This window comes from Osmerus eperlanus, chromosome 13, assembly GCF_963692335.1.
Source record: "Osmerus eperlanus chromosome 13, fOsmEpe2.1, whole genome shotgun sequence".
NCBI lineage: Eukaryota > Metazoa > Chordata > Actinopteri > Osmeriformes > Osmeridae > Osmerus > Osmerus eperlanus.
In genome coordinates this window covers 2,311,158-2,455,336 of record NC_085030.1, presented here as the reverse complement: position 1 = coordinate 2,455,336, position 144,179 = coordinate 2,311,158, and the positions used below count along the sequence as shown (strand labels likewise).

At 42.4% G+C, this 144,179-nt stretch overlaps 3 protein-coding genes and 2 long non-coding RNA genes across 13 annotated transcripts; all 5 read left to right on the top strand.

The window, feature by feature from the left end:
• Window positions 1-40,404: 40,404 nt before the first annotated feature.
• Window positions 40,405-41,022, top strand: LOC134032136 (uncharacterized). Its single transcript, XR_009931992.1, has 3 exons — window positions 40,405-40,610; window positions 40,704-40,806; window positions 40,994-41,022. It is a non-coding gene; the product is annotated as an uncharacterized LOC134032136 (long non-coding RNA).
• Window positions 41,023-50,161: 9,139 nt separating this feature from the next.
• LOC134031994 (uncharacterized) lies at window positions 50,162-90,288 on the top strand. The gene is made up of 2 exons (XR_009931974.1): window positions 50,162-50,236; window positions 90,125-90,288. It is a non-coding gene; the product is annotated as an uncharacterized LOC134031994 (long non-coding RNA).
• Window positions 52,864-90,288, top strand: LOC134031989 (SLAIN motif-containing protein-like). 4 transcript variants are annotated; one of them, XM_062475744.1, is made up of 9 exons: window positions 52,865-53,127; window positions 53,640-54,314; window positions 70,756-70,892; window positions 73,061-73,189; window positions 76,693-76,833; window positions 87,129-87,452; window positions 88,294-88,440; window positions 88,913-89,210; window positions 89,381-90,288. In XM_062475744.1, exons 2-9 carry the CDS (start codon window positions 53,650-53,652, stop codon window positions 89,442-89,444), a joined length of 1,905 nt encoding a protein of 634 aa, XP_062331728.1. In that variant the 5' UTR covers window positions 52,865-53,127; window positions 53,640-53,649; the 3' UTR covers window positions 89,445-90,288. The 4 variants fall into 4 exon arrangements, with proteins under 4 accessions (XP_062331730.1, XP_062331728.1, XP_062331727.1 ...); XM_062475743.1 differs by having other exon boundaries at window positions 87,129-87,458; XM_062475745.1 differs by lacking the exon at window positions 76,693-76,833 and having other exon boundaries at window positions 87,129-87,458.
• Window positions 90,289-90,768: 480 nt separating this feature from the next.
• LOC134031987 (zinc finger protein 711-like) lies at window positions 90,769-102,037 on the top strand. Of its 6 annotated transcripts, XM_062475739.1 has the most exons (10): window positions 90,769-90,925; window positions 92,212-92,287; window positions 92,605-92,790; window positions 92,964-93,061; window positions 93,237-93,968; window positions 94,679-94,828; window positions 94,960-95,100; window positions 95,219-95,359; window positions 98,797-98,946; window positions 99,071-102,037. In XM_062475739.1, exons 4-10 carry the CDS (start codon window positions 92,983-92,985, stop codon window positions 100,282-100,284), a joined length of 2,607 nt encoding a protein of 868 aa, XP_062331723.1. In that variant the 5' UTR covers window positions 90,769-90,925; window positions 92,212-92,287; window positions 92,605-92,790; window positions 92,964-92,982; the 3' UTR covers window positions 100,285-102,037. The 6 variants fall into 6 exon arrangements, with proteins under 6 accessions (XP_062331723.1, XP_062331721.1, XP_062331722.1 ...); XM_062475737.1 differs by lacking the exon at window positions 92,605-92,790; XM_062475738.1 differs by having other exon boundaries at window positions 92,617-93,061.
• A 13,088-nt stretch (window positions 102,038-115,125) lies between these two features.
• On the top strand, window positions 115,126-140,005 carry kctd12b (potassium channel tetramerisation domain containing 12b). Its single transcript, XM_062475747.1, has 2 exons — window positions 115,126-116,860; window positions 138,995-140,005. The coding sequence occupies exons 1-2, from the start codon at window positions 116,014-116,016 to the stop codon at window positions 139,516-139,518; spliced, it is 1,371 nt and encodes a 456-aa protein (XP_062331731.1). The 5' UTR covers window positions 115,126-116,013; the 3' UTR covers window positions 139,519-140,005.
• The last annotated feature ends 4,174 nt before the right edge of the window (window positions 140,006-144,179 follow it).

The following is a 144,179-nucleotide window of genomic DNA, read 5'->3' as shown; positions in this document are numbered from 1 at the left end:
TTCTCCCCTCTTTCTTTCTATTCGCTGCATGCAGGTATGGTCTAGTCAGCGTTTGTTGGCGGTTGGCTATCAGTCTCCCTATCTCGTGATTGGCAATCAGCCGCGCACTTCCAATCAGCGGTTTAGTTGTCAACATAAAATTACCACACTGGTCAGCTGTTTCAGAGATTGCTTTGGAAAGTTGCTTGTTTAGAGAGTTGTCAAGTCAGAGAGACTTCTTGTTGAAATCATTGTAAATGTTTTTATTATTTTGTTAGAATGGTTTGCTTCATAGTGAACCCTTTTAATAGAGCAGTTAGTGGTGCAGCGTTTATTCGAGGGTGGCGTTCATTCAAGGGCAACGTTTAATTGGTAAGAGAGATTCAGTGAATTGTAGCTGCAGTGCAGCCATAGACAAACACAGAATAGACAAGGAAGTCAAACAAAAGCCCAGTGTAAAATGTATGCCGCGCGTGTCTCTACTTTGTGTACAAATCTGACGCAGCATGCTGTAACATTCTTACACTTTAGCTTTCAAACAGAAACCTGTGCAGAAAGCACTCACCACCAGCAACAGATCTATAGCACGCAAACTTGGTGTTGATGAAAAGCACATTCAGGAATGGTTAAGTCAGCTACCTCGCCATATTGTATACAATATGTGTAACTATCTATAGGCCTGAATGCAATTGTCGCAATTGCATTATAATAATGTATAATTTTTTTTCAAGCAATGTCTTAATTTAGAATTATATAATTGTATTCAGAATTATTACGTGACTTTATTTTGAAGGCCTTTTGGGACGCTCATGAGTGAGAGAGTCGACAACCTAACAGCAAGCGAAGCACAGACAATTTAAAGCTCTGATAAGTTTCAAGTTCAAGTTTATTATCATATACTCATAAACAGCATTTATAAGTAATGAAATTCTTTGTGCTCAATGTCCGTTCAACTTGCAGAATAAAAAAATTCAATACTAAAGAATGGGGAAAAAGGGTAGAAAAAATAAGAAAAATTGTAGTGCAAAAAGATATTTCAAGGACAGTTCAGCATCCTGATGGCATGTGTGAGAAAACTATCCCTGTATCTGCTGGTACAGGACCTTATACTCTTGTATCGCCTTCCAGAAGGCAGGAGGGAGAAAAGACTGTGGCAGGGATGACTAGGGTCAGAAATGATCCACTTGGCCTTTCTCCTGCACCGCTGGCTGTAAAGGTCCTGAATGGATGGTAATGCAGTCCTTGTAATACGCTGTGCAGATTTGACCACTCTTTGTAGTGTCTTCCTGTCCTGGGCAGTGCTGTTGCCAAACCATGTTGTAATGCCACCAGTCAGTATGCTCTCAATGGTGCACCGGTAAAAATTGGTCAGTATAGTGCAGTCCATGCCAAATTTCCACAGTCGCCGCTGAAAAAAGAGCCTCTGTTTCGCTGTCCTTGTAACCACACCAATATGGTGGTCCAGGTCAGATCCTCACTGATGTTGATACCAAAAAATCTGAAACTTTTGACTCTCCACAGCTGTGCCCTCGATGTGAATGGGTGCATGTTCTCCCTGCAGCCGCCTGTAGTCCACTATCAACTCCTTGGTTTTTGCTACATTAAGCAACAGGCTGTTATGCTGACACCAGGATGTCATTGTTGCCACCTCTGCTCTGTAGGCAGACTCATCACCATTCTTGATGCAGCCGATAATGGTGGTGTCATCAGCAAACATAATGATAGTGTTGGAGCTGTTTGTGGCTGCACACCATAGGTGAACAGAGAGTACAACAGTGGGCTTAACACACAACTCTGTGGGGCACAAGTGCTGAGTGTTAGACTGGTGGGGTGATGTTACCTAGCCGTACTGCCTGTGTCCTGTCCAGCTGCACATGGAAGGACTGATGTTCCGGTCCTGTAGTTTTATGATGAGCCTTGATGGTACTATGGTGTTGAAAACGGAGCTGAAGTCGATGAAGAGCATCCGCACGTATATGTTGTTCTGATCCAAGTGAAAGAGAGCAGTGTTCAAGGCCAAAGCTACAACATCATCTGTAGACCTGTTCGGCCTATTTGCAAACTGGAGTGGGTCTAATGCAGGTGACAGGCAGGATGTAATGTGGTCTTTGACTAACGTCTCAAAGCATTTCATCACAACAGGGCAACAGGGCGGTAATCATTGAGACAGTTCACTGATGGTTTCTTAGAGACTGGGATGATGGTGGCCCCCTTGAACCTATTGGGGACGACAGACTGCGACAGGGAGAGGTTAAAGATGTCAGTGAACACCTGCCAGTTCAGGAGCACAGGCCTTGAGAACACAGCCAGGGATGTTGTCAGGTCCTGGAGCTTTATGCACATTCACTCTAAGTGATAAGTTTAAGGTTGTTATAGAGGTTGTTAGCAATCTAAGGAAACCTCTATTCCCTTGTGTAGGCTACAGCATGCAGCCAACAAAGTATGTTGTTTTGTGTCTGTATTTGACTTTGGTGAATGTTATTTACATGCTGCGCATGTCATTGCATGTTCATATTAAGCTAATGTGGTCTTTATTTTCTCATTACAGCGTGAGTTTAGTTTTAACGGTGGATTTGGAGAAAAAGCTTCAAATAAATCTGTAGCAAGAAAGACACTTGCGCCTGCCAGTGTTTCATGGGATAATAGTATGCTACACTTGTAAATTACTTGTGTAATAAATACTGTGTTTTAATTTAACCAATTAAATAACCGTTTTCTGATTTTTTGGGGGAGGCGTTTAATCGAAGGTGCCATTTATTACACAATGTTCATTTTTGGTGCAGCGTTTATTCAAGGTCAACGTTTAATCAAAGAAAAACTGTAGTTTTCTTCCCAGCATGGGAAGGCCAAAGGATGTTTACAATTGTAGTAGGCCATTGATATGTTTTAAAAGTTCAGGGATGTAATTTGTTGGATAAGAAGCCCCCATCCCCCACTCCAGAGACAATTGATGACAGAGAGGTGCTGACATTAAGTTAAACATAGTCATGCGTTAAAGAGTAGAGTAAAAAATAGAGACAAAATGTGTACATGGATGTTGAAACTCAGTGCTCTGAGTTTGTGCATGTCAGTTTAGACAAACGTAGCCTTTTCAACCTCTAGGTTTAATTCTCTCTTTTATACATTTAAAGTTGGATTTGACATTTAACAGACATTTAATCATTTAGCAAGTTGTTTGACTCAAAAACCATAACGAAGTACATATGGTGTAAAAAATCTGCAGTCAAATTTGGCGAAATTGCTAGCTTGGATGTTATCTTTACATATAGATGGGTTGGTGGTTACAAACAATGAGGATGCGCACGCAGCTTCAAGGCAGAACAATGCCTACCATTTCACCTCTAGTTTATATGTTCCCACCCCCCCCCCCCTTCTGAATAAAGTTAGATTGATCTGATTTGTTGATATCTGTTGCTATGAAAACCATTTTAGCCAAGCTAACTAACATTGTTTTTAGCTAGCTGACATTACCATTCAATCACTAACAAAACACGAATAGAAATACTTTGCTAACAGTCCTCACGTGTAATCAAAAGCTTGTAGTGAGATCACATGCATGACCCCCCGAGACAAGCTTTCATGTTTGCATCGCTAGCATCTCGTCATATTACACAGCCGGAAGACAGCTAGATAATAAATATTGTAGCGTCAGCGCCCTTGGGTACCCAGCATGCAGTGCACACCAAAAACGCAAATAGCTGTGGAAAATAGTTTGGTTACAACAGCTGTGCAAGGGATTTCAGTTGTTGTGTTCGTTCACTTAAATGTGTGTAATGTTATTGTTTTTTACTTAAGATAATACTGTTGGTCACCCTGATTGTGCATGTTGTGTAGTTTAATGGGATCAGAGAGTCTGACCATGACAAAGTATTGTTAAGCTGCTGTACCATCACAAGGTACACTTGCTAACAGCTGGACATTAGCTATACCTTGGTCCAGTTCCCTACATGACTCTTGACAGTTGTTTGACTGAGACTCTAGAGAGAGCTCAATTCAGGTAGAGTTCTAATAGCCATGGTCTTCTAACCAGTTTCAGTTTTGAAAACAGTGTGACTGTGTATGGTATGTTTTTTGGGCTACTTCTAATACTCATACGGCTGCCGCATTTATGCCTTGGCATGACCTGCGCTGGGATAGAGGGAAACCGCATGGATGGGGAAAGTGTGTGGGCAGAGCAAGCAGTAGTAGTACATAACCTACACACTTCCTTTAGTGAAGTGTATCCTCACTTTCATGAAGTTATTGTTGTAATCAAAGCTTTTAAAGAATGGATCTCTGCATGATGGGCCTGACCAGAGCACAGGTGGCCTGACACAACACGCTTCAAAGTTGTCACTTTCAAAAGGGTGGCATTTTAACCCTGTCAGTCCAACATGTCTAAAAGTTGGTACGCATGCCTTATTGCCAATGGGGAACAAATAAGTCTCAAGAACCCATAATGTCGGCAGCATGGATATTTCTCTACAGTGACAATTTGTGAAGAATTTCAAAAAATGACTTCAAATCAGCCATTCATCCAATTGTCTTGAAATGTTGTGTACATGTATGAAATACATGTCTGTGTCATGTCAATTTTGTAATGGTTTGCAATGCTGAGGAGGAACCCGCCATTGCTGCCTGCAGCTATATTTAGGGTTCCTCCGGTAGGAGAACCCTATTGTTATTGGTGGTATTATTATTTTTTACCCATGGGAGTCAATGGCAGCCCCTAGACCAGTACCGTAAAAAGTTGTGAAATTTGGCATGTTGAAACTGCAGACCATTAGTAACTACCATACCAAACATGGGCCATGTGAGACAATAGGTGGCGCTACAGGCCACGCCCCAATATGTCAATTTTCAAATTGATGCCATTTGCAGGCCATAAGTCCCAAAATTCTGAAATTCATTACATATGCCTTATTTCTCATGAGGAATAAAAAAGCCTCAAGAAGCTATAACGGCCACCATATTGGATTTGTCTGTACAATAAAGATTAAGGAAACGCGTTTTTTCCCTACTCCTCCTACATTTTTGGTCGAATTTTCTTCAAAATTGCCATAGATGATATCCAGACTGAGCCTCACAAAAGTTATCGTAGGGATTTCTGATTTTCAAAACTGTTTGTCCGGTAGAGCCAATCAAAATCTGCAACAAAGCAACCAAACAGGACGTTTGGTCAAATCTCAGCAAATCTTTGAGATATCAACACCAAACTTGGTATGTCACGTGGAAGACACTACAACATGTTACCATGTGCAAAGGCAACTTCATACCTCTAAAAATGATTGATATAAAGCAAATTGAATTTATTGCTAATGCTAAAATAATGCTTTACACATCCGCCGGCCAAAAACTGATGACACTGCATTTCACAGTCAAAACTGAAGTCTGTATCAAGTGTAGATGGGAAAAGCTTCATTTTTCACAACTGACATGGACCCTTTCTTCACTTTGATTCAATCACTAGTTCATATGAAGACTCTTGAGAATGTTGAGTACACAAATCTGAGAAAAAGTTGACTGTAACATGAAAACTCGATTTTTAGTGAATATTTGAAACATGCATGCTTGGCTAATTTCTAGGGCTGTTTCCCCAAATCCTCTCTCCCTTTGCTCCTGTGCGCGCGTGCTCCACATTCTCTCACACACAAGGGGCCAGAGCCCCTTGACACACGCATGCTTTCTTGAAAATGTGTGCTGACCAAGCCCCCACCCTCGTTTTTTAGCCCCTGTTTCATTTCGCTTCCAATCGCAGCTCGCTGTTACGAATACAAATTATTTTTCGGCGGCCATTGTTGTTTCCCGTGTCCCGTGAAAGTCGTCTCCCGTGAAAGCCGTGTTGGAGGCAGCCACTTTCGGTAAGTCCTGGTTTTACACATTTTAAGCTAGAATTAATGATTGGGTTTGTGAAAGTACACTACTCTTGAATTATGGTGAAGGTTTAGCACTTTTAGACCTTATAGATCGTGATTCTGAAGTGACGGAAAACCAAACTCGAAAAGTAGCTACTGTAGCTCTAGCTTTTTTCCTCTGTGTTTTTAATTAGTGAGTCATTTTGCATCTCGGCGAATTGTTCATCAAAAAGGTCGAGGAGAGCAGCCTTTAGGAGAAAAAGCAATTCCCCACAGACCTGTCGGCTCATAATGGTGATTTTTGGCGTGAAAGTCTTTGTAATAAGCCTATGCGGCAGGGAGACTTTTTCAAGGCGAGCCTGTTTCATTCGTCATATGCCCTGAGAAAGCGACCTACGTTAGCCAGGCTAGTTTTGCCAATTTCGGTAAGTCAGGCTATTTAAAGGTCTCTTACAGTCAGAATCACTGTTTACAAGCAAAGGTCGAGCTGGTCTTTTGTCAGATGTGTATATATTGACCAGTTTAGAGGTAAATACTCTTGCCAGAGCCTGGAATCGAACCTGTGTTTTGAGTGACTGCATGGGTCTCCATGACGTCAACACATTTGGATTCAAGTTCAAGTAATGACACTGCATTTCACAGTCAAAACTGAAGTCTGTATCAAGTGTAGATGGGAAAAGCTTCATTTTTCACAACTGACATGGACCCTTTCTTCACTTTGACAGGTCTGGAGGGTCATGCAGAGGCCTGCTCAACAGAGTTCAACAGAGGATGCAACAGACTCGAGGATGGTGAGATCCACACAGACCCCTTGCTGGACTACCCCTCTCTAGCTGGACAGCTTCTCTTCAGCCCTGACCCCAGAACAGCTTGATCCAGCTGGCCTGCCTGCCTGCCTGCCTGCAGGCCCTGCTTGCCCCTGCCTGCCAGCCCTCCAGAGACAGTCACCCCACAGACACAGTAGCTCTGCAGCCTGCTTTTTTGAGGACATTGATGAAAAAGGACAAGCCAGCATTACTTTGATGAAAGTCTAAATGTTTAATCCTTTCCATGTGCCAGTATGCCAAGCTGCTGACTTTGTGTCTTAACCCTTGTGTTATCTTCGGGTCATTCTGACCCATCAGTCATTGTGACCCACCGTTGTATTGCGACAACTTTACCGCATTTAAAAACAAAGTGAAGCATTTTCTTTTAACCGGTGGGCTGTCTCAGACCCCCCACATTGCGAAGGTTAAAAGAAAATTATTTTAATTTGTTTTTGTATTGGGTAAAATTGAGTGAACACAACGATGGTTCGTTATGAACCTTTGGGTCATGTGACCCGAAGGCAGCACAAGGGTTAAGTGATGAAACTAGTTCAAGTGATAGACTTTTGACCTGAATCCAATGATTATTCATCTGAATAAAAACCACTCAAGAAAAGTACTGCTTCTTGGAGCATTTGTGCTCCACATCAGTACATCTCACACATTTGCCTTTGTTTCCATGGGATTCATTGAATTGTTAGTTTCTGCTCCACCATTTCCACCCTAGTGTAATAATAAGTATAATTTAGGACAGCAATTACATTTTTGTGTTATCCTTCCGCATTACACACATTTAGTCAATGTTCTTAAACTCAATCGATTATTGTCATTTTACCATACTGTTCATATTGAACAGACATCAGTGTTTACTTGGAAAGATGACTGTATATTTCCACTTTTGATTTGTATTTCCATCGTAAGTTTGGTCTTTAATTTCATTTGGAAGTGGTATTAAAAGGTCTTACATTTAACTTGTTTATACCTGTAGACACCCTGTGAAGCCCCCACTGCAGAGACAGTTGGTGACAGAGAGGTGCAGACATTAAGTTAAACATGCCTTAAGAATAGAGTAACAAATAGAGACTAAATGTGTAAATGGCTGTTGAAACTGAGTTGGTGCATGTCAGTTTAGGCAAAGGTAACCTTTTAAACCTCTAGGTTTAAAACAAATTCAGATTTGATTGGAACTCTCTTTTATACATTTATAGTTGGATTTGACATTTAATTCATTTAGCAAGTTGTTTAACTCAAACAACCATAACACGGTACATATGGTATACAATGCTGCAGTCAGATTTGGCGAAATTGTTAGCTTGGATGTTATCTTTACATATAGATGGGGTCTTGTTGATGCGCACGCAGCTTCAAGGCAGAAAGACGCGTTCCATTTCACTTTTACTGTACCTACACCTTTAATGTTCCCGCCATCCCCCCATTTCTGAATAAAGTTCGACTGATCTGATTTGTTGATTTCTGTTGCTATGAAAACCAGTTTAGCCAAGCTAACTAACATTGTTTTTAGCTAGCTTGCATTACCATTCAATTGCTAACAAAACATTAGTAAAAATAGCTTGCTAATCGGGCAGAACTTGAACTCGGGCAGGAGACTCTGAGACCTCAGCGCACCACTAGCATCTCGTCATATCACGCAGTCGGAGCACAGCTAGATAATCAGCGTCAGCGCTCTTGGGTACCCAGCATGCAGTGCGGCATGTTAAAAAAACAACAGCTACGCAAGGGATTTCAGTTGTTGTGTTCGTTCAGTTAGATGTTTGTAATGTTATTGGCCGGGTTTCCCAGATTCGTTAAGAAGCTCTTAACGCTAAGAGCTTCTTAGGAGCGTTCTAAGAGCGTTCTAGAGCGTTCTTAGAACGCTCTTAAGAAGCTCTTAGCGTTAAGAGCTTCTTAACGAATCTGGGAAACCCGGCCATTGTTTGTTAGTTAATATAATCTTGTTGGTCACCTTGAGTGTGCATGCTGTGTAGTTTAATGGGAACAGAGAGTCGGCCATTTTACTATCACAGGCTATACTTGCAAGGAGCTGAACGTGGGCTGTGCCCTAGACCAGACCAATTGCCTATGAGGCTAATCTTGATTCTGGATTGACTGAGATTCTGGAAAGAGATCTACTCAAGAAGAGAGTCAATATCTGTGGTTTTCAAGCCATCTTTGAGAAAGTTTGAAAACAATGTTGCGGTTAATATGTTTTGATTGTGGGAGGCAACTTTTGGACTACACCTAAACCTCATGCGGCCACCGCACCACCCGCACTGGCAAAGAGGGAAACAGCATGGATGGGGAAAGTGTGTGGGCAGAGCAAGCAGTAGTAGTACATAAACTACACACGTCCTTTACTAAAGTGTATTCTGACTTTCATAAAGTTATTGTTGTAATCAAAGCTTTTAAAGAATGGATCTCTGCATGATGGGCCTGACCAGAGCACAGGTGGCCTGACAGAACACGCTTCAAAGTTGTCACTTTCAAAAGGGTGGCATTTTAACCCTGTCAGTCCAAAATGTCTAAAAGTTGGTACGCATGCCTTATTGCCAATGGGGAACAAAGAAGTCTCAAGAACCCATAATGTCGGCAGCATGGATATTTCTCTACAGTGACAATTTGTGAAGAATTTCAAAAAATGACTTCAAATCAGCCATTGATCCAATTGTATTGAAATGTTGTGTACATGTATGAAATACATGTCTGTGTCATGTCAATTTTGTAATGGTTTGCAATGCTGAGGAGGAACCCGCCATTGCTGCCTGCAGCTATATTTAGGGTTCCTCCGGTAGGAGAACCCTATTGTTATTGGTGGTATTATTATTTTTTACCCATGGGAGTCAATGGCAGCCCCTAGACCAGTACCGTAAAAAGTTGTGAAATTTGGCATGTTGAAACTGCAGACCATTAGTAACTACCATACCAAACATGGGCCGTGTGAGACAATAGGTGGCGCTACAGGCCACGCCCCAATATGTCAATTTTCAAATTGATGCCATTTGCAGGCCATAAGTCCCAAAATTCTGAAATTCATTACATATGCCTTATTTCTCATGAGGAATAAAAAAGCCTCAAGAAGCTATAACGGCCGCCATATTGGATTTTTCTGTACAATAAAGATTAAGGAAACGCGTTTTTTCCCTACTCCTCCTACATTTTTGGTCGAATTTTCTTCAAAATTGCCATAGATGATATCCAGACTGAGCCTCACAAAAGTTATCGTAGGGATTTCTGATTTTCAAAACCGTTTGTCCGGTAGAGCCAATCAAAATCTGCAACAAAGCAACCAAACAGGACGTTTGGTCAAATCTCAGCAAATCTTTGAGATATCAACACCAAACTTGGTATGTCACGTGGAAGACACTACAACATGTTACCATGTGCAAAGGCAACTTCATACCTCTAAAAATGATTGATATAAAGCAAATTGAATTTATTGCTAATGCTAAAATAATGCTTTACACATCCGCCGGCCAAAAACTGATACTCTGATTCAATCACTAGTTCATATGAAGACTCTTGAGAATGTTGAGTACACAAATCTGAGAAAAAGTTGACTGTAACATGAAAACTCGATTTTTAGTGAATATTTGAAACATGCATGCTTGGCTAATTTCTAGGGCTGTTTCCCCAAATCCTCTCTCCCTTTGCTCCTGTGCGCGCGTGCTCCACATTCTCACACACAAAAGGGGCCAGAGCCCCTTGACACACGCGCGAGCTTGGTACGACGCACAAGAAGAAGGCCATTTTATAGTTGGAGAAGACTTGAAGACAACGACTGACGAGACTCCTGCAGCCCTCAGAGATTTTCATTGTTACATTTGACAGTGAGTAATAAGAGCCTACAACGGCAGTACAAAACATGTATTTTAGCGTTTGTATTCGTATGATAACTTGAAGACTTTTATACTGTTGTAAACAGGATAGCAGCTAATCTATCTACAGTAGGCTAGCTGAGCTAAGGATTTCTCTTTGTACAGGCAGTATTACAGGCTAGCAAGCCGTACAATCTTTAACATTATACTTGCTTCTGTGAGACGCGTTTGAAATTTGTATACTGTGCGTAACTATGCGGTTGGGTTGTTCTATTTCTACGGTCTTCACATCGTAAGTTATTCTTTTCCAAACTGTAGCTAGGTAGCCTAGTTTGCTGCACAGATAGAGCTACCTAGCATTAAACAAGTAGCAATGGTACCATGGTTGTTTTGCTTGCTAGCTTTGTTTGGGTTCATGGTTTGATCGTTTAGGAGTTCCATTGAAAGCCTATAGAGCTACAATACGTTTGTAATCGGCATGTTGTACTATGCTGCACGATTTCCCATCTCTTGATAACATTTTATATTTGTATCAATTTTATACACTAAATTGCCAAAGTATTCGCTCGGTTGCCTTTACACGCTCATGAACGTGAGTGACATCTCATTCTTAAACCATAGGATATGATGTCGGACCACCCTTTGTAGCTATAATAGTTTCAACTCGTCTAGGAAGGCTTTCCACAAGGTTTAAGAGGTTTATGGAAATGTTTTACCATTCTTCCAGAAGTGCATTTGTGAGGTCCAACATTGATGTGGAACAAGAAGGTTTGGCTCGTAGTCCCTGCTCTAATTCATCCCAAAGGTGTTGTATTGGGTTGAGGTCAGGACTGTGTGCAGGCCACTCAAGTTCGTCCACACCAATCTCTCTCATCCATGTGTTTATGGGCTTTGCTTTGTGCACTGTTGCACAGTCATGTTAGAACAGGAAGGGGCCATCTCCAAACTGTTCCCACAAAGTTTGGAGCATGAAATTGTCAAAATGTTGGTGAATTATTGCATTTCAGGAAATTAACTTATGGGTAGGAAATATTTAATGGATTGGGCTCGGCGGGGTATTTTGTCATCCATCCATTCCTACTCCATGCTCTTGATTATGTAATTGACCTACAGGTACATCTTCTAGGCTATGTTTATTTGTTTTAATTTTCTAATGTGAGTCAGTGGCTTGGCAGTATTTTAACAGTAAGGTTTGGTTATTTGTGTTAAACTGTGATGATTCTTTTGGTGAAACATGAATTTAAAGTAAAAACCATTTGCAAGATAAATTGTTCTCAATTGGTCTTAATTTGTATTTATAGTCGAGTCCGTTTCTCTATGTTTACATTTTACAGACTTAAATTTGAATGTAGACAGTGTAAATTGAATAAAGGTAAATAATGGATGTCTAAATATTTTTTTTAAGTACAGAGATTGGTGTTTTGAGAATCCTAACCATTTCAATATTTTCTTAAAGGTCTGTATACTAGAACTGTTGAGTATGAAGTTATGATAATGTAAGACTATGAAATTGTTAAGCAGTAGTGTGGTATGTTACATTTCATAGTTTTTGATGGTTTTTCTATGTGTTTTTTAGATGCCATGTTCCAGCAAGAGATCCAGGGACCAAGGATCCACTGTTGAGGTTAGACTTCCTTGTGGGAAAAAATGCTAAACCAGTGTGTTTAAGTGATAAGATTAATTGAGAAAAATGAATGTGAATGAGCATTTTTAACAACGTCTTTGTTACGGACCCATGTTTAAAATGTCCTAATTCAGTCTGTATAGTTGTGGTTGTGTGTTTTTTCTTTTCTCCCCTCTTTCTTTCTATTCGCTGCATGCAGGTATGGTCTAGTCAGCGTTTGTTGGCGGTTGGCTATCAGTCTCCCTATCTCGTGATTGGCAATCAGCCGCGCACTTCCAATCAGCGGTTTAGTTGTCAACATAAAATTACCACACTGGTCAGCTGTTTCAGAGATTGCTTTGGAAAGTTGCTTGTTTAGAGAGTTGTCAAGTCAGAGAGACTTCTTGTTGAAATCATTGTAAATGTTGTTATTATTTTGTTAGAATGGTTTGCTTCATAGTGAACCCTTTTAATAGAGCAGTTAGTGGTGCAGCGTTTATTCGAGGGTGGCGTTCATTCAAGGGCAACGTTTAATTGGTAAGAGAGATTCAGTGAATTGTAGCTGCAGTGCAGCCATAGACAAACACAGAATAGACAAGGAAGTCAAACAAAAGCCCAGTGTAAAATGTATGCCGCGCGTGTCTCTACTTTGTGTACAAATCTGACGCAGCATGCCGTAACATTCTTACAGCTTTCAAACAGAAACCTGTGCAGAAAGCACTCACCACCAGCAACAGATCTATAGCACGCAAACTTGGTGTTGATGAAAAGCACATTCAGGAATGGTTAAGTCAGCTACCTCGCCATATTGTATACAATATGTATAACTATCTATAGGCCTGAATGCAATTGTCGCAATTGCATTATAATAATGTATAATTTTTTTTCAAGCAATGTCTTAATTTAGAATTATATAATTGTATTCAGAATTATTACGTGACTTTATTTTGAAGGCCTTTTGGGACGCTCATGAGTGAGAGAGTCGACAACAGCAAGCGAAGCACAGACAATTTAAAGCTCTGATAAAAGTTTCAAGTTCAAGTTTATTATCATATACTCATAAACAGCATTTATAAGTAATGAAATTCTTTGTGCTCAATGTCCGTTCAACTTGCAGAATAAAAAAATTAAATACTAAAGAATGGAGAAAAAGGGTAGAAAAAATAAGAAAAATTGTAGTGCAAAAAGATATTTCAAGGACAGTTCAGCATCCTGATGGCATGTGTGAGAAAACTATCCCTGTATCTGCTGGTACAGGACCTTATACTCTTGTATCGCCTTCCAGAAGGCAGGAGGGAGAAAAGACTGTGGCAGGGATGACTAGGGTCAGAAATGATCCACTTGGCCTTTCTCCTGCACCGCTGGCTGTAAAGGTCCTGAATGGATGGTAATGCAAGTCCTTGTAATACGCTGTGCAGATTTGACCACTCTTTGTAGTGTCTTCCTGTCCTGGGCAGTGCTGTTGCCAAACCATGTTGTAATGCCACCAGTCAGTATGCTCTCAATGGTGCACCGGTAAAAATTGGTCAGTATAGTGCAGTCCATGCCAAATTTCCACAGTCGCCGCTGAAAAAAGAGCCTCTGTTTCGCTGTCCTTGTAACCACACCAATATGGTGTCCAGCTCAGATCCTCACTGATGTTGATACCAAAAAATCTGAAACTTTTGACTCTCCACAGCTGTGCCCGCGATGTGAATGGGTGCATGTTCTCCCTGCAGCCGCCAGTAGTCCACTATCAACTCCTTGGTTTTTGCTACATTAAGCAACAGGCTGTTATGCTGACACCAGGATGTCATTGTTGCCAACTCTGCTCTGTAGGCAGACTCATCACCATTCTTGATGCAGCCGATAATGGTGGTGTCATCAGCAAACATAATGATAGTGTTGGACCTTTTTGTGGCTGCACAACCATAGGTGAACAGAGAGTACAACAGTGGGCTTAACACACAACTCTGTGGGGCACCAGTGCTGAGTGTTAGACTGGTGGGGTGATGTTACCTAGCCGTACTGCCTGTGTCCTGTCCAGCTGCACATGGAAGGACTGATGTTCGGTCCTGTAGTTTTATGATGAGCCTGGATGGTACTATGGTGTTGAAAACGGAGCTGAAGTCGATGAAGAGCATCCGCACGTATATGTTGTTCTGATCCAAGTGAAAGAGAGCAGTGTTCAAGGCCAAAGCTACAACATCATCTGTAGACCTGTTCGGCCTATATGCAAACTGGAGTGGGTCTAATGCAGGTGACAGGCAGGATGTAATGTGGTCTTTGACTAAAGTCTCAAAGCATTTCATCACAACAGGGCAACAGGGCGGTAATCATTGAGACAGCTCACTGATGGTTTCTTAGAGACTGGGATGATGGTGGCCCCCTTGAACCTATTGGGGACGACAGACTGCGACAGGGAGAGGTTAAAGATGTCAGTGAACACCTCTGCCAGTTCAGGAGCACAGGCCTTGAGAACACAGCCAGGGATGTTGTCAGGTCCTGGAGCTTTATGCACATTCACTCTAAGTGATAAGTTTAAGGTTGTTATAGAGGTTGTTAGCAATCTAAGGAAACCTCTATTCCCTTGTGTAGGCTACAGCATGCAGCCAACAAAGTATGTTGTTTTGTGTCTGTATTTGACTTTGGTGAATGTTATTTACATGCTGCGCATGTCATTGCATGTTCATATTAAGCTAATGTGGTCTTTATTTTCTCATTACAGCGTGAGTTTAGTTTTAACGGTGGATTTGGAGAAAAAGCTTCAAATAAATCTGTAGCAAGAAAGACACTTGTGCCTGCCAGTGTTTCATGGGATAATAGTATGCTACACTTGTAAATTACTTGTGTAATAAATACTGTGTTTTAATTTAACCAATTAAATAACCGTTTTCTGATTTTTGTGGGGAGGCGTTTAATCGAAGGTGCCATTTATTACACAATGTTCATTTTTGGTGCAGCGTTTATTCAAGGTCAACGTTTAATCAAAGAAAAACTGTAGTTTTCTTCCCAGCATGGGAAGGCCAAAGGATGTTTACAATTGTAGTAGGCCATTGATATGTTTTAAAAGTTCAGGGATGTAATTTGTTGGATAAGAAGCCCCCATCCCCCACTCCAGAGACAATTGATGACAGAGAGGTGCTGACATTAAGTTAAACATAGTCATGCGTTAAAGAGTAGAGTAAAAAATAGAGACAAAATGTGTACATGGATGTTGAAACTCAGTGCTCTGAGTTTATGCATGTCAGTTTAGACAAACGTAGCCTTTTCAACCTCTAGGTTTAATTCTCTCTTTTATACATTTAAAGTTGGATTTGACATTTAACAGACATTTAATCATTTAGCAAGTTGTTTGACTCAAAAACCATAACTAAGTACATATGGTGTAAAAAATCTGCAGTCAAATTTGGCGAAATTGCTAGCTTGGATGTTATCTTTACATATAGATGGGTTGGTGGTTACAAACAATGAGGATGCGCACGCAGCTTCAAGGCAGAACAATGCCTACCATTTCACCTCTAGTTTATATGTTCCCACCCCCCCCCCCTTCTGAATAAAGTTAGATAGATCTGATTTGTTGATATCTGTTGCTATGAAAACCATTTTAGCCAAGCTAACTAACATTGTTTTTAGCTAGCTGACATTACCATTCAATCACTAACAAAACACGAATAGAAATACTTTGCTAACAGTCCTCACGTGTAATCAAAAGCTTGTAGTGAGATCACATGCATGACCCCCCGAGACAAGCTTTCATGTTTGCATCGCTAGCATCTCGTCATATTACACAGCCGGAAGACAGCTAGATAATAAATATTGTAGCGTCAGCGCCCTTGGGTACCCAGCATGCAGTGCACACCAAAAACGCAAATAGCTGTGGAAAATAGTTTGGTTACAACAGCTGTGCAAGGGATTTCAGTTGTTGTGTTCGTTCACTTAAATGTGTGTAATGTTATTGTTTTTTACTTAAGATAATACTGTTGGTCACCCTGATTGTGCATGTTGTGTAGTTTAATGGGATCAGAGAGTCTGACCATGACAAAGTATTGTTAAGCTGCTGTACCATCACAAGGTACACTTGCTAACAGCTGGACATTAGCTATACCTTGGTCCAGTTCCCTACATGACTCTTGACAGTTGTTTGACTGAGACTCTAGAGAGAGCTCAATTCAGGTAGAGTTCTAATAGCCATGGTCTTGTAACCAGTTTCAGTTTTGAAAACAGTGTGACTGTGTATGGTATGTTTTTTGGGCTACTTCTAATACTCATACGGCTGCCGCATTTATGCCTTGGCATGACCTGCGCTGGGATAGAGGGAAACCGCATGGATGGGGAAAGTGTGTGGGCAGAGCAAGCAGTAGTAGTACATAACCTACATACGTCCTTTACTAAAGTGTATTCTGACTTTCATAAAGTTATTGTTGTAATCAAACCTTTAAAGAATGGATCTCTGCATGATGGGCCTGACCAGAGGACAGGTGGCCTGACAGAACACGCTTCAAAGTTGACACTTTCAAAAGGGTGGCATTTTAACCCTGTCAGTCCAAAATGTCTAAAAGTTGATACGCATGCCTTATTGCCAATGGGGAACAAAGAAGTCTCAAGAAATGTAATAATGTCAGCAGCATGGATATTTCTCTAAAGTGACAATTTGTGAAGAATTTCAAAAAATGACTTCAAATCAGCCATTGATCCAATTGTCTTGAAATGTTGTGTACATGTATGAAATACATGTCTGTGTCATGTCAATTTTGTAATGGTTTGCAATGCTGAGGAGGAACCCGCCATTGCTGCCTGCAGCTATATTTATTATTATTATTCTAGTTCCATGGGAGTCAATTGCAGCCCCTAGAACCCTTGCATAACTTTTTGAGAAATTTGGCACACTCATTAAGGACAGTTCCTTCTATACCTACACCAAGTTTCATGTATCCTATTAGACCACTCTAGCGCCACCAATGGGTCAAAGTTGGACTTGTGTTTACACACGCAACTTTTGAACCGTATGACTGATTTTCAAAAATGAGGTACCATTGGATTCCCTGGATCAAGACGAGTTCAACGCACCCTATGACGTCAATTTCCGGTTATATAGATTTTCCGCCATTTCCGGTTTTATCAAAAACCTTTGAAAGCCTACTCCTCCTACAATTTTGGTCAGATCTTCTTTAAAATTACCAATGATGATCTTCAGACCAAGCCTCACAAAAGTTATCGAAAAGAATTTTGATTCTCACAACCGTTTGTTCGGTACAGCCAATCAAATTCATCAGAAAAGCCGCCAAACAAGAAGTGAAGTCATATCTCAGCAAATCTTTGAGATATCAACGCCAAACTTGGTATGATGACTCGGAACCCTCTTCTGAGGATGTCTACACAATTTGGTGTCATGTGATTACTGGGCGTGGCCGCAGGAAGCAAAAATGTGTTTTGGCCAATAACTATTGATTTGTTTGCCTTTATTAAGTGATTCCTTTGTCTCATGATATCTTGGGACATCCCGTGTGTGACACATGATAACTTGTGATAAAAGCCGAATTGATGCGGCCGCCATTTTGAATTAATTGAAAAACGTTTTTTCTGTACTCCTCCTACAAATGTTTTCCAATCTTCACCAAATTTGGCAGAGATCATCTTCAGACCAGGCCTCACAAAAGCCATCATATTTTTTTGGGATTTTCAAAACCGTTTGCCCGGTAAGGCCAATCAAAATGTGCCGTTAAGCCAGCAAACAGGAAGTTGGGTCGTATCTCAGCAAATCTTTGATGGATTCACACCAAACTTGTTGCGTGTACTCGTAACCCTCTTCTGAGGATGTACAACATGTTTTATGGGTCATTCGACTGCTTGGCCACCTCATTGCTGCTTGCAGCTATATTTATTAGTGTGTTTGCTGCAAGCAAAAACACTATTGTTATTCTGCATACCTATTAGTGTGTTTGCTGCAAGCAAAAACACTATTGTCATTCTGCATACTTATTAGTGTGTTTGCTGCAAGCAAAAACACTATTGTTATTCTGCATACTTATTATTGTTGGAATGCTGCTTCAGCATTCCAAGTATTGTTGTTTAAATCTTTATTCAACTATTATTTTTATTACAGAAATACACACAGAAATACGCACAGAAATATAAAGGACATCTCGGCTTTCGGCTTTCTTCTTGGGTCTCGGAAAATATCCGTATTTTTTGGATTGGACGTATAGTTTTGCGTCTAAGTCAACTTGTATGAGGTGTGGATGCTAGGTAAATGTTCGTTTTTCTCTCTGCCTAGCTCGTTAGCCATCACAGCTGCGCCATCACCGTGGCAACCAAACAAACACGCACCAGGAAAGCAAAAGGAACACGTTTTCGAAACTGCAGGTAGAGTCGTATTTCTGACTGCACAGACATATAAAGAATATCTCTGGTTTAGGCAGAGTCTTGGGTCTCGGAAAATATCCGTATTTTTTGGATTGGACGTACAGTTTTGCGTCTCGGTTAACTTGTGTGAGGTGTGGATTCTAGCTACATTTCTGTTATTCTCTCGTATAATCGAGCTAGCGCGATGGCTCTCCATAACTAAAAACGGTTCGACTTTTTTTCCACAATCGACCAAATTGGCCAAACAAGGTATGTACATTGAGCTTAAAGTGTACATAATCTAGCTAGATCGTTTTTATTTTAGCAAGTTTCACAGAAATCTGCAAAAATCGAGGCTCAAGACTGTCATAGCTGACCGTCACGAACAGCCAAAAACCGGGGCTGGGGCATGTGTTTGCTGCAGCTGGCGTTAATCCTACGAACAAACGCTTCGTAACTGGAAAGTTTTTACTTTTAATTGACGATATTGAACACAGATGTTAAGTAAATTGTCTTTACTCTAAATATCTTCTCCGTTTTCAATTTGAAGCAGTAAATCTAACACAGTAGGAATTCTCCCACGACATCCGCTCGCTCTGCTTTGACTAACAAATATGTTCTCAGTCCACCATACATTAGACAAGCTAATTTTCGAGCACTTTCGATACAAGATACAGGCAATGTTAGAGTTGAATTGTGTGGGCAATGTAGAACAGCAGACAGATTTGAAATATGATCTTTTGTTATGGCCATTCTAGTGACACTACGACTGTCATCATACGGCGAAACCAGGTCACATAGCTAGCTACGTTTTTCCAGACATAATATTCGTTACCTAGCTACAAACAAATGCTTCGTAACTGAAGAGTATTTACTTTTTATTGGCGATATTGACAACAGAGGTTAAGGAACTTGTCTTTAATCAAAAGATGGTCTCCGTTTTCAATTTGAAGCAGTAGATATGGCTTACTGTAGAAAGTCTCCCATTGCATCCTCTCTCTAGCTTAGCTTCGGCTACAGATGGACGACAATCACTATGCATGCATTATTCACGCCTACGGTGTTAATACAGTCTGTACAAATACCACTTTGACACACTTGCAAGATGATCCGCTGGTTAGATGTAGCATGATCTTATTTACTACCCACAATAGTTCAACTTTTTTTGCAGCAGCATTTTAATCAGTTAGCTCCAGGTCCTCTCTAAAATACATTTCAGACCAATTTGAAACCTGAGCAAATGACTTTCTACTAAATTTTCAAATTCTTCTGAATTATTTCTCTTTTTGCATTGTTCTTCTCTTTTCTGTAGTTTTATGCCTTCGTCCAGCTCCTGCACCTTTCAAAAATACCTTTCGGGCGCTTTGAAGCTTCAGCTTATAACTTTCTACTAAATTTTCACTATTTTCAGCTTTTTTAACATGGTCAGCTATCCCCATTCAGGTTTTCAGCATTCTCACTGCTGTTTCGCAGGAACATTTTTATTATTTATCTTCTATTTCTTCCGTGGCACCTTTCAGCGCCTTCAAATCTTCAGCTATTAAAACCGTTCAGCTATCAAAAAATTCAGCAGTTTCAGGCCATGGGTGCTATGACATTTCAGCTTTGTACCTCTTATGCTTGAATTAATATAAATCAATATTCATAATATTTTTAACATGGGTTTCCAATGGAGTTTTCTTTCAAATCCTCTCAAACTTCTTTAAACTTCTTCAACTTCCAAATCCTTCTTCTTCCTCAATCTTTCAGCTAGAGCCACGATTCAAACTTTAAAATGTTGACAAAACCCTAAACTATTGTTAAATAATTCAGCTTTTTGATATCTATTCAACTTTTTTCAATATCACTGATTATGTTTCATGACTTTTTCAAGCCGTTTCTGAGATTTACATGGGTGTGTACGTGAAACCCTAGAGTGCAGACTGAAACGCTTAGAGTGGAGGGCAGCTTCGGATGTCGTTGAAAAAATATTTCTAGTTTGCCAGCATTGCCACAATTTTCGCTCTTCATGCTTCATTTTTGGATCAATAGATAGCTAATTTTGTGCTGGTGGTAGACAGTTGTCTGTTGAATCCAACAGACGTACACATTTGTTCAGAGCCCCACGAAAGCGAGACAAAGTCCAACTCTCGCCCCATATAGACCAATGCAAATCTGGTGACAAAATCGTCAGAGAAAGCAAAAAGAACACGATTTTGAAACTGCCGGTAGAGTCGTATTTCTGACGAACGCAAATGCATTTACAGAAATGCATTTGCATTTTAAGAATGTGGCTGCATTATTTGACTCATAAATGAAATTAGTAATCAATCATCCTATTTGCATTTTAATTTTCTTCTTCAAGAGTGCTTAATCTTTCACTTAATTAAAATGAAAAAGAAATAGACATTTGAGATTTAATTTTCAAAACATGCCCCAGCAAATAGATACCAAAATTCAATTTGAAATGTAAAATTTGAAAATTCAAATGCATTTCCAGAAATGCATTTTCATTTTAAGAACGTGGCTGCAAAATCGTGACCACAATTCAAATTCAAATGCATTTGCAGAAATGCAAAATGAACGAAAAAGCATTCTGAGCGGCGCAGCAGAGTGACGTCAGTAGCCGCTCTTCTTCAGCTCCCTGCTGACCGAGCTACCCATCTTGTTCGGTAGGGGGCGGTGTGCACATCTGCATTGCATTACATTGCAAATGTGCCGGGAAATTGATTGAATTGCCGGGAAATGTAAAATTTTCAAATTTTACATTTCAAATTGAATTTTGGTATCTATTTGCTGGGGCATGTTTTGAAAATTAAATCTCAAATGTCTATTTCTTTTTCATTTTAATTAAGTGAAAGATTGAGCACTCTTGAAGAAGAAAATTAAAATGCAAATAGGATGATCGATTACTAATTTCATTTGAGTCAAATAATGCAGCCACATTCTTAAAATGCAAATTGCAAGTTGAATAGATATCAAAAAGCTGAATTATTTAAAAATAGTTTAGGGTTTTGTCAACATTTTAAAGTTTAAATGGTGGCTCTAGCTGAAAGATTGAGGAAGAAGAAGGATTTGGAAGTTGAAGAAGTTTAAAGAAGTTTGAGCGGATTTGAAAGAAAACTCCATTGGAAACCCATGTTAAAAATATTATGAATATTGATTTATATTAATTCAAGCATAAGAGGTACAAAGCTGAAAAGTCACAGCACCCATGGCCTGAAACTGATGAATTTTTTGATAGCTGAACGGTTTTAATAGCTGAAGATTTGAAGGCGCTGAAAGGTGCCACGGAAGAAATAGAAGATAAATAATAACTAGAAAGGCATTTCCTGCTGAAAATGCGTTGGAATGCTGAAATTATTTTTCTTAAATTGCAGAAAATACAGAAATGAGAAAATACCCGCAAGCTGAAATGAATGTAAAAAACTGTGTGAGTCACACAAAAGAGGCAGTGTGGAAACTGAACTGCGGAGAAGCCCTCGGACAAACGCCCCGGCCACCAAATTTAAAAGGTAAGCAGATTTTTAATATCTGCTCAATTATGTGCGTGTCCGAGGTGTGAATCCGCCCAGGCAAAACTGATCCCTTTTTCCAAAAGAACCTATTTTCTTCAGATAAAGATTGATACATTCATAGAGCACTCATAGGTCAAAGTACGATGCAAACTTTTTTCTGTCTATATGTACTCTGTGTGTCCTGCCTGTTAAGAAACAGAGATTGAATGATTAATGTCGCGTACAGCTATAACTTGCTGGTTGCTTGCTTGCTTAACATTCGCTATCATCTTAATCTGGATCGCCATAGCAGCAAAACACCGAAATTAGGTTAAAAACACAGGCTTAATAATCTTTGCTGTGCGCTTGATCTAAAAAGTCTGCCGAGCAACTGCTGAAGAACATAGTTTGGGAAAGCACCGACGGCTCAGACAGGACACCCATGGTCATCCGAGCGATAAAAAAAAAAAGGCTAGAATTCTTGCATATAAATACGCTTAAGTAAAATAATGAGTAGATATTAGACTAAAGTCATATAAAGACTGTATATCACTGTAAATAGAGAAACAAGCTCAGATCCAGTTTACACAAGTTGTAATTTGGTCGCGGTGATCCAACCCAGCCCGCCTGGAACTCCCGAGGGAGACAGACGGACACAGTCCGTTCCTCGATTAAGTGTCTTAAAATTGAAAAGAATAAACTCATCTAATTGGTTTAAAAAATAATTGGCTAACATTCCCCCGGTGGTCCCTTAAGGATTTAGTATTAGTGTGGCATTATTCAAACCGTTGACTAACTGCAAACCAAAAGCTTGTGTAAACTGTATTTTTACTGACTTTGTTCAAGGGGAGGTTAGAGTCCTCTCCAAGGGTTAGAGTCCCTGAACACGTTGACGTTGTTCAAAGAGAGGTTAGAGTCCTCTCCAAGGGTTAGAGTCCCTGAACACGTTGACGTTGTTCAAAGAGAAGTTAGAGTCCTCTCCAAGGGTTAGAGTCCCTGAACACGTTGACGTTGTTCAAGGGGAGGTTAGAGTCCTCTCCAAGGGTTAGAGTCCCTGAACACGTTGACTTTGTTCAAAGAGAGGTTAGAGTCCTCTCCAAGGGTTAGAGTCCCGGAACACGTTGACTTTGTTCAAGGGGAGGTTAGAGTCCTCTCCAAGGGTTAGAGTCCCTGAACTTGTTGTCTTTGTTCAAGGGGAGGTTAGAGTCCTCTCCAAGGGTTAGAGTCCCTGAACTCGTTGTCTTTGTTCAAGGGGAGGTTAGAGTCCTCTCCAAGGGTTAGAGTCCCTGAACTCGTTGTCTTTGTTCAAGTGGAGGTTAGAGTCCTCTCCAAGGGTTAGAGTCCCTGAACTCGTTGTCTTCTTATTTTCACACAAAATGTTTCCAGGTTGCTTAACATAAGAATGTTTTGACTACAAAACGGAAAAAATAGGCTGACAAATAACGTTATAATAACACCCCCGACCCGCAAAATATTAGTTTTAATCAAGAGCCGCCCCGTAAATAGAAATAGTTTCCCTTAAAAACCTGAGAAATTATGTTTTAGAGCGAAAACACCTGTAAAACTAGGTGAAGTCCGTATAAACCTGGGGTGATCGGAGAAGCGAGAGTTTTGTGAAAATAACTCGTTTGAGAGAACTAGGAGGAGAGCTCATTTTCAATGCTTCATGGTTATCGTGGGGTTATAATTAAACGTACCGACTGAACTGTTCATAAGCAGTGTATGGCCAGAAACAGCAGTGGGTTGCCAGAAGTCCCATACCCGCAGTCTGATACGACTAGGAATGTCAACAATGTGATAGTCTGTGGCACCATTACTGAATACACTTTCTAACACCCATTCTCTTTTCGGGACTCTCCCTCGCGCCCAGCGCAGGGCTGCGCCTAGCTGCTGTCTCAAAACTGAAGATGATACACTCCCCTGTTGCCCCCACCCTCGCACCTCTCTGAACTCTCACTGAACTCTCACCGAGCTCTAAAAATCTATCCAAACTCTATCCAAACCCTCAACTCGCTCTCACCCCCACTCTCTCTCTCTCTCTCTCTCTCTCTCTCTCTCTCTCTTTCACCCCCACTCTCTCTCTCTCTCCCTCTCTCGCCCCCACACTCTCTCCCTCTCTCGCCCCCACTCTCTCTCTCTCTCTCTCTCTCTCTCTCACACACACACCCTCTCACTATCACATGCACATACTCTCTCTCTCTCACTCTCTCTCTCACACACACTCTCTCTCTCCCTCTCTCTCTCTCTCTCTCTCTCACGCACACTCTCTCTCTCTCTCTTTCATACACATACTCTCTCTCTCTCACACACACACACACTCTCTCTCTCTCTCTCTCTCTCTCTCTCACACACACACACACACATCACTCCACACACATGTTCACACTCCCACACCTCCACCCGTACACACAAACTTCTCTACACACACGTACACACCCACACACACACACCCGTGCACACACACACCCCGACGACCCCCCTCACACAACACACATATTTTCTCCCTCCTCCTCCCTTACACATACGCACACTGCAAAGACCCCCAATACTAAGTCGCACCACACACTCACTACATCACACCTCCTCACACACACCCACACACAACACACATATATTCCACGTCCTCCCTATCACATACACACATAACTACCTCAAAGCAACCCCACCTCACACATTCACGAACATGAAACACAATTCACCAAACACAAGCACGCACACTCCCACTCTGTGACTATCTACCATTCGTCTTCACCGAGCTGTGGCAGATTTATTGGTCTACGACAGACAAAGAAAAACAAGAGCCTTTTAAAAACAAGCAAAGAGGAGAAGCGCCATAAACTGTGTTTGCATTTGCAGACAAGACATAAATCTAAGACTCGAGAAGATCCGTTTGAAGTCGGTGTGACACTCTAACGTATTGACATACTAGATAATAGTGATTCAATTCCACGCACACCTATTCTATCATTGATTGAAACAAACACACACCCATATTTATGAATTGATTTATAAACTAACACAAACGCTCAGCTGAAAAGCTCAAAACTGGGCAGATCACCAAATCACTAATTCAGCCCCAGGAGAGAAGGTTTCTTCCCTGGCGTGTCTTGGCAACAAGCATTATATCATTGGTTTGACTCTACAGTCTAGCCCAGAGTTTGGAACCGACTGCAGTAGCCTCGATTCTGGTGACTTCCGTTTAAAATTGCCCGTAAGGCAGACCATAGCAGTGCAGGAAAGGCCAGCCACACATCCATCCCTCAGTATTACCGTTGTTCCCAGTAGGTTAAGCAAGGATTATAAAACCTAACCTCCAAGAAATGATAGCACAGAGAAGCTGGTGTAGGACCCCAACCGAGCTTCAGAAAACTAACTAAGACAACTAATAAGCTATTTGGTATAAAGTAAGAAAATTAGGGAAACGGACAGAGTTTCCCAGGTCCTTGGTCAGCAGAACACAATACATTTATACGGGGATCATTCACGGGAAAAACAGTGGGAAAGCTTTGGATAGCAAGGTGACGGCTCCAGTGGAGGTAATACAAATAAAAAATGTAAACGCCACCCAGAAGACAAAAAGTTAATTCAACAGTTCATAAAGACATGCAATTCAATTTGGCCGAAAGGAGGATCCATTGATTTAGCGTGCTGTGAGGAGGTGGAGGTCAACATAAAGCCCCATAAATTTAAAAACCAGAGCAATAAGAGATTAAGACAGAGAAAAATAACCAATCCTACAGAGACAGGAATGAAAGAAGTATAGGGACAGAGCCCCCACCAGTATGACCATTGGAGTCACCCCCATATTTAGACAGTAAATGTTAGCTCTCGTATCCTTAGTATAGTTTAGACCTAGGTAGGCTCTCCTGCCAAAGTAAATTCCTTGTTTGTGCAAACTTTCATGGCGAATAAACACCAATTCTGACCTCATATTTAAATTAAGATCCCTATATGTTTAATGTATGCACCTTCCTGCCAAAGCAAATTCCTTGTCTGTACAAACTTTCATGGGCTTAAAAACCTATTCTGATTCTGATTCTAAAGAAACTAACGCAGCACCTCCAATGCAACAATCAACAGATCGCTCATTAGGGGAACGCCCCAAACAAAAAACAGAGCGATCGCTGGAAGAGTGGGACAACATCAATAAAAAATGCCAAGACTGGGAAGAGTCATTGCAAAGGATGCAGTATGAAATAAACAACCTGATGACAAAATTACAAAACCGCTGTGACAAGATGTCCACACCCAGACCAACATCTGAAGTCAGACCAAACGAGGACCCCCACAGCGCATGGCAACAGCTCAGCAGCAGAGGGGCCGTGCACTTAAGTCATACAACAGCAGCACTGGGTGAGAGATGGAGGAAGACTGGGGAGCCAAGCAGGTGGAGAAATGAGACTGGGAGTGCCTGGAACGCAAACAACTGGCGACTCCGGTGGGACAACACCACACGGAGACAGTTTATGCTGATGAGGATGAAGGCAATGCTTCAAGATGTACAAAAGTGTCTAGACGGTGTGGTAGGCCTGATGAGAATGGACTGGCCATTGCTCTCAGGACGCATAGTCCATCACGTCAATAACTGCAGATAAGAAAAACAGGAAGCGGAGGCCCAGGATCCCGAGAACCCGACACCCCAGGCCCCAGTGATGTTCCAGCCACCACCCCAACCTCCTGCTCCACCAGGACCCATGCAAGCAGCACCAGTCAACCCCCCAGATACCACCCTGCCACCAATCCAAGGGCATGGTGGCCCCTCAGATGACAACTATCAATCCTGGAAGGGAAGAGGTGGACCCACACAACGTAGGGGGAAACCCCGTGGAGGAGGAGGACGAGGCCCACCCTCGTCACGGGATGGACAAATACAGCCCAACCCCAACCCAACTGACAATCAGCAAGGATGGGAGTGCTGGGGTTGTGGACGACACGGACATTTCAAGAGAGAATGTCCACAGAACCCATATGCAACGCCAGCTGAAGACTGGCAATAGAGGGGCCCAGAAAAGCCTGAGGGGGAAACAATGTCACCCGTAATCTCGTTACAACCACGAGACGAACCCACCATATCTGTTACAGTGCATGGCCGAGAACTTGCCTTCATGGTGGACACGGGAGCGACATATTCATGCATTGGCAAAAATGGCTTCAACCTCCCCCTCTCAAGTTCATCCATCCGAACTATTGGCTATTCTGGGAAACCTCAAGTAACACCATTAACGGAGCCATTCACAATACAAAATGTCTTAAGTCCATTAACCCTTGTGTTATCTTCGGGTCATTCTGACCCATCAGCCGTGTGACCCACCGTCGTATTGCGACAAATTTACCTCATACAAAAACAAAGTGAAGCATTTTCTTTTAACCGTTGGGCTGTCTCAGACCCCCCACATTGCAAAGGTTAAAAGAAAATTATTTTTATTAGTTTTTGTATTGGGTAAAACTGGGTAAACACAATGATGGTTCGTTATGAACCTTTGGGTCATGTGACCCGAAGGCAGCACAAGGGTTAATGAATGCAACAGCAGAAAATCCCCACAGCCAGACACCACAGCTAGCGTACTGGCTACATTTGTGGCCCCACAAGAATCTTTATTGGTCCAATCATGGAAAACTGGGAACCATGGGTCCAAGCGTTAGTAGGGACACCTAAATCGCAACAAATGCCGCTTCACTGTACTCTTCTGTACGACGAACATCAAAGCCACATGGACTATGCAGACTGTTGGATAGAATTGCTTAAAAAAAAAAAAAAAAGTACTCTATCATCAACCAGGATATCTGTGTAGGCCCCGAAGGAGCTGCCACAGCTATAACACTCTCACCAAAATTACAAGAATGGTACCAAGTACAGGATTCTACTCCTACGTTACATTAATGACAACTGAAGGCCATAGATCTCGTGAATTAGGACCAATAATAAAAGTAGCTTTAGAGGTATTAGAATGGAGGCCCACAAATAATACACACATCCCTTGACGCACGTTATTCTAGAACTTCAAGACAAGTTACAGTGTAGGGACAGCTGAGACAGTGGTAGTGAATATAAAAACACCAACAGAACTATGTAAATGTAAAATCTAAAATAAAATGTAATGTCTTTTTGTTGTCAGTATTTGTTAATACAGGTATCCCCAACGTTATGGTACCCTACCAGAGACAACACCCTCTCCGACACCACGCTATAAACAGGATTAGACCCACTATTAAGGGTCTAGTGACTGCAGGAGCACCGATAGAAACAAAAGCTCCTGTGATACACCCATCTTTCCAATAAAGAAGCCACACTAATGATTATCAATTGATCTGTGGGTTATTAACTTCACTGGAGACTTTCCAAAGGCAATTGTCTTTGATCCACACATTACTTTACAACATTCCGTCAGGCACAAAATGATAAACAGTTGTTGACCTGTGCTCTGCATTTTTATGTTTCAGTACATCCAGACTCACGATACCCGTTTGCTTTCACCTTTGAAGGTAAACACAGTACTTAAACCCTATTACCCCAGGGATTCCTGGACAGCCCAGCTGATTTTGATCAATGTTGGCCCAGGACCTGCAGAATCTGCAGGTTACCAGTACTGTTATCCAGTAGGCTACATAAAGTAAGTAGAGACAAGTTACAATTTTGTCAGACGACAGTTGATTATCTAGGCAGGTGGCATAGTGGGGATAGGAGACAGATAGCCTTGTTACAGATAGAAGCCATAGCCAAGGCTCCGAAACCTCAGACGATAGGGTAAATGCTTACCTTGGTGGGAATGGCGGGATACAGCAAACCATGGATTTGTGATTATGCCCTCAAATCAGCACCTTTGCGAGCCCTTACTAGGGCGGCAGGGCAGACAATGCTGCTATATTGCAGTGGACCGAAGAGGCGGAGGGAGCTTTTTAGCTCTCAAAAGTGACATGCACTCCGCCTCCGCCCTTGGCAATCCCGTGTACTCAAAACCATTTCATCTATATGTTGCAGAACGATCTGGATATGCTACTGCTGTATTGTTACAGGACACGTCCATGGGGAAACAACCTTAGCCTATTACAGTACAGAACTAGATAGAGGCAGGACTGCCACCCTGCTATCAGGGACTGGCAGCCGCTGCTTTTATTTTCCAACAAGCATCATCACTGACGATGGGACACCCAGTAACTTTCTACACATCCCATCAACTATACGCCTTACTCACAAACCCACATTTTGTCTTAACACAGGCCGGAAGACCTGATTACGAGGTCGTACTGTCTGCACCAGAACTACCCATTCAAGGGTGTGGCACGGTGAACCTGGCAACTACCACACACCTGAGTTCAAGTAACTGATGTATTTGCTAGTAGGAATGCGCATGGTGGTCACCATTGCGCCAGGGGGATAATATATGTCATCTTTAGGCCGTATGGGCGACACCATATTTGAAGCTGCAGTCGATAGTGTACTTTGCACATTATGATATTTCTTAGTTCAGTTTCTGCTCCCATTTCACACAGTCCAACACCAGACGGACCATTTAGGCATCTTATAGACCAGTGCTTCTCAATATTTTTTCAATAATGTACCCCCTATACATTTTTTCTCAGCCAAGTACCCCTTGACTGGCCCCAAACATGGTTGATAAAAACTATATAAATAATATATATACATATGTATATCATGGTCAGGGTGAATACTCAATTCTGATTGGCTGCAGGGGTGGTGCACACCTACTAAGTAGCTCCAGAGAAACTGTTCACCGTTCCAAATTAGTGCGCTGACTACATAGTATGAGCCTGTTAAGTGTCTGAAATAAGTAACCATAACAACAGGGCCACAAAGCCTCCATTTACAATTTTAAAAGACTTTAACAAGTCAAAAGGTAATTACAACAATGAGTGACTTCAATATTTCTTTTAACCTTTTCTGAATTTACGGTGTCAGTGTCACGTAACCGCTTATCTCACATCCCCTTCACTATTCATTGCGCTAGTCAATCTACTTCAGATAGGCTGCTGCACAACATGCCGATTATTTTGTTAGTAAAAATCTTGCTTTGGGGACAATGAAATGGCTAGCTAGCTAGTCTTCTTGTTCAAACATTGTAGTATAATTTTAGCCATCATGGAAGATTTTGTATCTATTTTTAAATAAACTTGTTTATATAAATCTCACCTACCCCTTGCAGTACCCCCATTTGAGAATCACTGTTATAGACTGTGTAGACAAGACGCAACAACGTATAGGAAGACTGAGATACTAAGTGATCTGTCGGTTCAGTAGATGGGTAGAGAGGCAGTGCCAACTGCAGATCCAGATTCCCGATCAGTAGCAACATTTTCTGTGTAGAGGTTTTTCTGAGACTTGGGATCGCAATGGACCGCATTTTGTGGCCGAAACATTTAAATTGGCATTCAAACTGTTAACAACCAGACAAAGGTCTGGCTGTGTTTATCATCCACAGTCACAAGGGACAGTCGAGAGAGCAACGGTACCTTGAAAATCAAGGTAACAAAGATCATGGCTGATGGTAAGTTAAACTGGGTAGGCCTACAGACCTTACCGCCCGAGTACCAACCGCCTGAATACTAACCACCTGAGTACTAACCACCTGACATTTCGAACACTGCATGAGACGCTACTGGAAGACTTTTTCCAGTTCCTTATTTAAGAGGACCCCTTGAGGGTCCTCCCCTCAATGGATGTGGAGGGAGGTAGTGTTTCAACAGGCGAAAGGTGCCACAAAGGAAAAGGAAGCAGAAATTCCAGAGAACCTGCTGACGGTTGCACCTGGAGATTGGGTCTACGGCTGAATGACCAACAACCCAGACCGCCGGCAGAGACCCATCTCCACCAGCCCTACTGGTTCAAGCCCGGTGTGGCTACCATCATTCAGCACACCAGGACCAGCACACCGAATCCAGCGGCTCGATGACCCAGGAACCACCAGACTACGATCCAATGACTAACCACCACCTCCAGGAGTCCAGACCATGGAAGTTGAAGCAGAGGATCCAATGGGAGGAAAATCCCAGATGGAGACACGGATGAAGATACGACAAGCTGCTCACCGGACCCTGGACCGCTGAGACCACACGGCGAATTGGAGACGTGTCACTGGCGAAATTTAAGAGCCGCCAGTGACGAGGGTCCAAAAAGACATCCCAACGTTTCAATACTGCATTGAGAGGACACGCACTTCTAGGGTGGAGGCGTCATTACAAGGAAAAACTAGAGAGGGTACAATTTCTGGGGAAATTGTAGGGTGTGCTTGCTTGCGTCGGTTGCACAGGGGTCCGTTTTTTAATGACATTTTTACAACTGATATTTCTGTATATTTTATCTAAAAATGCATAGGGCCTACTTATTATTTATAAAGATTACATAGATTTAAAAGCATCTTTTTTTTGCTGCTCATTTACAACTCAAAATACGAGTTAAGTGTAGAATGAAATATGATGTCTTCTCATTTCCCCTGCAAGAGGCAGCCTCATAGCTGAATCAACGAATACATTTGGCAGACCGGTGTAAAAATTGACCTAATCTCTATGAATTAAACGTCCTTTTAAGTTTTCCCTTCTCATGATATTTTCAGGCATTTAGCCTACTCATATTGCATTCATTCATGAATAAAGAACCCCCTTTGAAGATTATTCTACGACGTTACCGGCAGTAGAAGATGGAATCGCGATTCAAACATTACCATCTGCTAACTGAAAAAATGCCCTCAAAAACCTAAATAAGCTTGACATTTATTTAGTGGAAAATCGCTCATTCATAAAAAGCTCACTGGTAGCGATCATTGTCAGTAACAACGCAAAATGCGATATAGCCCTGTGTGGAGAAGCTGCCCCGGTAAATTCTACTACGGTACAGTACTAGACTACTGTGTTCGTCTTGGTAGCGATTGCGTTGGTTGAATTCGATTTAACGTTCCGTTGTAAGGTTTAGGCTGAAATTAATTATTTTCATGAACAGATGGACAAAGTTTAGGCTGTGGCAATGAAGTTCAGGTTAGTGGTCAGAGACTTTTGATTTAAGTAAGGGGAGTGCCGAACATGTTCTGTCGCCGTTTGATTTCCTAAACAGCTGTGTACTGTAGATGTTTTTGTAGTGTGTCTCGCGTAGGCTACAGCGTTGCAGTGAGCAACACTGGTTTGAAACCACAGGTAATGGTAATTTCACCAACAAATCGTTTACTAATGTCAGAATAAATCCTACAACGAAAATATATATGTGAGGAATGTTTATTTTAACGATTGAAAACAGATAACGCTACATCATAGACTACTGTAGTATGTGTTGCCCGGGCAACACAGGCTAATGTCATGATGCTAATACGTCAGTGAAATAGTAGACTACTGTTTCCGAAAGTAGATGTACTTCCTTAATAATATCAGCTTATACTGTACATTACACATCACAATTGTGTGTCATATCACGAAGTAATAAATAGTTATCACCCTGGCCTCTGCTTGTGGCGTTTCTGCAGCTGCCTTCCAGTAAAGCTATAGTTAGCCTAGCTATCTCCCAAGTTAACAGATGCGAAACGAATGTTCTGCCAAAGGTAGTCACGCGTGTTTTCGTGACGTTAGTGACGTTAGTAACGTCAGTGACTGTGGCTAGCAAATTAGCCACCGTTAGCTTCACTTTTCGCCACAAAAACTTAATTTCCACTTAAACCATACAACGGAACGTAAATTCCAATAGAAGCAACTCAATCGCTACCAAGACGAAACTTTTGACACCTACGTTGTCTATGTAGGCCAAATATTGACTGAGTTTTAGGGGGGCAAAAAGACATAAAAATAATAATAATAATAATAATAACTAGAGAGGGTACAATTTCTGGGGAAATTGTAGGGTGTGCTTGCTTGCGTCGGTTGCACAGGGGTCCGTTTTTGAATGACATTTTTACAACTGATATTTCTGTATATGTTATATAAAAATGCATACTTATTATATATAAAGATTACATAGATTTAAAAGCATATTTTCTGCTCATTTACAACTGAAAATACGAGTGAAGTGTAGAATGAAATAGATGTCTTCTCATTTCCCCTGCAAGAGGCAGCCTCATCGTTGAATCAAAACTAATAAATTTGGCAGACCGGTGTTAAAATTGACCTAATCTCTATGATTTAAACGTCATTTTAAGTTTTTCCCTTCTCATGATATTTTCAGGCATTTAGCCTACTCATTGCATTCATTCATTAATAAAGAACCCCCTTTGAAGATTATTCTACGACGTTACCCGGCAGTAAAAGATGGAATTGCGATTCAAACAGTACCATCTGCTAACTGAAAATATGCCCCCAAAACGTAAATAAGCTTGACATTTATTTAGTGGAAAATCGCTCATTTATAAAAAGCTCACTGGTAGCGATCATTGTCAGTAACAACGCAAAATGCGATATAGCCCTGTGTGGAGAAGCTGCCCCGGTAAATTCTACTACTACGGTACTACTGCTGTGTTCGTCTTGGTACTGTAGCGATTGCGTTGGTTGAATTGGATTTAACGTTCCGTTGTACGGTTTAAGCTGAAATTAATTATTTTCATGAACAGATTGACAACGTTTAGGCTGTGGCAATGAAGTTCAGGTTAGTAGTTAGATAGACTTTTGATTTAAGTAAGGGGAGTGCCGAACATGTTCTGTCGCCGTTTGACTTCCTAAACAGCTGTGTAAGTTAGATGTTTTTGTCGTGTGTCTCGCGTAAGCTACAGCGTTGCAGTGAGCTACACTGGTTTGAAACCACAGGTAATGGTAATTTCACCAACAAATCGTTTACTAATGTCAGAATAAATCCTACAACGAAAATGTATATGTGAGGAATGTTTATTTTAACGATTGAAAACAGATAACGCTACATCATAGACCACTGTAGTATGTGTTGCCCGGGCAACACAGGCTAATGTCATGATGCTAATACTTCAGTGAAATAGTAGACTACTGTTTACGAAAGTAGATGTACTTCCTTAATAATATCAGCTTATACTGTACATTACACATGACAATTGTGTGTCATATCACAAAGTAAAATGAGTAAATAGTTATCACCCTGGCCTCTTTGCTTGTGGCGTTTCTGCAGCTGCCTTGCAGTAAAGCTATAGTTAGCCTAGCTATCCCCCAAGTTAACAGATGCGAAACGAATGTTCTGCCAAAGGTAGTCACGCGTGTTTTCGTGACGTTAGTGACGTAGTGACGTTAGTAACGTCAGTGACTGTGGCTAGCAAATTAGCCACCGTTAGCTTCACTTTTCGCCACAAAAACTTAACTTGAGCCTAAACCATGCAACGGAACGTAAATTCCAATAGAAGCAACTCAATCGCTACCAAGACGAAACTTTTGACACCTACGTTGTCTATGTAGGCCAAATATTAACTGAGTTTTAGGGGGGCAAAAAGAAATTAAAAAAAAAATAATAATAATATATATGTGAGAGAACAAAGGTTGTGCTCTCGCCGAAGGCTTGAGCACACCCAATAATAATATATATGTGAGAGAACAAAGGTTGTGCTCTCGCCGAAGGCTTGAGCACACCCAATAATATATATGTGAGAGAACAAAGGTTGTGCTCTCGCCGAAGGCTTGAGCACACCCAAAAAGCGTCAGCGAGATGAGGTGATGGCACTTCAGCACCAAAAACAGGTGCTGACTTGCAAGAATGAGAGGCTGAGTATGACGTTGGATAACCTGCAGCGACGTTGGGGTGAATATCAACCTGTGCACCCAACGGTTCCACCAACACAAGCTTATTATGAGTACGAGTGATTGTATTCCTAAAGAGAAGCCTTGGCTGTGGAGGATGTCATCCGACCACTTGGTCTGACCCACCCTGGACAATTGTGTTCCCCAATTGCATATACTGCCCACTCTTGGACGCCCCTCCTTGGAGAACCAGCCCCTTCCCCAGAACCTCATCACACATCCCCTTATCCCAGAACCTCATCACACATCCCCTTATCTCTGAACCTCATCACACATCCCCTTATCTGTGAACCTCATCACACATCCCCTTATCCCAGAACCTCATCACACATCCCCTTATCCCTGAACATCATCAGACATTCCCCTTTTCCTTGGACATCATCAGACATTCATCTTCATCATCCAGTATTAGTCACAATGTTTCACAGTCACGCACCGTTATTATTAATTGGATGGAGCGCAACCCCACTGTCTCAATTCATTCAGATTCAAATATACAGTGGTCCATAAATATTTGGACATTGACACAATTTTCATCATTTTGGCTCTGTATACCACCACAATGGATTTGAAATGAAACAATCAAGATGTGCTTTAAGTGCAGACTTTCAGCTTTAATTTCAGGGTATTTACATCCAAATCAGGTGAACGGTGTAGGAATTACAACACATTTTATATGTGGCCCCCCCCTTTTTAAGGGACCAAAAATAATTGGACAAACTAACATAATCATAAATCTAATTGTCACTTTTAATACTTGGTTGCAAATCCTTTGCAGTCAATGACAGCCTGAAGTCTGGAACCCATAGACATCACCAGACGCTGGGTTTCGTCCCTGGTGATGCTCTGCCAGGCCTCTACTGCAACTGTCTTCAGTTCCTGCTTGTTCTTGGGGCATTTTCCCTTCAGTTTTGTCTTTAGCAAGTGAAATGCATGCTCAATTGGATTTAGGTCAGGTGATTGACTTGGCCATTGCAGAACATTCCACTTCTTTCCCTTAAAAAACTCTTTGGTTGCTTTCGCAGTATGCTTCGGGTCATTGTCCATCTGCACTGTGAAGCGCCGTCCTATGAGTTCTGAAGCATTTGGCTGAATCTGAGCAGATAATATTGCCAGAAACACTTCAGAATTCATCCTACTGCTTTTGTCAGCAGTCACATCATCGATAAATACAAGGGAACCAGTTCCATTGGCAGCCATACATGCCCACGCCATAACACTACCTCCACCATGCTTCACTGATGAGGTGGTATGCTTTGGATCATGAGCAGTTCCTTCCCTTCTCCATACTCTTCTCTTCCCATCATTCAGGTACAAGTTGATCTTGGTCTCATCTGTCCATAGGATGTTGTTCCAGAACTGTACAGGGTCTTTTAGATGTTTTTTGGCAAACTCTAATCTGGTCTTCCTGTTTTTGAGACTCACCAATGGTTTACATCTTGTGGTGAACCCTCTGTATTTACTCTGGTGAAGTCTTCTCTTAATTTTTGACTTTGACACAGATACGCCTACCTCCTGGAGAGTGTTCTTGATCTGGCCAACTGTTGTGAAGGGGTTTTTCTTCACCAGGGAAAGAATTCTTCTGTCATCCACCACAGTTGTTTTCCGTGGTCTTCCGGGTCTTTTGGTGTTGCTGAGCTCACCAGTGCGTTCTTTCTTTTTAAGAATGTACCAAACAGTTGATTTGGCCACACCTAATGTTTTTGCTATCTCTCTGATAGGTTTGTTTGGATTTTTCAGCCTAACGATGGCTTGCTTCACTGATGGTGACAGCTCTTTGGACTTCATATTGAGAGTTGACAGCAACAGATTCCAAACACAAATACCATACTTGAAATGAACTCTAGACCTTTTATCTGCTCCTTGTCAATGAAATAACGAACTCCCATGAGGGAATAACATACACCTGGCCATGGAACAGCTGAGCAGCCAATTGTCCAATTACTTTTGGTCCCTTAAAAAGGGGGGGGGGCACATATAAAATGTGTTGTAATTCCTACACCGTTCACCTGATTTGGATGTAAATACCCTGAAATTAAAGCTGAAAGTCTGCACTTAAAGCACATCTTGATTGTTTCATTTCAAATCCATTGTGGTGGTATACAGAGCCAAAATGATGAAAATTGTGTCAATGTCCAAATATTTATGGACCTAACTGTATGTCATCTCCATGTTCTTGTTCCCCTGTTCTGTTTTAGTTTGTTGTCACCATATTGTATTGTTTTGTTTTGTTGTCATTGCAGCAGTTTTTGTATTAATGTCATTGTTTGTTTTGTTTGTCGTGTATACTGTTCAGAGATGCCCTTAAAGTTTAGGCCCTCAGCACAAGGATGCAAGGTTATGTGGGATGTGTAAAGGTGTTAGTGTTAACTGCAACTTACTTCTGCAGGGTACAGTAGCGATACAAGACCATGTTGCTCACAAGACCATCATAGGACCAACAGACCTTGTGTGAGAGATATTAGCTGTCATGATGAAATGTAACAAACACTTATGCTAATGAAACGGACCAATTTTAATATAAGGATTAGAACCTCAGTGCTGAGCTACTCATTGTGGATGGTGGATGGATCGTCACCCCAAACCCTATTACTTAACACCCCGCTATGCGTTGCAATAAGCTGATAGCTTAATCAAGTGTTGGAAAGAAGGAAAGTCCACCAGGTCGCCACGGTTGAGCTTCGCACATGATGACATTTATGTTTAAGATTGAAATTAATAATACCCTGTTCCGTATTTGTGATGGTTCTACTGTTACAATGCATACTTGGGAAGTGTATGATTTAGTTGCCTAAGGTGTTTTTGAAAGTTTTGTATTCAATCAGCATTTATGTTCTTCCAGTGTTGTTTCTATTGAATAATTACAGTAGTGTTTCCAGTATGGGTTGTGTTGGGACTTTGTCAGTCCCACAGGGGGAAATGTTGTAGAAAAAACATCACACTGCTGTAATTATGACGATGGAGAAATTATCATGGTTTATAAGATTGATATAGAACCACTTAATCACCTTTTTTACTTGTATACGCTATATTATTGAAAATCAGATGCAAAGCTGTTGATGGATTAGAATTGCCACTAAAACATGGCCAAATGTGGAAGTCCAGATACATGGGGTTTGAGTGCCAGAGAGAAAAGAATGTGTGTAGGCCTCTCCCATGAAGGACTACATAGCCCAGATATTGAGAACTACAACCGCCTGATGTCAGGGGACAGATTTATGTCCTTAGACTCAGTATCCCTGTGCAGCTGGGCTGCATAGCCCCACGTGGGCCTTGGAAAGAGAAAGTAGGGGGAATGTACGGGCAATGTAAATTTTGTGACCATTGACCAACCAGGCGTGAAATGCATACATGCATCTGTGACCAGAGATAATGTACCAATGACAAAAGATATCAAAATAATGGAAAGCATATATATAGACAAATGTCCGGAGAAAAAGCTAGTCAGACTCCGGGGTCTACTCACGTTTGTTGGAATCGTTCCTCTGTGTTGGATTCTAATAAACACTTTGCATCATACTTTGCTGCCTTTTCCGTGCTGTTTTAAAAACTTGGATATTGGATGAAAACTTGGATATTGGATACAAATTTGGATTATTGTACTACGACATAACCCGCGACGTTACCTTCTGGCAACGTTGTACCTTGGTCGGCTGGTTACGTTATTTTTAGACCCGTGGACAACGTTTCCGCGACGTTGTACCTTGCTCGGCTGGTTACGTTATTTTTTGGTCCCCTGGACAACGTTGCCGCGACGTCGTACCTTGGTCGGCTGGTTACGTTATTTTTAGACCCGTGGGCAACGTTGCCGCGACGTTGTACCTTGGTCGGCTGGTTACGTTATTTTTTGGTCCCATGGACAACGTTGCCGCGACGTCGTACCTTGGTCGGCTGGTTACGTAATTTTTTGGTCCCGTGGACAACGTTGCCGTGACGTCGTACCTTGGTCGGCTGGATAAATTAATGTTGGTACCATGGGTTAAGTTGCGGTTAAGTCGCTCTTTGGTCGCAGGACAACGGATCTCGAGTGCAATATAGTGGTTTATCCAGAGATGGAAAGATCACACTGGACTGCTCTCAGTTCTGACACTTTTGCAATGTAGTCATAGTCTACATGAATTTCAATCACACACAATATTAAATGTTGCACCCAGCACGTATAAATGTAGACAATGCATGTAATTCATGTGCAGCTCAGCCCCAGCATGTCATTGGTCATCAATGTTCTCATATGCAGAAACATAGCTTTAATAAATAAAAGACTGAATTTGGAATATAATTTAGTCTTTCATTCTTTACTATAAACATGTACAAAAGCAATCAATGTGTGATGTGTAACATGATTAAGCAAACATTCTTTGTATAGCACACCAAAGCTGTATGACACACAATGCAAATTTGTGCTCCAATAATTTTTGTGATACAAAATTGTTAAATGTGACCAAAAGGTAAGCGACTCTTAAGAGTTTCTTTTCCAAAGACAAGTCATCACAGAATATTACAATTCTTCCTTAGCAAACCTGCCCCTCAGTCTGCCCCTGAGCAACAACTTTGCGCATGCCCATTTCAACGCATCGCTGAAACTGGGGTTTCAGAAGAGATTTTGCAGGGGTTCAACACCGTCTTGTACGCATTGGATTTCAACTGGAAATTAGCTACTTCAAAGGTGAGTTTCTTTACAGAAATAGTTTAAATATATAAACATATTTTCAGAAATTGGATGGGGCATGCTAATACGTATATGTTTGAAATTTAGGCTATTTAGCCTGTTTATGTGCTATCAGATTCACATTGTTTACGTTAGGATTTCGCTAGCTACAGTACAGTAGAGGTTAAACCCTCCAGAAAGTTATGTTGAAATACTGAAAATGCATAGGCCTATATGTTATCAAAGTTTAGCGTCTCACAAATCACCCACAAAAGAATCAGTGAAAATAAACGTTAAGAACTGTTAAAAAACCTTGTCCCAAAATAGTTTATTTAGCCCGGAATTTTCAAAGACTGTGGTGCTAGCGTGGCTGATCACGTTTTAATCACAGTCGGTCATGGCATGCACAGCAATGGCGTCTATAAAAGTATCATGTCACTAATTTTTCCAATTTGTACATGACATCTGTTTTTGGATAAGTTTATTCGTTTTAACCTTTAGATGCGTGAGTTCTAAATATTTCCGACGCTTCCACCAGTTATTTTTCCAAAACGGCAGCTAGGTAGCTTCTGTTACCTAGCAACCTAGCATAATACTCGTAGCAATGCTACTACCTGCTAGTGTTACTTGTTAGCCTACTAATTGTAAATTTTGAAGCCATACTATAGCGTTTGTCATATAGTTTTTGTCTATCGGAAAACAGTCGGTTGGAATGTTCAGAATCACACATGTGCGACGCTACGATGTGGGGCCCTGCTTTCGAACGATCACATATGTGCAATGCTACTCCTTTAATATCAATATGCTATAACTATGTACATAAACTACATTCAATTTTCATTTCTGTACAGATTATCCTACCACTGTCACACGGCCTAGCCTGTGTCCCTGGGAAATGATGGTAAAGTAATGAATGACCGTTTAAAACAGTGACAATAATTGTATGAGCCATGGCAACCTAAAGGCTATTTTTTGAAGCAAAAGCATGACTTAAAACTTTTGCATCACCAGATTCCCTACCCCTAGATGTCAACTCTGGTCTGGTGGAGGTGAACCAATTGGGGGCCCAGGAAAACAGCTGGCAGCCAGGCAAGTGCAAATATATGACACTCAAAAAAATATATGCTTTGTATACAACCATTCAAGGTAACATTTGTTATTTACATCAATGTTACAGCTAATCTAGAAGAACCACAGTGTATGCCAATCATGCTAACTCTTGTAAACTTGTTTTACTTGTCTTTAATGACAGACACATTACAGGTTATGCTCCGGAAGATGGGAGACATTGGAGGAGAACCAGCGAGAGGCTCTCCTATTCAGGCGACTACAGGGCAGACACACTGAAGAGGTGCCAGTGATGGACCTACAGGTGGCCCAAACACAGGCTGAACTCCAAGACCTTGAGGAGCGCCTTAAGGTGCTGGAGTTGCGAAAGAGAGTGGTAAGTGTTTGGAGATGCCATGAACTATGGCTTATACGCAGCGTTCAACGTTCACATTGGTGCTGACAATAAGTTCATGACTTCTAATTCCAGACGCTGTGATGAAGTGGAAGACGGGACTGGGAGAGAAAGCTGTGGAGTTCCTCATAGAGGAGACACTCAAACACACCCCGGCAGCCCATTCAAAACAAGCCAGGTGAATGAATCATGATTGCAGCTTCCATATCCAACCTTTCACATAGCTATGTGACAAAAATCTAGAATCACATTTTTTTGATGATGTATATTATTTTAGATGTGATTTTTTTATGACTTGTATAGTGCCTTTTTACACGTGCAATTATGTTGATAGAACACTAACTTATTTTGTGCTTCATTGTCAGGGCCAACAGACAGGACCTGTAGCAGGGACTGGCAGAAGAGTTAAATTCACTGTTTGGCACTTTGTTTGAAATAAAATGACAATGTTACATGGAAATGCTGCCTTGTTTATGATTAGCTGGAGTTAGGCTACACATCACACAAACATAGTCCTCCTAAAGTTGGCTACCATGTAGCCTATTATACAAGAACAAGTAGCATTTTGGGCAAATGAGGTCTGCATATGAACCGCCCCAATATAAGCAGTAGAATTGAGAAATATAGGTTACTTAGTCAACGTTGCAGTTACGGACTGGCAACGTCAGAAAAATTACGTTGCTAGGAGGTCGCGGTTACGGACTGGCAACGTCGGAAAATGACGTTGCTAGGAGGTCGCGGTTACGGACTGGCAACGTCGGAAAATTACGTTGCTAGGAGGTCGCGGTTACGGACTGGCAACGTCGGAAAATGACGTTGCTAGGAGGTCGCGGTTACGGACTGGCAACGTCGGAAAATGACGTTGCTAGGAGGTCGCGGTTACAGACTGGCAACGTCGGAAAATAACGTTGCCACGACGTTGCAGTTACAGACTGGCAACGTCACAAGATTACGTTGCGGTTACGTTCTGGCGTCCCACAGATGCACGGTCCCGCAACGTCGCCAAAGACGTTGCGGCAACGTATGTTTGGTCATCGAGTGACTTTGCGGCAACGTAAGTGCAACGTAACTGTGTTAGCTGGGATCATCTAACAACGCTAAGAGCTGAAATACAATGCGGGAGAAGCTGAAAGCTGAACTGTTAAACAGAAGAAGAAGTAGGCCTAGGCTAGCTAGTCATAAAAACAATATTATAGTCTTAACAGCTGAAATTATAGTTGGGATAGTAATAGCAGTAGCAGATGTGTGCACTGAGTGCGTTTACTCGGCTTTCTTAGTAGGATTCAATGTGTTGATTGAATAAAACATACAGCAGTAGGGCCAGTAGCCCAGCCTACAAACGACTGGTTGAGTGACTGGTGGCGTAACATGTATTCTACTGTAATCTTGCACTTACATAAATGTTGTGTAAAAGTGGTATTTTGATCGATATTGTGAGTACATGAACCCAAATCTGCACGCTTGGCCATGACTACAACAGTGACCTTAAAGAACTACAACTCATTAACTTGTCTAACACGCCCCCGAGCGTGGTGTACTGTGGGAAGGCAAGCGATGCAGAGCGTTAAAAAACGCTGCAGTGTGAACGCAGCGTTACTTTAGCGAGAGTTCCGTACCATTAAGGTGGCTTATTTTAGTTCGAGCTACGTAATCAAGGTAACTTATACTTCGGAACTAGCCTGATCCGTGTCAGGCTAAAAGTCAAGCTAAACTAAAATGTGTTGCAAATAATTTCAAACAGGCGGAAACAGAATCTCTAAAGACAGTTCCGTCGAGTAAATTCCTGCGCGCAAACCACTTTAGTCCGTGTTCGGAAACGTAAATTCAGACTTTTTGAAGTGCAGACATGAATGATTTTGCTACATGTTTACTTCATCTCCAAAAAATATATTAATTTAAATAAACAAGTTAAGAAATAATGTCACATTAACTGTTTTCAAAAGCCATTGGTTAATTGACATAAAATAAGGACTTAGAAACAAGCAGAGCGTCTAGACAAGTTACAATCAATTATGGCGTATCCGTTCTTTGACAACCCTGTGGTGGATGAAGGTGCTCAGATTATACAAAGAGCGTTTATCCCACCAGCCCCAAGGGTCTTCAGAGACAGAAGTAATGCTTCCCTGACCAGTATCTGTGGAAGAAGTATAGGTTCAGCAGGCCCAGCATAGTTTATCTAGATACATTTAATTGTCATTCTTAAAAAAATAAATACATACACAATACAATATATATATATATATATATATATATATATATATATATGAAATAACACTTTAGCAACTCTTAAGGATGGCAATGAACACATAAGAGCAGCCTACCATCCTTTGTAGAAAGTAATAGAAAGGAGAGTAGACTATAATAGTAGAAAGGAGGGTAGTAGACTGCAGTCTATGTAGGTAGGCCTAGAATATGTAGTCTGCTGGAATCACACACAAGGAAGCAAACCGACTGTAGCCAAGCCTTGACACTGTTCAGTCTGTCTGCATCTGTCTATGTCTTTGCATGTGGGACATTCTTGAACGGGCAACTATGCCAGGAAATATGAAGGGTATACCTTGCTCCAAAGCAGTACCTGAATATTATCATCAGTTTTCAGGTAATCTTGAAACACAAAGAATCAAGGAGACTTTTTATTCAATTGTATAAAGTATTTTCATTGTTTAAAGTAGCCTATATGTTGACAAGCCTCTATATTACCTCTCCTCTGGCTTCCCCAATATTATAGGTGCAATATACTGTCCCCATGGGTGTATCCAGGCCCACTGGAAGACTCCATGTCTTCATGGTTGAAAGTGTTTCTAAAATGCCCTCTAGAGTGGCAAAAATTAGACCAAGTGCCCTACTGTCTGCCATTCACATTGTGAAATATGCTTGAGTGCACAGGATGCACCATGCAATTAATGACAGTGTGCCCTCTATAAATGTAAAAACATGTCTTTATGAGTTCCTTTATAGTATAGAAAATGTGATGCAGTACCCTATAAGGTGCCCTTACAATGGCCTAAATTGGACTGTTCCCATGCCCTTACTTCCAATGGAAAAAGGTGCTGTTATGAAGTGCCCTTTATGCTGCCCCTACATGACAGCGTCCCAAATGTTGCCCTTTCCAAAGAAAACAATTAGATTATGTGCCCAACAGTCTCCCCTAATGTCCCCAGTAGGGCATGCTTTCCCAAAGTGAGGCTGTGACAACACTTGGCACAGCCAGTCTGTCACTGTCCAAGCCCCCTCTGGATCTGTGGAGGCAGACTATGTTAATTGGAAATACTCGTAATATAATAATGATAGTCATGCTGAGCAATTTTAAATGACTGTTCTGCCAAACAAAGTGTGCAGTTTGGGTCACCTTCTGATCTAAAAAGTCAGTGCTGGATCTGTGCAATACTAGTCATTTCAGTGAATCCCCATTTAAGTCATGGTTATCTTTCCCTTTTACCTTAAAGCTCAGCATTTAGCCTATCAGTTAATAAATGTGTGTGGCAAAGTTATTTTGAAGTATTTTTTGATTTTGTTCAAGATGTGAAGACAAAAACATTATTAGCCCACATCAAGTGCAATTAACCATGGCCTTCTTCAGTGTTTTGAATTTTATCCTACAATTTTCAATTGCTTCCACGTTCTTTTTTGGGCTATTATTCTCAATCTCCTGTTGAGAATATCGACCATAGGCTAGCCTGTCAGAACGGTTTCAGACAGCTCAGCAAATTACGCTAATTATCAGTAGGCCTAAATGCATATATATATATGTTAAGTAGATTTGGTAGGTCTACAATTTACGCCTTTTTAACGGTCGCAATGGTTTGACAAGTTGTCTCCCTTGCCATGTTAATTGCAAAAAAATCAATTTACGCTGCTGAAACAACACACCTCTGCTGCTTTACGCTATACTTTTTGCGACATAACTCCTCTTTTCGACGATCGCCTGATCTGGGCTGCACAGTCTAACGCTGCGTTCACACTACAGCGTTTTTTAACGCTCTGCATCGCTCGCCTTCCCACAGTACACCACGCTCGAGGGCATGTTAGACAAGTTAATACAGAGTTGTAGTTCTCTAAGGTCACTGTTGTAGTCATGGCCAAGCGTGCAGATTTGGGTTCATGTACTCACAATATCGATCAAAATATCCCTTTTACACAACATTTGAAAGCTGTTTTACATGTTTCACTACTACTGATTCAAACAGAGTCCAATTTTATGAACCATGTGTGTGGCATACGGTTACAGAAATTGTTTTTTATACATGATTGTATAGTTTTGAACGAAGTGTTTCATTTTGCAAAAGATTGGAGGTGTTCTGCTACTTGTGTGTCTAGTTGTGTGAATCGTGTGTTGTGTTTTGACAAAGTGAGCCCTGTTTTCTAAATTGTGCTTAACCCTTGTGCTGCCTTCGGGTCACATGACCCAAAGGTTCATAACGAACCATCGTTGTGTTTACCCAATTTTACCCAATACAAAAACAAATACAAATAATTTTCTTTTAACCATTCCAATGTGGGGGGTCTGAGACAGCCCGACAGTTAAAAGAAAATGCTTCACTTTGTTTTTGTATGAGGTAAATTTGTCGCAATACGACGGTGGGTCACAATGACTGATGGGTCAGAATGACCCGAAGATAACACAAGGGTTAAGCAATTGGAAAAAACTGTAATCGCCATGAAAGTTTGCCCAGACAAGGAATTTACTTTGGCAGGAAGGTGCATTCATTAAACATATAGGAATCTTAAAACTTAAATATGTGGTCTAACTATACAAAAGGAACAAAGTGTAGCTAATACTAAGGGGATTTAGAATAAAAATAAAATATAAAGTAACCATAATTTACAATCTAAAAATACAGATAGTACAAAAAATACAAATAGTACAAAAGATACAAATAGTGCAAATTTCAATGTGGCAAGGTGTCATTGTGCAGATTGTGGTTAAAGTCTTAACAGTGAGCCAGTCAGTGTGAGCCCTTGGCCTTGTTGAAGAGGCCAACAGCGGATGGAAAGAAACTGTTCTTATGGCGTGAGGTTTTGGTCCTGATGGACCGCAGCCTTCTGCCGGAGGGGAGTAGCTGGAACAGGGAGTGACCAGGGTGGGAGGGCTCGGCCACAATCTTCCTCGCTCGCCTCAGGTTCCTCGAGGTGTGCAGGTCCTCGAGGGTAGGCAGATTGCAGCCGATCACCTTCTCAGCAGTGCGGATGATACGCTGCAGTCTGCTCTTGTCCTTGGCAGTGGCAGCAGCGTACCAGATGGTGATGGAGGAGGTGAGGATGGACTCAATGACGGCTGTGTAGAAGTGCACCATCATTGTCTTTGGCAGGTTGAATTTCTTCAGCTGCCGTAGGAAGTACATCCTCTGTTGTGCTTTTTTGGTGAGGGAGCTGATGTTCAGTTCCCACTTGAGGTCCTGGGAGAGGATGGTGCCCAGGAAGCAGAAGGACTCCACAGTGTTGACTGGGGAGTCGCACAGGGTAATGATGAATACAGCAAATCAATATAAAAAACACTATGTAGCAATCATTACACAACCCCCAAAAAATGGGGGTTGTGGGACCACTAAGGCCTATATAAAAGCATCCAAAAACAGCATGTCATGTCACCTTTAAAGTCTACTTCAGAACGTTGCTGCGACGTGCCAACTCGCCGCCATCTTGGGGAGGTAATGACTCGCCTGTAAACCAAGCCGCCACCCCTCGCCCCTCGGCTTGAAGCAACGGCCCCGGTGGATGTAGGTGGTATTGCATTTCTTGTTAGACTTCCGGCTCTTCCGGTCGTTTTTATTCTATTAACTCCAGTCAACATTTACAAAACTATCTCCCCCAACAATTTTTGTTCGATTCTCGAACCTGGCTCATACTACTAGCTTTTTCATAAAATAATTGTTCCTGATTTTTGCTCAATTTGAAACCAATCCGAAATGGGTAAACTAGCACCCCATTTATTTGCTTACGTCAATAAAAGTTGCCTGCAAATGTGCAGAGCACAAAAGTTCACATTGGCCGATAGCCGATTTACCTGGAGCTGAATGAGCCATATTGAATGAGCACAGGGAGAAATGGCTTGAGTTGCCTGCCCTGTTGTAGCAAGTTTAGCAAATGGTTGACACACATACATGAAATGTTGTTAATATAGTTTATTCCCGTTATTTTAAAACAGATTTGATTTTTCTGTCAAGAACGTTTTTACGTTCATGACATGATGGCAAATATTACATTATGTTAAGCGTGAGCATAGATTGTTGACATGTCTATCTGGAGCAAAGACGAAGATTAATACTTTAACTGATAACCACAATGAGAAATGATATAAATATGATTAGTCTTGCCTTCAGAAGCTTTTGTTAAACACACCCATTATTCTTTTTTTTAATCCTGTCATCAAGCCAGACTGCTTTTGTGGGACAATGAAGGTCCTCAGTGACTGTTTCACCCCCACTTATATCTGATGGAAACGTCTTGTATATACCCAGACAGCATTTCCATCTGTGCCAGATCCGTTTTCGAATCAGCAGATTCGCGCAGCAGTCGCACTCACTATGCAGATCTGCACCAAATTTGCGCCAGACCTCTATAGCAATTCTGGCTGTAACATTCCGTCCGGCGGTTGCGGCGCCGATCCGGGGCAGCTGCGCAGACCAGACGCGCCACAACTGAATCGAGTCCGCCCGGCGGGTGTGGGCCGGATCAGAGCCATATACAAATATGATAAAAAATATTTTTCTATGGCTCTGGGCCGGATCCGCGGGAGCTGCGCAGACCAGACGCGCCACAACTGAATCGAGTCCGCCCGGCGGGTGTGGGCCGGATCAGAGCCATAGAAAAAGATGATAATAAATCTTTTTCTATGGCTCTGGGCCGGATCCGCGGGAGCTGCGCAGACCAGACGCGCCACAACTGAATCGAGTCCGCCCGGCGGGTGTGGGCCGGATACGCGGGAGCTGCGCAGACCAGACGCGCCACAACTAACGGAAAGCTTTTCCCCCACATAAACCTGCCACTCTATCTGACTGTAGAGTGGAAGACCGCAGGCTGCACCGTCTTTGTGATTGTTGTGATTTTTGGTAAGTGCATTATAGGCCTAAGTAAAAATGTAAAAGTTAACTGGTGTTGATGTCATGTTAGTCTGTTAAATATTTATATTAAACATAAAAGTTTACAAACTTAGTTTACACCACATTATTCTGACAACCTCAGACGTACGTGCCTAGACAAGCTAGTAGCATATACGGTTAGCTGGTACAGTAGGTTCTTTTAAACAACACAACTAGCTAACACAACACAACTACACAACTAATGTGAACATAAGGCCAAAACGGTTATCTTTGCTTATTATTTACCAACATTGCTGAATATCGTGTCCATTGTGTGTTAGCTGCAACATCGTAGCCATGTTAGCGCTAGCATAGCTAGTTAGCAGAAAAATACAAAATACTACTATAGTAGCCTGCGGGGATCGCTGCTAGCTACTGCTAGCGCCCACTTCTCACGTCCAAATACATTAACTAGTTCGGACGTCAGTACCATATCCAAAGTCTCACTGTATTATACACATATAGTCTTCAACATCAACACACTATGAAATTAAATTTAAATGAACCGGTGCATATTCCCGTAACAATTCCCGTGGTTTTTTTAATGCTGTAATGTTCTCTTTTGCCTGTTTTAAAATAAAATAAAACGTTTGAAAATTACAAATTGCGTGGATATTTGTTTGGCCCATAATAGCCTAAGTATGAATCACAGACCAGGGCCAGATGAGCTCTTGATATGAGTCGCGGATCTGGGCCAGATCCGCACCACACGTCATGGCATTAATAACTGTACTGGGCCACTTCTGGCCCAGATCTGTCTCTGATCCGTAATTCGAACCTGTTCCGGTATTGGGCCGTTGGAAAGGATGAGCCCGGTCCAGGTCCGTTTAGCGGATCTTCGCCAAATGCTAATGAAGACCTGGTCCAAATCTGGCCCAAACACATTTTGCTGTCTGGGTAGGCCTTGTTCTGTTAATATGCCCCTTTCAAAGGCAAATGTTAAATGAAGTATATTTTAGACACACTTCTCAAGCTTTTATTTATTACATTATTTCCAAGTCTTGTTAGATCACAATATATCCATTAATAGGCGTTTGGTTGTGTAGAACATATAAAACACAGGCCACATTTCTACACTGATATGTAAATTGAAGGCCGGGTGAATTTCGAATTTCGGTTGAGGGGCAGTTCTATGGGCATATGTGAAGCCCTCTGTGACATGCTTGCGTGTAAAAAGGGCTATACAAATAAATTTGATTTGATTTCGTGGCATTTCGTTTGAAAATACAGTTGACAGTAAGCTATTGTTAGTCTGCATTATGGAAGATTTCTGTTACCAAAATAACTATTGAGCTTTCTGTGCCTGGCGAGAACAACGACGGAGCTAGGTGTTCATGTTAACAGTTTATTTAATCCGATACAATGCGTTGGAAATCATACTCAAATCACAAGAAAAAAAGCAACATATGTGATGAGTTCCATCTAGAATAGCACTATATTTAGCCCTATAGCCTATTTCTAACAACCAAGTGAAAGGAATACTATACAATGACAGCATACATTTACGTAAAGTTTGCATCATGTCTCTGATTCTTATCGGACTTGTATCCCATTCTGCCACTGCAATGCCTTAGCTCACACGCTCGCAACCATATAAATCTATGCTCGCCACTGGCTGTTGCAAAGTATGACGTGTACAGCTAGTTGCAAGCGTGCACGAGGTCTCGGGGCTAGGGAATAAAAGAGCCACTGTTTAAAGCTAGACCGGAAGAGTCGGAAGTGGAAAGATGGCGCGGTCCAGTTTCGCGCTCTCGCTTGCCTCACTGCGCCACTGAGCACTTTCATAGAAATGAATGGGGACGCCATCTTGGAAGACAAAAGTTGCTTCCTCTAGTTATATTAACTCTATGCTGCAAACAAACGGTGAACGGTGGAGCTGCGGCTTTTCTGGTTAAAAAGCAGTTTAGCGTTTACATTTCTCAACCGATTCCATTGAGTCATTTATATATTCAAGGGTTTATGATCTACGTGGATTATTGGATTATAGCTCGGTCAATACTAGTACCAGAGAATGTCTAATATAGAGAGAACTAGTGATGGGTCGTTCGCGAACGATCCGGCTCTAAGAGCCGGCTCTTGAAGGTGAACGTCGGGAGCTGGCTCGCCATGAGAGCCATGACAAATCAATGCATTTTTAAAGATTTGTGGTTACGGTCGAGTATGATTTCATTTCATAATTTAATTCAAATTGTTTTCACACCTATCATAATTCATAGTTAAAACATGTATTTTTTTAAGAGCCGTTCGGGATTCAAAAGAGCCGGCTCTTTTTAGTGAGCCATACGAAAAAGCTCACGAAAAAGAGCCGGAATGCCCATCACTAGAGAGAACTGGGGAGTCAGGTGGCAGAGCGGTTAGGGAAGCGGGCTTGTAATCAGAAGGTTGCCAGTTCGATTCCCGGCCGTGCCAGATGACGTTGTGTCCTTGGGCAAGGCACTTCACCCTACTTGCCTCGGGGGAATGTCCCTGTACTTACTGTAAGTCGCTCTGGATAAGAGCGTCTGCTAAATGACTAAATGTAATGTAAATGTAACTGCCACTCTCGGGAAACTTCCGGGTTCTGAACTGGTTGCAGTTCCACTCTAGTTCCATATGAGGGCGCTAATGGTCGAGTGCAGAATGAATGGAGGTCTATGGAGCTATAACCCCTCAAAATCCACTTTTCTCAGGATATAATTTTTTTTCTAGTAATTTGAATTTTGAATTCGAGAGGGGAGGCAACAAAAATACACACTGCTGAGTGTTAGATTTTTTTGAATTCGCCTTTCTGTTCTAAAAAGCCTTTTAAAATGTAATTGACGTCATACACATCGTACGACCAGAGATATTGTTTTACGGCAAGCTCTGGTCACTTCCTTTTTTCTCTCGAGCTATCGACAACACAGCTGACAGGTTAGGCTCTCCTTGTCAATACACATGCTAGAAAGAGTTTTGTGTTGCTAATGTTGTTGCTAATGTTGCTAATGCTCTGACATTCTGATTCTGCTCCGGATGCCATCAAGCGGGATCTCTGGTCGTAGTCAGTCCTTCACTAACCAATCAGCATTCATTAGCAGAATGCTAGCGTGTTATGGGCAACAACAACTCACCCTGTAAGCAATATAAAGGACATAAGTGCTTGTTCATTCAATTTTCGACCTATAGTCCATGTTGAACATATAAAGAAAAAAAAAATCTGAGATTTCTCAACGACAATCAGGTGAAAGAGACAAATTTAGCTCCATAGACTCCCATTCATTCTGCACTCGACCGCGATCACTCCCAGTGGAACTCTGGTGGAACTGCAACAAAATTCGGTACAATGGGGCTTAATAGGGAGTGGCCAGGCCCTCCTTAAAGATCCTGTAAAGTGGAATTAAAAACGAGTTTCAAGTTCACCACACCACAGAATAATGTGTTATTAACTACCCATCCAAATTCGAATGAAAAAAAACACAGACAAGTATGTTAAATTAGGCTTTGAAATCATAAGAAAATCAGCAGTCTTCTCTGTTTGAGACTGGGGGGGGCGTGTCACCTGAAGGAGCTGAAGCTCGGCCCCCTTGCTGGAAGGCGCCGCCTCTCTCAAGTAAGCTACCTACGACCCAGATAATGGACGCTACGTCAAGCCGAACAAAACAGTATAGAATTAGAATGTATTTGTTCAATGAGTGAAACATACAGATGCATATAAATGAAATATTCCCCTGAGCTGTAACACAGGAGTAAACATTTACAGCAGAGACAGCTCTCCAACTTCTACTTCTACTTCTAGCACATTAGCTACCATTTCACCAAAATACCATCATTCTACACCGAGTAGCCTAATATCAAGTTAGCGGTTTGCACTAATTATAGCAGAGATACCTCTGGAAAAGTTATCTAGTATAATTATAACAAGCACACAGAACTGAGTGATGAACTGGCGGTGGTGGATGGTCCAGGTGCGACCGGAGGATGAACGGCCGGGGGGGTGATGCTCGGTACGGCTCCGCGCTGCAAGAGAAGCCGTGTGTTGGTGAACCCCGTCTGTCTCTGGTCCATGTTAAAACTGTCCGCTATGAAATGGTCAGTGGCGCAGAGGCGGCTGTTTGAGTTTATCCAAAGCTTTCCATGAGCGTGGCTCTTCACAAAATCTATCCACCTATTGTTCCTTTCATTATCAACAGGAAACTTAAATGGCGTTGCAGCGCAGCTAGTTCTTGCTTTCAGGGAAGATGCAGTTGCGGGTGGTTGGAGACATCCTGAAGCTAGCTAGCTAGCTGATGTAAGCTACAATAACAGTACAGCAGGAGGAGCCATTCAGTGATCTGGCGTAGATGGGGCGAAATTACGTAGATAGGGCATTTTTTGGCTCCGCCCATTAAAACCTGATCTGAAAACGGAAGAGAAACTGTTCTTCGGTCTAACTCCACATTTCAGTGCGACAAAGTTTTTGCGCTTTGCACATGCTTTCAGGAACTCATTTCACACGTATATAATGCGCTGACTTCATGCAACGCCGCAGCCGGCTGCAGGCGGCTGCAGGTCACTGTGATGTAGCCATCAAAGTACCGTGAGATCGATTCGAGAACTGCCGGCTGTGTAGCCGAGCGCATTTTCTCAAGAGCAACTGCACGGGTTCTAATGACGACACAGCTATTTCATGATCGATCTCACGGTACTTTGATGGCTACATCACAGTGACCTAGCCTCGGCGCCGTCTCAAGTCGGACAAAAAGTCTAACCAGAATTCACTGTTTCAAGTCAGCCGCTTGCAGCCGGCTGCAGCGCTGCATGAAGTCAGTTCATGTCCAACGCACCTATTGCAACCAGTTCAGAAGCCGGAAGTTTCCCGAAAGTGGCAGTTCTCGCAATTCTCTGGTGCTAATTTACCCTTTCGGATTGGTTTCAAACTTAGCAAAAATCTGAAAAAATATATATATTAAAAAGCGAGTAGTATGAGCCATGTTCGAGAATCTAACAAACATTATTGGGGGACATAGTTTTAGATATGTTGACTGGAGTTAATAGAATAAAAACGACCGGAGGAGTCGGGTAGCAAATCGGAAATGCAATACCACGTACATCCACCGGGGCCGTTGCCTCCATAGACCAAGCCGAGGGGCGAGGGGTGGGGGTCTGGGACTGAAGCGTCAAAAACAAGGGGAGGAGGAACTGGTAATCCTGTGAATGTGATTGGGCTAACTACGGTCCATCATCCAGCTAGTTTTCTTGTAACTAGCTAGAGCTAGCTGGAAGCTACAATTTGGTAGTAGCTTTTCTTGGAAAAAATCTAGCAGATGGTGTAACTATAGACTTGCCCTAACACGTTGCTTTTTTGTTTGAATTACATTTCAGTATATGGTTGCACTTGATCTATGGACGTAGAATCTTGAGAGTTAGCAATTGAGCAATTACATTTACATCGCGACCAATATAAGACTACACCGGCTCTTCTGGTAGGTTTGTTTTGCTTAGCGTGTTGGCTAGCTTGGTTATCTAGAGATAATTTACAGTTTCATCATTTGAATAGCAGAGATACTATAATGTTAACTGGCGTGCACATCATGCAACATTGATTAATGTTTGTGGATCGACTGTTGCTTGCGATTTTTGACGAATACTGTAGGCTACTGTTGCTCGGACAGTTCTAATTGGTTTGAATGCAAAGTAACCAAACAATAGATAAACCCAGCTCGGGTACAGAATTTAATGAAAGCATGGAGCAATAATAGAAGCATGAAGCATGGTGGTGTTTTTGTCCGTGTGAGCTCCACAAAATAGCCTTCCTACTACCATTTCAGTGCAGTTTATTACCAAATATGTTTATATAACATTTAACAAGTGATGCCAATGCGCCGGGTACATGGTGGTGTTTTTGTTTCAACAATTATTGGTTATGTGCATTAGACTGGTGATCTTTAACTCCTGTAGGCATCTTTTCTCACTTTTCTTTATCTCTCTTATCTAGAGCGGGTATCATGGTGGTGCCGGATAGTGCAGGAGTACTCCAGCCGCAGGCCGACCATGGCAGCAGCACCAGCGGGCTGATTAACAACTCTGCGCCGGGACATGAAGAGGAGGAGCAGGAGCTTGCAGGGGTGGAGCTGGAGGAGGTACGCAAGTTGCAGGAGCTTGTACGAAGACTGGAGGTCCAAAACCAAAGTCTCCGCAACAGGGGTGGCAAAAACATCAACCATGGTGGAGCTACAAACAGCAACCACCCTGTAGGCAGCAACATCAACAAGCGTCTCTCCTGTGATGAGGTGACAAACTTACCCTTGAGTTTGGTGGACAGAGTTGAGGAACTGAGTAGCCGTGACTTTGAGCTCTCTCCCCCGCAAGACAGTAGCAGCAGCGAGGATATGTCTCCTCTACCTCAGACTAACAGGCTAGAGGAGGATGACGGCGAGGAGGATGGGAGTGCGTGCGAGGGCTTCCTAACCCTGCCCTGCTGTAATGGAGGTCTAGGACAGGGACAGATTCTGGAACAGGGATGCCTAACCCCAGACAGCCCTTCTCTGGATAGCTATGAGTCAGAGACCATGGCGGAGAGTGACTCAGGAGTGGACCAGTCTGCTCTGGATGAAGTGGATGTTCTGGACCTAGAAGAGGAAGGGGTGGAGGTTGAGGATGAAGACAGCTGGTAAGTGTCACTAAGTGTCTGTGGTTTTCACAGGGGGCATTCTACTTCCATTTTCTTTTAAGATACAGATGTGAGGTATCCCTTACTACGTAGTGTAATGGGAATTAGGTTGCGAGTTGTGTAAATAGTTGGTAGGTAGCACAACCGACACTATTCTATAGTGTTCTTTTTTTATGTCTTTTAATATGTAGATGGGAGGAAATGCTTACTATGATATTGGAATAAGGACAGCTAAATAGCAGACATGGAAAACAGAAGAGTGCCTTCTTTTGTATGCTAAACGTTAGCCAGTTTCTTCAAAAACCACTCCACGTTAAACCCGTAGTTACTTTTACCAGCAGTTTGAGTGATGACAATCGCTTTACTTCAAGTATTTCCTCCAAATTAAGGTTTTCAAACTTTATTCATTTTCTCAAGTTATCTGTCGTTTGTGAAGCTAACAAGCTAGCTAAGACAATCTACCCTCCTCGCTCTTCTTGCCGACTAATGTTGGTGCCAGACAGACAGACAATCAGGTCTGAAATACGAAATGACGCTGTAGTGGGACTACCGGCTGTCAGCCCCACTTGGCATCAAATTTGTGTGATCTACATTGATCACACTAACATTCTGAGTAGGGCTGAACGATTTTGGAAAATAAGCTAATTGCGATTAATTTGACTAATATTGCAATTGTGATTTAATATGTGATTATTATGATTTATTATATATACATATAGATATACAGTGCCCTCCACAAGTATTGGAACAGTGAGGCCAATTTCTTTATTTTTGCTGTAGACTGAAAACATTTGGGCATGACATCAAATGATGAATGTGAAACCAGAGATCAACATTTCATCTTTTATTTCCAGGTATTTACATCTGGATCTGATGCACAACTTAGAAAATAGCACCTTTTGTTCGAACCCACCCATTTGTCATGTGAGCAAGTATTGGAACAGATAGACTTAAAATATATTTAAGTGAATAAGACTTAATATTTAGTTGAAAATCCTTTGCTTTCAATAACTGCAGCAAGTCTGTGACCCATTGACATCACCAAACTTTTGCATCTTCTTTTGTGATACTTTCACCGCAGCCTCTTTCAGTTGTTGTTTGTTTTGTGGGGTTCTTCCCTTCAGTCTCCTCTTAACCCTCGTGCTGCCTTCGGGTCACATGACCCAAAGGTTCATAACGAACCATCGTTGTGTTTACCCAATTTTACCCAATACAAAAACAAATTAAAATAATTTTCTTTTAACCTTTGCAATGTGGGGGGTCTGAGACAGCCTAGCTGTTAAAAGAAAATGCTTCACTTTGTCTTTGTATGCGGTAAATCTGTCGCAATACGACGGTGGGTCACAATGACTGATGGGTCAGAATGACCCGAAGATAACACAAGGGTTAAGCAGGTTAAATTGCATGCTCTATAGTGTTTAAGTCTGGAGATTGACTTGGTCAGTCTAATACCTTCCATTTCTTGTCCCTGATGAACTCCTTTGATGTTTTGGCAGTGTGTTTTGGGTTGTTATTTTGCTGCATGATGAAGGCTCTGCCAATCAGTTTGGTTGCATCTTTCCTTAAATTTCCAGACAAAATGTTTCTGTAGACTTCTGAGTTCATTTTGCGGCTGCCATCATGTGTTACATCTTCAATGAAGATTAATGAGCCCGTCCCAGAAGAAGCCATGCAAGCCCAAGCCATGACATTACCTCCACCGTGTTTCACAGAAAAACTTGTATGTTTGGGATCATGAGAAGATCCTTTCTTTCTCCAAACTTTAGCCTTTCCATCACTTTGGTAAAAGGTAATCATTGTCTCATAGTCCATAAAACTTTGTCCCAGAATCTTTGAGGTTCAGCTCTATACTTTTTGGCAAATTCCAGCCTGGCCTTCCTATTCTTCTTGCTAATGAGTGGTTTGCATCTTCTGGTGTAGCCATTGTACTTTTGTTCATGATGTCTTCTGCGAACAGTAGATAGTGATACTTTCACTCCTGCCCTCTGAAGGTTGTTGCTGATGTCACTAACAGTTGTTTTAGGGTCTTTCTTTACAGCTCTCACAATGTTTCTGTCATCAACTGCTGATGTTTTCCTTGGTCTACCTGTTTGACGTCTGTTACTTGGTACACCAGTAGTTTCTTTCTTCTTCAGGACATTCCAAATGGTTGTACTGGCTATGGCCAATGTTTGTGCAATGGTTCTGATTGATTTTCCATCTTCTCTCAGATTCACAATTGCTTGTTTTTCACCCATAGAAAGCTCTCTGCTTTTCATGTTGTTTTCACCTCTGAATACAGTCTGCATAGGCAAAACCTATCCTACCCAATCTGAACCTGAGCGTAGACATTCAGTGCTATTTATTGATTGAATAATGTATGTAAAGGACACACCTGGGCAACAAAACATACCTGTCAGTAGGGCTGTCAACGAATATTCTATATTCGAATATATATTCGAATAGTGGTTAACAACAGAAATTCGAATGTGAAAATTAATATTCGAATGTTTTAAAAAAACACCGCGCCTCAGCGTCACTGCTGACAGTTGACTTGCGTGGAAGATGGCAGAAAGTGCAGAACCCAGCTTGACCGCAGCAGAGAAAGTGATTGTAACCCCAAAAAATCTAAAGAGTGATGTCTGGAAATATTTCGGATTTTGGTCAGTTGAACTTGTTGAGCCTACAGCTAAAGTAGTGTGTAAGCTATGTAAGCTAGAGTTAGCTTACCATTCAACAACTAGCAACTTGAGGCTACATCTCCATGTTTACCACAGCACAGCTTGCTCGGAGCGTTCAATGTCGGTTCTATACTGTAAAACTTCAATTAATGTTAATAATATTTGTTTCAATCACTGAATGAAGCCTGGCATATTTGGGACAAGAATCGCAACCTTAAATTGCTTGCACAAAACTCTTGATCAGAACTCAGCATTTGTTTATTGTTGTCGTTCATTTTACACCGCTATGCGCAGAGAGCGCAATGGTGCGGGAGAGAGAGAGAAAGAAAGAGTGCGTGTGTGTGAGCGAGAGGCCAAGGTTTGCGGTCTTGACCATTAGTTAATTTACTTCTTTTTGTGTAGGTAATATGTTGTTAAATATGTTTAACAACATATTACAACCAGAAATTCGAATGTGTTTTTTTAAAGGGAATATTCGAACGTCATTTTTGAGCAATTTTGACAGCCCTACCTGTCAGTCACATGTTCCAATACTTTTGCTCACATGACAAATGGGTGGATTTGAACAAAAGGTGCTATTTTCTAAGTTGTGCATCAGATCCAGATGTAAATACCTGGAAATAAAAGCTGAAATGTTGATCTCTGGTCTGGGGCCCGTTCTCCGTACGTCGCTTATTACATCCAAGATCAAATGACACATCCAAGGTGACATCATCTTGCTATTCATGATCTGGCTAATTCGTTTTTACGAACACCCATGATGTTTATGATTAGTATAGCTGGATTGAGTTATCGATAGTAAAAACCTTGATCAGCAACGCTGCCATTGGCAGCTCACATAAGTCTATGGCTGCTCACCATGGCCAAAAAGAGCGCCCCGTTTTTTCCGCAACAGAGCCAACAGAGCAACAGCTTGCTCGAAGGTTACTCCGAATTTGAAGATTTAATCAGAATGCCAGGGAACACCTCAAAGTCTGCAAAATCCAAGAAAGAGGGTGGCAAAAAGTAGCAGACCAAATTAAATGTAAAGTAGTGACCACGTTGGATGTTTTATCGCTTATTACAGTAGGCCAGGCCTATGTTTTCATACTTTGTTTATAATCTTTAATGTCATATAATGTGGTTTCAACAAATTTATGATGTAATTGTGTAAGGCTGGGTGTCAAACCTGCCCCCACCTCTCATATGCTAAAGTCTGGACTTTCTGGACGGTCTCAACTTGATGGCCCTCACACCCCATTCAAGATTTGGTCTGATTGGTTGGTCTTGTGTATAAAGGGAATTGTAATGCATTGTTCTGGGGATTCTTCATCTCCTGAGACCTTCTCCTCAGTTCTGGCTTGTCTTACTCCTTGCTCACCTCTTTCTCGCTCTCTGATTTACAATGATCATGGTAGAGTAGCTTTGGTGACCCCGACGTGATATGTTTCGAGCAATTCAGTTACAGTTTGGTATACCGGCATCTCAAACCATGGTGCGGTGAGTAAGCATTTACAAATGTAGCCTACATTAATTGTGTTCCGCCTGGTTCTGTTGGTAGAAGCCTATTACTAGTTTCTGATATTAGCTCCTGCATAAATCGAACAAAAATGGAATGGGAAACTGAAGTTAACAAATTACTTAACCTATGGGAAAAAGTTAGTGTCAACCGAACGTTATTTGAATTGAGCAAGAAAGACAAGAACTGTGTTAATGGTCGTCTGATGATTATGATGAATGATTTTACGCTAGCTGAAATAATTGAACATTGGCGAACAGTAGTCCATAAAAAGAAAGCAGGAAGGAAACTAATTTTGAAGATTACTGCAAATTTTATTGGCAAATGTCTTCTCAACTCTGTCCTCAAAGCAGCGACACCTTTTTGTGCCACAAGGCAATACACCGCTAACAAAGGCAGTGAAGAGACCAGCCATGCTGGCTCACATTCTACTGAGTGTTCAGTCACAGACAGTGGAATTGGTGCGCAAATCACCAAACCGCATTCTACAAAGAACCGTCGTGCTCCTGATCCGCCACGCATTGCTGCCATGAAGTTGGCGACAGAGGTAAAACCCAAGCCCCAGCAGCCCACTACTAAAGAGTGTAACTTCTGTAAAAGACAAGGACATACCGAAATGCGATGTTGGGATCTTGGCAAAAATATGCCTATTCCACCCACATGCTTGTTTTATTCTAACAACAAACTTAGATTTTGTCGTGCTTGTCTATGAAGTGGTCACACTGAGTCAAACTGTTGGGATCTGGGAAGGGGTAGGCCTCCTCTATTTTACATGCAGCAAACGCTGGGGATACATCGGGCAAAAATACCTTTGACTTAAGACATGCAATTCTAACTATCTCTTACATTTACTTAATTCAGGGCCAAATTGTGATATTGCTACATTCCTACTGTATTACCCGTGTTTAGTCTTTGTTGTAGTTCAAAGATTCGTTGTGGACAGTTTATTTGTTGCTGCTCCAGTTCCTGTAGCATATGCAGTGCATATGGTTTGTTCATCCATGGGTTCCTATGTTGGTTGGTGTGGATGAGTATGTACCTTTTGTGTGTTTTGGAGTTGGTGGTAAATGTTCTGGGCTTTAGCTAAACTCACAATGGTTCTGTAAATGTAGATTGGTAGAACTTGTATTTTATTTTTAATTTATGTTTTGTTTATTTTGGACCCAAGAACACTGTTTTGCTTTAATTGCCATTTTCATCTATGCTAGATGATATGTTTGTGTACCTCTCATCTATCAAAAGGGAGGACTGTTCACCTATTTTTTCGATTTGAGTTTTAGGACACTGTCTCACTAATTTCCATTTGTATCCAATCCGACTCTCTGACCCCAGACCACTCCAAACGTTACTCCAAACTTTACCATTTTCATTGTTAACCAAGTGCTATGCTCCAATTGTGTTCTGCTGTAACAGGACAATAACTTAAGTAGCAGGAATATGCTAACCAAGGGCACATCTGCATGCAAATACAAAGGTTCTTCCAAGTGATCCTCTGAGCAATAGCCATGATCCAAAAGTGATCCTCTGAGCAAACAGCCATGACCATTAGAATCTCAATGCTGACCTGTCTGCAATCAAGTTCCTTTTTCCTATGGGTGCAGTTTATCACACGATGAACAATGCAGCTTTTGCCTGTGCTTTTGTGTCCAAGAGGGAGGATTGTAAGGCTGGGTGTCAAACCTGCCCCCACCTCTCATGCTAAAGTCTGGAGTTTCTGGACGGTCTCAACTTGATGGCCCTCACACCCCATTCAAGATTTGGTCTGATTGGTTGGTCTTGTGTATAAAGGGAATTGTAATTATAATTGTTCTGTGGATTCTTCATCTCCTGAGACCTTCTCCTCAGTTCTGGCTTGTCCTACTGTCCTACTCCTTGCTCACCTCTTTCTCTCTGATTTACAATGATCATGGTAGAGTAGGTAGGATTTAAAGGGGCGATTGATTGCAAAACCGATTTTACCTTGTCATAGTTGAAAAATGACAGTTTGGTGTGTAAAATAGACATACAGTGAATCTCAAAGTCCATTGAAACCTCTTTCCTATCAAAATTTTACTTTTTGAAACTGCAACTTGCAAACGCTAGCTTTTGAAACAGTGCAAGTTGTGACGTCACAACTTGCAGCATCAACTATGTCACGCCCCAAAATTAACATTTACCCGCCCTCTGGTTTTCTGGTCCAGGAACATAAACGGAGGTCGTGCAGATCTCCGACACTTTTTTAGCTAACTGCGTGCTGCTCGGTACTTCCACAGGAATTACAAATAAGAAAGTTCATAAGTTTTCAAGATATTGAAAATGGGGCACCGTAAATGCAGTGTTCCAGGCTGTACAGGGAATCCTGACCCTTTTCACTATCTTCCCAAAGAACAAGACACTAAACAGGCATGGCTGATGTTTATCGATGGGAATATCCCTATTTAGTACGACACTAAAGTATTAAAGATCCTGTAAAGTAAATTCCATGTTTTGCTTCTAAGTACATTATATACGTGTGAAATGAGTTCCTGAAAGCATGTGCAAAGCGCTAAAACTTTTTCACACTGAAATGTGGAGTTAAACCGAAGAACAGTTTCTTTTCCGTTTTCAGATCAGGTTTTAATGGGCGGAGCCCAAAAATGCCCTAACTACGTCATTTCGCCCTATCTACGTCAGATCACTGAATGGCTCCTCCTGCTGTACTGTTATTGTAGCCTACATCAGCTAGCTAGCTAGCTTCAGGATGTCTCCCACCACCCGCAACTGTATCTTCCCTGGATGCAAGAACTCCAGCTGCGCTGCAACGCCATTTAAGTTCCCTATTGATAATGAAAGGAAAAATAGGTGGATAGATTTTGTGAAGAGCCACGCTCATGGAAAGCTTCGGATAAACTCCAACAGCCGCCTCTGCACTGACCATTTCACGGCGGAGAGTTTTAACATGGACCAGAGACAGACGGGGTTCACCAACGCGGAGCCGTACCGAGCATCGCCCCTCCGGCCGTTCATTCTCCGGTCGCACCTGGACCATCCACCACCGCCAGCAGTTCATCACTCAGTTCTGTGTGCTTGTTATAATTATACTACATAACTTTTCCAGAGGTATCTCTGCTATGAGTTAGTGCAAACCGCTAAATTGATATTAGGCTACTCGGTGTAGAATGATGGTATTTCGGTGAAATAGCTAATGTGTTAGAAGTAGCCTAGTTGGAGAGCTCACTGTCTGCTGTCTCTGGTGTCCATTTTTACTGTTACAGCTCAGGGGAACATTTCATTTATATGCATCTGTATGTTTCACTCATTGAACAAATACATTCTAATTCTATACGGTTCTGTCGGCTTGACATAGCGTCCATTATCTGGGTCGGAGGTAGGCACTAGGCAGCGAGGGGCGGAGCTTCAGGTCCTTCAGGCGACACGCCCCCCCCAGTCTCAAGCAGAGAAGACTGCTGATTTTTTTCACGATTTCAAAGTCTAATTTAACATACTTGTCGGTGTTATTTTTTCATTCGAATTTGGATGGGTAGTTAATAACACATTATTCTGTGGTGTGGCGAACGTAAAACTCGTTTCCAGGTCCACTTTACAGGATCTTTAATTTGCTTGGACCATGTCACCGAGGACACTTTTAAAAACCTGGGACAATGTAAAGCAGGATTTGCTATGAAGCTGTTGCTGAAAAGAGGTGCTGTTCCGACCTTAGGTTGATCACAACTGCAAGCTGTATGATGTTGTCGCTAACAGTTACTAGCAATGCTAACGTATCCTGCCTGCATCTAGCATCGGTAGAATGTGTGATGATTTAGTTTATTGGCAATGGGGCTAACGTTATTTCTTGTTCCTGACTGTGTTTCATTCAAATAAATAACCTGTGTTGTCATGTAAATCTACAATTCAAGATGCATGTTTGTCCAGATCTATTTTTCAGCAAGATAGCTAGAGCTAACTGAAACTGAGTTGTTTGGTAAGCTGTAGCTAGTGCTAACGTTACCCATCTAAGTCGATCCTGTTTGCTTGCACAGGGATCTTCTACGCTAGAGCTACGTTATAGACAAACATCTACCATGCCCGTCGAGTCAATGTTAGCTAGACTCAAGCTCATCTGCTTTTTATTAATGCTGATTTGCAAGGAATGCAAGAACAGCTAGATAGTGAAAACGCCTAGAGTAGGGATATAAACTAGTTTACCAATGCTCTTGCGTTAGCAAGCTAATGTGTGATGTTTTAGTTTGTTTCATTTGAATAATAACCCGTACATGTGAATCTACAATTCACAATGCATGTTTGTCCAGATCTTTGGCAGGTTATTTTTTATCTAGCTAATTGAAGCTGAGTTGAATCACGATATAGTTTGGTTGCTAAGCTGTAATGTTATACCCACCTAAGTCGATCCAGTTTGCTTCGACAACAGAAGTGGAAACAACTAACGTAATCATTTCAAATGATATCTAGTCAATCTGTTAAACGGTGTTGTGTAGACACAATAGATTTATTTGTAAGTTTTTATTTCAAGTCTCCACCTTTGTTGTTTCAGTGAGTGTTGGCCGTGTTGCGTCTTTGCTCCACAGCTTCACTCGTTGTAAACTAGTGATGTGTCGTTCGTGAACGATTCGTTCATTTTGAACGAATCCTTACAAGGACTCGGGAGTAACGAGTCCTCTCAAAGAGTGATTTGTTCATTTTCTCGTGGCCGTGCATCGGGACTGTTGCATAGGCTCGTCCAAGTAAACAGCAATGATTCGTTCATTTCCCGACTCGGTCTTCGGGTACGAGTATTTGGATAATTTTTCACGTGACCTGCATAGGCTCTGTAGTGGTAGCTAGAGGAAACGATTCGTTCATTTCCCGACTCGGTCTTTCTACGAGTCTTTGGATCATTTTTCACGTGACCTGCATAGGCTCTGTACTGGAGGAAACGAACGATTCGTTCATTTCCCGACTCGGTCTTTCTACGAGTCTTTGGATCATTTTTCACGTGACCTGCATAGGCTCTGTACTGGAGGAAACAAACGATTCGTTCATTTCCCGACTCGGTCTTTCTACGAGTCTTTGGATCATTTTTCACGTGACCTGCATAGGCTCTGTACTGGAGGAAACAAACGATTCGTTCATTTCCCGACTCGGTCTTTCTACGAGTCTTTGGATCATTTTTCACGTGACCTGCATAGGCTCTGTAGTGGTAGCTAGAGGAAACAAACGATTTGTTCATTTCCCGACTCGGTCTTTCTACGAGTCTTTGGATCCTTTTTTCACGTGACCCGCATTGTATTTTTTAGTAGAGGAAACAGTTTCCTCATTCCCTTTCGCGTGGCCGCTGTTTTAGTAAGACGTGAATGATATTCGCTCAAGTCATCATACTGACTGGTTTTGTTTTCACTTTACATTTACACTTACAGTTTAGTGCAGTGTAATTGTTTGCCGTGATAATTAAATGCTAGTGTGATAATAAATGACCAAATCATACAAACTGTCATGATACATTATTTAATGCAGGAATTTCTTTTAAAATAGTATCTGCTGGTGCACATGTCATGCACTAACCTACATGAGAATATGATACGTGTTTGCAGTGGACGGATAGCCCCCCCCCCGTTGAAATGAACGAATGACTCGAAAAAAGATTCGTTTATTTTACTGAACGAGATTCAAAGAACCGAATCAGTAAAATGATCCGAACTTCCCATCACTACTGTCGAGTGTTATTTGGCTTATTTGACACACTGGTGTTCAGCATTTTAGCTATGCATCGTACATGGTGTTTTTTTAGGGCCGAATTAGGTTGGTCGTGTTGCCCTGTGAGGTAACAACGTTAGCCAGGCAGGTTTTGCACAATACTTGACACTGCACAGCATCTTTTTTAAAGGCAAAATTGGCAAAGTGTCTGTAGTGTCGAGCCTGAGGCCATCAAGGTCAAGGTAAAGTGTAACGTGCAAAGTTGATCCTTCGTCTGCAAACTGTGTTACTCTTGCGTGTCACGTCACCAAAGTAAAATCGTAGCCTTTGCAATTACAAAATCTTGTTTTGTCACATCGCGTTATTATCGCAAATGCAATTAATCGTTCAGCCCTAATTCTGAGCATGCATATTAATATTTTCACACGTACATTGCATTGTGAGAGAGGGGCTAGCCCCACATTCACGCTTAGCCTATGGCTTACTACTGCGAACTCAAATCGGCAGAACGAAGTCTGAAGCAGCAAAGCAGGGACCAATGAACATGAAATAAAATCCTAACACCAATGATATTCAATTTAAGAAGATGCTATATTCATGGATAATAAATTATAGGAAGTAATCTTCGAGAAATAAAATGAACATAATTTTGTTGCAGTTCTTTCTGTTGGGGCTGTGCCCAACCTGCCCCTAATGACCAGTTGTCACTGCTTGAGGATAAAGCAAAAATAAATACCACAAACTGCAGTTACATAAGATAACACCTAATTATTTGTTTACTTTTCAAAGTGATTTTCTTACCCTGTTCATTGTTGAGAAATCATGTGCACAGTTTACACTGGAAACATTAGGGTTAGCTGTTTTGCTAGCTAATACCTCTGGTCTAGACTGTCTTTCTGCCTCCTCAGACTGAGGTTGTTGAAACTACTTTTCAATACTCATCTAGATTGAGGGAGCAAAAATTCACAAAGGAATTAAAGACAAAAAGGTTTTTCACTTGCACGAGCAGTCGATATTGACTACTGTAGCAGTTATGTACAACCTTCACTAGGACTGTCACGATAACTACTTTTTCTTGTGCGATATATTGCACCAAAATGAATTGCGATAAACGATATTATTGCACACATCAATTGTAATTTTCAGTCCGTTTTATGCCACTGATTACATAATGACCCCCCCCCAGGCGAGTTTTCACGGCTGTTCGGGCGTCAATAACAATAAGGGGGATGATGTCGCTTCACTCCATCATCCCTTATTGTTTACAACGTTAACAGGGCTACTTGGTTGGCGTTGCCTTTTCAGCTTGAGATATACAAGGTGTGGTGTGGGAGCGTGTGAAATGGTTGAAATGCATGTGTCTCACGGCCAATGCGTTAGAGTTGGCAGCCCTGTGTTTGTCACAGGGTGTCTACAGGTATAAACAAGTTAAACTTAAGACTTTTTAAGACTTTTTACACTTATAAATTAAATTTAAGACCAAACTTACGATGGAAATACAAATCAAAAGTGGAAATATACAGTAATCTTTCCAAGTAAACACACTGATGTTGAAGTGATGTTTACCATACTGTTCAAACTGAACAGTATGGTAAAATGACAATAATCGGTTGAGTTTAAGAACATTGACTAAATGTGTGTAATGCGAAAGGATAACACAAATGTCATTGCTGTCCTAAATTATATTTATTATTACAATATTTTCAGAACATTTGTCCCATAAACAAATGCTTATAAAATCAAGTAATTTTTTTTTAAATACTGTTCCCTTTGAAAAAAATAATAAATAAATAACATTAAAAAATGACAATTCCAGCTGCTTTTAAAATGCAAATACATTTACATAATAGAATGTATGTATGTGTGACAGAGAGAGAAACCTAGATGGATGGGTTGCAGTTTGTGGAGGACACATCATGGACATAAAGTAGACAGCCGAGTGTTTAAGAGTGTTTTGTGGAGGTGTGTGGGAATAAGTGTGTGTGTGTGTGTGTGTTATCATGTCTCTGACAGATTTTTGTGCACAAGTTCATGTCTACTCCTGAGCTTTTGTAAATATTAGGAAAACAATACTTTTCATACTGCATGGATCCATTTTTTTCCTCAACATCCTTTGAATCATCAACTGAAATAAAAGATAAAATAATAATAATAAACACTGACTTGGCACTTATAACAATGTGCATACATGCACACATGTTCATACATGCACACATGCACATATGAACACTTGAAACAGAGAGGCAGGAAGGTAAGGAATAGGGAGAAAATGCCTGATGAGCCTTAAGGCATATGCCTAAGTTCTGCTGATTTATCTTCCAGCTCTTTCTCAACCTCTTTGAGTTCTGTGACTTTTTCTTTGTATCTTTTTCTGAGTATGTTTGACTTGGTGATTAGCTGGGCCATGAGTGTGCCTGATTTACCCTCAGCTTGCTCTGCCAGTTTGTCTGCATCTTTTTCCAGGCTGTTTGCTACCTCAATCAGTATTGTCTTCTTCTTTTTGAGCTGCTCAAGGTGGTCTTCTGCAGCTTTTCTCTTTGTGCAGTGCTCGCATGCTTTCTCTTTTCCTGGTCCAGGTGTAGCCGATACTGAGACCTCGCTGAAGCTGCAGCTGCAGCTGCCATAAGATCCTTTGTCAGAGGTACTTTGAGAACCCCCCCACAGACAGAGACGTAGTCACATATCATCCTCTGAGCAACCACTGTGTCTTCCTTCATGTTATCAGCCTCTATCTCCTTATTGACAGAAAAGCCCCTCTCAACCGTTGCTTGGCCATGGGAGAGTAGCAGAAGTTTCCTGGAAAAATTCCAGAGTTCAGGGTAGGATTGATGGAGGAATCCATGCAAGAAAACATCCAGTCTTGTACGCATGGGTTGGAAAGCGGAGAATGATTCATCTTTTGCCTCCAAAGACAAGAAATTTCCAAATTGCTGGACAATCACATCACTTGTCGCAAAACAGATTAACACAAAAATCATTTAAAAATCAATACATGTAAATGAAAAAGACAGACAAACCACACAAAAATCACATTAAGTAAGTGTGAAAATGTCCATTCTGCTAGACTTCTAAATCTTAAGTACCGGCAGAGACGCCTCCTGACAGCTGGTGATCATGCAGAAACCTCTGAACCACTCCTTTCATTCTTTTACAGCACAAGTCGGGATCTGAGAACATGTTTGTTGGGTCCAAACATGCCATCTGCCTCACAATGGTGTACTTCAGTGGGCTCTCTTGTCTTGCATTTTCTTGACAATGTTAGTCAAACAGTCCATGCAGTCCTTTCTAAATGCCAACACACTGAGCTCGCCTACACTGCTGTTGGGGCTACTCTGGCATTCCTAACAGGAAGAGGGGAGGAGGGCCTGTGAGATTGACTAAAAGTTTTATGTAAAAATAAAGTTTTGATTTCCTGTACCTTAACCATTGTTTGACAGTTAACACCTGTTCCTTTACCTTTAGGACTGCTTCTGCTCCTAATCCAATGTCCACATGCTTTAGGTGAACCCTTGCTTCCTTGGCAGTTGTGTCCAGTTTGACCATTTGCAGTGCTGTGATGTCATTAAGGATTTCTGCCTTGATGAACCTCTTCAGCAGGCTCTGAGAACATGTACAGTACAACATATATAAATAACAATACAAATGTAAGTGTTGGAGAGGAGTTGTTGAATTCAAATTGAAATGTCATACACTATCCATCCATGGCATGTTATACATTACCTTCATGAGAACAGACAGATCTTTACTGATGAATGGCATCACAGGCTCATCTGTCTGATATTTAGTCAAAAAGATGGTGAAGGTCCTAGAGACAGCCATGAATAACTGCATCTTGGCCATTATGAGAGGGTCATTCCGTGCCTCTGCAAGAGTGTCATAGGATGATGTTCTAGGGTTTGGAAGCTTTTTCTGTGTCACTGCATCCACATACATCACGATCATTAGCCATAATGTAATAGCCCTGTCGACGACGGGTAGGTTTTCTATCCAGCGATGCCCACAGAACGATAGGGGAAACACAGATGTCTTGGTCAAAGTGCAGAAATCTTCTCTTCTAGCCGGTGTATTATGAAAGAGTGAATGCAATGCCCTGAGCACTTTCTCCAGCTGCCAGACACTGAAGCCACTTTTGAAGGCATTGTGAAGTGTGTGAAGCCCACAGCTCCCCACCACAATCAGCTGGGCACTTCCAAATGCCTCTGCATGTTCCTGTTGGAGCGTTGTAAAAAAACTTCCAGTTGACATTTGGTCCATCCATTGAGATATAAATCATATTTCTTAGGTCAAGCTGCTGCACACACTCCTGGAAAAAAAACATTAACCATACAACAGTCAACACATTTATTTTCTGACACCACCACTTCAGATTAATGTCAGACTGGATAGGATAAAAATTAGGCTCCCTCAATCTAGATGAGTATTGAAAAGTAGTTTCAACAACCTCAGTCTGAGGAGGCAGAAAGACAGTCTAGACCAGAGGTATTAGCTAGCAAAACAGCTAACCCTAATGTTTCCAGTGTAAACTGTGCACATGATTTCTCAACAATGAACAGGGTAAGAAAATCACTTTGAAAAGTAAACAAATAATTAGGTGTTATCTTATGTAACTGCAGTTTGTGGTATTTATTTTTGCTTTATCCTCAAGCAGTGACAACTGGTCATTAGGGGCAGGTTGGGCACAGCCCCAACAGAAAGAACTGCAACAAAATTATGTTCATTTTATTTCTCGAAGATTACTTCCTATAATTTATTATCCATGAATATAGCATCTTCTTAAATTGAATATCATTGGTGTTAGGATTTTATTTCATGTTCATTGGTCCCTGCTTTGCTGCTTCAGACTTCGTTCTGCCGATTTGAGTTCGCAGTAGTAAGCCATAGGCTAAGCGTGAATGTGGGGCTAGCCCCTCAAATTAAGCTACGTGAGCCATCCCTATAGCCATAGTGTATACTATTTAGACACATTGGCAGGTAAACACCAGACTCTACTACCATTCTTACCATAATTTGTATAATTAACGTGTAGTGCCCTATCCATAACTGTTATTCACTTGACAAATCAGTAAAGCTTAACCATATGATAGGCCCTACACTAACATATAGAAGAGGTTAGTTCATAAATATATTTATGGCACACTTACTTTGAAATGCTGAAGTAGGTCCTGGGCAGTTGCATGGCCCATGAACTGTGATCCATAAAATCTTGACTGGACGTGGTCATTTAACCAATAACGCACATGCAGGTCCAGTTGTTTGGTTTTGGTTGTCTGGTTCAGCGTCTCGTCGAACATGATGACAAATGCACCGCATTTTTGGACTTCGGTGATGAGCTCTTTTTTTATGTACGGCGCCAATCCAAATTTAGCCACGTATCTTGTCTTGTCTTTTCCACAAGTAAATGACTGTACAAGCCCCGAATATGGGAACATTGCTTTGAACACTTCTTCAATACCGTCATTAGACCTGCATGAATGGTGGCTTGTCACAGTCCTCAGCACCCAAATTACCTCAGCTTTTAGTGTTGGCGTAGAGCCACACATTGGCTCTGGATTTACTATGGTGACATCCAGAGTTGTGTTGACGTCGTTGCTAGCGGTGGAGCAGAAACTAGCGATTGCAGGCTGCTGGCGTGCCTTTGCGTAGTCTCTGTGCTTCTTGCTCTGCAGGTGAGATTCCACCGCTCTGATCCCCATTGTCCCAAGTTTTAATGTTTTCCGACACATAATGCAGCTTGCTTCAGAAGCATTTCCAGGCACCGACCTTAACCTTAAATACTCGTTCTTTTCAAGCCATTTAGTGTTGAACTTGCATTTCCCCATGTTTTGTAAGTTCAGTGGCTGATCGCCACCTGTATGGCCGATGCTTTACGTCATCAAAAGATGCGCAGTACGCTACGCTCTGACGTAACCATAGACAACGCAGCGGATAGCCTACCGGAAAAGAATATTCGACCTGGCAGAACGGACGCATTTTCGCAGTGACATGACAAAAAAAAAATTAAGACCCATCCAATCTGAATTTAAGACAATTTAAGACTTTTTAAGGCCTTATTTTTAGGAATAGCGATTTAAGACTTTTTAAGGACCCGCGGCCACCCTGTTTCCAATCAACCCAACAAAGTACAATAAAAGCCGTAGCTGGTGCTGTAAACAAATGCTTTTCTTAAGGATAACTGTATCAATGCTCTAACAACCCACTGTCATGTCTGACTTTGTTTTCGGCATGTTTTGCTCATAACAAATTTGTAATGGTGGTGAACTGAACTCTTCTTTCTCAGTGAAGTTAGTAATAAAAGTAAGGCTTGCTGGCACAGAAGATGGCATAGTCCCCTGAGAGTTCCTGATAGTTTGTAGTTTGCAGGGGTCATGTATGGGACATCTGGATGCTAAATAAATCACTCCCTTCTTTGTTTGCCTCTGTCTCTCTCTTAAAATCCCTCCCCATGTTCTCTTCTCACTTTTTTTTCTTCTAGACCTCTTCCCCTATTTACTCACTTTTACGTGCATCTTTTTGTAATAACCCTTAATTTTATTTTGACGAGGATTTAGCTGATCAAAGGGACTCCTTAACAGATTTCATTTGTTGACATGTCACTAAGGCTCCATTTCTCTTTATCTCTTTCTTTAATGTCCAGGTTATACGTGTCTCCTAAAAAGCAGATAGCGGAACCTGGTCCAGAGTCTCCTCTCAAGTGGTGCCGAAAGGTTCTGGATCACCCCAGCCCAGAAACAGAAGTGGCCTGCAGAACCCTGATTAACCATTTGGATCAGAGTAAGCACCTACATAGAATTATACACACACTAATTCCATATTAGGGATGTCATGAAAACCTAATTTCCGGATCAGAACACACTTAATAGTTTTGTAGGGAGTCCATTGTGTCACTCTCTACCACTACCTTGAAGTTTCTAGGGGTGGCCCGTATGAACGGTATATAAATATTCCGGTATGATTTTGCACATCTTGCCAACTGCGGAACTGCAATAACAGAATCTTTCACAGTGGTCTGAAGGATTAAATGAAGTCATGGGTCAAATGACCTAACACACATGTGCGCACACACACACACAAATTTGTATATTTTACAAAAAAAAACACATGCAGCATGGACGCTGTACGCATTGTGCCAGCCAATAAAAGTCAACAAACAAGCTAGCGCAACTCCAGAGGAAGCAAACATTCATATGAGTACACTGCTTTTGTTGGCAAGTGTAAGCAAGCGTTAATGATGTCTGAAAATAACGCCAATGGGGTTGATTTGCCGGACGAAGAAGAATTGGTATAAAAAGGGGGCCTCTTCTGTCGTTTGGAAATTGATTGGTTTCAAGTTATCCGACATCGACCAACAAACAGTAGCCTATTCTGTAAGTTGTGTCGTCGAATTGTGCTAGCTGTCAAATGAAACTGCTGGCGAACACAGTCTATTTGAACTCCTTTTGATGTTCGTTTATTAACGATCGCTAACAGCATGCATACACTTTATCACATGTCCTGAACTCCATACCAACTGGCAACTTCCTACTTCTAGCCACTAGGCTGCCTCGCAGCTCACTCATTGATTGGCTACTGAAGTGGCGCATGCATATTAGGTATCCTATGCGATACCTTGACACTAGCCAACGGTGGAAACACTAGCAATCTTTTTCACCACCTGAAAGCCATGCATGTGCGTGAAAATGAATCTACCAGAATGCGTTTGACAAATCCAATGCCAGGTTGGTTAGAATAGTGAAATGTTTATTGTAGGCCAACAGAATCGAGTATTCAGCCATGTAATAATTGTTTATAGCTAGAGCTAATTATAGCTAGAGTTTTCTTGCGATCCCATAAACGTAGGCTACTGTTGAACGCGTAGGCTACTGAGAAGTCGCTCTTCCGTGGCAAACACTGCAAAATTTGTAAAATTCAACTCATGCGACACACCGAATTTACCCAATCCAAATCCGTCAGAGTGCGGTAGATTAGCCGCTGCGGTGCGGATTGCATTGTCATGACATTTTTTACAATAACTAATATTGTGATGTATACCGATACCGTCAGTGCATACGAATTATACCGTGATAAACATTTTAGGCCATACCGCCCAGCCCTATAGGACGCTATGTTCACGTACTTGTTCAGAGGCATAACCTGCCCTCCCTAAAGCTTTTTGGGGAGGTGTCCCTCCATGCCCCTAGAAAGTGGCACAATACAAGAGTCAGATATTTTCCTGCAACTCAAATCTTGAAACTCATCTCCAATCAGTCAGTTGTTTCCTCTGTCAGGTTGTAACAGCTTATAACAACCCCCCGCCAGTTTTCTATGGTGCTATGATGTGACGCAGCTATTCGATGAGCTTTGTGAAGTCCTGAAGATGTATCTGACGCCTGGGACACACTGCCTGCGATCGGCTGCGATCTGCTGCGACGCGCCTGGAAGCGCCTCCTTTTTTCTTTCGGCGCCCATGTTATCAAATGGGGCCGACCACACTGGCTGCAAAGCGCCGCGATTGCCTGCGATTGCCTGCGATCTGCAGCGACAACGTATCTACAACGTATCTGCGTATCTATCCTTATCTACGTTGTCCTTGTAGGACAACGTAGATAAGGATCAATGCTGGGATATAGCCAATGCTCAGAGTAGCTGAAAGGCTTGGTGACCCGGCGCAGAGAAATGCGCGAACAGCTTTTGCTCAGTCGTAGCCGATCGTAGACGATCCTGGCGCTGCGCGGCGCGTCCAGGCGCTTTGCAGCCAGTGTGTCCCAGGCGTTATGCTCTGTTGTCTACTCTCTTATTTTCTCCCTTGTTCCTCTCCTCCTCCTCCTCCGTCCATATCCTCCTCCTCCCCTTTCTTATTTACTCCCTCTCACTGCTGTTCCCTTCCCCTACCTTTCTCCTTTACTCCTAATCATCATTCCTTTCTCCTGTCCTCTCAATCTTCCTCCCCATGTCCTGTCCAGCTTCTAGGTGGAAGAACATCTACAGTAGTCCGTCGACCTCGGTGGAGGCCGGCTGCGCGTCCTCAGGCTTGCTGTCTCCTGGGTACCATAAATCCACTAACAAACCTCTACTAACGTGTGGCAGCTCAGGTATGGCATGATGACATTAACACACCTCACACTGCTGCTTCTCCTCTTCCTCTGTATTTTGGGGTTCTAGAAGACAGTGGTGGTGGTGGTGGACATTGACACCCCTATGTATGTACAACCCCAGTTCCCAAAAAAGTTGGGACGTTGTTTAAAATAAAAAGCAGAATACAATGATTTGCAAATCTCATGAACCCATATGTTATTCACTATAGAACATAGAAAACATAACATTTTTAAACTGATGAAATGTACAATTTTAAGGAAAAAAAACGGTAATTTAGAATTTGACGGCTGCAACACGTCTCAAAGTTGGGACAAGGCCATGTTTACCACTGTAGCATTCCCTCTTCTTTTAACAACAGTCTGTATATGTCTGGGTACCAGGAGACCAGTTGCTGGAGTTGTGGGAGAGGAATGTTGTCCCTTTTGTGTCTGATACAGGATTCTTGCTGCTCAATGGTCCTGGGTCTTCTTTGTCATATTTTTTGTTTCATGATCCACCAAATGTTTTTAACTGGTGAAAGGTCTGGGCTGCAGGCAGGCCAGTTCAGCAACCGAACTCTTCTATTACGAAGCCATGCAGTTGTAACAGATGCAGGGTGTGGTTAAAATCATCTTCCTGAAATATGCAAGGCCTTCCCTGAAAAAGATGTTGCCTGGATGCAAGCAAATGTTGCTCTAAAACCTGTCAGCTTTCCAGATGTGCAAGTTGCCCATTCTACAAGCACTACCGTATTTTTCGGAAAACAAGCCGCATTTTCTATGACCCGCACCCCACCAGAATTGGAGCTTTGTGTTTGTAAATCGTATTTTAACCCGCACTGAAATATATTCTGCACTTGATACGGGAACAATGATAGAGCTACCAAGCAATGCACGAGTAGGCTATAGGCGATCTTACAGCATGCCGTAACACACTTCGGTTGTGGATAGTATGTCCATGCGTGGCAAAATCCATTGTTATGTCCACAAAATTATTTTAGATATAGTATAAGTTTAGCTAGCTTGCAAATCCTGAGGATAGCCTACCGAAATTAAATTAGCCAATGTTGTTAGCGATGCTAGCTAATGTTGGTTTGCTAGCTGTATATAACATTTCACTGGGTCTTGCAGCTGTTTGATTTACTGAAATTATTCTGAAATGTTATGTTCTTCTAGCGATTTGCCTACTTTAGCAAGTCACTGTATTTCCAAGCCCTGATCGTGTAACTGAGACGACACAGTAAATCATTCCTCTTTCAATTCCTCTTTCAATAAGCCCCCGTTCCAGTGTTGAGCATTAAATTAGCTGCACGGTCTATAGAGATCTTGTGACGAAGCAACTTTTTTGTTCTAAAACCGGGATACACGCCGCTTCTTAATATAAGCCGTACAGCCACAAGAAAACAAGTGAAAATCGGGGTGCAAGCCGCGGTTTTATTTCAGAAAAATACGGTAATGCACCCCCATACCATCAGAAATGCAGGCTTTTGAACTGAGCGCTCATAACAAGCCTGATGGTCCCTCTCCTCTTTAGTGCAGAAGACCAAAAATAATTTCACATTTCAATTTGTCTGACCACAGAACAGTTTTTACACTTTGCCTCTTGCCACTTTGTCCATTTTAAATGAGCTTTAGCCCAGATAAGATGGCAGTGTTCCTGGATCTTGTTCACATATGGCTTCTTCTTTGCATGATAGAGCTTTAACCTGCATTTGTGGATGGCACGGCAAACTATTCACTGAGTTCTGGAGGTCTTCCTGAGCCCATGCAATGATTTCCATTACAGAATCATGCCTTCATGCAGAGCCTGAAGATCACAGGCATGCAGAATGTATTTTCTCTTGTCCCTTACACATGAATTTCTCCAGATTCTCAGAATTATTTTATTATGTACTGTAGATGATGAGATATTCAAAGTCTTCACAATTTTATGTTGAGGATTATTCTGAAATGGTTCCACAGTATGTAGATACAGGTTTTTGCAGATTGGTGAACCTCTGCCCATCTTTACTTCTGAGAGACTCTGCCTCTCTAAGATACTCTTTACATAGCCAATCATGTTACTGACCTGTTTGCAATTAACCTAGTTAGTTGCAAATGTTCCTCCAGCTGTTTATTTTTAGTAATACTTGCCATCAAATTCTAAATTACCTTATTTTTTCCATAAAATTGTACATTTACTAAGTTTAAACATTTGATATGTTTTCAAAGATCTATTGTGAATGACATGAGTTTCTGAGATTTGCTTATCATTGCATTCTGTTTATATTTACATTTACATGTCCCATCTTTTATGGAATTGGGGTTGTACTGTAGGATTCTTCACTGTTGTGGTGAATACTTGAGTAACTGTACAATATAACTTTTCAGAGGGTTGCGTCTTGTATGGCATGTGAGAAAGGAATGGAGGAGTTTTAGTCCGACATCTACAGGCGTGGCAATAAAGTATTTACCAGCTCATCTTCCAGTGGTGTGAAATTACGCTACTTTGTCATACTGTAACTCCCATCCCCCATGTGTCCCATACACAACAAACCCCCAGAGCAAAGCAACAATGCCCTGTTGTTGATTTGAATTTTAAGTAACCGTTTTTGCATGTGAATGCTTGGCTTCCAATTGGTGACTATCTAATGCAAGATCCTTTACTTAACAGCCCAAATACATTTGTTAAAGACACTTTTACTTTTGTCTAGGCTCAATTACGCCTACTTAGTGATGCATCTCACACACACACACATTCACACATACAGCCTTAAGAGAAGCATCAGATGCATAAAAAGTATCCCCTTGACAATGCTAAAATGTAACCCAAATCCCTGGAAATCATGGAACCTTGATTAGCCATGTTTAAAGTACATTTGATGACACCACTGACTTCACACTTGTCAAGACAGGCTGCGTTTTTCCTTTACTACTCTGTGTATGTTGGGAGTCAGATGGCTGAGTGGTTAGGGAATCGGGATAGTAATCAGAAGGTTGCTAGTTCGATTCCCGGCTATGCCAACCAAATGATGTTGTGTCCTTGGGCAAGGCACTTCACCCTACTTGCCTCGGGGGAATGTCCCTGTACTTACTGTAAGTCGCTCTGGATAAGAGCGTCTGCTAAATGACTAAATGTAAAATGTAATGTATGTTGCTAACTGTAGTTAAATAATGTTGATAGTTGTACAGTACTAGGCCTATAGTATAGCGTATTTAATCAATAACAAAGAGTTGGGGTTTTTTGTCATGTGTCTGGGTCTGATTATACTCTCAATGAGAACCCCTGCCATGGTTCACTTGGAAGTGGCCCCAGACCACCCATTTCAAACGGACCATGGTTCTTTGGTTCACAACCGGCTGCAATTTGTTCTAACCTCACCAAATGAACTGAAGTGAAGTGACAAATGTTCCAGTCAAATTGACTCATAGAGCTAGGTGTGAAAGCAAACTTAGAGTAAGGTGGGGCCAGTTACCATCTCTCAGAGGTGATCTGTCGGTTTGAACTTAATTCGTGGTGGTGGTTGTGGTGTTATTTGCAGGATACATGAGTATTCATTCGGCCCTGAGCTCCCAGTCCTCTATAGACAGTGAGCTAAGCACCTCTGATGACTCCATATCCATGGGCTACAAGTTGCAGGACCTCACAGACGTCCAGATCATGGCCCGTCTGCAGGAAGAAAGTGAGTACTGCTTCCAGCCTCCTTCAACTTTACACATTATCACCTTACGGTAGGGGTGGAACGGTACATGTATTCGCACCGAACCGTACGGTACGGGCGTCACGGTTCGGTGCATGAAATTACACGGAAAATACACGGTATAAAAATAAATTAAACTTGCATGCAAATGAATCAGAATTCGGTTTATTCGCCATGTATGTTATACAAACACGGAATTTACTGTGGCAGGGAGGTGCAAAACACTAAACATATACATTTACATTTAGTCATTTAGCAGACGCTCTTATCCAGAGCGACTTACAGTAAGTACAGGGACATTCCCCCGAGGCAAGTAGGGTGAAGTGCCTTGCCCAAGGACACACATCATTTGGCACAGCCGGGAATCGAACTGGCAACCTTCTGATTACTAGCCCGATTCCCTAACCGCTCAGCCACCTGACTCCCATATACAGATCTTAAATTAAGTAAAAGTACAAAAGTTTAACTATTTCTAAGAACTAAACAATCTAAGAATACAACAATTTAAATATAAAATAAAATATATATAAAAATAAGAATAGAATGAGCAGCGTGAATGGTCAACATAGTGCAATCGGATACTGAGATAAAGTGGCTTATGCATACTGAATTGCCATTAGATGGACTTATAATAGTTAAATAGTGAATGAATGTCAATGGGAGTCCTTGGCCTTGTTGAAGAGGCCAGTAGCAGATGGAAAGAAACTGTTCTTAAGGCGTGAGGTTTTGGTCCTGATGGACCGCAGCCTTCTGCCAGAGGGGAGTAGCTGGAACAGGGAGTGACCAGGGTGGGAGGGGTCGGCCACAATCTTCCTCGCACACCTCAGGGTCCTCGAGGTGTGCAGGTCCTCGAGGCGTCGGCGTTGTTCAGCAGTTGTGGGCAGTGACGTGCAGTCTGGGTAGGCAAGGTAGGCACTGCCTACCCTGCCAAAATTCAAACGTAAAATGTTTTATTAAATCATTTTATTTAATAAACTTGTATTATTTGTATACTTGTATTTTTACTGTTTTATTCTTGTGATTTATATATGCAATATGTGTGTTATTCCAATTGTTTAGACGTTACAATGACAAATGTAGCAGTTACGCATAATCAAATACAAAAAAATGGTAGAATAAGCAGTGCTTTTACTGCCCGTTCACTGCGGACGACAAGCGAAAAACTCACTTGCGCACTTCGATCCGTATTCTTCAACATGTTGAAAAGCACAACTCTGCTGTGCCTTTGCACATAAATATGTTATGCCAGTAATCACCTACGTTACGTATCAGACATGGACCAATTAAAATAAAAATATTACTGGACATTTTGCAGCTAACGTCATTACACCAGCTACATTGTAAGCATAATCCTCGCATAATTGAAGTCAAAATGACAGCAGCGGTGTCTGCCGATATCACAGAGTTGAGGAATTTCTCCAAGCTCGATTTTATTCAAATAATTTGGTAATTAGGTAATCTGGCTTTCATAACTCAGTGCCTAGCCTCTTACTGACATCACCGCACGTCACTGGTTGTGGGGTATGTGAGTGGAAATAGTACATCTAACATGCTAACGCATATAATGCATCTGGCGTGTGCTAAATGACTAAAAATATCCGACGCCATCACCCAGGTGTGCCAATAACTGGAATGAGACAAAAAACTGTCCAACTTCTCCTCCCTACAGTGCTTAACCAGCCATTAGATACACATACATATAGGGCCCAAAAAATTACTGACGCAATCGGAATTTACTTGTCATCTTCAATGTGCCTCGTATTTACTCGTAGAGGAACCTGGTTTGTTTTGCTTTTCCCTCCGTTGTACCGAACTCGTACCGAACCGTGATGTCGGAACCTGGCTTGTTTTGCTTTTCCCTCCGTTGTACCGAACTCGTACCGAACCGTGATGTCGGAACCGCGGTATGAACCGAACCGTGACTTCAGTGTACGGTTCCACCCCTACCTTACGGTGTGTGACCACTGGCACAAAGAAAATCACTAACAGTTTGCCAGAGCCATGACATGCTCTTTGTCTGGGGGTGTCAGACAGGTGTAGGGCTGTCAACGAATATTCTAAATTCGAATATATATTCGAATAGTGGTTAAAAACAGAAATTCGAATGTGAAAATTAATATTCGAATGTAAAAAAAAAAAAACACCGCGGCAGCAGCGGCGCGTCTGTCTGCTTTGCGGGTGGGCATGCGCCTCAGCGTCACTGCTGACAGTTGACTTGCGTGGAAGATGGCAGAATGTGCAGAACCCAGCTTGACCGCAGCAGAGAAAGTGATTGTAACCCCAAAAAATTTAGAGTGATGTCTGGAAATATTTTGGATTTTGATCAGTTGATGGTAAACTTGTTGAGCCTACAGCTAAAGTAGTGTGTAAACTATGTAGCACAGTCCACAGACAAAGCACGGTACCATCACACCTTCTCCTACCCCCGACAAGGAAAGGGTCTTCCCCCTTTGTCCTTCTCCCAGAGGAGAAGCTTCAAAGCTTCTGACCCAGCATGGGGTCAGATACAGAGGCCACACGGCCCACAGTATCAGACAAAGGATTTACAAGGAAGAACTTTCTTATGTGGATTTACAAACATATTCTCAAGGACTACATGGCTCATGGACACTATTTCAATGACAGTAGTTGATGTGTTATAATGTGTGTTTTTCCCATTTACTTAGAACGTTGTTTAATTGAGGTTTGATTATAACTTCCCTTCAAGTATAGTTAAGTCAGCCAATCTTGATATCAAAATGATTGTACCATACTAACAAAACCATTTACGAATGTTGTATTGTTATATTCTGAAGTTTGAGCATTCCATGGACAGTTGAAATAACGGAACTCAAAAGGTACAGCTACTTCACACCTAGGCAGATCTCAGGACGACGCCCAGGTGGGGGGAAACTGACCAATGAAAGAGGTCACCTTCACGGGGACCCCCCCTTGTTCTTTGGAGTATAAAACCCCCAAACGTACAATCACCCTCGCTTGTTCGTAGAAATTAAACTGAAGTGAACGCGTCATTTCTAAACTATTCCTCTCAACCTGCAAATTCACTGAGCGCCCGGAACTTTGGCCAAAGATTCCGTTGTTCTATTTTCGTTGGACGATAACTAAACCATTGACTCTACCCTTCTTCAAACCGACAAAAGTAACTACGATTTGCAATATTTCTTACCTGTGACATATTGGCATGTTGTGATTAAATTGTTGATGTTTGATTGTATTTTACAAATGAGTTAGCTTAACCCTTGCTAAGTCAGTTGCCCTTGCTCGTCCATTGTTACCACAAAGGCCTACCTGTCCCTCTCTACCCCTCTCTCTCTCTCCCTCCCCCCTTTACACGCGCTCTACACAGCCATTGTGTTGCTCGCCCTCATTTGCATCCAGCCACTGTACTACTCTGACTAACCCATAACTTATCTGGTATTTGTTCATTATAATTACATTCTCCTAAATAAATCATTGTGTATAATATTCGCGTATCACTCACGTTATCTGATCTGCTCTACTTTCATAGAATTCACGACTTAAGATTAGACTGATTATTACGAAGGCTATTATTTAAATATTATTCAATAAGGTTTCCTCTATCCCTTTAACAATAAGAGGTGGTGCCCCCCCCAAGAACTACATACTTTATTATAAATTAAGTATTGCTAATCTTAAACGAGCAAACCCCGCTACAACTATGTAAGATAGTTAGCTTACCATTCAACAACTAGCAACTTGAGGCTACATCTCCATGTTTACCACAGCACAGCTCGCTCGGAGCGTTCAATGTCGGTTCTATACTGTAAAACTTCAATTAATGTTGCCTGTAGCCTGCCATATTTGGGACAAGAATCGCGACCTTAAATTGCTTGCACAAAACTCTTGATCAGAACTCAGCATTTGTTTATTATTGTCGTTCATTTTACACCGCTATGCGCACAGAGCGCGACGGTGCGGGAGAGAGAGAGAAAGAAAGAGTGCGTGTGTGCGAGCGAGAGGCCAAGGTCTGCGGTCTTGGCCATTAGTTCATTTACTTCTATTTGTGTAGGTAATATGTTGTTAAATATGTTTAAACTTAAATAAATTAGGCCTACCTACAGTATACAAATAGTTGTATCTCGTTGTATTAATTTGTCCTGTTATTGACGTATTCGAATGTATTTTTTTTAAGGGAATATTCGAACGTCATTTTTGAGCAATTTTGACAGCCCTAGACAGGTGACTGCAGAGTTGTGGTTCTCACAGATGTCACGGCTGTTCGAACTGATGGCCAGGCAGGCAGACTTCAGTCATAAGTTTTTAGTTTTTATTTATTGTAGTTAGCACTTAGCTAGAAATGTTTATCATGATGAATGTTTCTTGTGAAGTAGAAACCTCAGCAGTTTGGCCACCGCCTTGCAAATTCTCCTCATTCGAATAAAGTAAAAAATATTTCTGTTCAGTTTACTTGAATTGCTTCACCGTTCATCTGGCTGCATTGAAAATGCAGCTTTGCTTTGCTCGATTCGCTTCGCACCAGGGGACACATTAGCGTGGCTCTGCCCTCCTACGTACTTACGCTCAATTTTCATTTTGCTTCTGTACTAGGTCTGGGCCAGAGCCATAGAAAAAGAGAGTTGCGACATGCTTTGATCTCGCCCACACGTGATCACGTGGTTCAAGTAGCTCGCTGTAGTTCCAAAAAACCCACTGCTGTCAACCTGTTTGAATGGTTTTCGAATAGGCTGGCTAACGGAAGTCGCTTTCTCAGGCAAATGACGAATGAAACGGGCTCGGTAAAGAAATCTGAGATTCTGAGATTCTGGCTATCTTCAGCAGGCTCGTATCTACAAAAAGCAGTCCTCCCTGACGCTTTTGGTGTAGAATGGAGTGAAATACAACATTGTGAACACACTCACTGCCAGTGACTGACCCGAGTCTGACTGAGGCTAACGTCAAAACAGTGTAACGGGGGACCAAGACATGGCTGCACTCAAATTTCAAGACTTTCGTGACCCAAATCAAAGTTCTGATGCGACAGATCAATGAATCAGATTCAGAATGGGTTTTATTCGCCATGAAAGTTTGCACAGACAAGGAATTTGCTTTGGCAGGAAGGTGCAAACATTAAACATATAGGAATCTAAAATGTAAATATACATAACATAACTAGCAATACTAAGTGGAATTAGATTAAGATAAACTATACAATAAAATATAAAATAAAATATAAGTTGCAGGGGGAATCGCTTTCTGTCTTAAAGGCTGTCCTCCTCTACCTTTTTGATGCAGAATTCACCGAGATTAAATTATCAATTTCACCTAAACACAGACTTTGTAGTCGTGTCGTCGGATCTGAGGCCGAATGTCTTGGACACTCGGGTGAGGAGAGGGGCGGAGCTGTCAACTGATCACCACCTGGTGGTGAGTTGGCTACGATGGTGGGGGAAGACGCCGGTCAGGCCTGGCAGGCCCAAACGTAATGTGAGGGTCTGCTGGGAACAGCTGGCAGAATCCCCTGTCAGAAGGAGCTTCAACTCCCACCTCCGGGAGAGCTTCGACCATGTCTCGGGGGAGGCCGGGGACATTGAGTCCGAATGGGCCATGTTCCGGGCCTCCATTGTTAAGGCGGCTGACCGGAGCTGCGGACGCAAGGCGGTCGGTGCATGTCGCAGCGGTAACCCTCGGACTCGGTGGTGGACGCCGGAGGTGAGGGAAGCCGTCAAGCTGAAGAAGGAGGCCTATCGGACTTTGTTGGCTGGTAGGACTCCAGAGGCAGCTGATGTGTACCGGCAGGCCAAGCGGAATGCGGCTTTGGCGGTCGCGGAGGCAAAAACCCGGGCGTGGGAGGAGTTCGGCGAGGCCATGGAGAATGACTTCCGAACGGCTTCGAAAAGGTTCTGGACCACCATCCGGCGACTCAGGAGGGGGAAGCAGTGCACTGTCAACGCTGTATTTGGTGGGGATGGTGCGCTGCTGACCTCGATGGGGGACGTCCTGGATCGGTGGAAGGAATACTTTGAAGACCTCCTTAATCCCACCACGCGTTCCGACGTGGAGGCAGAGTCTGGGGACATTGGGGGGGGCCCTTCTATCTCTGGGGCTGAGGTCACCGAGGTGGTTGAAAAGCTCCGCGGTGGCAAGGGCTCCGCGGTGGCAAGGCCCCTGGGGTGGATGAGGTCCGCCCGGAGTTCCTTAAGGCTCTGGATGTTGTAGGGCTGTCTTGGTTGGCACGACTCTGCAACATCGCGTGGACATCAGGGACAGTGCCTCTGGACTGGCAGACCGGGGTGGTGGTTCCCCTCTTTAAAAAGGGGGACCGGAGGGTGTGCTCCAACTTTAGGGGGATCACACTCCTCAGCCTCCCTGGGAAAGTCTATTCAGGGGTGCTGGAGAGGAGGGTCCGTCGGCTTGTCGAACCTTGGATTCAGGAGGAGCAATGTGGTTTTCGTCCTGGCCGTGGAACTGTGGACCAGCTCTATACCCTCGGCAGGGTTCTGGAGGGTGCATGGGAGTTCGCCCAACCAGTCTACACATGTTTTGTGGATTTGGAAAAGGCGTTCGACCGTGTCCCTCGGGGGCTCATGTGGGGGGTGCTCCGGGAGTACGGGGTACCGGAATCCCTGATCGGGGCTGTTCGGTCCCTGTACGACCGGTGCCAGAGTTTGGTCCGCATTGCCGGTAGTAAGTCGAACTTGTTCCCGGTGAGGGTTGGACTCCGCCAGGGCTGCCCTTTGTCACCGATTCTGTTCATAACTTATATGGACAGAATTTCTAGGCGCAGCCAGGGCGTTGAGGGGGTCCGGTTTGGGGACCTCAGGATCGGGTCGCTGCTTTTTGCGGATGATGTGGTCCTGTTGGCTTCATCGGGCCGTGACCTCCAGCTCTCACTGGAGCGGTTCGCAACCGAATGCGAAGCGGCTGGGATGGGAATCAGCACCTCCAAATCTGAGGCCATGGTTATCGACCGGAAAAAGGTGGAGTGCAATCTCCGGGTCGGGGAGGAGATCTTGTCCCAAGCGGAGGAGTTCAAGTATCTCGGGGTCTTGTTCACGAGTGAGGGAAGGATGGAGCGCGAGATCGACAGGCGGATCGGTGCGGCGTCCGCAGTGATGCGGGCTCTGCATCGGTCCGTTGTGGTGAAGAAGGAGCTGAGTCGAAAGGCGAAGCTCTCTATTTACCAGTCGATCTACGTTCCTACCCTCACCTATGGTCACGAACTGTGGGTAGTGACCGAAAGAACGAGATCGCGAATACAAGCTGCCGAAATGAGTTTTCTCCGCAGGGTGTCCGGGCTCTCCCTTAGAGATAGGGTGAGAAGCTCGGTCATCCGGGAGGGGCTCAGAGTAGAACCGCTGCTCCTCCGCGTCGAGAGGGGCCAGTTGAGGTGGCTCGGGCATCTGATAAGGATGCCTCCTGGACGCCTCCCTGGTGAGGTGTTCTGGGCACGTCCCACTGGGAAGAGGCCCCGGGGAAGACCCAGGACACGCTGGAGGGACTATGTCTCTCGGCTGGCCTGGGAACGCCTCGGGGTCCCCCAGGAAGAGCTGGTGGAAGTGGCCGGGGAGAGGAAAGTCTGGGCCTCCCTGCTTAGGTTGCTGCCCCCGCGACCCGACCCCCGGACAAGCGGAAGATGATGGATGGATGGATGGACCTAAACACAGAGGAAAAAAGCTAGCTAGCTACTTTAAAATCGGTTATATAGACATGAGTGGCACATAACATGGGATTTTATTTAGTTTGAGGTTTAACTTCAAGTGGGGCAAGTACATTTCTCTTCCAGTTGCCCTACAAAAAAATCCACTTTTCCTGGACAAGCGGACAAGCCTTAATGTCGAGCCCTGAAGTGGGACTTGTTAAACACGTTTTTTAATTCATCAGCCCACTTACAATTGACTACGTTAACAACATTTATATTTGTAGTACTTGATGCAAGTTAAATCAAATCTAGATAGCAATCACACCAGCAATTTAAATTGCTCAATTTAAGACAAGGAGTTTGGTAATTAGAACAGAATATACAAGGCAACCAATTGCATTCAATAAAACATTTTATGATACAATATGTTCAGTGAGAGGGTCAAGTTTGTTTTTAGTGACTGGACCTGCAATTCCTGCCTAACGTTGAGAGCTAGCTGGACGATAGGGGACCCCTTAATCTGCAATTAATTGTTGCTAGCTCTAATCAGATGTACTAACTAGGCTAATAAGAGAAGACTAGCTTTGTATGCCAACGAACACCAATAACTAGAAATAATATGACAGACTATAAACCAACTGACTTCTGGTTATGATACACATGCTCTCTAGCTAGCTTCAGTAAAAGTGTTGCTTACGTTAGATACTAGACCAACAGTCTAGCTCTACATTTACATTTAGTCATTTAGCAGACGCTCTTATCCAGAGCGACTTACAGTAAGTACAGGGACATTCCCCCGAGGCAAGTAGGGTGGAGTGCCTTGCCCAAGGACACAACGTCAGTTGGCATGACCGGGAATCGAACTGGCAACCTTCGGATTACTAGCCCGATTCCCTCACCGCTCAGCCACCTGGCTCCTCAACTGCTCTAACTGCATTTAGAATCTAACAAGCTATAATCTTACAATAAAGTTTATCTAAATAGAAAATACTACTATATATATGATATGTGGTGGTAGAAATGTGAAAAAATGCAGGATTTTCATCAATTTACCGGCTAACTTGTTTCGGAGACACTGAAAATGAATGGGGTTGAACTGTGGAAAATACAATGTTTGGAACTGTAGGTTGCATGGGCAACTGTAGGTTGCATGGGCTAGTGCCCTTCTAGGATAGTGCCCTAGAAGGGCACTAGAAGGATAGTGCCCTTCCTGGGCACTATCCTCTCCCAGGACCTCAAGTGGGAACTGAACATCAGCTCCCTCATCAAGAAAGCACAACAGAGGATGTACTTCCTTCGGCAGCTGAAGAAGTTCAACCTGCCAAAGACAATGATGGTGCACTTCTACTCAGCCATCATTGAGTCCATCCTCACCTCCTCCATCACCTTCTGGTACGCTGCTGCCACTGCCAAGGACAAGAGCAGACTGCAGCGTATCATCCGCACTGCTGAGAAGGTGATTGGCTGCAATCTGCCTACCCTCGAGGACCTGCACACCTCGAGGATCCTGAGGCGAGCGAGGAAGATTGTGGCCGACTCCTCCCACCCTGGACACTCCCTGTTTCAGTCACTCCCCTCCGGCAGAAGGCTGCGGTCCATCAGGACCAATACCTCATGCCACAAAAACAGTTTCTTCCCTTCCGCTGTTGGCCTCTTCAACAAGGCCAAGGGACCACACTGACTCTAATGACTTCTTGCTTAAAACACACTGCTTTTTGCACTGCATTACAAAATTGTATCTTGTACATTTGTATTTTTTGTAATATTTGTTTTTTGTATTTTTATATTGTAATTTACGGCAACTTATATTATATTTTATTGTATATTTAATTCTATTCTAATCCCACTTAGTACTGCTAGTTTATGTACCCTTAGTATAGATAGTCCACATATTAAAATTTTAGGTCCCTATATGTTTATTGTATGCACCTTCCTGCCAAAGCAAATTCCTTGTCTGTGCAAACTTTCATGGCGAATAAATACCATTCTGATTCTGATGTGACACGCTTTTCTTCCGCATTCTTCGATAACAATGGGAGTCGTAGCATAGTGTAGTGTTGCAACTCTCTTTTTCTATGGCTCTGGTCTGGGCTTTCGGTGTTGTTTTTTTCCAGAATTTTTGTCCGGCCCAATCAGCGAACAGAGGGAGTGGCTAATAACGATGACGTTGATGTTGCGCCCTAGTTTGAGTTGTAGTTCAGTAATGGCGGCGGAGAAAGGTGCGAGTGAAGCCATTCGGTCTGTTGTGGCAACGCTGCCGAATATCCAGAAGTTAGAGCCGGAGCAAGAACAATCTTTGCTAAGTTTTGTTTGTGGCCATGATGTTGTGGCACTCCTCCCCACGGGGTTCGGGAAAAGTTTGATTTCCCAGCTAGCTCCGTCAGTGATGAAGGAGTTGGCTAAGGCGAACACTAGCGATTAGTTATGGGAGATCCAGAGTCGCTCTGGGCAGATCCAAAAAGTTTTAAACTTCAACAGAGTACCCGCCTTCAAGGAAGTTAACGCTTGTCAATGGAGCGATCCCAGACTCTGTACAAATGAAATGTACGAGAGTCTGGTTAGGACCAGGCTAGGGACACATTCCGTTTGAAAAAGTTTGTGCTTATGCCTCCCATAAGATGGGCTCTTTAATAGTATGTTTTTTCATGTGCTTTTGTGTGTGTTTGTGCTTTCCCAGGCCTGCGCCAGGACTATGCCTCCAGCTCGGCCTCTGTGTCTCGCCGCAGCTCTTCCGCCTCCCTTCAGTCACTGCGTAGGGGTGGGACCTACAGCGACCAGGAATTTGACAGCTACAGCCTAGAAGACGAGGAGGATGCATGCTGCTCCTTGCCCCAGCGTCGGCCCCGCTATAGCCCATCTCCTCTGGGCTCTCCCCGCTGCCTGTCCCCCTCTACACAGGGGCAGGGGGAATACCACCAGAGCCGGCTTGGGGCCACCAGAACAAGGGCTCCTCGGCGCTCACTACAGGGACCCAGTCCAGAGTTGCTGAAGTTCGCCAAGAGTGAGGGTAGATGGAGATTTTGAAATAAACATGTCAAACTAGATTGCTTCCACACCAACCTCGACCATTAGCTTCTCACAATGTTGTTTTCCATTTCAAATGCGCGGGAACTTTAAATTCCGATTAATTCTGATTGGTTGTCATTGTTTTATAGTTAATCAATTGTTTTTTTGTTTTTTTTTGTGATCCCAATAATATCGTTCCGCTATATTGTTGTCGTTATCGTTGTGTGTGGACTCTGCTATTGTTTTAAATATAGAACGATTCTTTGAACTATCTTTATAGTTATTGTTTGAAGAGGTCTGTCATTAACAATAATAAAGATTACATATACTGATTACCAAGTGTCATGTTCTTATGAGCTAATATAGCAGGGTATAGATCAAACATTGTAAACAAACAGTACATAATATAGCAATCATTATTTGTAATCTTTATTATTGTTAATTGATCAATGGTTAATGACAGACCTCTTTACATTCTCGGTGTGAACAGACCTTGAGAGTATTGTCCAAATATAAAGTGTGTATATAAACTATATAGTACATACATTTGGTTATATTAATGAATGATGGATTATATAGTGATAGTATATGTTCTAGTATTCTAGCTTTCCATAGATATGTATTCCACACACAAAAAAAACGTTAAAAAAACATTCATAAATCTCGTCTGATATTCATTGCATCCACATGCTTGGATCTGCTACCCTGGATTGAAAGCAAATATGATTTAGGACAGTATATGTACATTAGTACTCATGGGTATTACTGACAAGGTTGTGTCGGTTCAATTACTGCTTTTAAATATTCTGTGCGTGTCTGCCTGTGTGATGTTCCAGAGGAGTTGAGGCACAGCATGCCTAACCTTGCCCCCCGTACCAGTCTGCGTACCCTGGAGGCAGTCAGGAACAGCCGTAGCATGGAGGCTAACCTTCAAAGCTCTGGCGGCCGCATGTCCCGCCTTAACCACTCCTCCCCTTCCTCAGGTAACCCCTCCCACTCTCCCCTCCTCAGGTAACCCCTCCCACTCTCCCCTCCACACGTAACCCAGTCCTCACTCACTCCTCCCCATCTTTAGGTAACCCCTTTTTTCTCCTCTACAATTAGCACCTTAAACTTCCCCTTACAATATCCTCAGTCCTCTACTGCCCCCTGACCCTTAACCCCCCAGACCCCTTCAATCACCCCCTATCTCCACCAACCCAGGGATCAGAGCCTAAAGCAAGGAATAAAAATGAACTTCTTAGTTCACCAGACAAAATTCCTGGCAGATACCCAACTTTTACCAACCACACATTTTTACCAGCTCTCTTTGTAATATGTTGTGTTAAGTCATTCAGCCATGATGGTGAGGAGGAGAGAAGGCTTACTTTCTAACTTCTAAACATTACTATACCCTGGACTATAATCTGTTCAGAGATTTAACCTTAGCTCTATGCCTTCCTTGTGCCCCGCTAGGTATTAATTCCAGCAGGCTACACCGCAGTGGCCAGTCCCCTCTCTCCCTCAGGGCCCCAGTCAAGGCCATAGGCCCTGTGAACTCCATGACAGGGGTGCGACAGCCCTCCAGGGGCCTGCCCATGGTGCAGAATGCTGGCCCTAATGGAGGAATGCGGAGGGTGCAGTCTCCAGGCCAAACTAACAGTGGAGCCTACCCAAGTGGAAGAGCCATGTCTGGGGCAGGTAGGCCGACGACAGCCCGGGGACAAGTTGGAACTACACCAACCCCCGGGGGAAGAGTCTCACAGACACCCAGGTGAGGCAGCTTGGAACAGGATATTGTTAAAAGACTCACTGCAACAGTGTTAATCAGTATTGATGTTACCGGTGTGTTAAGTATCAGCCCATACTAGGGGGAGAAGTACAAATGAGGCATCATTTATTTTGTGTTCAGTGCTGATTTGAGTGCTAATTTGTCATTTCCAGGTCTTTGGGAATATCCAGTCGTGGGCCTATGCCAGACGAGTCATGGAAAGAGGGCTGTTACTGAGTACTAAAAGTGATAACGCACATCTCAGATATTCTTCTGTACCTCACCTAGCCTGAGCAACAATCACCAATGTACTGTAACTGGGATGCCAGAACACTCCCCCGCAGACAGGCTACAACACTGGAACTGTACTGCGCACCCATCAGTGGCCAGCAGCAGAGTCCTCTCACTGACACATTGCAAATTTCCGTACAGAATTTTTGTTTCCAAAGGAATTTTGTGTTTTTAAACTAGTTTATTTCCAGTGTATTGTGTATTATTCTTTCAATGGGAGATTGCTGTAATTTGCCTGTAAGAGTTGTCATTTTTTGCTGTGGTCTTGTAGTTGTACTTGGAATTAAGATATGGGATGAAGTGTCTTGTATCTCTAACTGTGTGACCCTAACAAATGATGGTGATCTGAGTGTCGCATGGTTCTGTTATAGTTAAGTCGTTCACCCCTCATGCAAATGTACTAATCGGTTAAAATGTGATTAGTATTTTTGATCTTCAAGCTACCTGCGTTTATATATTAATGTTGTATTGTTTTGCTGACTTAGCAATGCAATATTGTTGGGCCACATACTTCCCTTACTACAACTACTTTAAAATATAATCCTAGCTGAACCAATGTTTCTAAATTCTAAAGTACACTTAAATGGTGTGTGCATTTACCAGTTGTTTCTATGACAAATTGATAGGCCAAACTTGAGTCTTGCTTAAGAATACCACTGTAACAATAAAGAAATTGTTCATGCACAATGCTAGAATGAACATGCTTTTAATCAGCTATGCACTCTTATGTTGAAGAGGTGCCTCTAGAAATTAGAAGTAAAATGACAAATAAAGACTACCAAGAATGTTACTGTATTTTATTTTTTACGCAAATCGTTGTGATACTGAGGATTAGGCTATGTAGATGTAGGCCTTTGTATACATGTAAATGTGCCTAATTAAATGTAGTCTAACATTCTATGAGGCAATTAACACATCCCCTACTTGATCTTAGCATTATGCTGAATGTGATTCATTTTTGTTTCCACCACTATCTTAAGATTCAAGTACACAATTGAATTGTATTTCAGCTCTTTATCCACTGGGTGCACACTGCACAGCCACGCCCAACCGCATACGTGCACTCTCGCATTCATTAATTCTGAATTCTATTGTAATCATGCTCGGCGATGTCCATACCATTGTTCAAATTGTCAATAACCTGAAAACATCAATTGGGTCTCCATACCCTTTTCGCTTTGCGTGACGCAAATTCACCAGGATAAGCGGTAAACGAGACCACGCTTTGTCTGCCCCCCATCCCTCCCCCCCGCCTTCCTCTGGTTGTCAGCGACGAACCTGATTGGCCGAGGCCTTGCAAAGAGTGCCCGGGGATCCAAAAGTACAGGCCGCATTTAGCTTACTGTCGAAAAATAAACCAAAACAATAACAGACTAAATCAAGAAAGGATAAAAATCTGCGATATATTTGAAGGAGTTCATAAGCAGGTAAATCATTTCAGACTGATTGAAAATGTAAACCGAACGTGAGACTAGGGCCCAGTCGGCCGTTGCGGGCCTTTTGCGAAAAAATATTATGCCGCATGCAATAGCTTATTAGCTTTTTAGCTTGCTAGTCAGCTAAATCGTCGCCGTACAACATCTTTAACGCATTTTGCACGGATCAATTTAGTCTGTGTATATTTTGTAACTTGATACTTATTGTGCAATGCAACTATTGATGCAAAATCTACAGTATTTTAACGGTGGACGATTCCTAGCCGTATTAGCACTTGGCTAATGAAAATGGCGGATCGGAGAAAGACCTCGCCTACTTGCTAGCCCTACTGCTTGTGGGCGCAGAGATTCAGATAGAAATAGATGTTCCAGAGTGAGAGCAAATGTGGAAATCGCACAATATCTTCTAGTATTCACATATCTAGACGTGTGCATCATTGCTTAAATGCTCAGCCTATGTATTTTGGATCCAGATGTCTGAATCTGCCGCATAATTCTACAAAGCCTGACAGAGCTAGCTCTAGCTAGCTAGCATGACTATTGTGAACTTACTAGCTAGCTAGATAGCTCAAACCACGGTTATGTCCATATATGTCCCTCCTCCTACTCAATTTCAGCATGCACGTTTAGCTAAAAAGCCCAAAACTGCCAATTTAGTTAGACTAGTTTTATGTTAGCTACTAATGCATTTGTTATTAAGGACAGGAGGGAGTGTGTGCAGTCACAACCCACTAGTTCGCCATCATACAATTGCACAACAGTACTGTACCGGTCGACATCCTTTCATTTTTGTCTGCAATCCATCCAAACAAGGGATTCGTTAATGTGAAATTAAACCCGTGTAGTAAAGCGCAAACAACGACGCGTCTTTTCTTTGTTTCCCTCAATGCGGTTGTAACTATTTTTACCTGGTCGGATCGTATTCAGTCATTAAGTGAAAATGTTGATCTAATGGTAGATTTGCAACTGGGGATATCTATTTCTCATCTAAATGAAGAAATAAAATGTCCTGCTTCCACAGTACTACTTCCCAGCTTGTTGGACGGTGCATCTGAGCCTACCAGCAGCTGTGGGTGGCTATTCTGTAGACAAGCTGCTACAAGTGTTTTACATTTATACTGTGTAGCTAGGTACTAACTGCAGCAACAAAGTACATTGTGTAATGCATGGTACTATTGCATTCTTCTGTAATATCTCACTGTGACAATGTTCATGTAGACAAATGTTTCAAGGGTGATCTGTTGTTCCATAACACAATATTTAAATTTTAAACACAGGACTATCCATCCCAATGGAAGAAGGGAATAGGGACAGAACATTGTTGCTATTTTAGTCTTTGCATCAAATGTGAAGGTACGCATCACATACACTGTGTTTCAAATCTCCAATCTAGAGGTGCCCCGATACTAAGACGAGTATGGTACGAGTACCAAGTGTTAAGTTTTAGAGAATTGGCCGATACTGAGGAAAGTATTGTAGATAGTATTTATAGTTACTCAAACAAAACTGTTTAATATTTGAAATGTAGAAGTGTGTAAGTGCCTTCTCCACAAAGCCAGTAGTCAGCTACAAACAGTCTGGCTAACTGACAAAAAACATCTTATTTTAGCTTGAGTAAACGTAAGGGGAATAATCTTAATAAAGAGAAGAATCTCCACTCTCACACCCAGTTTCTTCTCTAGCCAACAACTTGAGCTTGAGCTGCTGAAATTTCCTAGCCGTGGAAGCCGAAGGAGGGAATCGGACTGCGTTCGTTCTCCAGTATTCAAGAGCAATGCTAGGGCCCCAGTTTCAGGGCAAGTCTACAGGCTATGTCATTATACATTTAATTTAATTGGAAACGATGCAGATAGCAGGTATGAGTGTTTACCATGCTATATCGGGCCAATACGGTATCAACGACTAGTATCGGTGCATCTCTTGTCCAATCCTTTCTTAAAATCTTTGTAATAGAAATGTTCAAATAAAATAATGAAAATAAAAACATGGTTGACTGGTGAACTGTGGATCTAACGCCTGTCTATCAAAGCCTTCTTTAGACCCTAAAGATGGACCACGGTGGAGGGGTCTTGGAGCTGCACACCCAGGAGTTGAAGATGCCCCATACGATGATCATGCAGGATTTTGGTATGTAGTTTTCTATAGCAGTTAGTCCTTAACAGGAATGTTTGTAATGAATGATAAGGGTGTGCTTTATTGCTATACTGCTTCTTTGGAGGCCTTCATGTGAAACCTCTATTTCTGCCACCCTTTCTTCTACATGTAAAAATACATTTACATGTATTTTCATGTGTGTTTGTAGTAGCAGGGATGGGAGGCTTGGCTCACATTGACGGGGAGCACATCGTAGTGTCTGTGCCCGAGGGCATGCTGCTGTCTGACGTGATGACTGATGAAGGCATCCTCCTTGAGCATGGCCTAGAGGTGGAGAGTCTACAGACGGAAGTGGAAGTTGATGGCTTGGAGGCACACGTGGTCGATGGCCTGGAAGAGGAAGTGGAGGGCTTAAATGCAGAGGTGGTGGAAGGCCTTGGAACAGAGGTAGTGGAGCTTGAGGCACAAGTGGTGGATGGCTTGGAGGAGGAGGTGGAAGTGGAGGAAGAGGGTTTGGAGGCAGAGTTTATAGAAAGCCTGGAAGCAGAGGTAGAGGTTGAAGGCCTTCAGACGGAGGTGGAAGAAGAGGAGCAGGACCTTGACCAGGAGGACATATCTTCGGATGGAGTGATGATGCCAGAGTCCATCCTGGGGTCAGAGGTTGCGATAGAGGATGCCCTAGACTCTCACCACCACGTCCTGACCTCTGAACTTGTCCATCACCATGACAACATGCCAGACCAAGTGTTTGTGGCAGAACTGCTGTCAGAGCACCAGCAGGGGGTGCTAGATCAGGAACTGGCTGAAGAAGAGGTGCTAGGGGAAGAGGAGGAAGAGGCCCAGGATCGGGAAGAGCTGGGTGAGGAGGCTGTGGCTCTACAGACAGACGAGGAAGAGGAGGATGTCAGGAGCAACTCCGAGGACTACCTCATGATCTCCTGTGAGTTTGACGGACACCTCTGTTTTAGACTGAGTAAAAGTAGTAGTATTTTCATTAAGTGATGGGTAGTACTGACCTTGCAATCAGATTGACTGATTGTCATGGTATATTGATGATATACCATGGGTAAAATCTTTTCGCAGTACTAGTAGATATGTTACTGTGAAATATTTATTCACATATTTATTCAATAACAAATAGCCAAAATACCCTGCATCTCTACTGAAAATAAAGTATCCACTTATATTGTCTTGCTGCTGGTTGCCTAGCCAGCATTTGCATCCTAAAGGAAACCATTGAAGCAAGTTGATTCAGACTACTATCCCAGTGTTGTGAGTTGCACTGCTCTTCTGGCTGTAAAGTGATATTAAAATAAGCACCTGCTATGGGGTGGGGAGGGGGGCGACTGGTTAACGTGAGTAGTATTCTGGAAATTAGTTTTGACAAATTGCCTATTAAATTATTGTCCACCAATCCCTTTGTCTCCAGAAGTTATCGTTTATTTCTAGCAACCAGGAAACAATTAAAAGGACTAGTTTGAAGACCAAGCGAAATCTTTTTTTTTTAAATACACTCAAATGTTAATTGTTTGTTTTTTAAAAGCTATATATTACGTAACCATTGTATAAAAGCAATAAACCAAATCATCAACATGCCATGTGTTTTTTTGTAAAGACATTTTAACATGTGAAGCTAATGTGTGTTTCTAGTGGATGATGTGGGGGAGAAGCTAGACATCGGAGACACTCCTTTGGAGATCAGCACAGAAGGAATAGAGGAAGAAGAGAACAAGCAGGATGGATCTGAGGTCATCAAGGTCTACATCTTCAAAGCCGAGGCCGATGAGGACGTGGAGATAGGCAAGCAGACATGAATGAATCTGTACTTTATGTGAAGTTTATTTCAGCAAATATGACAAAAAGTGCATCTCAACAACATTACCGACCCTGTCCCGATCTGTAACCATGTTGTGTCTGTTCTGGGTCTTCAGGGAGCACAGAGGTGGTGTCAGAGTGTGACTTCCAGAACGGCCATGCAGTGCTGGAGTCTGGGTCTGGGGCCCGGCTGGGACGAGAGAAGATGGTCTACATGGCTGTCAAAGACACTGCCCAGGGAGATGAGGAGGAACTCAGTAAGTATGGATCAAAATGGTGCTCAAATCAAAACATGATACTTTATTGATCTCCAAAGGGGTAACTGTGGACTTGGGAGGGGGTAACATATCTAAATGATTGATTGTGTGTGTGTAGCAGACGTATCAGACATGGCTGAGCAGGTGTACATGGAGGTTATAGTAGGAGAGGATGAGTCGGCTGCCAACCAGGACTCCCACTTGGATGAATCCCCCAACAACAAGATGTTCGTCCCCGTGTCCTGGGCTGCTGCCTGTGGTAAATTAATCCAGAACATTCCTTGGATGACACACACCGCTCATTTTTGATATCATGAAGAGCTAGTTTCAGACACAGATGAAACCTAATACTGGTCGAAAAATAATCTTTCCTGCCTGTAGCTGTTATGACTATAATATGCTGGTAGCTATAGCTGGAATGACTGTAGTAGACTGTCATTCTCTGTTATTGGAGTAGCTAGCAACATTGCTGCACTAGCAGTATTCTGTACTCCTTTTTTGTATACTTTTACGTCTTCAAGATTTCAATACCAACCTTCTAGTACAGTATTTTGGGGAAAATAAGCTGCATTTTCTATAAACAGCACCCCACCAGAATGGGAGCTTTGTGTTTGTAAATCTAAGTATAAACCGCACTGGAATATATGCCACACTTGATACGGGAACAATGATACCAAGCAATGCACGAGTATAGGCAGTACAGCATGCCATTGTGCAACACACTTCGAAAACGAAAGTAAGTGCGTAATGTATGTTTTCTATTGCCCGGGAATTAACTAATATTTACCTTTTAGACGCGTGAGTTCTAAATATTTTATGACATATGAGTTATTTTTCAAACGGTAGCTAGCTAGCTTTAGTTAGCTTCCGGGCTAAGTTAGCTAGCATAATACTCGTAGCAATGCTACTACCATGCTAGCAGACATCCCAACCTGCAAAAAGTAATTTCAGGGAGGTGGCTTCACCAGCTACGCATATATGCGACGTTACGCTGTGAGACCCGCATTCGAATGATCAACGCTACTCCTTAACGGGTTAAAGCATTCACGAAAAAAGTGTTTCTACTGTTGTTTTGTTATAAAAACGTTCTATAAGCACCATTGAAATATAAACCGGTTTTATTTCCGAAAAATATATCAGGGCTGTACACTAACCTTTTCCACTGGTGGCTCTTGCGCTACTAACTTTTTTAGTTACTGGCGCAAAACATGATTTGGTCACACAAATTGTTTATAGTAAGCCGCTCTGGATAATAATGAACAATAATGAACCTGTATTGCATACAGATGTGCACTTTAAGGGTCCCATGGCATGAAAATGTCACTTTATGAGGTTATTTAATATTAATATGAGTTCCCCTAGCCTGCCTTTGGTCCCCCAGTGGATAGAAATTTCGATAGGTGTAAACCAAGCCCTGGGTATTTTTCTCCGCTCAAATTCTCCGATCTGAAAATCTTCCCCTTATGATGTCATAAGGGAAAAGGTTACCTCCCCTTTCTCTGCTTTGCCCGCACATAGAATTTGGCCCACCAATGAGAAAATGAGCTACGACCATGCGAGCGCGATATTGTTTTTTCCTCGAGAGACATCATGGCTTGCAATGGCAGTTAGCCCCGCCTCTCTCCTCCTCATAGCATTTTAAGCTACAGACACAGAAATGGCACATCCTAAAGAAAGCTTTTTGTGGGACTGCTCCTAGTGGCTGTAATTATGTAGCCTGGCTCTGCCCTCCTACGTACTTCCGCTCAATTTGGATTTTGTCTGGCCATGAGGTACGTAAGTCAGATGTCTCTGGTTAATTTTCTACCGGCCAATCAGCGAACAGACCGAGTGGCTGAGAACGATGAAGTTGATGTTGTGCGCTAGTTTGTGTTGTAGTTCCGTAATGGCGGCGGAGAAAGATGCGAGCGAAGCCATTCGGTCCGTTGTAGCAACTTTGCCGAATATCCATAAGGTAAAGCCAGAGCAAGAACACGTTTTGCTGAGTTTTGTTGGTGGCCATGATGTTGTGGCCTTCCTCCCCACAGGGTTCGGGAACCGTTTGATTTTCCAGCTACGGCAGCTAGCTCTGTTACAGTAGTGGTGAAGGAATTGGCTAAGGCGAACGCTAGCGATTGGTTATGGCAGATCAGAGTGGCTCTGGGCAGATCCAATAGTTTTAAACTTCAACAGAGTACCCGCCTACAAGGAAGTCAACGCTTGTCAATGGAGCGAGGCCAGACTCTCTGTACAAATGAAATGTACAAGAGTCTGGTTAGGACCAGGGAAGTAATTATGCTACATTTCGGGAATGAGACTTCAGATACAGTATTAGGGGACCACTAAGGCCTATATAAAAGCAGACCTTTAATGACTTGCAATCTTTTAAACCACATGCCTTCTTGTTTTCTTTAATATTGATTGGGATAGATTTACTGCAATAGAAAATACAGTAGGCCTACATTATGAAGTGCAAAATGAATTTATTTTAGATTTCAACATGCTATGGTTGGGGCACATATGGGCAGACTCCTGAACTCTTAAGGAAAAATAATGCCGAAATGCAGTCGGGAGTGCTGCTATGTTATGGGATATGTAGGCCCTACCTGTCTCTACACTTAACGTGCTTCATACCGTCATTGTGAAGCTTCTATGTTTCGTGTTTTACTTGTTTTGACGCTGTTACAAATTTGGACAGTCCTTCAATTGAAGGTCCACATAATTTACAGAACACACAGTGCATTGCTCCATCTTGGTAGGCTACCTTAACCATTGCCGCCGCCGTCAGTATTTCCAGTATTGCCATGGCAATACATTTACATTTAGTCATTTAGCAGACGCTCTTATCCAGAGCGACTTACAGTAAGTACAGGGACATTCCCCCGAGGCAAGTAGTGTGAAGTGCCTTGCCCAAGGACACAACGTCAGTTGGCATGACCGTGAATCGAACTGGCAACCTTCGGATTACTAGTCCGATTCCCTCACCGCTCAGCCATCTGACTCCCAATAGTAGGGTTGTAAGTAGCAATACTACTTTTGAAACAAGTATTGCCTCATTTGCCTGGCAATACTACTTTTTCACAGACCAAGGTTTATTTAATTTAAAAGACTTAAGTAAACTGTAATGACAACCACATTTTATGTAGTGAGGAATCTGAAGCGATACGAAAACATTTGACTTTTCAATAGGCTACACGTTGCGCCTTGCGCTGGGGAAAAAGTTTGGCAATACTATTTATACGCTGGTGATGGCATCTATGACCACTGGTATTCTTTGAGCCACTGGTGTTGAAATTCATATGTCATTATCATTCTCATTCACATGCTCTGTACATGGCGAATTGTCCGCTTCATTTTAACATTTTAACCTGATGTGTTGAACGCTCAGAGCACGTTTTAAAACTTATTCTTAAAATAAACATTACTGTTTTAACAAATGCTCATAATACATCATAGCATATTGCCTAAAACTTAAGGTAAGGACAAAAATAATCAGTGATAAAAAATTAAGGTCGCAATGGCATTTCAAATGGTCGCAAATGCGACCATTTCAGTCGCAGTTTAGTGCCCTGTATACAGATAAACATGTGTGACTGTCTTGTATATGTATGACATATATATTTGAAAACCTCTTTCTCTATGTCAAAGGTATCATTTAGCTTGTGTTGCTGATGTGACCGTTGTAGGTAACAGCATGTGTGTATCTCTGTGTTACAGGTGTAACAGGTGTAGGAAACAACCCAGACGCCTTGAAGAACGGCGCAGCCACACCCTACCTCCAGATCAGAGAGAGCCTTGCGGCCAACCGCATGCTCAAACAAAAGACCAAGAAGAAGAAGAAAGGGGAGGCTCGACAATTCCAGACCGGTATGAAAGTAGCTGATGTTACAAGGCGTGAATGGGGTCATAGATGAATGACAGGCTTGCGCAACCCGTAAACATTTCTCAGAAAGCTGTGTGCTCTAACTCCCTGTCATTCTGTGCTTCTCAGCAGTGATCATTGGTCCCGACGGCCTGCCTCTCACCGTCTACCCATGCCACGTTTGCGGCAAGAAGTTCCGCTCACGAGGCTTCCTCAAGTGCCACATGAAAAACCACCCAGACCATCTGCTCAAGAAGAAATACCAGTGTACTGACTGCGATTTCACCACCAACAAGAAGGTCAACTTCCACAACCACCTGGAGAGCCACAAGTTGCTGATCCATCGAGGAGGTGGCAGCAGTGGAGGTGGAGGCGAGCGTGGCGACCGCAGCCCGGAGTATACAGAGTACACACGGCGCTACCATGAGGCAAGTCCTTTAGGATCTAACAAGCTCATCCTGAGAGATAAGGAGCCCAAACTCCACCACTGTAAATACTGTGACTATGAGACCGCCGAGCAGGGCCTGCTCAACCGCCACCTGTTGGCCGTGCACAGCAAGAACTTTGCACACGTGTGCGTGGAGTGCGCCAAGGGCTTCCGACATCCATCAGAGCTAAAGAAGCACATGCGCACGCACACAGGAGAGAAGCCCTACCACTGTCCGCACTGTGAGTTCCGGTGCGCCGACCAGTCCAACTTAAAGACTCACATTAAGAGCAAGCATGGGGCAGACCTCCCCTACAAGTGCAGCCATTGCCCTCAGGCCTATGCCGACGAGCTGGAGCTGCAGCGACACATGGAGGTGGTACAAGGCCACAAGACCCACCAGTGTCCACACTGCGAGCACAAGAGCACCAACTCCTCTGACCTCAAACGCCACATCATCTCTGTGCACACCAAGGACTTCCCCCACCAGTGCGATGTCTGCGAGAAGGGCTTCCACAGGCCCTCCGAGCTCAAGAAGCATGCCGAGTCCCACAAGGGCAACAAGGTGCACCAGTGTCGGCACTGCAACTTCACCACCTCTGACCCCTTCACCCTAAGCCGGCACATCTTGTCAGTGCACACAAAGGACCTCCCCTTCAAGTGTAAGCGCTGCAGGCGTGGTTTCAGACAGCCAGTGGAGTTGAAGAAGCACATGAAGACTCACAGCGGCAGGAAGGTGTATCAGTGCCAGTATTGCGAGTACAACAGCACAGACGCCTCTGGGTTCAAACGTCACGTAATCTCCATCCACACCAAGGAGTACCCCCACCGCTGTGACTACTGTCTCAAGGGGTTTAGGCGGCCCTCTGAGAAAAGCCAACACATAGCTCGCCACCACAAGGACATGCTGATGTAGACCTGGCGAGGAGACCACAGAGGCTAGAAGCTCACACAGACGCTCCTCTCTATTGTCGATCTGCTTCACGAGACAGTTAAACAAGGTGATGGAAAACCTCGACCATTGTAAACGATGAAGATCATGATTAGAACAATATTCTAGCTGACCAATTTCTGTTCTGTGGTGATGTGAAAGTAGTTCTTAATGAACCCAACATCACCTTACACCCCCTCTCCCTCTTCTTAAAAGCAGTGGGAGAATATATGTGGGTGGGATGGGGTGAGGCAAGGTGTGTAAAGACTTTATCCATGTGGTGGGACGACTATATATCTAGTCGTTGTTGTTAATGTTTTGTTTTTGCTGCAGAGGAAATTGCATATGAACATTTATTCAGGGTTTTGAAATGTCTATTTTTATACAGAGTGACCTGCTTGGCTGCGAAGCTGAGAAAACAACGTCCTTCAAGACAGGACGTGGTGCTTAGTGACCATCTCACACTTTCTCTTTCCAGATATAACAGACTGATAAAGATGACCCCATTATCCCTCTATTCCCCTCCCCCACCCATTAACTTTTACCTTAACATTTAGTTTTAAATGCAATTGCAATCATGTCAGTGGAGAGGTTAGTGAGGTCAGGAACAATGTGGAACCAAGTTTACAAACACAAAGGCACCTTGAAGGGATGCTCCAGCAGTTTGAACGATTACTGCTCATTTTCTGTTTGACCCTGGGGAAGTCTGACAAGAGGTCTTGTCTTGTTTTGTTTGCTAAGTGATTAGCCTATTCAAATATATATATATATATATATATATATTTAATGGAAAAGGGTTCAAAACAGACCTATGATGTTTCTGGGGAAATTATCACAAAGGACCAGGGTGAGTGGAAAATTAGGTGTGATGAGGTGTGTTAAACTGCTGGAAAATCTTTTTAATGTATAAAATATTGGTGCCGATTATTATTATTAATCCTTCAATGTATTGATGTCAATGTAAGCTTGATGGCTGGAAAACGTTATAGTTTGGTTCGAACTCAAACCAGTCTCACCTCTGTCCCTTGTGAATGCCACTGTACTCTGTGTATGTGTTCATATGCAGTATAAACACGTATGAAAAAAGCATGTTTACCATAGCCAACCAAGGGATCTGTTGGTCATGCCTTACATACGTTCTGTTCTCCTGCACTGAACTCAAATCAGCCGAAATATTGAGCTTGACATCTTAATGAAATCCTGTCAGGTGATGAAAGCAGCATTCTCAGTGAGATTATATATATATGTTTATGTCTGTAGGAAGCACTTTAACTGTTATTCTTCACTACAAGAAGGGGCGATATATGTATTCCCTGGATGTAATAAGACAATTACTGGGCTTTCATGAGTGGATCGTGTTTGGTTTGGATGCAGCCTCAGGATGGCAGGAAAGATTATTCATTTATTAATAACAAGCTGTTGGTCATCCTTGTTTTGTTCCCTGGTATGCAACTGACTCGTGAATGGTTGAGCTTTGTGTTAAGTTTCCTGTTCACTTCCCCAACCCACACACCTCCACCACTACCCATTCTCACACATTGAATGGTTAAGATATATTGATGAGGTATATTTCTCTTAAGTATTCCACATAATGCTGTTTCCATTCAATTCAATTAGTGTTTGAAGAAAAGAAATCCACAAAATGCATTTCTTCATGTACCTTCTGTTAAGTTTTTTTCAGTATGATTGTTGACAAACTACTGGTGGGGAGGAACCAAAATAAACAAATATCTTTTTATTTCCTAGTGTCCAGTCTCACTCATATGTCATTGCAGATCTTAACCATTGTTGCATTGCCAGTGACATCGTTTTAATCTGGGTAGAAAGTCAATCTAAAGGGTAGCCATGGAAAATATATCAGGAGGCCTTAGAAGAGATGTTTGGCTGAGAAGACCAAAGTTAAAAGGGAGGCTATATGTTAATTATAATATTAGCGTTTTCGACTCAATCTTCAACATGCTTTCCCCTCCAACTTTATAAGAGGTTACAGAACATTTGATGACTATCCCACCAACCCAAGGCTGCCTCTAGGATTTATTCAGTAGTGTTGGCAGCCATATTTTGCTCTGTTCCAGTAATCTGCATTTTCTTGGCTAGAATGAATCAAGTTGCTCAAGCTCTTGTTTCTCCTTTTTCCATACATATTTTAATCTTATTTTGCTCTACTACACAAATATATATAATATATATTAACACATTTTATCATCTCCTTTCCTACTGATGAAGAAAGTGTGTTGTCCGTCTCCTCATAAACGGAGTGACTAAATTCAGTTGAGTCCTGGATTTTAATAAGTATTATCAATCTGCAGATTGGGAGAGAAAACCAGACCCCTGACAATAAATGCCAACACAACACCAGGCTTCTCAATCATGGTCTCAACAAGGTCTCAATCATGTCTCTCTCCGCTCTGAAGGCCGGAGGAACATCTTTAATAGGGCACAAGAATGGAAACATAGATAGTGACAGTCAGGCAGTAATGACGTTACAACAGTCTCAGAGAAAGAGATTCACAGCTCCCAACACATGACCACTCTCAGACTAGAGAGATCATAGTTGGAGCTCTCCTGGTAGTCGTGACAAGGGATGTTTAGCCAGTACTTTCTCCTGACCCCGAACATCTATTAACCCTGACACATAGACACGATCTACTCTTATTAATAGCAAGCTTACATGAGAAAATACTAACTAGTATCCAATGACTAGTTCTATTGATTAGTGAATAATGTAAGCACACAGGAAATCCCAATTTCTTCAACACTACCTTCTGGCTAACAAGTGTAGGGCCTCTATACAGGTATGACCACAGCCAACAGCAGAGATGCAACAAATACAGTCTGTAATTTTTGCTGAAGCCCTGAGCTATCCATAGTCAATCAGAAAGAAGCCTGACAGTGCCAGGAGACAAGCAGCAGTTTAGTTATATAAAGAACCACAACACCAAAGTCAACTTCTGCTCTACCTGAAGATCGGTATAAAGATAAGATACATAGAACAACTGGTAATGTTGGACACTTTACATTACATTTTTGATAGCAGGTGTAGCGGGGTTTGCTCGTTTAAGATTAGCAATACTTAATTTATAATTAAGTATGTAGTTCTTAGGGGCACCACCTCTTATTTGTTAAAGGGACAGAGGAAACCTTATTGAATAATAGCCTTCGTAATAATCAGTCTAATCTTAAGTAGTGAATTCTATGAAAGTAGAGCAGATCAGATAACGTGAGGGATAACGCGAGTATTATAAACAATGATTTATTTAAGGAAATGTAATTATAATGAACAAATACCAGAGAAGTTATAGGTTAGTTGAGAGAGTTGAGTTGAACTGTATACAGTAGGTCCTAAACTATGATGAGGGTTGGTACAAGATGGTAGGTTGAGAGCGCGTGGGGAAGGGAGAGAGAGATAGGCTTCTGGAGAACAATGGGAGAGTATGTTAACTACTACTACTAATCATTTGCAAACTAAAATCAAACGTAACAAATTAAATCACAATATGCCAATGTTCACAAGTAAGAAATGTAGCAATATCGCAGTTACTGTTGTCAGTTTGAAGAAGAAGAGTCAAAGTTCCGTTCGTCGTTGTCAAACGGTTAGAGCAAAGGAATCTTTCGTTCAAGTTCCTAGTGGTCCAGTGAGTTGCTGATTGAGAAGGATAGGTCAGATCAGACCCATAGAAAAAGAGTTGCGACACTTCCATAGACTCCCATTGTTATCGAGGAATGCGGAAGTAAAGCGTGTCACATGCGACCTGTAGTTCCAAACATTGCATTTTCCACCGTTCAACCCCATTCATTTTCAGTGTCTCCGAAGCAAGTCAGCTGGTAAATTGATGAAAATCCAATTTACCAGCTGTGATATGTGTGATATATGTGCTTATGTTAGATACTAGCTAGACCTACAGTCTAGCTCTAACTGCGTTTCGAATCAAACAAGCCATAATCTTACGATAAACTGTATCTAAAGCTAGCTATATGAAATACTACTAATAACAATTGATATACTAGCATTAGATACAGTTTATCGTAAGATTATGGCTTGTTTGATTCGAAACGCAGTTAGAGCTAGACTGTAGGTCTAGCTAGTATCTAACATAAGCAACTTTTACTGAAGCTAGCTAGAGAGCACGTGTATCATAACCAGAAGTCAGTTGGTTTATAGTCTGTCAAATTAGTTCAAATTATTGGTGTTCGTTGGCATACAAAGTAAGTCTTCTATATATAGCTCTTATTAGCCTAGTTAGTAGAGCTAGCAACAATGAATTGCAAATTTGGTCCGAAGCAAGTTAGCTGGTAAATTCACGAAAATCCTGCATTCTTTCATATTTCGACCACCACATATCAATTGTTATCAGTATTATTTTATATAGCCAGCTTTAGTTAAAGTTTATCGTAAGCTTGTTAGATTCTAAATGCAGTTGGAGCTAGACTGTAGGTCTACGTAAGCAACACTTTTACTCTAGCTAGCTGTACATGTATCATAGCCAGAAGATCACCGGATCACTACAAACAAAAGGAGTGGAAGAACACAGGACATATTGTACAATAAAATGTTTTATTGAATGCAGTTGGTTGCCTTGTTTATTCTGTTCTATTTACCAAACTCCTTCTTAAATTGAGCAGTTGCTGGTGATAATGGTTAGATTCAACTTGCATCAAGTACTACAAATATAAGTGTTGTTAATGTGGTAGGCTAAATTGTAAGTGGGCTGATGAATAAAAAAACGTTTAACAAGACCCATTTACTTCAACCGTCTAAGGTTAAACGTTAAGTTGAACAATAGTCCTCATTAGGCTACTGTTTGGTATGTACAGTATGGTACAGTACCGTTTGTACAGTATGGTAGCTAGCATAGCCATTTCTAGCTCTGCTTCACAATATTGCGTTATGTATAAGTTCATGTAATACATACATGTTAATAAAGTATCAGACATACATGATACAACACACCAGTAACCAATTGACATTATGTGTTAATATACCGAAAATGTCCGTGAATCGAGATGGTGCTGCTGTCGGTCCCGCCGAAAACCATTCAAACAGGTTGACAGCAGTGGGGGTTTTGTTTAACTACAGAGAGCTACCGGAACCACGTGACAAAAAAGCTCTAGCCTTTTTCCTGTGTTTCACTGGCAGTGAGTGTTCACAATGTTGTATTTCACTCCATTCTACACCAAACACGTCAGGGAGGACTGCCTTTTGTAGATACGAGTCTGCTGAAGATAGCCAGAATATCGGATTTCTTTAACCGAGCCTATTTCATTCATCATTTGCCTGAGAAAGCGACTTCCGTTGGCCAGCTTAATTGAAAACCATTCAAACCGGTTGACAGCAGTGGGTTTTTTTGGAACTACAGCGAGCTACATGAACCACGTGATCACGTGTCGGCGAGATCAAAGCGTGTCGCAACTCTTTTTCTATGGCTCTGGGTCAGATGTGTCGCGAACACTTCCGGTGAATCCTTGCGAAAAAGCCAGGTTTGCTTGTGCGTCAGGGTTGTATAATCCTTGCGAAAGGGGGGTATCCTTTTGGAGGTGAACTCTTTGATTGGTCAGTTACTCCCACCTGGGCGTCTATCCTGAGATTGACGTATGGGTGTGAAGTGGTTGATAACTTTTCAGAGTTCAGCTATTTCAAATGTCCTTCTGACCCCATGCTGGGACAGAAGCTTTGAAGCTCCTGCTCTGGAGATAAGGACAAGGGGGAAAACCCCCTTTCTCTTTGTCGGGGGTAGGGGAAAGGTGTGATGGTACATGGTTTGTCTGTTGGCTCTGCTACAATCCTTTGTTTCATAAGAGAGAGAAATAGAAAAAAACTGGAGCAAATGGGAGTTTTTGGAAATACACACAGACGATGTACTACAGATGTTTCCTCCCCTGACTTTGGCACCCCCTCTCCGAGCATCATGACATAGCTCTTTCCCAGAGGAATTGGGATTGCTCAGATGGGTTCACATGGATGCCAGCAACACCAATTCATTGGGAATCAATGAAGTATGCAGTCTCTCCTACTCCACTATAATCACTCAATTCCAATGCATCTATTATCATGCATGTATTTTCAAGCTAACTATACTGTTTTACTTTTAACACTATGACCCTTTAGCCCAATGTTGACAGTGATGCATGTTTAAGGAGAGAAGACATGCTGCAGTTTTAGGTCTATAAATAGGATAATGCTGATAGCAGCTGTACCTGGTTATAAAGCAAGGGTAAAGTTTGCTTTTGAATCCAGCATTTGAAATATATGCTCTAGCTGCCAGGCTAGAAAAGGGAGGATATTGTTTTTTAAGGAATGAGTCACACTGAGTTATTAGGGCCAACAGACTATGACGTGTGCCAGGCTGGCGCTTATTAATCCTGCATATTTCAAGTAGGACAAATGGAGCCAGTGCTTCAGTGGCAGCCGAGTCACCCCCATTGATTTGGATTTTTTTTTACCAGAGCCTCAGTCTCACACGGGAATGGTGGTACCTCATGACAATTCTAGATTGTTCAGAGATAAGACCGTTTTTCAACTGGAGAACACTGGAGGGAAATATGGCTGCGAGAGAGTGTGATCTTGACTGGGCCTTGATAAGTCAGAGACAGGGCTGTGTGTGTGCGTGTGTTGTCAGCTACAGAGAGTCGACTGTCTCACTCATCTGAAGAATAATGATAACTGCTAGAGGAGTCACAATTAAATACACAATTAATGACCTGCAGTATTTAAATGATCACGAGGTACAGTTCAGAAGTGCTGAGGCTCCTGTACTCCACTAGATGTTGCTGTTGTAATAGCACACAGGGATTATTGTGAGAAAAATACTCTGCAGTCTGCACAAATTCAAACAATTTTTATGTGGCTTTAGTGTTCAACGCAAATATGTTATTAGCAGCGTGTCAATAATTCCAATGAATTGTTCAAATATATTTGTATTAGGCATTGGCCTTCAATAAATCTAACCATTACATTAAATTCCTGCTTGTCTGTTTTACAGTTTTTTTCCAATTGCTTAAGCACAATTTTGAAAACAGGGCTCACTTAGTCAAAACACAACACACAATTCACACAACCAGACACACAAGTTGCAGAACACCTCCAATCTTTTGCTAAATGAAACATTTCGTTCAAAACTATACAATCATGTATAAAAAAACAATTCTGTCACTGTATGCCACACACATGGTTCATACAATTTGACTCTGTTTGAACCAGTAACAGACTGTGTTCAATTAAAACACTTTTACAGTAACTATTCTTTTCTAATGATATAACCTGTTTGATTTTGTCAGAGATATTGTTACAGTAGAGTACGTAAAGTACATGAATATTTGACCCAACACAACACACAAGACCAGTACTACACACTGATTAAAATATGTACTGTACTCTCCACATTGTCTACGTAAAGGTTGCATTTTGTGCAGAAGATCAGAACATATTTCAAATCAAAGACTGTAGTAGGCTACATACTGTAAACACAGCAAATACATTTGTGGAGACAAAAGAAAGCATACAGCAAATGAAATGCAGTACATTGTTTCAATCATGGACGGCAGTGAATGGGTACAAAAAAATACTGATGTAGTGCATATGGTAGGCTACATTGTACTGTACTGGAGACAGTAGAGAAAAGTAGTTTTCGCCTGTGCTCTTTGTTCTTTGTTGACAGTACTTTTGTGATGGTTACTGTTATATTTTCAAATCTAATTTACAGTATTTGTATAGCCCTTTTTCCAAGAAATGTCATGTTCTATCGGCTTCACATACGCCGATAGAACTGCCCCTCAGCCAACCTCAACCCTCAAGGAAGACAAGGAAAAACTCCCAGAAAAACTCACTAGAGGAGAAATAATGGAAGAACCCTTAGGAGGAGCAATTCAGTTAGGGATCCCCTCCTCCAGAGACGGTTGGCAAAAGAGAGGTGCAGAACACAGGCTAAACATAGGCATACATCAGGAAAGTGTCAATGGGTGTTGAAACACCAAAATCCAGGGTTTCAAAATCCAAAATCCATTTTCTTTATTCCTACGTAAAAGCATTTACTGTGTATACATAAACAAATTTGTCTTTACATGTTATGTTACATACTACTTGGCCTGGATGCTGTGTTCTCAATTTTTTTGTGTTGTGTCTAATGATTGCTCCTTAGCGTTTATATATTTGATTTGCTGTGTTTATGATCTGACAGCATTGTTTGATTTTGAGCACAGGGTATGGTTTAGGAGCGAGTGTTTGATTTTGCCAGAAGAGTCAGAGGTTTTGGAAATTGAGTTTGAATATTTGGTTGTGTTTATAGTTTTGAGAAAATGGTTGACTTTTCAAGATTTTTTTTTTAGCAATCGAGAAAAACTGTAAGCACTATGAAAAGACCACACCTGAGCACCTTTTCTTTTACAACAACAATGGAAGACGTTGCAGGAAGAGGGAGGGGGAGAATGAGAGGGGGAGGAAGAATGAGAGTTAGGGGTAGAGCTGGTAGCGGAGTTCATGGTCTAAGAAGACAACAACTTTCAAATGAAATAAGAGCAACCGTAGTTGATCATGTCATCAACTATGGCAGGGGTCACTAATTGGCGGACCGCAGTCCGGGTCCGGACCCAGGCGGTTCCCTATCCGGACCCGGACCTATAACCGATATATTATTATGGAATTAATTCATTTTGACGGAACGTTTCCATTTTAACCGGCACATCTTTTTGTTCCAACTAAATTTGGTTTCTATCTTACTTGTCCAATACAAAGGTCCAATCAGGAGCTTTAATAACTGTAATCACCATGACAACTCACTCACTGAAAGTTGGTTGCAACCTCTGTGGTGTGGGTCAGGTTGTGTGTGTCATTCGCAACAACACAGGCTAATCGATTTGCTAACAGTACCTGTTTCTTCCTTAGCGAAAAACATGGCGTGCTCTAAACCCGGCGAAAAGTTGATTCCAAAAATAGCTAATTTTAGACAAGTATGCATTTGTGCTGCCGGTGGGGCGCACAAACCCGATGTGTTTAATGAGACGGCTGCCCTTGTCAATAGTGGTAGCTAATGTGAAACGTCACTATCATGGCCGTGGGAACTAGGAGTGCTGTAGCACCCCCTGACAGCACGAGAATTTCCAATGATATGACTTGAAAATTCACCACTGCGGCACAGCCCAGCCCCGCAGTAGCGGACTGGCCATCGGGAGCACCGTGAGTAGAATAACAATGGAAAACCAGGCTAAGAAACGTAAGGGTGGGGCTGAAAAATTAAGAGACAAAAAGACATCACCTTCACTAGACAAGGTTTTACCAATTGAAAAACGGCTATGTTCATTTTACTTAAAGCTCAAAAAATTATTTTGTGCTCAAATAAAGGCAAAAAAAAAAAAGATCTTGCGTGCTATGCGCGCTCGCATTAAGTATCCCAGCGTTCTCACGAACTAGCATCACATCAAACAGAATGTGCATGACCTATTTTTACTCCCAGTCCATCCCTACCGCCCCGCAACATTAAGAACCCCCCCCCCCCCCCCAGCAGCACCCCCTTGATATAATATCCTATGTTCCCGCGGCTATGGTCACTATCAGAGCCATAGAAAAAGAGTTGCGACACGCTTTGATCTCGCCGACACGTGATCACGTGGTTCATGTAGCTCGCTGTAGTTCCAAAAAACCCCACTGCTGTCAACCGGTTTGAATGGTTTTCAATTAAGCTGGCCAACGGAAGTCGCTTTCTCAGGCAAATGATGAATGAAACAGGCTCGGTTAAAGAAATCCGATATTCTGGCTATCTTCAGCAGACTCGTATCTACAAAAGGCAGTCCTCCCTGACGTGTTTGGTGTAGAATGGAGTGAAATACAACATTGTGAACACTCACTGCCAGTGAAACACAGGAAAAGGGCTAGAGCTTTTTTGTCACGTGGTTCCGGTAGCTCCCTGTAGTTAAACAAAGCCCCCACTGCTGTCAACCTGTTTGAATGGTTTTCGGCGGGACCGACAGCAGCACCATCTCGATTCACGGACATTTTCGGTATATTAACACATAATGTCAATTGGTTACTGGTGTGTTGTATCATGTATGTCTGATACTTTATTAACATGTATGTATTACATGAACTTATACATAACGCAATATTGTGAAGCAGAGCTAGAAATGGCTATGCTAGCTACCATACTGTACAAACGGTACTGTACAGTACCATACTGTACATACCAAACAGTAGCCTAATGAGGACTATATTGTTCCACTTAACGTTTAACCTTAGACGGTTGAAGTAAATGGGTCTTGTTAAACGTTTTTTTATTCATCAGCCCACTTACAATTTAGCCTACCACATTAACAACACTTATATTTGTAGTACTTGATGCAAGTTGAATCTAACCATTATCACCAGCAACTTCTCAATTTAAGACAAGAAAGGAGTTTGGTAAATAGAACAGAATAAACAAGGCAACCAACTGCATTCAATAAAACATTTTATTGTACAATATGTCCTGTGTTCTTCCACTCCTTTTGTTTGTAGTGATCCGGTGATCTTCTGGCTATGATACATGTACAGCTAGCTAGAGTAAAAGTGTTGCTTACGTAGACCTACAGTCTAGCTCCAACTGCATTTAGAATCTAACAAGCTTACGATAAACTTTAACTAAAGCTGGCTATATAAAATAATACTAATAACAATTGATATGTGGTGGTCGAAATATGAAAAAATGCAGGATTTTCGTGAATTTACCAGCTAACTTGCTTCGGACCACTTAATTTGCAATTCATTGTTGCTAGCTCTACTAACTAGGCTAATAAGAGCTATATATAGAGACTTACTTTGTATGCCAACGAACACCAATAATTAGAACTAATTTGACAGACTATAAGCCAACTGACTTCTGGTTATGATACACGTGCTCTCTAGGTAGCTTCAGTAAAAGTTGCTTATGTTACTAGCTAGACCTATAGTCTAGCTCTAACTGCGTTTCGAATCAAACAAGCTATAATCTTACGATAAACTTTATCTAAAGCTAGCTATATGAAATACTACTAATAACAATTGATATGTGGTGGTAAAAATATGAAAAAATGAAGGATTTTCATCAATTTACTAGCTAACTTGCTTCGGAAACACTGAAAATGAATGGGGTTGAACGGTGGAAAATGCAATGTTTGGAACTACAGGTCGCATGTGACACGCTTTACTTCCGCATTCCTCGATAACAATGGGAGTCTATGGAAGTGTCGCAACTCTCTTTTTCTATGGCTCTGGTCACTATGACACAAAGTATGGACACTTTGAACAAAATTACCCCCAGAACTCTGAGGTAAGGGCCAGAAAAATAAGCCATAATTGTTCCGGACCCTGGACTGAATGGAAATTTGGTTAGTGGACCTTTTGGGTTTCTAATTGAGTACCCTTGAACTATGGGCTGACAATTACATTTATTTTACATTTAGTCATTTAGCTGACGCTCTTATCCAAAACAACTTACAGTAAGTACAGGGGCATTCTCAAGCGAAACCAAATAAGAATGAAACAACTTTATAAAGGTGCCGTTTGAAAGAAACTCTCAAAGAAAACAAAGAGGTCAGACGAGCATGTATGTAAGTACAATATTATCTGCAGTACACTACACGCAACATTGTTTCCCAGTGTACTGGATAACACCATATTGACTAATTTTTGTTCTTTGTTTTCAGGGAGTACTGGAAATGGATGCTCATGCAATCCCACACGAGTTCATCTTTATAGATGAGGCTGGGTTCAATTTAGCAAAGACCAGAAGAAGGGGGAGAAACATCATTGGCCACAGAGCCATTGTAGACATTGCCTAATTATTTGTATTGCCTCTTTTTTTAAATATATTTTTTCTGCAATTTTCTACTAAAGATGAGAGTGCTTTTCATTATGCCCAACGTGTGTAGTTGGTTAGACAAAAATCTGGTAATATGAATGAAGTGTGTGCCATTTTGTACAAAAGTTTGATTTTGATAATGCTATATGTAGTTGGGTGTGCTCAAGCCTTCGGCGAGAGCACAACCTTTGTTCTCTCACATATATATTATTATTATGTTTTTTTTCTTTTCTTTTTGCCCCCCTAAAACTCAGTCAATATTTGGCCTACATAGACAACGTAGGTGTCAAAAGTTTCGTCTTGGTAGCGATTGAGTTGCTTGTATTGGAATTTACGTTCCGTTGCATGGTTTGGGCTTAAGTTACGTTTTTGTGGCGAAAAGTGAAGCTAACAGTGGCTAATTTGCTAGCCACAGTCACTGACGTTACTAACGTCACTACGTCACTAACGTCACGAAAACACGCGTGACTACCTTTGGCAGAACATTCGTTTCGCATCTGTTAACTTGGGGGATAGCTAGGCTAACTATAGCTTTACTGCAAGGCAGCTGCAGAAACGCCACAAGCAAAGAGGCCAGGGTGATAACTATTTACTCATTTTACTTTGTGATATGACACACAATTGTCATGTGTAATGTACAGTATAAGCTGATATTATTAAGGAAGTACATCTACTTTCGGAAACAGTAGTCTACTATTTCATTGAAGTATTAGCATCATGACATTAGCCTGTGTTGCCCGGGCAACACATACTACAGTGGTCTATGATGTAGCGTTATCTGTTTTCAATCGTTAAAATAAACATTCCTCACATATACATTTTCGTTGTAGGATTTATTATGACATTAGATTACAAGTAAACGATTTGTGAGTGAAATTATCATTACCTGTGGTTTCAATCCAGTGTATCACTGCAACGCTGTAGCCTACGCGAGACACTACAAAAACATCTACACAGCTGTAGGAAGTCAAACGGCGACAGAACATGTTCGGCACTCCCCTTACTTAAATCAAAAGTCTATCTAACTACTAACCTGAACTTCATTGCCACAGCCTAAACTTTGTCAATCTGTTCATGAAAATAATTAATTTCAGCCTAAACCGTACAACGGAACGTTAAATCCAATTCAACCAACGCAATCGCTACCGAGACGAACACAGCAGTAGTCTAGTACTGTACCGTAGTAGTACAATTTACCGGGGCAGCTTCTCCACACAGGGCTATATCGCATTTTGCGTTGTTACTGACAATGATCGCTACCAGTGAGCTTTTTATGAATGAGCGATTTTCCACTAAATAAATGTCAAGCTTATTTACGTTTTGGGGGGCATATTTTCAGTTAGCAGATGGTACTGTTTGAATCGCGATTCCATCTTCTACTGCCGGTAACGTTGTAGAATAATCTTTAAAGGGGGTTCTTTATTAATGAATGAATGCAATATGAGTAGGCTAAATGCCTGAAAATATCACGAGAAGGGAAAACTTAAAAGGACGTTTAAGTCATAGAGATTAGGTCCATTTTTACACCGGTCTGCCAAATTTATTCGTTTTGATTCAGCTATGAGGCTGCCTCTTGCAGGGGAAATGAGAAGACATCATATTTAATTCTACACTTCACTCGTATTTTCAGTTGTAAATGAGCAGCACAAAAAAAATGCTTTTAAATCTATGTAATCTTTATAAATAATAAGTATGCATTTTAATATAAAATATACAGACATATCAGTTGTAAAAATGTCATTCAAAAACTGACCCCTGTGCAACCGAAGCAAGCAAGCACACCCTACAATTTCCCCAGAAATTGTACCCTCTCTAGTTTTAATTGCAGTGCTTCATTTTGGAGGATATATGAGGTATTTTGCAGTTTGGGTGTGTGGTTTTGTGAATTGTGTTAAGTATTTTGATCAAACCAGCCTAGTTTCCAAAATTGTGTTTTAGCAATTGGAAAAAACTGTAAGTGACATAATCTTATATTTCTGTGTCTAAGGTAGAAAAGTGTGTTTAGTGATTTGCAAAACACTGTAGTATTTTGCAAATAGTGTGAGGCTCAGAATGTGCTTATAGTTATGCAGGTCTAGCCTTCTGTTGTGCTCCTTGAGTGTCAGATTTCACTAACTGTGTGTTATTTGACACAGTGTTTGAGGCAATCGGAAAAAACTGTAATAGGGGTGTTGGTGTAACTGTTACTGCTATATAATACAGATTTTTCCAATTACTTAGACACAAAAATGTCAAATAACACACAGTTAGTGTTGCAACACTAATTTGGACATTTCGACAAGAGCACAGGTGAAAACTACTATTCTCTACTGTCTACAGTACAGTACAGTAAAATGTAGCTACATGTAGCTACAGCTATATGCACTACATCAGTACTTTTTTTGTACATATTTACTGCAGTCCATGATTGAAATAATGTACTGTATTTCATTTGCTGTATTCTTTCTTTTGTCTTCACAAATGTATTTGCTGTGTTTAAAGACTAATATGTAGCCTACTACAGTATTTGATTCGAAATATGTTCTGATTTTCTGCACAAAATGCAACCGTTACATAGACAATTTGGAAAAATACAGTAAATATTTTCAGCAGTGTGCAGTACCGGTCTTGTGTGTTGTGTTTGGTCAACATATTCATGTACTTGTACGTACTCTACTGGAACAATATCTCTGACAAAATCAAGCAGGTTATATCATTAGAAAAGAATAGTTAGTGTAAAAGTGTTTTACATTTTGCACTACAGTGTGTAACTGGTTCAAACAGTCCAATTTTATGAACCATGTGTGTGGGATATGGTGACAGAAATTGTTTTTTATACATGATTGTATAGTTTTGAACGAAGTGTTTCATTTAGCAAAAGATTGGAAGTGTTCTGCTACTTGTGTGTCTAGTTGTGTGAATCGTGTGTTGTGTTTTGTCAGTGAGCCCTGTTTTCAAAATTGTGCTTAAGCAATTGGAAAAAACTGCAAACATTGTGCTGGTTCTAAGCCTTGCAACGTCATCAGTCAGTGGGTGGGGTTACACCGGTAATGGATAATACGGCACAGTCGCAGCAGAGTTTAGTCTGGCAATAGACTGATAAAATACTACGTCGAGAGGAGAGACATACAGACTGACAGCCTACTGGAATCGAGCGAACAGAAATGGAACGGTCGTTGGTTGTATTGGCTGTGTTGATCAGCTCACACATTGTTGGTACCAGCTGCTATATTGGAATTTTGATCCTGGTCGGAAAACCCACTAATGTCTCGAACTATGGATTGTTCTGAAGTTAATTTTTTTGGGCGTCAAGACAACCGTGCAGAATTATGAGAAACCGTTATGGACACCGGGAGCATTCCTCCTCCATGATTGCTTAATTATAGAGGGAACGGAGTTTTACAGAAAACAAATAGGGCGTATATTTCTTCTTTGTAACAATCCGGACATGGTAGCCTTTCATTTTTACGCGTAAACAGACATGTTTCCTTTTGACTGCTATCTGAAGTTCCCTACGATGTTTTAGTTAGTAGGAACGACCTTTGTAGTTAGAATAGCTTGTATTATATTAGTACATCGTACATGTCGCATTAGTTGGCTGAAATGCTCTAACATGAGTTAAATGTTTGCGGCGTTACAGATAGTGCTTTACAACGGTTAAGCGCTTTTTAAAGGATAACCGCAGAGCCATTAGGCCGCTTATCAGTCTGCATTATCAGGACGGGACTGACGTTTATGTTACTTATTTTGACGCTAGATGTCAGCAACTATTTAATTACATTTTATCACCTATATCTATCAACAATATTTAAATTAAATTCAGACGGAATCTTTCCAATCAACTATCAAACAACAAGCGCCTCTGTTTGTGCCCATCCTTTGCCTATTCTTGCTTTTCTCGCTAACCCCATAATTTGGACTGGACTCTAGCATGGCTTTGCCAGATAACACCAGTGGTATTCCTGGGGAGGAGTTAGTTTTTCCAGAGATTGTGGAGCTGAACGTGGGTGGCCAGGTGTATATTACACGATACTCCACCCTCACCAGTGTCCCCGACTCCCTTCTCTGGGATATGTTCAGCAGGAAGTCCACTAAAGGGCTGGCCCGTGACACCAAGGGACGCTTCTTCGTAGACCGTGACGGTTTCCTGTTCCGTTACATCCTGGACTTCATGAGAGACCAGCAGCTGGTGCTGCCAGACCACTTCCCAGAGCGAGGCAGGCTGCAACGTGAGGCAGAGTTCTTTAACCTTCCAGAGCTCGTCAAACTCCTGGCACCCAAACTCAGCAAGCAGAACTCTCTAGGGGAGGAAGGATGTCAAAGCGACCCGGAGGACTCCTCACCAGGCATCGATTCCTCACGGAACCTGGGCTCGGTGGGTGCTGCCGCCGCTGCCTGTGCTAGTCTTGTACAGGGAGGGGACGGGAAACGTTCAGGCTTCATCACCATTGGTTACCGGGGCTCGTACACACTAGGGCGGGATAGCCAAACTGACGCCAAATTCCGGCGTGTGGCACGCATCATGGTGTGTGGGAAGACCTCACTGGCGAAGGAGGTGTTTGGGGAGACTCTGAATGAGAGCCGCGACCCTGACCGTCCACCGGAGCGCTACACCTCACGCTACTACCTGAAGTTCACATTCCTGGAGCAGGCCTTCGACAAGCTGGCTGATGCAGGGTTCCACATGGTGGCTTGCAACTCCACGGGCACATGCGCTTTCGCACATGAGCAGACGGATGACAAAATTTGGACCAGCTACACTGAATATGTATTCTACCGTGAGTGAGATAATCAGTTCCCTGTGTCCACCCTGATCTCCAATCGACTGCCCCTCCCTCTCCAACGTCCCTCCCTGCTCCAGTAGAGGACCAGTAGATGCTTCACACCTGCAATCAGCTCTGTTCCTCTCCCTGCATCTTTCTCTCTGTCTCTCTCCCCTTCGATCTGTGACCACCAGTAGTCCTGACCTTCTTTGTGGCTCCCAGCTACAGAGAAACATTCCTGGTCCACAAGCTTTTACCCCCACAGCCCCCTGACCTACGCTGTCCCCCACCACCCCTGAGCCCCAGCCTTGGGATCTCACAACAGCAGACCCTGACTCCACATTTCCAGCCTCACTCGTCTCCAGTTCTGAAGCCCCAGCCCCCCTGTCAATATCACATATTTCCTGTCTCTGTCCCAGCACCCCACCCATCTCCAGACCCTGACCCCCTATTTGGAAACTGCCTTGCTCTTGCTCTCTTTATATACCTACTTTGGGAAAGCATCACAATGTACTTAAAGAGCTTCTTTTGACATTTGAAGCTCCTGCTTGTCTGTGTAACTGTGTTCAGGCACAGGGTTTTGCAAGGGCTGGGAAGACTCCCTCTGTACCGTACTGACTTTACTGACTACAGGAGAACTGACTCTCTCTCTCTCTCTCTCTCTTTCTCTCTCTGTGTCTTTTGCTTGCGTGCTTCTGAACTAAACTACCAAAATATTGGATCTGAGCAACCTTGAAGACTGCAAGCCTGGTAGCAAGGAACAAGTGTTGCATGATAACAAAAGTCAACTTTCAGTTTTTATAGAAACACCCGTTTAGGACCCGGCAGTTATAGGGGTGGTGAGTTCACTACTTGACAACCCACAGTTGTAGGTCAGGAGATCAGCAAGTCAGACATAGGTGTGGAGAGGAAACCTCTGTCTAGCACTCTGCTTATGTAGATGAGTAGATACTTGAATGGTGTAGGTGTGTGAGAACACAGGCAAGAAATGTCAAGGGAAAACAGCTTCTAGATACTGTATCTTGGGCTATGTACTAGCCTATGCAAGGTCAGGGCAGTTGTTTGAGGAATGTGGCACTAACCTGACGAGTATTTACCAGAAGTCAAACTAGCAATTTAGTAATAGTGGCCCATATGAAAATTAGAACTCCATGTTATTCATACTCAATCTTACTGTCTAGCTCAGTATCACAGTCCTAAGCTGCTGCCTATTTAATCAATCTCATTAACTAAGTGTATGTCCCTGAGACTCTGGAATTCCACTCCAGTTATAGCACAGTCTTCGACTCCACGCTGTTGAATCTGAAACAGGGTTAATATGGTAACGGTTTGTGAAGGTTATTTGTGAGACTAGTTTTTGTGCGTGGTTTGCATGGGTAGTCTGTGAGGTTACTTAGTAGTGGCTGTCTTGGAGACTACCAGCATGAGAGAGTGGGGGTGGTGCCCAGACAGCTTGTGTATTAAAAAATACAGTAAAAAAAACACAATTATCTTCATAGCAAAGCACACATTCTCCTGGAGTTGATGAAAGCACAGTCAAGTTCTTGGGACAATAAACTGCTAAACTATTGTGTAGACTATATATTATAGACACTAAATATGGTTATTAAAACTCTGAATATTGAACAGGTAAGGTGGGATTCTCTCGTTTTAGAGCCTGCTTGGGATGTTCTGTGGTGTCTTTGAGATGCAATGTCAGGTATCATCCAAAATAGCTTGGCAGCACATCTGACAGATGTGTTCTTCAATGTTGCTAGAATCTGATAGCACCCTGTTTGAGTCTGGTGACACTCTGTTGACAGCTATGTCAACAAACTAAGCAACACAAATGTTACTTTGGGACAAATGTAGAACTAAATAGATGAGGTAGATGAAATGTTGAGCTATCTGTCTTATACAAGTTGGTCTGATCGTAATTTTCTATTCTTATTGGTATTCCCATCCATATATACTGTTAATCAAACTGAGGTTTGAGCGTGACATACTGTACCCCATGACGGTTGTGTGTGCTTCCATGTACTAACTGTGAGTGTTTAAAAAGTAGATATAAAAGTATTTCACAAATAAATACTCTCTCATCTCTCATTGCTGTGACAGAATATAATCCATGTAAGGACATACACTTTACTTATCAAACTTTACTATCTACCCACATACCCACAAACAAACAAATCTCTTTCTTCTCTTTTGCCTTCTTTCCTCCCTTTTTACCAGTTTTCCCCCACTTCAACAACCTTTATTCCCAATCTCCTGCAAGTCTCCCACACTACTATACTCCAGTCACTCTCTATCCATACTCTTGTGTAGAAGGGATGTAACTGGGAGGAGCTGACTGGCCACAGGGCCAGAATAGCAACCAGGACACATTGGTAACAGGCTTTGTCAAAGCAGATTACAGCCCTTGTGGTGCTTCCACTAATTCCCTAATACCGGCAGAGAGTTACAGGTCTAGGTGCAGACACAGATAGACTAATACAATACAGTTGTATTGTGTTGATTTGCAGCAGAGATGGATCATTTAGATCCTATCCTAACCCTATGGTGTATTCACTAAATGTATTTTAATTGACTTATTTTGTATAGATCCTAAATTATACTGTGATCACAAACTCTAAAAATAAAGGATAATATTTAGATTCATTTATAGCAATATAATCTTTTAATTAAGAATCTGAACCAGTTTGGCAGAACAATTATCCAGCTTCTGCAGTCTAGCTTCATCACACAGAACATCCAAACAACAACAGCCCTGTTCACCCCACATTCTTCCTCAATATCTGTCTATTTGTGTTTTCTGAGTTTGGAATGCATGACTCTTCTGAGCATAGTGCTACCAGGAATGTGTTTCCCTTCACATGCAATCCTCCATGTTGGACTGTAGGAAAAGTTGGTCGCGAGTCTGTATGTTCACAAACCTAGAGTTTATCAGCACAGGCTCCAAGACTTTTGTTACCGCAAACATGCGAAGTGCAGAGGTGAATTTCAGACTCCTGTGTCTATAGCCACAGTATACTCCAGCAATACCTCCCTGTGTTGACCCCCAACCTCCACATTCCACACAGTAGCCTTTGGAAGTGCTCACTACCACACACACACTGTGGAGGGCTAGCTGCGGATTAACTTGAGCTGTCCCGATTGGGCATCGATGATGCGTGACGCTATGACTTCCTGATGCTCCATTGTGAAAACTGAGGCTTATTGGTCTACAAGGCATGCTTGATGGCACACGCTTATCACAAGAAGGGTCTAACTGTGTCACCAGCATGGCAGGTCTGCTGTCGGTGCTTTAATAAAGAAATTCTGCAATAAACCGTATGACTTTGGCTCCTTTAAAATGCTAAATATACAGGGGGATGAAGTGATCCTGTTTTTCAAATGTGTGCAGAAACTATGAGCTTAAAAACGTATATTCTAACAAAATGTTTTTTAGTCCGACCATTGATCTTGGTGTTGTTGAGTGTTTTTGGTGTTCTACAGAGCATAGTGTACATGTACTGTACCAAAACTATTTTTTTAAATAATTTCCAGCAGCACTCTTTCAGAGTAAACAGTAGGCCTCATCACCGGATGCGAGAGAAAGGGGGAACATTAGAATAAAAATGATAGAAAGGTGGAAAGTTTTACATTGATAATACACTTATTACACAAATGTAAAATAACTTTTCTAATGGAATGTGTTGCTGGGGAAGCGTGCACACAGACTGTCTGTGTGTGTGTGTGTCCAGGTTGGTTTTCAAAGCTTCCCTACATGTGTGTGCACGTTTGAACCCTTCATGGCATGCTGTCAATACAGCACTGCTAAAGGACTTCAAGGACCTGGTTTCAAATGGACCACAACACATCTACATTTGTTCCATGAAATGTACTTATTGAACAAATAGCTCCTCTATCACCCTGAGACATTTCAGTCCGACTTTCTGGTACAAGAAGACCATAGGAACCAGTAAGAACCGGATTCAAAAACCAGAATCGGAATCGATAAAATTGAAGCGACACCCAACCCTTCTAGCTAGGTCTTGTGTCCTGATCGAATGATTGCTTTAGTAAAAAAAAAAAAATACTGTAACATGCTACAGCGAAGGATAATCTCAACAGGTGTTTTCTACTCTCAAATCTTCAATCCGAGTTTAAAATAGATTTTCATGCATAGCAAATTCAACAATTTTAATTAAATTACTTATTAAACCAGTGTTGCTTTTAATCCCTTATTTGGGGGTTTTGAAGAGAAGGTATTTTCTCTATTTTGCCTCCATGGCCAAATATTGACAATCACAACAGGTGCCTAATTTGATGTACAGGATAGCCATTTCAAACTGTTATTTTATCTAATAAGGCGTTGTTAGCGCCACCACCTGAGGGACTAGTGTACTCCTTTGTTGGAGCACCAGCAGAGAGGGAAGGCAGGCCAATGCCAGGGTTGGTGCAAAAGAATAATGTTTAATTTTCTCAAAATGAAGAAATAAACCAGGAAGGTCTTCCCAAGAACATGTCCAAATGAATCAATGACAAAATAGTTCAACAAAATTGGCTGTACATCTGCTCACCAGTCTGGCATAGAGCGGTTCTTTCTCTCTCTTGTCAAATCCCAATGGACTTTTATACCCCCAGACCTCCCTATCTACCTGGAGACCAAACCATGTACCCATAAAAAAAGGGGGGAAGGAAGGTACAGGAGACACATGTTCATAGCATATCCCACACCCTACACAGTTACCCACATAAAGGCCCACACTACTAATTAACAATATAAATTAACAATATTAATTTACATACAATAAGAAAATTACAGCAAGAGCTATCAACATGAAGCGAAACTGTCCCGCCCCTCTCTTCCGTAGTTGCAATGACCAACTCCTGCAAAGCTGATTGCGAATTGTCTCCTGTCAGCTCCAACCTCAAAGACGAGACACCCGAGTGTGAACTTTCGTGGTCAGCTGTAAATGAAAGGTATTAGCTGAATGAACGTTTGATATCATTAATTGAGAGTTTGCTCTCACGGCACAAACCTATAGCAGTTGGAAAGCCGCAAACATTACCATAACTGGGATTCCAGCAAATAAGGCATGGGAACAAGCCTTCTCACATTGAGTGTTGTGGAGCTATATATGCACTTTCTGGTGTGTTGCTTGGCAACATGGTATAATGGTTGTGACAACCACATGCGCGGGGGACAACAGCACTGCACCGACATTCTCCAGTTTTAAACTAAAACAAATAAGGTCTTCCTCAGATCAGGGTTTCATCCATCCATCCATCATCTTCCGCTTATCCGGGGGTCGGGTCGCGGGGGCAGCAACCTAAGCAGGGAGGCCCAGACTTCCCTCTCCCCGGCCACTTCCACCAGCTCTTCCTGGGGGACCCCAAGGCTTTCCTAGGCCAGCCGAGAGACATAGTCCCTCCAGCGTGTCCTGGGTCTTCCCCGGGGCCTCTTCCCAGTGGGACGTGCCCAGAACACCTCACCAGGGAGGCGTCCAGGAGGCATCCTTATCAGATGCCCGAGCCACCTCAACTGGCCCCTCTCGACGCGGAGGAGCAGCGGTTCTACTCTGAGCCCCTTCCGGATGACCGAGCTTCTCACCCTATCTCTAAGGGAGAGCCCGGACACCCTGCGGAGAAAACTCATTTAGGCCGCTTGTATTCGCAATCTCGTTCTTTCGGTCACTACCCACAGTTCGTGACCATAGGTGAGGGTAGGAACGTAGATCGACTGGTAAATAGAGAGCTTCGCCTTTCGACTCAGCTCCTTCTTCACCACGACGGACCGATGCAGAGCCCGCATCACTGCGGACGCCGCACCGATCCGCCTGTCGATCTCACGCTCCATCCTTCCCTCACTCGTGAACAAGACCCCGAGATACTTGAACTCCTCCGCTTGAGACAAGATCTCCTCCCCGACCCGCAGATTGCACTCCACCCTTTTCCAGTCGATAACCATGGCCTCAGATTTGGAGGTGCTGATTCCCATCCCAGCCGCTTCGCATTCGGTTGCGAACCGCTCCAGTGAGAGCTGAAGGTCACGGCCCGATGTAGCCAACAGGACCACATCATCTGCAAAAAGCAGCGACCCGATCATGAGGTCACCAAACCGACCACCTCAACGCCCTGGCTGTGCCTAGAAATTCTGTCCATATAAGTTATGAACAGAATCGGTGACAAAGGGCAGCCCTGGTGGAGTCCAACCCTGGCGGAGTCCAACCCTCACCGGGAATAAGTTCGACTTACTACCGGCAAAGCGGACCAGACTCTGGCACCGGTCGTACAGGGACCGAACAGCCCCGATCAGGGAGTCCGGTACCCCGTACTCCCGGAGCACCCCCCACATGAGCCCCCGAGGGACATGGTCAAATCCACAAAACATGTGTAGACTGGTTGGGCAAACTCCCATGCACCCTCCAGAACCCTGCCAAGGGTATAGAGCTGGTCCACAGTTCCACGGCCAGGACGAAAACCACATTGCTCCTCCTGAATCCGAGGTTCGACAATCCGAAGGACCCTCCTCTCCAGAACCCCTTAATAGACTTTCCCAGGGAGGCTGAGGAGTGTGATCCCCCTAAAGTTGGAGCACACCCTCCGGTCCCCCTTTTTAAAGAGGGGAACCACCACCCCGGTCTGCCAGTCCAGAGGCACTGTCCCCGATGTCCACGTGATGTTGCAGAGTCGTGTCAACCAAGACAGCCCTACAACATCCAGAGCCTTAAGGAACTCCGGGCGGACCTCATCCACCCCAGGGGCCCTGCCACCGCGGAGCTTTTCAACCACCTCGGCGACCTCAGCCCCAGAGATAGAAGGGCCCCCCCAATGTCCCCAGACTCTGCCTCCACGTCGGAACGCGTGTTGGTGGGATTAAGGAGGTCTTCAAAGTATTCCTTCCACCGATCCAGTACGTCCCCCATCGAGGTCCCCCACCCAGCAGCGCACCATCCCCACCATATACAGCGTTGACAGTGCACTGCTGCCCTCTCCTGAGTCGCCGGATGGTGGTCCAGAACCTTTTCAAAGCCGTTCCGAAAAGGTTAACCAGTAATATTACCCCCATGACCCCTCCTGCGGATGGTGACCCCACTGGAAGGGGGTCCCACGTTGTCTCTTCGGGCTGTGCCCGACCGGGCCCCATGGGAAAAGGCCCGGCCACCAGGCGCTCGCCATCGAGCCCCACCCCCGGGCCTGGCTCCAGAGGGGGGGCCCCAGTGACCCGCTTCCGGGCAGGGGCAACTGAGAACCATTGTTTTCTTCATGGTAGGTTTTTGAGGTCCTTAGCCTGGAACCTGTTTGCCTTGGGTGACCCTACCAGGGGCATAAAGCCCCCGACAACATAGCTTCCAGGACCACTAGGACACGCAAACCCCTCCACCGCGGTAAGGTGGTGACTCAGGGAGGGGATGAAAATGAGGGTTTCAACTAGAACAAAAATTCTCCCTCGGACGAGGGCACGGGTTCTGTCTTATCTTACCTGTTATGAACCTCTTCTAAGGGAAAGGCCGTAACACTGCTCAAAAAGCCTATAACACCAGGACACTGTGGTACAGTTATTTATTTCTTAACACAAAACAGAAGACACAGGGAACAATGGAACTATGAACGGTGCAAAAGAAAAGCAATTAACAAAAGTGTCCTATCTACCGAACCAAGAACGTCCCTATACTAAACAGACATGGGTGGCACACGTTCCTTACCTAGGGTGTTTAACAGAGGTTAGCTACGTGATGGGGTGTATGCCCATAGGCAGGTTACCTGTTGCAAAGCCTCTGTGTGAATGAACTAATAATGAAAACAGAAACAACGAAAAGCACGATACCGCATCGGCACTAACAGAAACAAGACACTAAATAAACAGGAGGACGATAACAATGAACAGGGGGTATTCCAGAAATCGGGTTCAACAAACTGTGAACCTAACCCGGAACTCTGAGTTGATTTACCCTAAAATGGGATACTCCGACGTTTCGGTTCCAGAAAAGCTGATTTGAATTTGTTAAATCAATTATGTCCACTCTGAATTATGCGCAGGCATGAGAACTATTGAAAGCCGTCATCAATGGAGCTCCGATACTACGATTCACCATGGCACCTGGCAACAAAAAAAACGTTGTCCTACACCACACTTCAGATAGTAGTGTTTATACGTGTTTAAAGCAATACGGCTGTAGCAGCGTAGAGACAATTGGCGTCGGAGACAATTGCTGGCTGAGTCAATGCATACATTTGAATGCAGTAGCCAGTCCATACATTGAACATTTAACCACACTGTCCGTTAATATTACTGGTTAAATAGTGGCGGACTAAATAAAATAGCATGTTAAATGTTATATTAAATAAAAAAACATACTACAAACAAGTAAGGCATATTTTGCTTAGGCCTATAAGCTTGTGATTGTAGCCTATACATCACTTTGGTTTTAATCATATTTGACATGATACAAAGTAAATATCAGTTGGTGCCTATTTCTTGCAATAGCAGAAACCCCCAACAGAATGCTTTTCATCACAGGATGATGATGATGATTATAGATGATGAAGAGACGTTGACTGCTGCCGCAGAGATGGATGAAGAGATGCCTAAGTATGGTAGCTACTGGAGTCTTGTCTGTGCAAACTTTCATGGCGAATAAAAACCCATTCTGATTCTGATTCTTCTTACAGGCTTGTGTGGAATTTTCAGTTACACTGAAATTATAAGGAAAATTAATAGAAAAAGATTTGCACATTCTGATCCTGTTGAACAGAGCATGGATGCTGTACACAGTGAGATTTTCATTTAATGGCAGGTGAATTCTGCATGAGGAACTGTGGAATTTAATGTAATCTCATGTATTCCAAGTTACCGTATTTCTTCAAATAAACGCCGCAGCGTTTATTAAATAACGTTCATTTTTGGTGCGGCGTTTATTCGAGGGCGGCGTTTAATTAGTAAGGGTGATCTCGTGAATTGTAGCTGCAGTGCAGCCATAGACAACTTCGTTGCTGGCATTGTGACAAATAAATCATGCTGCTAAAAACGCAGGTTTCATTTACTACCGCTGACCTCCTTGTCTATTCTTTGTTTGTCTATGAGTGCGGCAACTCCCTTTCTCATCATCAATTAGGTGTGCGTTGGTAGTACAACTGTCTCAAATACAGGTGTTCTACATTGTGTAGAAATCTGAAGCAGCATGCCTAAATGTTCATACACGTTAGCTTTCAAACAGAAAGTTATGTACATGTGTAATAAATACTTGGGTTGAATTTAACCAATTAAATAACGGTTTTCAGATTTTTTTGGTGCGGCGTTCATTTTTGGTGCGGCGTTTATTTGAGGGCGGCGTTTATTCGAGGGCGGCGTTTATTCAAAGAAATACGGTACCAGTAAAGGACAGGGTGGCCGCGGGTCCTTAAAAAGTATTACATTTACATTTATGCAGACGCTTTTATCCAAAGCGACTTCCAAGAGAGAGTTTTACAAAAGAGCATAGGTCACTGATCATAACAACGAGATAGCCCCAAACATTGCGAGCAGCCAAAACATGAAGCATGGTGGAAAACCAAATAAGTGCCAAAGGGAAGAACCATAAGAGCATGCAGTTAAACAAGTTACAATTGAACAACATGAAACTCCCCACAAGAGTGCAAGAGTGTACCTGTAGAAAAAACAATCAACAGTAAAATATTTCACAGCGAGTACAATAATTTGAAACTGTTACAACTAACCAACAAGAGCAACAAGTCTCTCAATACAAGTCATTGTGATCCTGTAGGAAACTAACATCAGGTCCAGCCAAGCATTCCTAAGTACCGTTGTACTCCCGGAACAAGTGCGTCTTGAGCCTTTTCTTGAAGGTGGGGAGACAGTCAGTGTCCCTGATGGAGGTGGGGAGTTGATTCCACCATTGGGGGGCCAGACAGGAGAAGAGCTTGTGTTGGGACCGGGCGCTCTTGAGCGGTGGGACCACCAGACAGTTGTCAGAAGAAGACCGTAGGTGGCTGGAGGAGAGACTTGATGTAGTTGGGTGCAGTCCTGTTCACCGCTCGGAAGGTCAGTACCAGAGTCTTGAATCTGATACGGGCCGTGATGGGAAGCCAGTGGAGGGAGATGAGGAGCGGGGTAACATTTGAGCGTCTGGGTAGATTGAAGACCAGACGGGCCGACGCGTTCTGAATCCTCTGGAGAGGGCGGGTTGCGCATGCCGGGAGACCGGCGAGCAGCGAGTTGCAGTAGTCCAACTTTGAGAGGACAAGTGCTTGGACTAGCATATTAAATTGTATTGTAATTGTAATGTAAATTCAGATTGGATGGGTCTTAAAAAAAAAAAATTGTCATGTCACTGCAAAAATGCAGGCAATCTGTTCTGCCAGGGCGAATATTTTTTTCCGGTAGGCTATGCACTGCGTTGTCTATGGTTAGGTCAGAGCGTAGCCAGAGTCCGTCTATTCATAGTTTTCAGTCACGTGACATCCGCGGTGACCTGGAGGGCAAAAAGCTGCTGGCGATGGCGGCTCACACCGTTGCGACGCAGCAAAAGCCGGCCAATTTACCTTTTTTCTTTGGAACACCTCTACTTTTTTTCTTTGGATCACCTCTTAGCTAAAGAAAAGGAAAGATATGGACACATACTGCAAGTGTTGGGCACTTTCAATCCATATACAGCACCCGCTGCCGTATTTCTGCCCCTAAAAACCGCAAGGTTCTTATATATGTGATGACTATGTGATGTCATTTGTGTAAACTAGGTAACCCCTCTCTCTCCTTTTAAGGAGTGAGTTATTTTTCCAAAACGGAAGCTAGCTAGTTTTAGTTAGCTTCCGTTACCTAGCAACCTAGCATAATACTCGTAGCAATGCTACTACCTGCTAGTGTTACGTGTTAGCCTCCTAATTGTAAATTTTGAAGCCATACTATAGCGTTTGTCCTATAGTTTTTGTCTATCGGAAAATAGTCGGTTGGAATGTTCAGAATCACATATGTGTGACGCTACTCCTTAACGGGTTAAACAACTGCTAACTATTCAAACGGAAAGTCAACTTTTAACTTATTAGAACCTCAATTCCCCAAAAGTTGGGATGCCGTGTAAAACAAAGGACCAAATGAGTATGAGTATGACATTGTCTTTGTTTTACATTCAGTTGAATATCGGTGTAAAGGGACTTCCAAATCATTTAATTCCAAATGCATTTTGTGTATAGTTGTCTAACACAACCCAACTATTGAGCTAACTAGATAACTTTAAATCACTACGACCACTGCAGTCGGTCACCTCGATACACAACAAACTATGTCAAACCGATTACATAAAGATGTGTTTTATGGCAAAAAATACCATAATTAATATACCTGTATATTCTTGTGTTTAACTTTACTTGAGCTTGATGAAGTGTTAGATGCAAATACGTGTATATTTGGATGGTTGGCATATGGCTGCCACCTTATTCTCAGGGGGTCTACTGTAGAAATGATTATGGGTGCAACTTCCGGTGAGATAGCGGAAGTTGCGGTTTGCTATACCAGAGAATGTTTAATATAGAAAAAACAGGCTCTGGCTATACGTTAGTCCCAGCCAGCCGTCAACAATGATTCTTTCTAAAGTAATTTAAACTATAATTGAACTAAAACTGTTTTGTTTTTAAACATATGTTGTCATTTATATTGTATATTCTTATTATTTTTATAAAATGTAATTGCGGACCTCTGGTAGGCTACCTGTTAAGCTGTTCGCGGCTGTACCAGTGTTGCCAAGTCCGCGGTTTTCCCGCGGTATTGGGCTACTTTTGAAGTGTTGCCGCTGGTTGAATTTTTTGTCCGCTGGTTCGGGTAGACCTATTTTGCATGCAAATTACATGAATATCTTTAAATAAAAATCCATATTTTAAATGAAATAATTTATTTATACCCAAATCCTACCAAACTGACTCCAGATCAGCACCTACACGCATGGACATGGGACATGCCCACATACACACACGCACTGTGTGTGTGTGCCTAATGCTCTCAGTCTCCTGAGAAAACCTCCTAAAAGCTGCTTTTAATGCTGGCATACTAAACATTTGGTGTTACTTTGTAGATATTACAATACATTTGGCAATGATAGCAATGCTGTTGGACTTTAAAAGCAGTGTATATGATTTGGCAGGGGCATATTTTGAGTTCTGATATTGGGCTGGCTTTTGGGCTGGTTTTGATTGCCCATTGGGCTGGTTCAGGCAGGAGGACTGAGTAGTTTCGTTACCGATACTTTATTCCACATTTTCTGCAGGACTGTGTTGCACAGACTTATGTCATTGTTGTAATTGTGCCAACACAAAAGAAACTGAGGAACTGGAAGATAAATGTCCTGACACTGAGGACTGAGTGTCCTTAATTTGTTATTCCTTATTCTGTTTTGTACAGTTTTATATATCATATTTCATATTTTTCATTACGATTGTTTTTATGGTTGATGGTTGTGTTTTCATTTGTGGAAGAATGAATGAATGTTACAACAACGACATAAGTCTGTCTGTCCCCCCCCCCCCCAGGTTAATGTAATAGCCTAGTTTAATAACTAATGTAATATTGCACATATTTTCGTTCTATTTCCCATAAAGCAATAAGGTTAGGCTACTTAGAGACCTTCCACTCATAAAGTATGTTCTAAATGGCATAAATGCTGCCAATTATTAATTGACGTATTAATAATTGACGTTGGTCAGTAGCCTAGCCTATCGATTAAGGTACTCGAAAGCATGTACACTGTCTGCTTCATTTGAGCTTGATAGGCTAAGCATTCTGTAGCAAATAACAATAAACCCACTATTTATTAATTAAAACTACTTCTGCATTGTAATGCACCGAAAATACAAACGTAAGCAATAGCAGCAATCGCTATCGAATCAACAGACGTGCAATTTAGCTAGCAGGGGAATAATACAAACAGTCGCGGAGTACTCCAAATGGTTCAACAACAGCTTTCAATGTACTTTGGGTATGTTGTTTAGGTGTTTTCAGGCACATTTAACAGGACTATTAAAAGGTTAAACAATTAAAATGCTAAGTTTAATAATGGATAAAAAATCGATATGCTCAGTTTAATAATGCGACACGCGAACGTTTGCTGATAACACACGCCGCCCCGATAACGTGAAATGATCAATAAGATCAATACTAATGGGAGACGAATGCCGGAGCTAAAATGTATGCTTCAAACGACGGGACAGAAGATAACTAGATCGACTACACACAATAAAGGCAAATTGCTTCACACAGTAACAAGTGGTTGTGATCACTTTTGAGCAGTTTAGCTCTACCTTAGATAGTTAGAGATTAAGCGCGAACGTTAGCTGCGCTGCTGCACGCATCGAACACATGACGTTCCAGTAACTTCATTCCATTCTGTGTGTTCAAATGCTTCTTCATATTTGTAGTATTTCCTCCCTTTGACAAAATATAATTTTTACACGCGTTACAAGTGGCGTTGTTGTCATTTTGTCGAGTGAAATACAACCAAACTTTAGAACGCTTCTTCCTAGTTGCCATGTTTGCTGCAGTCTGTCTATGCACAAACTTTTATAGTTTATTCAGACAGACGTTCGCGTGTCCCATTATTAAACTGAGAATATCGATTTTTTATCCATTATTAAACTTAGCATTTTAATTGTTTAACGGCACAGAGAATCGTTAACAGAATTGTTAAGGAATTTTGCTAACGATTCCAAGGAATCGATTCACTGGGAACCAGTTCTAAACAAGAACCGGTAAAAAAGTGGTTCGTACGTGGTTCGCAAATAGCACCACTTCGGAGCTGGACTAGATTGTGAACCAATCGTTAACAATGACAAGCCCTGGTTCTCAGCAGAGCTCAGAAGGTTGAGGTCAGAGAAGGAGGAAGCATTTAGGAGTGGGGATAGAGACAGATTCAAGGAGTCGAAGAAGAAGAGGTTTAGCAAGGTGGTGAGAGAGGCTAAACGACTGTACTCAGAGAGACTGAAGCGCCAGTTCTCTGCTAACGACTCTGCTTCTGTCTGAAGAGGGCTCAGGAAGATTACCAACTACAAGCCCAGAGCCCCCCACTCCACTAACGACTCCCGCCTGGCCAACGACCTAAACGAGTTCTACTGTAGATTTGAAAGACAATTGGACTGTCCTGATCTACCCCCTCCCACCCATGTGGCCTCCCGCCTCCCCCCCTCTACAGTGACGACTCTCCATTCAGGAGGGTGAAGTTAACAGACTTTTCAAGAGGCAGAACCCCCGCAAAGCAGCTGGGTCGGACTCTGTCTCTCCTGCCACCCTCAAGCACTGCGCTGACCAGCTGTCTCCGGTGTTTACAAACATTTTTAACACCTCCCTAGAGACATGCCATGTGCCAGCCTGTCTCAAGTCCTCCTCCATCATCCCTGTGCCCAAAAAGCCAAGGCCAACAGGACTTAATGACTACAGACCCGTCGCCCTGACCTCTGTGGTGATGAAGACTTTTGAGCGCCTTGTGCTGGCACACCTCAAATCCATCACCAACCCTTTCCTGGACCCACCGGTTTGCCTACAGAGCCAACAGGTCGGTGGATGACGCTGTTAAAATGGCCCTCCACTTCACCCTACAGCACCTGGACTCCCCAGCATCCTACGCCAGGATCCTGTTTCTGGATTTCAGCTCTGCCTTCAACACCATCATCCCCGCCCTGCTTCAGGACAAGCTTTCCCAGCTGAACGTGCCCGACTCCACCTGCAGGTGGATCACAGACTTCCTGTCTGACAGGAAGCAGTGCGTTAAGCTGGGAACACAAGTCTCTGACTCCCGGTCCATCAGCACCAGATCTCCTCAGGGCTGCGTCCTTTCTCCTCTGCTCTTCTCCCTGTACACCAATAGCTGGACCTCTAGTAATCCGTCCGTCAAACTCCTGAAGTTTGTGGACAACACCACCCTCATTGGGCTCATCTCTGGTGGAGACGAGTCTGATTATAGGTGGGAAGCGGCCAACCTGGTGACCTGGTGTAGCCAGAACAACCTAGAGCTCAATGCTCTTAACCCTTGTGTTATCTTCGAGTTATTCTGACCCATCAGTCGTTGTGTCCCACCGTCGTATTGCGACAACTTTACCGCATACAAAAACAAAGTGAAGCATTTTCTTTTAACCCTATGGCTGTCTCAGACCCCCACATTGCAAAGGTTAAAAGAAAATTATTTTTATTTGTTTTTGTATTGGGTAAAATTGGGTAAACACAACAATGGTTCGTTATGAACCTTTGGGTCATGTGACCCGAAGGCAGCACAAGGGTTAAGACAGTGGAGATGGTTGTGGACTTCAGGAAGAATACAGCCCCACTCACCCCCATCACCCTGTGTGACTCCCCAGTCAACACTGTGGAGTCCTTCCGCTTCCTGGGCACTATCCTCTCCCAGGACCTCAAGTGGGAACTGAACATCAGCTCCCTCACCAAGAAAACACAACAGAGGATGTACTTCCTACGGCAGCTGAAGAAATTCAACCGACCAAAGACAATGATGGTGCACTTCTACACAGCCATCATTGAGTCCATCCTCACCTCCTCCATCACCATCTGGTACGCTGCTGCCACTGCCAAGGACAAGAGCAGGCTGCAGCGTATCATCCGCACTGCTGAGAAGGTGATTGGCTGCAATCTGCCTACCCTCGAGAACCTGCACACCTCGAGGACCCTGAGGCGAGCGAGGAAGATTGTGGCCGACTCCTCCCACCCTGGTCACTCCCTGTTTCATTCACTCCCCTCCGGCAGAAGGCTGCGGTCCATCAGGACCAATACCACACGCCACAAAAACAGTTTCTTCCCTTCCTCTGTAGGCCTCTTCAACAAGGCCAAGGGTTCACACTGACTTCATGACTCAATGTCCTTAAAACACTGCTTTTTGCACTGCACAATCTTGTACCATTTGTATTTTTTGTAATATTTGTATTTTTATATTGTAAATTACTGCAACTTATATTTTATTTTATATTTTATTGTATAGTTTATTTTAATTCTAATTCCACTTAGTATTGCTAGTTATGTACCCTTAGTATAGTTAGTCCTCATATTAAAATTTTAGATTCCTATATGTTTAATGTTTGCACCTTCCTGCCAAAGCAAATTCCTTGTTTCATGGCGAATAAAAACCCATTCTGATTCTGATATAATAATTTTTTTGTTTTTTGAATTAGTCAATTATTTTTAATACAATTAAAATAATTCATTATTTCATTATTACATAATCATTTAATTTCTATAGGCTATATTAATCAATTAAAAATAGAGTTGGTTCTTCAGATATGCGAGCCAGCTCTCAGAGCCGGCTCATTTGCGAACGACCCATCACTACATCACAGATTTTGCAAGTGTAGTCGGAAGACAAACTGCTGCATCCTATTTCTTGGTATGTGCTTGGCGAAATTGCTAGCCAATTTTTATCATACATTTCATACATCATTTTGATACCTGTGCACGCAAGCATTACCGGTGTTAATTACTGGCTCTGCATTCTGCAAGTTCATGGTTTGATAGAATAAGTGAGTTTTGTTTGTATTTTTTTATTTGGAGACAGCCGTGGATCTGTGGTTTTGTGGTTGTGGTACAAAGATGCATGCATGATGATAGATTACATATTGCTGGGTGCCTGGGATTGGTGCAGGGTCTGTTGTTTGTGTGTGTGTGCATGTGGCTCTGGTTTGCAGTATGTAGTTGTAAGGACCTGGGGCCAGATGGCTGGTTAGCAGTCACTGAGGGGTAATGAAGCACACACTCTGGTTCCCTGATGTGCTGAACAAGCACTTACTGGCTCTCTACACACACATGCACGTGCACACAGACATTCATTCAATCACACACACATGCACGCATACACATGAGCACACACTTGCTCTCTCTTCCATTTTTTCTCGGTTTTACACCCAAATGTTTAAAGCTACTTTGTAAAATGGCCCTTAAAAACAGTGGGACAATGGCCCACCTAACTGCACCCTCCTGCTCTCCCACACCAACTATCTTGCCCTCCCAACCACACCCTCGTGCCACCCTACCCTCCTGTCCTCCTACCGTTTTGCCCTCCTTCAACCCTCTTGCCATCCCCACCACCATCCTACCATCCCCGGGTATCCATCCCTTCCAGTACCAGTGTGTCTGATGGAGCACTTAGTAGGAACAGCCTTGGGTTGAACAGGCCATCAGAATGGGAAACTTCCTTCTGTGTGTGTGCATATATTCATGGACATGTTCATATAAGTATTTGAGTGTGTGTGTACATATGTGTGTTTTAATTATGGCCTGACTGGCATGTCTGAACGTCCACTCAGTGCTGTGGAGTAGTTGAGGCTTGGGGCTCTGTTGCATTGTGCATTCAGTTATTTATAGTAAACCAAGCACTGCACTTCTGTAACCTGGCACGGACACACTAAAGTTTACACACACACACTCATTCAAGTCTCTTGTGGTTAAGGTTTTTGAGCTGTCACACCATAATAAGAGGTAAAAGGTTTTTTGACCTCTTATCAGCTTGTAGCTTCTGTCCATGTCTCTCTCATTTCCTCTCTTTATCACCTTCTCCACCCTCACCCCTGCAGCTCTCTCTCCGTTTCTCTGTGTTCTGATGTGGCTGTCGCCAAGAAGCCGTTTCATAATGGAAAGTGCTGGACGGTAATTGCAGTGCATCCATTAGCACTGTGATTACAGTGTTCAGAAGTAGGCAATATACAACAGCGGTGGGCGGAAGGAGAAAGGTGGGAGAGAGGGGAGAAAAGCGGAAAGATTGGGTAAGGGTAGGACAAGGGGCGTGCAGAGCAAGAGAGGGAAGGATACAAAAATCAAGAAAAATAGCCGAAACCCACTTGTCTTAATCTCTTGTGAATCTTTTATATATGCACTGCATGTTATAAGGTCTCTCTCTGAGTGTATGTCTGTGTTTGTATGCAGTGAGAGTGAACGCTGGGGAGTGAAGACGTATTAGATAATACCCAATTGCTCTGAAAGTGCCAAGTCAATGAAAGGAATAGTTAAGATGAGTTCAAGACAAGTTCAAGACAAAATCAATGTATTTATTACAAATGTATGGTGCAGGTGTCTGCTACACTCAAGTTGAGTATCACAGAAGACTGGACAATGAATACAGGAAATCAAATCAAAATCAAATCAGGAGTTAAATAGTATCACAATATGGGAGGATACAAGATGATTAACATTGCCTTTGCCGGCACTGAAAAAGGACACTGTATGCCAGATAGCTTTTGTTTAGGTCTTTAGATAGGGCTCCTAGAAATGGCCTTGTTGCTCCTTCTATTTTCCTCATTCAAAGTTGCATGGCATTATACACTTTGGTAATATTGTGACCTCTGACTTACATCAGCGACACAGGCCTTTCATAGTCACACCTTACAAAAACCCAACTTATGGCTATGCAGGCATAATAAAACAGAATAATAACAGTTTATCAATGATACAAGAAACATAATTAATAGATAGGCATATTTCTCTCCTAAACATAATCAAGGGTTATGTGCTCATGAGCTTAATATTGCAAGGTATAGATCAAACATTGTTTATTATATTCAGAACATTTAAAACAGTGTAGAAATAATAAAGTAATCCTTATCTTTAATTTGTTAACTAATCAGTGGTTTAAGGACAGACCTCTTCAGGAGTAGTGTGTGTGTGTGCATACGTGTTTGTATGGCTATAAGGGCTGGGCTAAATTTCACCTCCACCATCTGGGATTTTGTCTCTAATCTTATTAATTTAGAGTAATCTGGACTCGCAGGCTTGTCCGCAATTTTTCACCGCCCTGGAACACATATACACACGAGTGGCAGCACATACAAACGTGCTCTCACAGCCTCATGTGCAAACACACACACGACCACATAAACATCAATGTATATAAGCAGGGATATAAGGTTGAGAGAGTACAGTTGGAGAAGGGTTGAGGAAGGGTAAAGAAGAGTCACAGAAAAGAGAGTCTGTGGGAGAAGTTAGGGGGGGGGGGTTAACAAGAAAGAGGGGGATTTCAAGGAATGAATATAACTTTTAGGTATTGTGAATTGTGAAATTATTTACATTCTCTTACACTCTCTTAGGCTTCAAAACACAGTTAACCAATTTTCCAACTGGCAGAGGGAAACAAATGTATGGTGACAGTGGAGAGGAAAGGATGGGTGTGGGTTGCATGGAGAGAGGAGAAAAAGAGAGAGAAAGACTTAGAGGTGTAGAAGAAAGAGGGAGAATTTGTAAGTAGGGTGGCTAAATGTAACACAACGGTTTTCCAATGTGTGTGTGTGTATATTATACATATTTGATGAGTGTGTTAAGGTGGGATTGTTTGTGTTGTGTGAGCATGGGAGTGTGTGGGTTTACGAGTGGCACAGAGAAATAGTCCCCATTGGTCAGGCATCTTTCCATCCCTGCGTCATACCACCCCCCTCCCCCCCAATACATCCTCCAGACTTACAGAGGCAAATTTAAATCCCTTTCCCTCACCTTAGAGAAATAAAAAAGCGAACCTATCCGCTTACTCTTTCTGTCTCACTTTCAACATTTTAATCTCTTCTTTTAAATCCACCTCTTTAGACATACTCAAGCTGTATCTCTGATGCACCTCATAGTTTTTTAATAGGTCTCTTTCTCTCCCATACACACATCAATTCAATTGAACGGATGTGTATGTGTGACTGTGAGAGAGAACTACAGTAATGCTTAATTTGGAATGTTATTATATAGCACACCTTTGTCTCTGACGCTGTCTCAAACCTGTTAACCACTCTGCATTTGTAATGCTATGTTTCTCAAGTAGGATTATGGCATTGCTATGGGGATGAGAGGGGGGCTCCCTTGGGGTGACTTTTAGTATTGGATTCCAGATGGGTTCTTCCATTGAGCCCATGGAGTAATATCTGGATCTTAAAATTTCTGGTTTCAGTTCTTGAGTGTAGAACACGTCTCCAATAGGCTACTGTGACTAGGTGGACTAGTTGGAATGAAAACCGAAATCTACCAACTTAAATAGAACAGGGAAAGAGGACACAGGATATACGGCACCTTAATCTAATTTACTGGGAATTATATTGGTGTGTGACTGAACTATTCATCCAGTCATTGCCATGGAGTGTGGGTTTACTGTAGCTAGGTCGCCCCAGTAACATCACCCATGGCTTTTGTGTGGGTACCCAGAACTGGGGTGATTTATCACCCCAGTTAACCTAAGACCGTTAAAGTATATATATTTCAGTCAAGACAATCCCGTATTAGATTTGAGCATTTATTGTTACATGACATGGACATGTAGGTTTGACTTTGGCGGAGTGGATGATCTAAGGGAAGCACTCCCTGCCTCCTCGATGCAACACATACATACATGACATATGAGGCAGGGAGCAATAGAGATATAATCCCCCTGACGGATAGAACATACAGACAGCATGGGGAGAGGGGGATGGTGGAGGGGGGCAGCAGCACTGATCATACAACAAATGGGCTGAGTGTGTGCGTTTCCGCACGGCCTTTTAATGCTGTCTTATCGTACGTGGCCCAATGGGCTTGTGCTGGCTAACACAGGTGTGGTAATGAGCAGATGACGCGCTGCCCGATTGCGCTGCCTGAACTAGCTGCGCTTATAAATGAATCTATAATTCAGTATTACCTACAGGCAGAAAGAGCATAATGCAGGTGTGTGTTTGTGTATTTTTGTGAATCGCGGTATTGGGACTCACTATATGTTATGAGAGAAAAAGTGAAAGAGAAGGAGAGAAACGAGAGCTACAGTATGCTTTCCTTCCCCTCTGGAGTGACAGTGGGGGAGATGGAGTGAATGTGTTTCCTCTTTTTTTTCTATAAGCCTGGATGTTGGAGGGATGTAAGTATAGAGGGACGGAAGACAGAGGGATGCCTGCCCATCCCCCTGTGGATTATCCCTCTATTTCACTCATAAACCGACACACTCCCACGTTCACTTACAACACACATTTCACAGGCTAACACATTACTTAAACACATGTATGAGTTTACAATCACAACAAACACTGAATGTTGATACACACACAAAAGAAAAATGTTTGTGTCACAGAGCCATCATACTCTCGCATTCAACTTCCCCTTCCACTCCTTCCTTCCTACCTTTCCTTTTCTCTTTCACTTAAAAGCAAACACACAGCCATACACAAACACTTGCAAACAGACACACAAACATCAGCTATGCATGCAGAGAGGCACAGAGTACTGCAGAATATTCAGTGCTGCCTCCATTTGGCACAAGCAGCTTTTCCAGTTATATAAGCTTGCCAATGAGCCCTGCTGGAGAAGGGAGCACACAGACAGTGTGGGTGTATGTGTGTGTGCATGTGTGTGTCTGTCAATGTCCGTGTGAGAGCCTGTGTGATCCGTTGTGACTGTGTGGCCCTGTGGAGAGCATGAGTGTGTGCATGCATTGGAAGCTGTCAGCACCAGCTAATGCAACCTGGCATGAGTGTTCCTTGTAAGGCAAGTGACGAGAGGCAGGCTTGCCTATACAGAGAGGGCAGGAGAGTGTATTACTTTCTCCTTATGTTGCTTTTGCACCCTCTCCTCTTCACACCCTCTTTTACTTTTCGCTACCTCTAGTGCCGCTGCCACCCACTTAACCTCCTTACTCTACATCCCTCTGTTCCTCTACTTGGTCTCCCAGGGTGAGTTTACCTCAGTCCCTATGGTAAGAAGATTTCAGTGGAAACAAACATTAAACCACACAAAAAGACAGAAAGCAATAAATTATTATCTGTAGGACTATTGTTTTGCAGATGTATGAAATACAATTAAAACTAAATAGGAAGTATCTTATCTTACATCTTTCAAATAGTTATCAACTGTTTGGCAACAAGTTTTAGCTTAAAAATGAATGCCAATAAAGCAGACTTAACTAATTCAAAATGTATGCTACAACAAGAGAGACTTTGACTAAAACAATAAAGACAGAAAGGTATCAAGTATTCTATGTGAAGTTATTTGTCTCTGTTTCTCTGTTTTGTAGAAACAAAAAAGTTAACCAAATATGACATAGTTAGGGTCTCTTGTTTTATGTGTCTCTCTCTCTTTCAGTGGATGGTTAAATTGCTGTTATAAATACATAGCAGATTCCTGTGGTGTTCATTTGGCTCAACTCAACATTCATGCAGACTTCTTTCTGTTTCTGCGTCTACCTCAGTATTTCTGCTATTTTCGTTCTTTCTCCTCAGGTGGAAGCCCTGTGTTTCTGAAACCCATGACCTCTGACCTTCCAGCTATTGCCCATCTGAAGACTACACCCACCACAGTCCCCTTACCCCGGAAAGCATATAGTCAACCAGAGACCAACACCAGCCTGGACCTGAGACAAGGCCCTCCACTTGACACTCCACCTCATCCATCTACACCGCTTGCCCCTGACACTCCCGACCTGCCTCTTCCTCCCCCCCCAGTCCTACCATTGCCCAACTCTTCTAAACCATCATCCACTTCCACCCCCCCTCCTCCATCACCGCCTCTCCCGGATCTCAGCCCTCAGCGACCTACGACCCTTGCCCTGAAGACCCTGCCCCGTTCCACCGCCAAGGAAAACGGAGGCCCCCTGCGAGAAAACGAAGAAGAGGAGGAGAGGAAGATAATGGAGCAGGACCTGAAGAAGTGTATTGAGGACTTTAAGAAGATCCGTGTGCCCAAAGCCTTCCCTGATCGCAAGAGGCACTGGCAGAGTGACCTGCTAAAAAAGTATAACGCCTAGGGAGAGAACAACAACATTGCTATTGCTGTAGCTGATGCTCAATCTGCTAGGCAGATAGTCAGGAATTCCACTATATATGAAGACTGTGTATGATTCAGTGCTCTCCAACTTCAGGGTTAGTAATATTGGCCTTTGTGCTTACACTAACAGCACAGTACACAGTATGTGGCTCTGCACATCAACAGACATGTTCAGTGACACACCGACTAGACATGACTGCGTTGGTCTAAGTTTGCTACCTGTATGAGACTATTTTTTACCACCCAGATGAGATATAATGTCCTTATATAGAATGTTAGTGGCATGCCTTCTTCCATAGTGAGATAGAGATAATTTGGGAAACAGTTCTTTTGAGTGGTTCTGCTTTTCTGCACCTGTATAGACAGGGGAGGTATTATCGTAAACTAATGTGTCCAGGGTTATAATTGTCTGACTTGCACTGTTTAAACTTGCCCAGTAGTAGCCCAACTAATTAACAATAATAGCGAAATATCAGAGTTAGAGAATACCGGAAAGTTAACCTTGCAAAATAAAGGAAATTCTTTGAAATCCCTGGTGCAAATTGTGTGTTAAAGTTGTTTACCTCATACATATTCAAACATGATTCCAAGTCAGTTACGATGCTACATGAAGTGCTGATGAGAAGCTTTCTGCTGGATTATGAAAAGAGTGTTGCGAGTATTCTTTATGGAAATTTGATATTCAAATTTTGATATCCTGAAGGTTAATTGTCTAGATGAGGAACAGTTGACCTCTGGAAGGAAAACATCCAAGATCATGCATTGCAGGAAGAAACCGAATTCAGTTCCCTCTGTGTGTTCATGATTGGAGACTTATGTGCAATGTGATTATTACTATAAATAAGCAACTCACACTGAGTGGAACAGACAGATTACTGCCTTTATAGATCGATAAATGTTGTGCAGGGACACTGCAATATCTATCTATAATTTCAGGAATTTGTGTGTGTATTTGTCACCGAATCAACAACGCAACATCTTAATCACCGACTGCATAACGGGCACTGCACTAGTCATACTAAGCAGGGTTTCCCGCAGCACTGGTCAGTTAAGTCGCCTGCCGCCTTAACTACGTTGTCGTTATAATTTTTTTTTTTTACGGCGATATCCGCCGTTGTCCTGTTTTCTCCCTTTCATTCCAAACCGTGACCAACGCCAGTGTCCCTTCTCTGCAGAACGCTGTCGGAGAAATTAAGAATGTGATGTTTTATACTGAATAATACAGATGCTTAACATTCTTTGTCAGCAGATAACAGAGCCCCCCAAACTAAACTCTAAGCTTTCTTATCACCCTGGGGGAAGGGTGAGCATTTGTTAAGACTAGAGGATGTTGGGGGTTTTGGTTGTTTTAAGGAGATACTGTGTGACAAGGACTATAGGTGGAGACGCAAGGTCTAGTGACCATTTGCTTGACACCTATGTGAAGAAGCTTTTACGACATCAGGACCGGAGATCCTGTTGTTGTGTTTCAATCAGGGTTGATGTCGTAAAGAGGCACACACATACACACACGCGCGATACTTCTGGGATCAATCACATCAACAGCTGATATTTAGGGGAGGAGACTCCCCTACATGAGACTCCCCTGAATGAATGCAATATGACGCCCATGCGCTGACAGAGACTTGGATTCGCCCAGAGAACACCGCAACTTCAGCTACTTTCTCCGTCAACCACTTGTTCTCTCACTCACCCCGCTCAACTGGGCGAGGTGGTGGGACAGGTTTTCTCCACTCTCCACATCTTAAATACACATCCACCCCACTCTCTGTCACTGCCAAATCATTTAAACATCATTATGTGATGCTAACTGATCCTATCAAAGCATTCTTAGTTGTCCTCTATCGCCCACCAGGTCCACTAGCCGACTTTGTGGAGGAGCTGGACATGCTCCTCAGCGTCCTCCCGGATGATGGAACCCCGCTGATGATCCTTGGGTAGGGATGCGTATTGATAAGATTTTAACGATTCCGACTCCTTATCAATTCCTGCTTATCGATTCGATTCCTTATCGATTCTCTTATCGATTCTCCCCTCTACAGCCAACTAGGTCTGTGCGTCCTGCACCCCTCCACACACTCGTTCTAAACGAATTTCTCAAACTGGATTTGACTGGCTCTGAAATGAGCTAATACCTACCACATCTAGGCCTCTTCAGGCCTCTGTTTTCAAAACAAAATGTAGTCGGAGATAGAAACTTTCAGTTTCCTTGGGTTCAAGCTTTTATTACTCACCACCAGTAGGACTTACAGGGGTCCTAACAACAGGGGAAATAACTTCAGTGTCACCTTTCAAAAGAGACCATTTACATGCATGTACTCCAAATGGTTCAACAACAGCTTTCAATGTACTTTGGGTATGTTGTTTAGGCTTTTCAGGCACATTTAACAGGACTATTAAAAGGTTAAACAATTAAAATGCTAAGTTTAATAATGGACTAAAAATCGATATGCTCAGTTTAATAATGGGACACGCGAACGTTTGCTGATAACACACACCGCCCCGATAACGTGAAATGATCAATACTAATGGGAGACGAATGCCGGAGCTAAAATGTATGCTTCAAACGACGGGACAGAAGATAACTAGATCGACTACACACAATAAAGGCAAATTGCTTCACACAGTAACAAGTGGTTGTGATCACTTTTGAGCAGTTTAGCTCTACCTTAGATAGTTAGAGATGAAGCGCGAACGTTATCTGCGCTGCTGCATGCATCGAACACATGACGTTCCAGTAACTTCATTCCATGCTGTGTGTTCAAATGCTTCTTCATATTTGTAGTATTTCCTCCCTTCGACGAAATAGACTTTTTACACGCGTTACAAGTGGCGTTGTTGTCATTTTGTCGTGTGAAATACAACCAAACTTTAGAACGCTTCTTCCTAGTTGCCATGTTTTCTGCAGTCTGTCTGAATAAACTATAAAAGTTCGCGCATGTGCAACGGCACAGAGAATCGTTAACAGAATCGTTAAGGAATTTTGCTAACGATTCCAAGGAATCGATTCACTGGGAACCGGTTCTAAACAAGAACCGGTTCTCAATACCCATCCCTACTCGTGAGGCGTCTCCTGAGTGAATAATGCATGTCTTTCTGAAGCCATGGCTGAATTTGTAATTTTATGGCCAGCATGTATTATCTAAAAATGATAAAACTGCTGTTTACAGCATGCTTGACAAGAGAACAGTGCACTTTGGAAAAAAACGTATTTTTTTTTTGCAACATCAGTTTTAATGGTGACTCTAACATATACAAATATATTTTGATTATAATTATTTGCTGTGTTTTCCTTAAACCTACAATGAACAGTCTATCAAATATGAACATGTAAAACATTTCTTTGAAAACCACTGTATTGTGTCAGCACTTCACAGCAAAGCATTAACTTAATTTTAAAAGATGAGGAGGTTGCTGACTTTGTAAACCACGTCCACAGACAAGTCATGTACGTAGAATTATTTTTATCATTGCTGGCATGTCACTATTTTGGTGTAATTAAATCATTTTTGCAGTCATAAATCAAAGTTATTTATTGTTCTGTAAACAGAACACAGTCTAGTCCTGTCACTATTAGTAGATGTTGCGAGTAACAAATTGATGTTTTAATCTTTGAGTGTGTAGGTGTCAGGAAAAGGGTCTTGTGGATTTTCAGCTTGGACAGCAGCTAAGGAGTCATCCAGGAAGTCCACCAGCAAACTGGATGAGGAAGGGCTTGAAATAGCTGTTTGTTGCCATGGAGTCCTACTCAGTGCTCTAAACATGAATCGAGGAGGGATTTTTGCGTACCCACTTTCCCTCCAGAGGATGTTAGCAGCAAGTACCCCAGGAAACATCACATTCCTTTGCTCAGATGTAGCATGCAAATATTTTCCCTATCTAGCCAAGGTGGTTCAGCAGTGCCCTGAGATGACGGATTTCTTGTCCATGCGTCCTTTCCTTTCGGTTATGCACGCACAGGCACACACTGGGAAATGCGAGGTATATGGTAGCTTTAATTACAAATTTAGTGTTAGTTTGAGACCTTTTTCTGGTAAGATGGAGTGAATTTAGCAGTAAGTATGTATTGTATTCACTTCTTTACAGATTAAATGGGGAGGTGCTTTTCAGGAAGGTGCAGGCTCAACAATTGGAGAAGAGGTTGAGCAAGTGGACAGTTTCCTGTCCAGAGCAGCCATCACAACAAAGTACAACGCAGCTATAACCAACGTTACAAGCCTATCAGAAGCAGAGCAGGTCCTGGCAACACAGTGTGAATGAGATCCATACGTCACTAGGGATGGGTATCGTACATTTTTATCGATATCGATACCATTTTCGAGACGGCTTAATGATTCGAGTCTTTATCGATACCACTATCGATACTTTTCTATTTGGTGGAAAGAAAGACGAGACAAAAAATTCTTAACAGAACTGTTATTGCTATTATTGCAAAAACTGTGAGTCTTTAATTTCCGATTTCAACATAAAATAAAATAATTAAAATTAAAATAATATCAGCAGCAAAATGTCCATGTTATTTCCAACAACCAAGAAAATAAATAATATACATAAATAAAATTAATATTGTGCTTAACACAACAAAAAGAAAAAAAAGAATTGACAGCTCTTCTTAACACTGGTTTTTCTGCAGAAAAATGA

What these genes read in the sequence shown, in the direction of transcription:
- LOC134031989 (XM_062475743.1), top strand. Translation starts at nt 53,650, where the DNA reads ATGGTGGTGCCGGATAGTGCAGGAGTACTCCAGCCGCAGGCCGACCAT. An exon ending in GAAGTTCGCCAAGAGTGAGG is followed by an intron (nt 87,459 to 88,293) that starts GTAGATGGAGAT and finishes GTGATGTTCCAG; the next exon opens with AGGAGTTGAGGCACAGCATG. An exon ending in AGAGTCTCACAGACACCCAG is followed by an intron (nt 89,211 to 89,380) that starts GTGAGGCAGCTT and finishes TGTCATTTCCAG; the next exon opens with GTCTTTGGGAATATCCAGTC.
- LOC134031987 (XM_062475737.1), top strand. Translation starts at nt 92,983, where the DNA reads ATGGACCACGGTGGAGGGGTCTTGGAGCTGCACACCCAGGAGTTGAAG. An exon ending in GATGATCATGCAGGATTTTG is followed by an intron (nt 93,062 to 93,236) that starts GTATGTAGTTTT and finishes GTGTGTTTGTAG; the next exon opens with TAGCAGGGATGGGAGGCTTG. An exon ending in GTCCTGGGCTGCTGCCTGTG is followed by an intron (nt 95,360 to 98,796) that starts GTAAATTAATCC and finishes TCTGTGTTACAG; the next exon opens with GTGTAACAGGTGTAGGAAAC.
- kctd12b (XM_062475747.1), top strand. Translation starts at nt 116,014, where the DNA reads ATGGCTTTGCCAGATAACACCAGTGGTATTCCTGGGGAGGAGTTAGTT. An exon ending in CACTGAATATGTATTCTACC is followed by an intron (nt 116,861 to 138,994) that starts GTGAGTGAGATA and finishes CTTTCTCCTCAG; the next exon opens with GTGGAAGCCCTGTGTTTCTG.